General features: G+C 47.3%; 1 protein-coding gene, 1 long non-coding RNA gene and 1 other non-coding gene across 3 annotated transcripts; all 3 read right to left on the reverse strand.

Moving 5' to 3' along the window:
* Positions 1 to 9,019: 9,019 nt before the first annotated feature.
* LOC129152164 (uncharacterized) lies at positions 9,020 to 11,221 on the reverse strand. The gene is made up of 4 exons (XR_008558899.1): positions 11,096 to 11,221; positions 10,285 to 10,465; positions 9,695 to 9,942; positions 9,020 to 9,300 (listed from the first exon to the last, which is right to left on the reverse strand). It is a non-coding gene; the product is annotated as an uncharacterized LOC129152164 (long non-coding RNA).
* Positions 11,222 to 26,342: 15,121 nt separating this feature from the next.
* On the reverse strand, positions 26,343 to 117,049 carry CNTN6 (contactin 6). The gene is made up of 20 exons (XM_008154998.3): positions 116,893 to 117,049; positions 104,579 to 104,674; positions 95,777 to 95,980; positions 93,519 to 93,621; positions 80,581 to 80,765; positions 78,016 to 78,152; positions 76,367 to 76,496; positions 75,122 to 75,272; positions 56,653 to 56,780; positions 43,349 to 43,524; positions 42,881 to 42,998; positions 41,895 to 42,053; positions 41,647 to 41,796; positions 40,563 to 40,633; positions 38,224 to 38,458; positions 37,779 to 37,894; positions 35,649 to 35,835; positions 28,737 to 28,849; positions 27,259 to 27,427; positions 26,343 to 26,443 (listed from the first exon to the last, which is right to left on the reverse strand). Exons 1-20 carry the CDS (start codon positions 117,032 to 117,034, stop codon positions 26,343 to 26,345), a joined length of 2,871 nt encoding a protein of 956 aa, XP_008153220.3. The 5' UTR covers positions 117,035 to 117,049.
* Positions 117,050 to 132,188: 15,139 nt separating this feature from the next.
* Positions 132,189 to 132,266, reverse strand: MIR9249 (microRNA mir-9249). The gene is given in 1 exon segment (NR_128946.2): positions 132,189 to 132,266. It is a non-coding gene; the product is annotated as a microRNA mir-9249 (primary transcript).
* Between the last annotated feature and the right edge of the window lie 11,913 nt (positions 132,267 to 144,179).

Here is a 144,179-nt window from a genome sequence, read left to right on the forward strand (position 1 = left end):
TGTGTACACATAATGTGGTTAGGCAAGGCCTACTCTAGACCAGTGGAATCAGGTTTTCCAGGTGTGGAGCCCAGGCGTCTGTCTTTAATGGTTTTAAGTTTAAAATCATGTATTTTCCCCAAAGATTGACTTGAAATGCCTATCAAGGATGAAAGTCATTTTAATTCCCTTACACCAAATTACAGAGAAACCAGACTAAGAAAACTCAGGGCCACCTGGAACTTTTAAGTTTCTCCACCTAGAATTCTTAGTGGGAGAGGCGGGGCCTTGATCTAATACAGTGAATGTAAAAGTCACCTTGGTCTTTTCAAAAACAGACTTCAGCACAGAAATGTCAGGAATGAGTATTTAACGAGAAATATAAGATGCTGTTAAATCTGTGATTTATATTCAGTCAGCATCGGGCTTCAGCAGAGGTAGAAAGACTTCTTTGTGGAACAGGTGAAATGAGCTGTTACACTGCAAAATGCCCGGACTGAGTAAACAGAGGGTCTCCGGTGCACTAACAGGAATCTCAAGGTCACCTGGGAGGTGGGGCGAGGCCTGTAGTGTGACGTCTCTGGCCAGGAGGGTTGCCAGGGTCCTTCACAGCATAACCCCTTCCCCCAACCCTCCACGTAATTGTCAAGTCACTGTGTACAAGGAAGACTGTGGGATGACAAGTATTTGAGAAAATAAGGATCTTCTTTGCATTTTGAACATGAGTTAGAAGTGAAATAATTCCCAACACACAGTCTGCTGGACACATTGTCCTATTTTTCCCCCCACTTTTATGAAAATGATTCTTGAATTCAATCACCACAAAGAAAAAAACATAAAATGGGCGATTAAAAGACTCTTTAGTTGCGCTGTAGTTTCTACACAGCCAGGCTTTACCAGGACTGTAATTACAAAAGAACATGTCTGCATCGCATGGTGCTGGTTGTTAGCTGTCACACCTCGGCTTGCAGTCACCTGCACCGTCACTGTCCTGACCTTGAAGACGTGTGGAGGGGGGACAGTTGCCAGGAAGCAGCTGCTTCCATCCCACTGTCGTATTAGTGTGACGACTGGAAGGACCCGGCTGTTGAAATAGTAACCGTGTGTTCAGCTACTGAGGGGGACCTTCTTTTTCCTGTGATTACACCTGCATGGGAAGAGAGCTAGACCTGTGTCCCCGTTCCACAGACTGCGATGTCACGGGTGCTGATTGTAGCTTCACTGCCTGGGCCACCAAAACAGGCCTCAGCAACATCAAGTTTGAGTGAAAATGCAACTACAGCTACTGCTCCGAGTGGCCACTGTGCACAGTGGACCACGTCCAAGAGGGGTGTCCAGATTAATGCTCACAACACAATGACCACAGGTTGTTACTTGGCCTTGGCCATTGGTCTGACAGAAAAGAACTCCCAGCTAATGAACCTCAGGAAAGAGATTAATTGAATGCTAGTAAAAAATGGTCCCTACCCCACCCCTTTTCCAATGTAAGCAAGTCATTAAAATGTGTCGGTAAGTAAGGGAAAAAAAATGGGATAAATACTGAATTTCTGAATGAGTAGCTGCAAACCATAAATTCTAAGTCAAACAACTAGCTAATAAAGTTTAATGCTTTATCACCTTTTAACATGTTATCATGAGATTTTAATATTCAAAGACTTTAATTAATGAGTCTTAATGTGAATTTAATAATATGGACACCTCATCCCAGGGGCTGGATTGAAAAATTTCTAAGGATTCCCTGTCCTATGCACAGATGGTTTTGATCAGATACTTTACTTTTTTGCTTTATTCCATTCTTATAAAAAATGGTCACAGTGAATCTGTGGTTGATGTCAACCTATAAACCAGGAGGTCACAGTTCGATTCCTAGTCAGGGCACATGCCTGGGTTTCGGGCTTGATCCCCAGAGTGGGGTGTGCAGGAGGCGGCCGATCATTGATGTTTCTATCTCTCTCTCCCTCTCCCTTCCTTTCTCATATCAATAAAAAATATATTTAGAAAAAGAAAATGGCAAGGAGAAATATAAGGGAAAGTTGGTAGAACACAATTTTGAAATAAAATTCCTGTTTTGCTGCCCAGTACCCAGCATCATCCTATACATGAACACACCGTGCAGCTCCGTGTTCCAAATGTTGGACATTGCACAAGGCAAGCCCCGAATCAGATCATGTGTTTCATGATGGACATTGAGCTGTGCCACTGCTTACAAAAACCATTATCAAGAGAAGTGACATGCAGCTCTCAGGAGACTGTGCATGTGGTGGCATGTCAGTGACCTGGGGTCTAATGGTACTGGCCCAGACTCCCTGCTGCCATGGCCAGGTTATGTGTCTTGGGACATGCATGTCTCTCTCACAAGATGAGGCCATGGGTGAAGTGCTCTCCAGGTCCCTCCTCACACATTTGTAATCGTAAATTAGTGAAGGGAAAAGTGACTGAGATAGCACAGAACCCCAGAAAGTAATATGGACACTTAGCCCGGGGATGCCCTTGCTTCCCCTTAGGGCAATTATTTTCCTATTTATATTAACACTAGAGGCCCGGTGCACGAATTTGTGCACCAGTGGGGTCCCTCAGCCTGGCCTCTGAGATCGGGCCGAAGCCGCTCCCCAACATCCCCTGAGGGGTTCCAGATTGTGAGAGGACGCAGGCCAGGCTGAGGGACCCCACTGGTGCACGATCAGGGCCAGCCAGGGAGGGACCATGGGAGAGCTCCAGGGCATGTCCAGCCCTTCTCGTTCAGTCCTGATCTGCCGGACCCCAGCAGTAAGCTAACCTACTGGTCAGAGCGTCTGCCCCCTGGTGGTTCTAGTGCATGTCATAGTGACTGGTTGGATGGTTGATTGTCTGCCCCCTGGTGGTCAGTGCACATCATAGCAAGCGGTTGAGCGGCCTTAGCATATCATTAACATATTATGCTTTGATTGGTTGAGCTAATGACCGGATGACCGGACTCTTAGCATATTAGGTTTTTGTTATATAGGATCAGCTTGGGCTGATGTTAACCAGTCTCTATTCCCAGGCCACATCCACACTAGCAAGAAACCTGAACCAGCCTAGGTACCATTCACGTAGTAAGGCAGAGGTGTCCTTTTATGGGTAAAAGAACAGGAATCCCCATGTGCTTAGTGGAGAGTGAACCATCATCTGTCAGGCACACATGTAAGTGCCTATTTTGTGCCTACAATCGTGTTTGAAACTGGGAGAGTCAAAGGAGGAAGGAAACCTTGTAGTCCCTGTCTTGAGTGAACTGACAGGTTAGCTGAGACACTCGGAATTTCAAAATGCCATGTCATTCAAACCATAAAGGATAGTTAGTGAATCCCTAGTGAAATTGTAAAACTGGACAGTAAGTCCATGTTTCTAGGTGAAAATGTAAAATAAAGTATTGAAGAGAAGATGAGAATCACTCTATCTCTACCCAAAAGAGAAAACCTCTGAGACAATGAAAAATTAAGTAATTAACTAAAACTCTGAGGAACCTTGAGAAATGGTTGGGACAGGTCAGAGATTAGGATACTAGATCTCTCCTGGAATAACAGTACCTGAATCGGTTTTCATCTTGGCCCTTAAATTCACTTTCTTATGAGCTAGTGGTGTGGATTTGATAGGGAAATATATTTTCAGTTCAAAAAATAAGTTGAACTTGAATACAGGAGAGTAGGGAACAGGAGTACTCTGGTGGGCAGCATAAGTCTTAGAATTAGACAATCCTGGGCTTGAGTGCTTTGCAAAATGCATGACCTTGGACATGATACTTAAATAGCCTTTCTTTGTCTCAGTTTTCTCATTTCTAAAATGAGGGTAGATACAGTAAAATGTTTTATTCATAGAATCGGATTGAGAATTACCTGAGATAATTCAGGTGCATCTCGATTGACATGAACTGCCCAATAACTCTTTGCTAACATTAAAGTTACTACAGTTAATATTGCCCAGTCATTGATTATGTGATGCTCCTGGCTTGTGGACAAAAGTCCCAGAGAAAGCTTACAGCCATCAGGGGCTCTGCAGAGTAAAATGTGGAATAGACTCATCAACAGAGCAAGTGTCTAATGCTTCCCCTGAACTATGTGTGTGGACTGAAGAAGTACTAGATGTCTAATGGGGATGTCAGAACACTAAAGAAAATGCAAGAAAGACCACTCCAAAGGCAGAGGAACTTACATAATCTCCGTTTTGCAATATATTCTAAATTTCTGTGGTCTCCATAATGTGTCCTGTCACAGCTGAAATTAGAAACTATGGCAGACTGAATGAAATGATCATCTTTTCCAAGTACATGGCTGGAGTAAAATTCAGCTTTATGATAAAAACAGAATACCCACAATTCCCTCCGAACACTAGGCCTCTGCAGAGCCCTCCCTCAGATTTGTGTTCCGTGGACAGGGTGCCGGCCCAGTGTGGCCTCTCTAGGAGGGGCTTTGTCTTGATTGAGCTGAAATTCACAGCCGACGTTCTGTCTCTGCACGCGCTGTCCCTGCTCGTTCATCTCTCGCAGAAGTCAGTGTGCCACTGTTGTCTGCACGTCAGTGGAGACTGATTGGAGTGCTGGCTGTGAAGACAGCTCAGAAAATCATTGGAAGAAAGGCAACATCCTTTTCTGGAACAGAATGATGTGAAATGTCAAAGAACCAAAGATTTAGATGCAATTGAAAGACAGACACGCAAAATGTGTAACTGCATGGCCGGGATCCTAGGTTCCAAATCCAGTAAAACTGACCTGGGCTCAGGGGACAGCTACGCAGAGTCACTTTGGGACATCATTTCCCTCTCAGTGTGTTCTGGAGGGAAGAGGAGGAGAAATAGCAGGCGTCATTTTGTGGAAGGATCACCTTGCCCCCACTACAGCAGGTGACAAATCATCACACAAAGAGAAAGAACAATTTCTAGGTTAAATGCTGGGCCTTGCCTTCTCCATGGTCTTGTCAGTGAGAGACGCTGAAGGAGGAGGAGTGGTCCCTCCTTTGTTGTGTGGGTACTGTACCCACCAGAGCATCATAAGAAGAAGGCCTATCTTCTTTATCGGGGGTCAGAGTGCACTGGAGAGCTTATGACCCCCTGAGGAAGCCTTCAGCAGTGTTAACCTGTCTTTCTGGTCATCCCTGGAGAAGGCACAGGGCACAGGTGGGGAACAGAGGCAGCTGGCGGTGCAGCTGCCTTGGTGTTGATCTTGCACTTGGCAAATTCCAACCATAGATGAGAACGCTTGCGAGTATTTGCTCAGCCATTACCTGGCAGGTCCCAGTGGTGTTCCCAACGTCTCTTTTTCCCGTGTTCTCTACAGAAAACGTCCACTTACTGCACCCTGTGAAAGAAGGTTTTACAAGGCTGTCATTAAGGAGTTTGGCTCAGGTCAGGGCTTGAAACCTGGTTCCTCTGGTTCATCTGAGCTCCCTGGGCACCTGATTTAACCTCCCTGGCTCCTTTGTAGATGGATTAGAATTACAATACCTACTTCATGGCACAATTGTAGAATTAAATTAGATAGTGCGGCAGATGACCGGCATGTGGTGTGGCTTAATAGACACATCCTATCTAATAAAGAGGGAATATGCAAATTGACCTTCACACCGTAACAAAAATGGCTGTGCCCACAGCGGGGGCAGGGATTCCATAACACAAGATGACTGCGCCCATAGCAGAGGCCAAGTTCCTGTAGTAATGAGCCTTAATGAGCAATCAGCAGGGACCTGAGGCTGCACTCCCGACCTGGTGGGGCTTGACAGGGGACCTCAAGCTGCGCCCCCTGCCCCAGCGCCAGGCCGGAGGACCTCAGGCCATGCCCCCCACCTGGTGGGGCTTGAAGGGGTTGGGCCGGCTGGGTCTGGGTCTCGTGCGATTTCGAGGCGCACATGAGTGGGGAAGGACTCTGGTTCCTGTGGCATGCTCCAGACTCTGACAGGGGGAAGATTTTCATATACATTTTACTAATTTTCTTTCATCTCTGACACTTCTATTATAGAGAAAGGGCAAATAGCAATATTAAAATATTTCCTCTAATTAATTCCCTTTTAATGTGCACGAATTTCGTGCACCAGGTCACTAGTTATTATAATAAATGATAAATATCACTTTGCATAATAATCATTAACTAGTTCAGTTTGACAAGGGTTTAAAAATACCCATTTCTTAATGACAGGGGTCACGGTTGGCTGATTTTCTCTCCCTGTTGCAGACAGAGAGTGGCATAGAATTAGGAAAAAAACAAAACAAAACAAAAAAACCTTATCAATTTTCCCAGTGTTTTATTATGAAAAATTTAAATTCAGCGAAGTTGAATGTTACAGTGATAACGTATTTGAACATGTATTGGAATTGGAAGCTTCATTCTTGATCAAGGAAGATCTAAACCTTGCAGCTTGGGAAAGTCAAAGGTGAACTGTCCGCCCTGGACCTGGCTGCAGGTGCTGGGCCAGAGCCCAACATCCTACACGGGAAAGTAGGCTTGTGAGGAGACAATCCTGGCAAGATAGAAGAAATCAGGAAGGAAATACCAAGTTATGAGCTGTTAAAGTGTGTATACATTTTTGGGGGGACACCTTGTATTTATAAATAAATACACACATATTTATATAAACCCTAACGTGAATTAATGGCATTCCACTTGGAAAACAGGAGAAAACACACTAAATTTAATTTTCCTTTCCACCTGGCCAGCGTGGCTCAGAGGTTGAGCGTTAACCTATGAACCACGAAGTCACCTGTTTGATTCCTGGTCAGGGCACATGCCTGGGTTGCGGGCTTAATCCCCAGTAGGGGGTGTGCAGGAGGCAGCCGATCAGTGATTGTCTCTCATCATTAATGTTTCTCTCTCTTTCCTCCCTTCCTCTCTCTCTCTCTCTCTCTCTCTCTCTCTAAAAATCAATAAAAACTTATTAAAAATGTTTCATTTCCAAGCAAAGCAGAAAGGAAGATGGATCCATAATCATTTGCAGGTATAACTGTAAACATCCCAGCCAGAGGAGCATGCCCCACACCCTCAGGACCCATTGTGATTTTGCATAACAACTGCTCAGTGAATGTTCTGGAATTATGTTGCGTGGAGACAGTTCATATGGAATTAAATCTGTAATCCAGAGTTTGTTGGAATACTCATAATGAGTAAGTAAGCAGAAGAAAACACCCCTCTCTCCTAGTTTCATCACTGGACAAGGTAAAACATTGTAGATGATGTTAACGTCCACTTAATTCATGGGGCCGTGCAGAGTGTAAATCAATGAGAGAAAGTTTTATAGACTCCCTGACTCCTTCCTGCCGTCAGTGGCCACCCGGAGCATCTCCACGGAGCAGCCGTGATAGCATTTCTGCTCTAATTAGACCCTATCAATTTCTTCCCGCAGAGAAATGACCTTGAAACACACAAGCTCTTTCATTGCTTAAAAAATGCTTTCTTGTGAGGCTCCGGGCTCTTCTCCCTTTCTCAGACCCAGCGCCTGGCTAGCAAGGGCGTTCTGGAGTATACTCTTTGGAATAAATATGCTGTAAATAAACACATCTAACCTTCACCTCTGGGGAAAAATCGGAATTTCTGAGGAAAATGCATGCTTCTGATCTGAACACGGAACATTTTTAAAAGGGAGCCCAAAAGGAGTTGTTATTTTGTCTGCAATGATTGACCTACTCTCAATTCCCTCAAAACTGTGAAGCACAACTAGGAGTCAGATATGTTCCAAAATGTGGCTTTGAAAGGAAATCCACATTTACAACCAGGATTGAGATAGTCTGACCTCAGTGAATCCAAAGACCAGGATTGGCTTGTGACCGATTCTCTGTGAGTGATTTCAATTCAAGGAAGGATACATCCATTTATCCAGAAGTCTGATGCTGTGCTTTGTTGCTAAAGAGGCAAATTCTATGTAGTTGTCTAAACACCCACAAGCCTTCAAAAGAAATCCAAGATAGATAATTTTTGAGGAAGAAAACGCCCTAAATTTTCAAATCTACTTTATCTCTCTAAAATACATAATTGTTGTTCCTTTGTAAGACTAAAGAATAAAATGAGTCTGGAGACTCTATTGGCCTTATTCATACAAAGTAAAACTTTGTTTTCTAAAAAATTATTTGTATTGATTTCAGAGAGGAAGCGGGGGGAGAGAGAGAAATATCAATGATGTGAGAGAATCATCGATCGGCTGCCTCCTGCATACCCCCTACTGGGGATCAAGCTCACAACCCAGGCATGTGGTCTGACCTGGAATCAAACAGGTGACCTCCTGGTTCATAGGTCGACACTCAACCACTGAGCCACGCAGAGAGGGCAAAACTTTATTTTTTATTGACGGATCTAAAGAATGGCTGGTTGCATAGCACACTTTGCTTAGGTTTTGTGTTGTTTAACACTATATGTGGCTAGAGGAAATCATTAAAAAAAAACAAAACAACCAAGGACATCTCATGTCCCATCTTCAAGAAGGGACAATGGCACCTTGTTCTTCCCCTGGCTGAGGAGGAAGATGAGGACAGTGGGCCCACTTAGTTAACTATGGGATAAGCAAAGTTACAAAGGATTGTTCAATTTTCAGTTTAACTTAAAGTTCGGTCTTGCTCACGTGCTTATATGAGTTGGGATCCTCCCTGGTAGAGTTGGCTAACCTGTAATGTGTGCAGGGCTCACCTGAGGACGCTGGACAGTGAACATGTGGTCCACTAGTATGGGTGGGCTGAGAGGGTGCACGTCTAATGAGTGGCCAGGTTGTCCCCACACAGCCCCGAACCGGGCTCAGAGGGGCATGATGGAAATGGTTGTCCACTGAGCATCATGTCTCAAGTAGATTTGACCACAAAACTCACCACGATTTTGGTGGACACGAATGCTCCCCAGTACAGCCTGGGGAATACCCATCCATCTCCTCTCCTAGTTGAGGCAGGAAGCCAGCAACCCTCCTCACACCTTTTCCAGGGAGATGGTGAGTGTTGGTCTAATTCTGTGAACCTATTTTATTCCCAATTAGCAGAATCTGGATCAATGAGGTGTTCTGTGTGTTAACTAATGACAGGTCGATGAGAAACAGCACAAAGTTAGCGAGATAATTTTATCTTTTATTTTGTTTAAACTAGGTGGGTTTTTTCCCCCTCTTCTCTGTCAGCTAGAAAAGAGTTAAGCTCTTTGGAGAGCTCATTCTTTCTCGGATGGGAAATAAATAACTAGTATTCCTCAGGGCAGAAACTAAACTCTAACAAGGAGAAGGAAAGGACAAATTCCCACGTTCTCATCTGTGTGGGCATCTCATAGATCCCCGGGGACTTCACTTCTTCCGGGCAACTTTAATTGGCCTCTCTCAGAAATTCTTTTCTCCTCACCTGGAAAGGAAGTCGGATCTTGAAAAGAAGAGGAAGAAAATTTTAAAAGGAAAGGGTGGAGGGCGGGGGGTGGGGAAGTGGAGAGAGAGGAAATAGAGAAAAAATAGGGGAGGGGAGACAGAGAGAGAGAGATTGCCCCTTGTCCTAGGGCAGTGGTCGGCAAACTCATTAGCCAACAGAGCCAAATATCAACAGTACAACATTGAAATTTCTTTTGAGAGCCAAATTTTTTAAACTTAAACTTCTTCTAACACCACTTCTTCAAAATAGACTCGCCCAGGCCGTGGTATTTTGTGGAAGAGCCACACTCGAGGGGCCAAAGAAGCCGCATGTGGCTCGCGAGCCGCAGTTTGCCGATCACGGTCCTAGGGGATGTGTGATGACTGCTTTCTGGGCTTCAGGATTGCGTTACCTGAGCACAGGGGGATGAGCTGAGTCTCTCAGCAGGACTCATGTGATGTAAGGAAGAAGGTGTGGAGAGGGCGTCACACATTTGGCCTGTGAGAGGATGGGTGCTGTGTGTGTATGTTATGGTTCTAGCCTCTGCACTAGAGATGTTTCCCAGAATTCCTCTGCTGCTTGCTACTCAGCACAGCCTGCAGGGAGCCCTCGGTTCTCAGCTGACATCACCAGGTCCCATTGCCTTCTTTGTTCTTGTAACTATAAAAGGGCAAGAACGAGAAAAGTGAGCATCGGAGAGAAGAGATCAAGTTGCCATTCTTAGACTGTAGGGATGCCTGAAATTTACTCGTTTTTTTAAATTAAATTTTATCGGGGTGACATTGGTCAACATGAACATATAGGTTTCATGTGTGGATTTCTAAGTTACAAAATCTGTACATAGCACCATGTGCCCACCACCCAGAGTCAAGTCTTCTGTCACCTCATATTAGGACCCCCTTCCCTCTGGCAACCACCACTCTGCTGTTTGTGTTCATAAGTTTCAGTTTTATGTCCCACCTATGAGTGAAGTCATATGGTTCTTAGCTTTGTCTGACTGACCTGTTTCACTTCGCATAATGTTCGTTCTCAAGGTCCCTCCCTGTTGTTGCAAATGGCGCTATTTCATCCTTTCTTGTGGCTGAGTAGTACCCCATTGTGTATATGGAGCACATCTTCCTTATCCAGGCCTCTATCGCAGGACACTTTGGTTGCTCCCATGTCTTGGCCACCGAGAATAATGCTGTAGTGAACATAGGGTACACATATCTTTACTCGTTATTCTGACTCTGATGAATGGCTCCTAACATACTACTTGTCCTCCTGGGTGAGGCTGTCCTCTCTATGAGGGTGCCTTCCCCAGCACTGAGTATAGGCATTCGAGGGCTTGTCTGCCCCCCTTCAATGCCCCCAGGTGCTCCCCCTGCACACACAGATGATTGGCAGATAGCTCTGTGCAATGACCTGGGAGGGGGCATTGACAACGAGGTGGGTGGCATTCAGATTGTCCTGTCCCACGTAGTAGGCTAGCTCCCTTCACACATTGGATGTTGGGCTCAGCAGGAGATGGACTGATCCTCAAGGTCAGCTTTCCCTTCCCCCCGCATTTTCTCCAAGGACAGGAGCAGACAACTCGAGGAGCTTGTGGTAGGGGAGAAGGAGGGGAGGTCTTCTCTCAATACCAGTGATAATTCCTAAAGAACAAGTACAGGTAAGCGCCTGGTGTAACAACAACTCCAGAGGGTGGGTAACATAATACAAACAACTTAGCCCCTGCCACCTGTGACTCCCTCCGTGGACTGGGAAAGAATTGATCACGAGTCTAGTGCCAGCCTCGCTACTAGTTTCCTGTCACTGTGACGAATTTACTCACCTCGGTGGACTTCGTTTTCTCTGCTGTTCGATGAGGAATGTGACCAAGCAAGTCCAACCTCCTCCAGTGGCTCCTCTGAGTCCCTACTAATGGACCAGGCACCACAAGGACATGGACGGGAGCAGGTCACACCAGCTCCACACCTTTCTGTCACCTGCACCTGCCTCGCCCTACTCCCGCCTCACTGGCCAGCATCACTGTGGCCTTTTTCTCATTTTGCTACACAAAGCTGAGGCAAGACCAGTGGTAACTGGCGCTGACTTGAAATGTGTTGGGGTATGTGATTGAGGTCCAGGATGCTTAGATGTGGAAGCCAGTGTTTAAGTGGAATCTCTTTGACAACCACTGGCAGTCATTTTTCCCCCCTGAAAAGTCTCGTCTACCTTGAAGCTTCTCTCTGGTATCAACCTCCAGGTCACCCCATGGCCATCAGCCCTCGGCAGGAGAACGTGGCCACCCATGGGAACTACACATCAGGGAGCCACCAGGGAGATGACCTTGGCCGTGTGGATGGGGTTCCAAGCTCAATTCCATCTCCTGTTACTATGGTAACTCATTAGAACTCTGTGATCTCAGAACTCAGAGCAAACCTAGTGATGTGGATCATATAGGACCCTTTCCTGTGATACCTACCCCAAAATTATTCTGCTTGGACTTTAGCTTCCTCGCTGTAAACTCCAGATGGATGAGCAATTGAACAATAAGACATTTGGCAAGAGCCCGGGCTGTGTTTCTCAGGGGTTGAGTCTCGACCTATGAACCAGGAGGTCATGATTCCTGGTCAGGGCACATGCCTGGGTTGCGGACTTGATCCCCAGTGGGGAGCGTGCAGGAAGCAGCCAACCAATGTTGTTTCTTTCTCATCGGTGTTTCTAGCTGTCCCTCACTCTCCCTTCCTCTTTCTCTAAAAATCAATAAAAACATTTTTTAAAAAGACGCCTGTTAAGAAAAGATGCTGCTGGCCAGGGTGTCACCATGGAAACCCCCAACACACGGATTATGAAGATAAACAACTCTGAGTTAATTTCCTCCCAGGCTTGTGGCATTTGGGTTCATTGATTCATCTGCTGAGGTGTCTTTCAGAGGAAATGCTGTCAGGGACACGGAACCATTTCCCATGATTCATTTGGAGTAGAATTTAGAACAAGTCAGACGCGAGTTACTCAAGTAAGAAAAGCTAACAAACAGAAGAGCGCAAAGATGCAGACATCCTTGCTCAACTATAATCCTGCATGACTTGGAGATGGGACCATGCAGCACACCTCAGGGCTACCATGACCCTGGCATGCTGGGCGTCGGATGATGAGATTCCTACAGGTAATGAGTGAGCCTCCCATCCCTCCTCATTAAATAGCAGTTAAGTCTCACTGTAAACCATGAGCTAAATCTAGCTGCAGAACAGAATGTCTATCTTGTAGTTAAACCTTATGAAATATAATCAATGGCAGTGATTTCAAGGTTTAGGCATGAGCGGCACTTTAAAAACACAGGGAGTCCCTTTTAAGAACTGAGAAGTTGTCAGATGGACTATAGCTGATGTATAAGGAAAGGAGGGAGCTGGGGGACCTGGAAAGCCGTGGGGTGTAGCTGGATGCTTTGAGCCTGCCATCTTGCAGTTAAACCTCAAACTGTCCTGAGCAGAGAGATGCCTGGTCTCTTCTCCAAGTTCTCCAGTCTCAGCATCCTCATTTCATCATCCTTGCCCCGGAGTCTTACCACCTCAACAGTTTACAAGTTTCTACAATCCCACAGCAGTCTCTCCTGCAGCCCGTTTTTCTTGGGTGGTTTTTGGGGAATGCAAACCAGGTTTGGTGCCTTCTCAGAAGCCTGGCTTATTGTGTTTTATAGGGTCCTACTACCATCCTTTCCTGTTTTGAACACAGAGGAGGTATTTCTGGATCCCTTGGAATTACTTTTTTCCCTGACCATGAATTTCTGAATAGGAAACAGCTGCCTGCAGATTTTCAACCCTAGGGAATGTAACAGTGGCCACATTTGTTCCGAACTTGGCAATGTAGGAGTCACGTCACATACATTATTTCATTAGATCTACCACATCAACCCTGCTAATTAGGCAGAGAAGGAAATCCACTGATAGGTTCAGGATTCTGTTATCTAAGTGTTTCTGAGGATAAACGACTGGGAGAGAGAGCCCAGCGGAAAATATTGGGCCCCTGACACATGCTATACACAGAGCCCTCCATCTCGCTGTATCATTTCAGGTGTTGTTGTTTGTTTGTTTTGCTTGTGTGTTTTTTTAGGTTTTTATTGATTTCAGAGAGAGGAAGGAATAGAGATAGAAATATCAATCATGAGAGATAATCATCAATCAGCTGCCTCCTATTCACCCCCTACTGGGGATTGAGCCCACAATCCAGGCATGTGCCCTGACAGGGAATTGAACCATGACCTCCTGGTTCATGGGCCGACTCTCAACAACTGAGCCACACTGACCAGGCTACTTTAGGTTTTTTCATCTGCTATTTCATGTGCTCATCAGAGACTACTATGTACATTTTATAGTTGGCAAATCGACTTTATTTTTCCTATAGTCCATGTCTCTCCAAAGGACATAGCTGGTCGGTAGCAGAGCTGGGATTTGAACTTGTTTCTATAATCCCTTTGAACAGCTCATCTCTCTGGATATTCATTCTTTGTAGAGAGACATAAAATACAGTAAAGTAACAAGGTGCTATGGTGATTATTTTAGGTAATGTTTGAATCAATGCTTAACACAAGCCATGTTACATAGTAAGTGCTCAATGCTATCTCACTGTTATTATCATCAGAATGAAATGAACAATAGAGGGATACAACAGTTGGGTTGTGATTTAAAAAAGAAATAGTGATTACAACTTATATTAGTTCAATAACTTTTCACTAAATTTTTACAAAATATCAGTAAATACTTATAAGGCAATTCATGTTAGGAAAAACTCCAGGGATTTTCCAGGAATGGCAGAAATCTTGATATTAGGGATAATGAAGAATGTATGTTTCTGAGTGTGGTGCTACAGATTAGTTGGGTAATTTATGAGAGTGGACACTAGATACAAATATCTACTGCTGTGAAGTGCCTAACATTTTCAAACCCGTTCTTTGATTTTCTCTCAGAGAAGGCTAATGAATAATTTATTCATCTCGTGACTATGCACATCATTACGTGATGCGTCTGAAATAAAGTCTTCTCACTTTTAACTTCTTAGCTTTTAAAAGTACTCAGTCTAAAGCCACTGGAAACTCTTTCTTAGCATTAAAGGACTGCAGATGGATTTTCTTCCTTTTTGCAGAAGTATGAGAATACCTTCACTTCTTATATTGAAAGGCCGTTGAAAGATATCTGCTCAGAACAGTGGATCCAGGTTTGAGGAATCTGGATTCCAGCTCAGCTTTGCTGTTGGGTGTGTTATGATGGCGTCATGTAGGTAGTCTCGATTCCCTTGCAGCTATGGACTGTTTGTGTCCCCCCAAATTCATGTATGAAAACAGAGCTCCCAGTCGATGACATCAAAAGGTGGGGATGTGGGAGGTAATCAGGTCCCGAGTGAGGAGCCCTGTGCTGAGATTAGTGCCTGGAAGGGAGACCCCACAGAGGTCTCTGCCCTTCCTCCACTTGAGGTGACAGTAAAAAGATAAGAAGTCTGCATGGGGGAGGGCTCTCGCCAAATACAAAATATGCTTCAGCCTTGACCTTGTACTTCCCAGCTTCCAGAACTGTGAGAAACAAATATCTGTTGTTTATTAGCTGTCCACTCTAAGGTAATTTTAAATAGCAGTCCAAATGAACTAGGGCACTTTGCCAAACACCAGTTATATTTCTATTTACAGGGTTGTGTGAATCAGATGAGAGAGACCAAATGGAAAACACTGAAAATCCAGGTGTTGCCCTCCCCCAGCGGAGAGAGTTTTATAAATATGAACCGCTTTCTTACCATTCTTTCACTTACAAGGCTTCCTATAGTTTTAAACACACACGTTCATGTTGATGGAGCAGCTCTGCGCCCCTTTCCCTCTGTGATCTCCCTCACTCAATGCCGCCATTGTCTGGAGAACTCATACACAGTTGTCAAGACCCGCGTCAAATGTTTCCTCCTTGGAGAAGAGCGTGTGTGGTCTCGGACAGACGTGACGGCCTCCATCTGTGACCTCATCCCTGGTGGTAGGTTTCCCTGGGGTTGAAGGCCTGTGGGTGACTATCTGCTTCTTGTGCCACACAAGTCAGTCCCCTTCCCCTCAAATCCGGCATCAGACGTGGAGTCCTGATGTTACAGGAGCTCAGGAGGGGCCCCCATCGCCTGGCCGAGTCCTGTCCCCAGGGGCAGGCATTCAGATTACTTACCCCATCCCTGTCCTCCAGGAAACTATTAGGAGAGAGGACTGACAGTTCCCCTTACTGAGTCCACACCCCCTTCATCACAATCAAATGACACAGCCAGCATGCGCCCCAGAGCCCTGCCCACCCAGCTTGCGAGTGACCTCCCATCACATCCCAGCCCCTCTCAGGTGCTCCCACCCCTTAGGCACCAGTAGGTTCACATGGGCCTCTCTCAGGTAAGGCACCTGGTGTGCTCAGTTGGACTTAGATTCGAAGCTTTTTTTAAAAATATGCTTTTATAGATTTCAGAGAGGAAGGGAGAGGGAAAGAGATAATGAGAGAGAATCATTGATTGGCTGCCTCCTGCACGCCCCACACTGGGAATGGAGCCCGCAACCCAGCATGTGCCCTGACCAGGAATCAAACTGTGACTTTCTGGTTTATAGGTTGATGCTCAACCACTGAGCCACACCGGCCGGGCTGGAATGGAATCTTGACTCTGCCGCACGCTTTTGTAAAACTTTGAACAAGGTGACCACTTGGAGTCTCTGTTTCCACATCTTAAAATGGGGATAAGAACACTAGTATGTGTGCTGAGATGTACATGTATCCTTACAGAGGGCTCGGGACATAATAATTATCTCCTGAATGTGAATTGTTAATACAGGCTTTGCGGTTGGACAGATGTGTACTTGAGGCCTCATTCTGACACCCCCAATAACCAACTGACTTCAACCTGTGTGTGTGTGTGTTGTGTTGTGTGTGTGTGTGTGTGTGTGTGTGTGTGTGTGCGAACACATGAGTTTGACTGTGTGGTTTGAGTCCCACCCATCATACTACTGCTGAATGCCTTCGGGAAACTTCACCTTGTTCTGTGACTGTAAGGTGGTGACAGGATAACAGTCTTAATCTGGGGGTGCTGGGAAGGCTCAAACTGTAACGGGGAGCTCCTAGAGATGCGCGTACTGGGCTCTGCACGGCGCCTCCCACCATCTGTTCTGTCTGTCGTGACTCCTGCACCTTCCCCGGTTCTTGCTGCTGTTCTTCCTCATGGACAGATGGCTCTTCAAGTCTTTAGGTTAATACCTTGGAGAAGGGAGAAAAGGGTGGGGTCTTTCCTGACAAAGAGGGCGGGCTGCCTTCAGGTGCTGGTCTTCCCAGCCCCCATGGTCCCCCCATTCCCGAAATGCCCCCAGACTCAGTTGTTCCTGAAGCCTCCTTCCCCTGGAAAGGGCTTCTCCGGAAATAAAGTCGCCATCTGTGAGCCTAGCAGACATGGAAGGTCCTGGACCGAGTTTCAGAGGAAAAGACCCCTTTTGTTAGAAACCGATGGAAGGAAAGGAGCTCACCTGGTGAGAAGGGGACAGTCGGAGGCTCTGAAGGTGGCGTGTTTATTTGGGATTTAAACCCGGCTACTTCCAGAAGGAGGGCTGGTGGCGGCCGCCGGGGCCAGCGTCGCCTTCATGTAATACTTGTTGGACGGGAATGAGAAGTTCATCTTCACAGATGAAGTTAAGCTGATTATAGAAACGACCTATCAAAAATCAATACCGTAAAACCATTCCCTTAGTATCTGTGCTGTCACCCGAGGATCATAAGTAATATTTATGGGCTCAAACATTGGCATTTTCAGGAAATGAGATGCAGAATGTTCGTGTGGGCACAGCCCCCTGTGGTTGCCAGGTTTCGATGATTAAAGCCAGCTGCTAATGAGGCCAAGGTCACGGCTCCCTCCCTGCATCACCCAATTACCTCTCCTCTGCTCTGCTCTGCGGCTGTGGATGAACCCTAGTCCTCTGCAGCAGCGGCCGTCCTGTGACATGCCGGGTCACTGAGGTGCAGAGTCCTAGACCATGGGAAATGTACCCCCACTGAGGACGAGTGCTTCCACTATGGACGGGCACTCCAGTGATGGCAACCACCCACTGATGATGGGCACCCCACTGAGGATGGGTACCCCATTGAGGATGAGTGCCCCCAAGTGCATGGTGTGATGGCTGTGTTTCCCATGGAAAAGATTGAGCATGTGCACAGAAATGCTTTCTGTCTTATACACTTGTGTGACACACAAATGTGCATGTGCGCGTGCACACACACACACACACACACACACACACACACACACACACCGAGAGGCAGGATGACCCAGAGGAATGACACAGGGAAGAAAACTCAACCTTGTGCCTTGGGAGCAAGTCAGGGCCAGTCTGGCTTTGACGCACGCCGGCAGCAAGGCCTTGGCTGGGCAACTCACCTCAGTTTTCAAAATTACAAAAATGAACAAGATGTTTACCTTCGAGGGATGGAGGCCACTCAGAGGTGTAATACCTGTGAAGCACTTACATGCACACACCAAGTGAACAGGTGTGAGCTGCCACAGGGACAGGGCGTCTCCCGGGAACGCTGGCCCTGATGTCGCTGGCCCTGTCTGGACTCCCCCGCACTAATGTCTGCACCGTGCCCAGGCGTGAGCTGATGAGGGTCTCAGCACTGAGGACACAGAGCCTCCCAGCCTGCCTGGCCCCTCCTGGGAACCGCCCACACTCCCAGTGACAGAGTCTGGGGACCTGGGATGTCTGCTCATGGGGCATTGCCCCCAGGGCTTTGGGGGGCATGATTCAGTGCAGTTATTGTCACTTTCCTGCATGTAGTGTTTATTGTGATCAGATCATTGTGGAACGGCTGGATCAGAGCAAGTAGGAAGTTTCTCTGATGAGACTTCAGTTTTCCGTAGATGGATAACGTGCCAGTGAAACTCCTACAGGAAATTAAAGGGAGGTTCCTTTGGGGAAGGGCCTTCTGGCTTTCATGTTCCACAGATCAAATTTGGGGGGGTGTTCAGACAAGTAAAATCAGTGAATCCCTCTATCTTTCTCCCTCTTTCAATTTTGAGTCCCAGAGAGGACCTGATAGGAGGAATCTCTGCAGATGGAGCGGGTTCTGGGCAGACAGTCTTATGACTAATTTAGTGCTAGACTCTTAGCAGATGAAAATTCAATGAAAATTTAACAGAGCTGCTGTCCCCCATGCACCGAACTCCATGAGCCCTGACTGTGGGCCTCTGGTTTGAACTGAATTATCGCCTCATGGAGATCATTGGGTTGTGGCCTCGGGGCCGAGGGAGGTGCCCTGGTTCTTTCCCGTGACCTGCCCAGGGCTCAGCGCCGCCGGCTACATTGCTTCTCCTGGTGGAACTAATGGCAGGCCAGAGGGCGCGACCGGGCGATGCTTGTCTTGCACGCGTGTGGCGCTTTAACCCCTTGTGGGCTCTGCCTTCTGTGTGCAGTTTCCTCACTCGGCGCTCTGTGGAAGGGACAGGGCAGGAAGGACGACACTTGTCCAATATTGAAGTCAAACACAACCACCAGACAACAGAGCGAGAGCTGAAAGCTCCTCCATCCTGAGGCGTTATTCCAGGTGTTTCCTCTAAATGTGCCCTTCCTGTTGGAATCCTTGTGTGTTTTATTGAACTGGTTTCATATGATTCTCTAGGAAAGAAAATTCCATTGTCAAATAAAATGTGGCAGTGAGTCATAGGACATCATGGATGTCCCTCAAGAACCACAATCCACAATACAGTGCTGAAGGCTCTGAGAAGTCCTGCCACAAAGGAGCCTTCACCAGGAGGTCCGAAGAAGAAGTGTGGTCACCGTCCTAGCCTCTGTTCTCCGGGTGCGCTCCCTCATAACCCGACTATGGAAGGGGTCCTGTACCCTGGTGACAGCCAGTCCACTGGCAATTCCTGACATGTCCACACGTGTCCTCGCCCACTACCAACCCAGTCAGCCACTGTCCCCTGTGCCAGGGACCGCTCCTAGAACTCGGGCTGCGTGGGCCTGCTGCCAGCCCGTCTACCACACAGGAGTCCAAGGAGCCTTCTCAACATGGGCATCATATTTAAAGCTGAAACCACATCTCTTCTCATGACCCGGGAGGTCCTTGGCTCCAGCTCCCCTTGCAGACTGAGTTTATGGCCTGCTCCTGCCCACCCTCTGTCCGCCCTGACCTTCCCGCACCCCTGCCACTTGCACTGACCTTCTCGCCCTCCCTCCGTCTACACTGACCTTCCCAACCACCTTCTGTCCACACTGACCTTCCTGCCCACCCACCGTCCACCCTGACCTTCCTGCCCACCCTCCATCCACACTGACCTTCCTGCCCACCCTCCATTCACCCTGACCTTCCTGCCCACCCTCCATCCACCCTGACCTTCCTGCCCACCCTCCATCCACACTGACCTTCCTGCCCACCCTCCGTCCACCCTGACCTTCCTGCCCACCCTCCGTCCACCCTGACCTTCCTGTCCACCCTCCATCCACACTGACCTTCCTGCCCACCCTCTGTCCACCCTGACCTTCCTGCTCACCCTCCGTCCACCCTGACCTTCCTGCCCACCCTCCATCCACACTGACCTTCCTGCCCACCCTCCATCCACCCTGACCTTCCTGCCCACCCTCCGTCCACCCTGACCTTCCTGCCCACCCTCCGTCCACCCTGACCTTCCTGTCCACCCTCCGTCCACACTGACCTTCCTGCCCACCCTCCATCCACCCTGACCTTCCTGCTCACCCTCTGTCCACCCTGACCTTTCTGCCCACCCTCTGTCCGCACTGACCTTCCTGCCCACCCTCTGTCCACCCTGACCTTCCTGCCCACCCTCTGTCTGCAACACTGACCTTCCTGGAGTAGCCAGAGCACAGTGAGTGCCCTCCCGCCTCAAGGCATTTGTAGATCCCCTTTTGCAGGGTCAGTGAGGATGGAAATGTTCCTAAGATGCGTCTGATCACCCCATCGAGTGCTAGCCTTGCCCTGTTCTCTGTCACAGCTCTTCCTCATTAACTTGCCGCATCGCCACAGCTTGTAATGGTTATTATTGCTGGGCTTGGGTGGGTGTGGGGGAAGGCTGGTTGGCTTATTGCCTGCTCCTCCCTTGGCAAGATGTTTCTCCTCTTCAGTGTGTGTGTGTGTGTGTGTGTGTGTGTGTGTGTGTGTGGAGCCAAGCACAGTGTATAGAACATGGTGAATAATACATGTTTCTTGAGTATTTGATAACTTATAAATGTAGTTTAGCGAGTACTTGCAATGTTTCTGATCTCAATGTAAACAGAAAGATGTATTTTTAAAAGATAAAGGGCATAATTTTTTAAATTTAATATATACTACTTTTTATATCATGTTACATTAAATACTCCATTAGGAAAGCTAAAATGAAGGTTTATGTAAATAAGTATGAGGTAATATGCTATAAAAACATTGATATTTATTACTGAGTTTTCAAAAACATAGGGTAAAAATAGGAATTAACATAATTGAAATGATAACAGAAAGAAGCCAGTCCTACCACCTAATTTGAAAACCATGACTGGTGTTCTAACTACAGCACTAACTAACGTCATTTAAATCAGCAAGTTCAAAGACAATCAGCCAGGCGGTGCTCTTTATAATGGGTTATATTTCAAAATTTATAGATCTCTTTCTAGACTTTATTTTATGTGTTCTTCAGAACAACCCATGAGGTATATGGAGAATATATTTCATTCTCATTTTAGATATGAAAAAACTGAAGGCAGAACAGAGAATAATCTTAAGCTCGTTGGACTACAGGTTGCTGGCTCAATGGTCTTTCCATTATAAAATATTATGTTCAAGTACATCCCACCACGTATAACAGGTGTCAAGGCTCAAGTGCCTGAAGGGCATTGGGAGGGGAGTGTGGTGAAGGGGCTAGCTCATTGGTTAGTGCCTCAAAGGAAGGCGGGCCCAGGATTTCCCAAGAATAGCTGGATTCACTTTAATAAGTCTCCTCACTTCTAAACATTGACAACTATTTCAGTCTTCAAATAAATAGACATTAACAACAACCAATCTGTCTGTGGTTGGCTGTGACCTTGGGCTGAAAGTCTGCAACCCTTTAATGCCAAATAAATATTTTTTTTTCTGAAAATTTCAATAGATCACCAGGTATTCAGAGCTTTTGGAAGCAAACAGACTGGATCTCACGATGTGGCCTGAAGAGTGGCCCCTAAGAGGAAGCTGTCATAACTCTGCCGTATCTGCCAGCTACCAATGCTGTCCTGGCTGAACATGTGGACTTACTAGTGCAGCCTGACAGGATGATTACACTTCGCTGTGGCGCATGGTCCCGCCCGGCAACAGACTAGTTAATTTGGCTTCAGGGACAGTAATTGCAAGTTAGGCCTGGGAGTGATCCGCGGGGCTTCTTGGTGCCATGGGCGTTGCTGTCCTGTCTGGTGATAGCCGTAGGTGGCAGGTTCTTCAAATCGCCTACAGTTTGAACTCACTCTTCAGCAAGCGTCTGGCTTGAAATATTAAGTGATTCCTAGCCTTGCTCAAAATAACACGAGCCCTGTCCTTGCGTGGAAGTGTCTCTTTCCAAATGTCTGAAGGCCGGACTCTCTTAAGAACTTAGAAGGATGTGAATAGCTCCCAATGCGTTTGTGAATCTAAATGTAACACATATTTAGGATGACAACACTTTTACTTTTAAGCAGATAAGGAGAAGGCTCTGATTTAGAAGGCCTGTAATATATTCAATCCTGCTTTGCTGTCAACAAAAATAGGCTTGTATTAATCTGCTCAAAGCTGGTTTGGGGGATTTTATAACTGCCACACTTAAAGGTAATAAAAGTTGCCTACATTCATTATTGTTACTATCGGAAGCCCTGGAGAATACTTGAGATTTGTTATGAGTAAATATCGTTTGAGGAAGAAATTCTGTTGCTATGACATTTACCTCACAAGCCGGAAACTCAGCCTCCGTCTAGTCGATGAAGCGATGTGGGCTTACTCATGTTGAATGAACGTTTAGTCTATGCAGGCTGTTATGAATTTACCTCAAACTTGAGTATCTCAAAATCATTGCCTTTTAAACTATCTAATTACTGTTTTCCTCCGGCATGGTCTCTGGCTCTGATCACTAATGCACGCTTTTCAAAGTTGCATTGTGAAAGTCAATACACTTCTGGGAAAAAGTCATCATCGTAAAAACTATTGAACTTATGAAATACTTTTCATGTACAAAGTGATTTACAAACATTCATTAATTACCATCCAAGGGAAGGTCCCTACGCAGGACTGAGTTCTGTTCCAGGAATGAGTGTCAATGTGCGAGGCCCTGGGCCTGGCACACTCCCTGGTCTGTGGGGTGGGGAACTGCTCAGTATACACTGAGTGGCCTGATTATTGTGATCTTTGAACACATAATAATCTGGCAAATCCTCTGGCCACTCAGTGTATATCCTATGTAATAAAAGGCTAATATGCAAATTGTCCCCTCGACCAGGAGTTCGACCAGCAGGCAAACCGGCCAACACCCATGTCCCCTCCCCCTGACCAGGCTGGCCGGACCCCACCCATGCATGAATTCATGCACCAGGCCCCATATATATACATACACACACACACACACACACACACACACACACACTGAGTGGCCAGATTATTATTCATTCAGAGATCATAATAATCTGGCCACTCAGTGTATGAGGCAGCATTTGTTTTCTTTCCCACTGAGCTGTGATCACTTGTCTCCTGATCTCACGCGGGACCAGACAAGCATCTTCTAAGGTATAAATAACCAGGTGGTGGTAGATGTTTTTGAAAACAGGAGAATGATTTAGTATTTCTGCTGTTTTCTTAAAAATGACTAGCTTTCTATATTACTCCTCAGATTTCTTTCAAGAATATATCATTTTACCAAAATCTGGAGATTAGTTTAGCTTATTATTTTAGTCAGGTTTATAAAAGAAAAAATACTTACTTAACTGAGGACACTAAGGAAAAACAAATTGTCCCACCAGTTGGCCGAATAAATCAGTTCAGAAAGCAAAACATGTGATTTAAGCATCATATTTTCTGCCCAGGACTGCAGCAAGCGCTAGCAAGAGCAGGAATATTAAAAATAATGGGGAAAACCAATTTGCTTTTTTATGAAAATTATTTTGCTATAAAGACATGAAAGCAAGCCTAATAGCTACTATCTATAATTTTATGAAAGAACACACATTTTGTAGGAAAAGTAGAAGGCAAATAATCTCCAAATTTTAAGATAATAAAAAATTAAGGACTTTGATATTCTTTTCTCATTGTTACCTTAATTTTATTACTAGCTTGTTAAAAAGGTAGATGGGATTTCCTGGAGCTGTGGTTGCGTTGATGCCTGTAAGCACTGATTCTGTCAACTCAGCTGCTGCTGTTCACACAATCCACATGAGATCTTGACAAACCGCACTCAGGATACTTAGAGCCACACTCATTAATTTGATGGTAATGACATATAAAAACTAAACGACTCTCTCAGAAGTTAAGTTTTAAGTAAGAATAAGTACCTTCTGAGGTTTAGTTAACCAGATTGTACAATAAGTCATTCTCCTGATTTCAAAAGCATTAAATTGATTCATATAGAGGAACCAACTCTGTTAAAACTGAACTCAGGAAGTGAACTAGTATTTATTGTCAACTGTGTTTCATCAAGAGTGGACATTTTACCACAAAAAGCAGAAGAAAGTCATAATCTCCCACATATTTCATAAATTATTTACTATTGAAATCTCAACCCCCTGTCTGAATTTTTCTCATGTTTTTCATTGAACATTGAAAATTTTATCACAGGTGTGTATATGGAAAGTATATAGACGTGGACATCCCAAGATGGAGTATAGACAGTGGGGGTGGGGGAGGAGAGAGAGAGAGAGAGAGAATAAGGAATGGACTCAGTCAATGAAAGGCTCCCTAGAAACCTTCCTAAATACGGAGGAGTGTATACGTTACACAGGATTTTCTCCCAACCTGGCTCCATTCCTTAGTGACCTAGCGTCAGGAATAGGGGAACCACTCATTTTCCTTGAAGCTCCTTTGGATTTTGACATAAACATAGGTTGACAGTTTTTATTATCTAATGGGCACTTAAGAAAGCGTAGTAACTAATTTCATTAGGTTAGTCCATAGATGAGAGGATTTCTTTTGTTTACCACTTACTATGTTCCACGGGGCATGATAACAACTCGTGTGCACTATGTCCCTGAGTCCTGAGGGCCTGACACGGGGATGTCGGCGGAGGTGCTAGAGGCCTCCCTAACAGTGGAGTTGCACGTCAGTTGAGAAGGAATGTGTGCTCTTTACTGTTAATGCCAAACGATGTTTAGGAAAGTTTAGGATGGATTGATGAACGTATACATAATGTTAGATATTGAGTAACATAGTTTTAATGCTCGAGCAATTATGAATGAAAGCCACCTGAAAATGTAGAAGCGTGATAGATAAAAACTGGCTCAGCTTTTGGACTCCTACACACAAATGACTCTGTATTTAATTCACCTGATCAGTAGAAACAAAAATCTCAGACAATTTAGCCCCCACTCTCTAGAGTGGGGCGGACACAAACCTGGTCTCTCCCCAAGTTGAGGAAACATTGAGACCGTGAGCCATTGCTGGCTCCTCGGATCCGCACGGATGTCTTGGGCAGGCGGCTGGTCACTGTTCACAAGAGCGTGCCCCCGATATTTGTGTCGCTTATTCATTTTGCTCCATCGACTGTCAGGGTGTGCACAGAAGGCTGGTCAGTCTGCACTGTGTGACTCACGGCTCGGGCAGGACAAGGTCACAGCTCTGACAAGTCACTGTCCATCTGCTGTTGACAATGCCTGTACTGTGAACAGCTCTGAAATACTTACAAATAAAAATGAGAAAATCCAATTGTGAGGATTGTGAGATTCCAGGGTTCTGAGGAGAGTTTGCGTATTCTCAGCATGATGAAGAGTTCACACCATGTTACCAAGGCAACACTACTGGGACCCTGTCTCACCCCTCGCTCCCAGGACATAACACCTGCTGGGCTGGGAGTCAGAACAGCCTGAAGGCAGGACCTTCCTCCAGGCTATCCAGGAAGGAAGTGAATGGCCTCACAGATGGCCCGGCCCACTCGGAACCTGTCCTCCTCCATGCTGTTCGACCCTGAGAACTGGACCCCGGACTGAAATAGGTGTCCAGCAAGGACAACCCAAAACCTCTTTCTCAGCCTTGGACAGTGTATGGATTATTTTTAGAGCTGGAGAGAACATTGGCAAAGAAATAGCTGGACCAAAATGTCAAAAACCTGATTAAATAATGCTGTTCCCATACTTATTTCTTGTACAAAACTAAGGCCACATCCATTGCTAACAACTCATAATAATTTCCAAAATCTGTTCATGCAACCTTTTCCTTGGCAGAACACAGAATTGTTTGAAAAATTAAACTTTGCCATGAGGAATGGCTTACTGTATTCCAGAGTTTGTAGAATATTTTAGGTGGGTGTTTACTTCCCTTTTCTTTTTCTTTCCCATAAGGCCCTTCTTCTGCCATGATTAATACTCAACCTCCTAAAAACTGTGTTGGGAAGATCATGTATCTGGACTTATTATTGCGTCCAACTATTTCTTGTCTCCACTTGCTTCAGAGATCGAAGCACATCACCCTTGGAATGCTTACATTTCAAATCATCCCAATCATACGCACAGCATCGTATTTTATTTCCAAGTAGGGTGAAAACTTTGAATACTGAAGTAAATTGCCAAGAACAAGTAAAAAATGTACATTTTAGCTCTGATAGCTGCAATCTATTCCCTATTTATCATCCTCATCAAGAGGACTTATTTATACTCTGCATATAAGTCATTTAAAAGCCACCACAGTTAGAAGTCCACAGATTAATTTGGCGCCTCCTGAACATGTGTAATCATGTGCAAACTTTAAAATTCAAAAGAGTTTAAATTGCTTTATTACTGTACCATAGATATTTACAAGCTCTTAATAATATACTTTTTTTTTTCTTTCCAAACAAGTCGGTATTAAGAATGTATCTGGGGATGGGGCCTGAGAGGGTATTTACAGAATGATTTGCCTTCAGAAGCCTCACAAGGTTTATGGATTCATTCATCGTTCAAGTGGCTTAAGAGCGAAACAGTAAAACATTATGACAACAGACAGGAAGTGGATGCCCGGTTCTGAAACGGAAACTCCTCTGGAACTCAAACCTGCAGAAAACAAAAAGAAAACACAATCTCCTGAGAATAAGTAAAATTGTTAGCTTCATTCTTCCTGACCCAAAATGCATACTATAATTTCTCTCCTAATAGTGTATTTTAGAGCACACTTGTTTCATTTACATTATGTTTCACTGTAGGAAGAGCCCTACCCTGTGTCCCAGGATGTCTGTTTTCACTGCAAAAATGAACAAATGAAAATGCCCTAATTGGTCAACTCTGACCCCAGCGAAGATGAGGATTGGCCAACGTATGGTGGCCGACACAGCTTCAGGCAGACGGATGAGTGATTCTTCCACAGCAGAAAGAATACATCATTATTCCATGCTTTATCTGCCTAGTGTTACCTGCTGAGAACACTGTACTGAGAGGGTCTGTGGCTCAACTCAGCATAAATGCGGTGATGAATTGGTGATGTCTGCCACAGGTATAGGAAAAGCTGAATGTGCACATATTTCATATTTTCTCTCCCTGCTCGGAAGCCTGCACACATCCACAGAAAAGCGTTGTGATTTCTGTCCAATAGGAAGAATCATGCATGATGACCCACAGTTGTTTTTCTTTTTTGAGATTCGAATGAGGACACATAATACTGTGTGTGTTATACAAACATGTTGCAAATCTGAGGGATTATTTAAAGAAAAATGGACTCATTGCCTCTTGCTCACAATTTAAAATGGAAACAAAGACCTTTTATTTTTTTCACCCAACGTTTAAACAAGAACTGGAATGATTTGTAGAGCCCAGATTTCATGCTGCAGCTGGAATCAAAGTCTACAACAGCATTCGATGGTGACGCTACTCACTGGACATTTTTGGAATCCTGATCTCCTCGCTGCTGCTTCCGTCCCCCCCATCGCTGACTGTCCTTATCTCAATCAGGTAGTCCTCTTCGAATGGGACCAGCAGCTCAGCCGATGTGTTGTTTGTCTCCAAAACATGGGTTTTACTCTGTCGGTTTTGCCTGTATAGAATCTGAATAAAATGGTGACTCAAGTTAAAGGGACATGTTCCTTTTCTGAGGTTCAAACACTCTTAACCTTTTGCACTCGGATGTCGAGTGTGACTCGACATGGTTAGCATTAGAATAAAGGAATCGAGAAAAAAGCAAGCGAGTGCAAAGGGTTAAGGAACACAAAGACACATCATTATAAATAAATGTTGGCCCTGGCATTTGGCCCATGCTCAGAGCATCGTCTTGATACAACTAGGTTGCGGGTTCGATCCCTGGTCAGGGCACATACAAGAACCAACCAATGAATGCATAAATAAGTGGAATAAAAATTAATGTTCATCTCTCTGTTTCTCTCTCTCTCTCTCTCTTTTTCTCTCTCTTACAATCAATCAATAATTCAAAATTTTTAAATTTTGTATTCCTTGGATGGAAGTACCCAATCTATGCCCTTTTTTTGAAAATGTAGTGTTAAGAAAAAGATGTGCTATTTTGTCCAATGCTTCTGAAATGAGAGTAGATTTATCTCTATTAATTAAATAGCCCCAGGCTATCATCTTTGAAGCCTGCTGTGAGAAGTCACTGGTTAGCTGGGCCCCATTTCAGATTTCTGAGTAGATGCGTTTGCCAGAGGACATCCATTAGCTCAGATGGAAGGGATGTGCTCTGGGTATCTGACTGGACTCTTGTTTGATTCCTCTAATATTGGTAAATGATCACATCCTACTGCAGCCTCAGTTCTAGAAATTCTGCTGGAATAATATTCTTGGACCTCACTCTCATCTCACTCACATTTACTACCCACATAAACCCTCGTTGTTTAATGGCAAGGAGAGTCACTTGAAGAAAATTCTTGCAAACTATAGAGTTTTGTTTCTTCATGCTCCAAGACACGTTATGGACCTCAGGATATACAGCTTTTTCTTTTTCTTTTTCATATATATAATATGTATATATTATTTCAGAGAGAGGAAGGGAGAGGGATCAAGAAATAGAAACATCAATGATGAGAGAGTATCATCAATTGGCTGCCTTCTGCACGCCCCCTACTGGGAATAGAGTGCACAACCCAGGCATGTGCCCTGACCAAGAATGGAACCACAACCTCCTGGTTCATGGGTCAATGCTCAACCACTGAGCCACAGTGGCTGGGCAGGACATAAAACTTTTCAGTGAAGAAGTTCGCAACAGCAATTCTAAGTATCTTCAACACCTATTTTAGAAAGATTCCTCAATTTCCATATGCATGAAATTTGTTTCCTATTTGGCTGCCACATTCCTGGTTCTTTAGTAACTTAATTGCCATATTTAAAGGGAAAACCAAATAGTCACCTTGTAGCCCAGCACTTCAGACTCATTTTCCATGGTTTTCACGTGCTCCCAGTTCAGGCATAATTTGGAGTTAGTCAGCTTCCACGCAATGTTAGCTGGGGGTTGGCTAGGCGCTTTAAAAAGATAACCAAAGATCTAGATGAATATTCATTAGCTTGTGGTTACTCTATGACACATCAACATGAAAGGGACAGGAACTGCTGGATGATTAGCATGGCAGAAGCTAAAATATTCTCAAGTTCATTTGAAATAACATACTCTAATTAGAGTAAGCAAATCCATTCAAATTCTGGTCAATTGGGAATGTCTGTGACAAACTTATGAATTAATAATGACTTGCCCCATGTCCAAGTATCAATTTATTAATCATTGCTGTTGATTTTGTTTGCTCTGCCACATATAACTGGATTGGGGGAGGGTGCTCCTTTACCTAGTGTTCCATTTGGCTGTCAGTCAATGCGCATGTCAAACAAATTCAGGTTGCAAACCTTTTACACGTATCAACACAGAGGGTTCCTTCTTAGCCATCTTTAGCTCTTTAATCTTGTACCAGGATGCTTTGTAACAATCAAGTCAAGATCTTTTAAGCAAACTTCAGCAATAAGTTGGGAAGGATGCAGGACCGCTCTTAGAACTCAGGGAAGGATGGGGAACAGCCTCAGGAGTGGTAAAAGGAATGCCAGAAGGCCAAGCAGTTCCCCTCTGCGTCTCACAGTGCGTGCTGTGGCGCCTCTCGCTCTGGATCACCCTCTGTCGTCCTCAGTGTTCCCGCAGAAGTCGCGGTGCCCACCACCCCCGAGGTCGGAAACCTCCTCTGGTCAGAGACAGTCCCGGCTAGAATTCTTGGGACAGAGCTGACAACCAAGGTAGACTGGCCACCGTCTATCTTAGCCCGTTGACTGGGCTCAGCGGGAGAAAGGTGGATGTCATGTCATACACAGAGAAAGGAAAGTCATTACAAACTGGCTGATCATCCCCAAAGCTGTCTATCAGCGTCCAGCCCGTGGTGTTTGCTTCCCTGGGATCACTGTTTTCTGGAAGAAGGTGTGGGAAGTATGGGGGAGGGGGGACACAGGTTTGGAATCGGCCTCCTGAAGTCATGGATCTGGTCCACCCGGAAAATATTACATGCGAGAGAGCTGGTGTCCAGGTTGGGAGGCCACATAGCTAAGAGCCTGAGGCGAAGGACAGCTTGAGTCCCGCCAGTGTCCTGCCCCCTGATGGCAGGCTAGTGTTCTCCATGACAACACTCTGCTTCTCAGAGCTTGGAGGCCACATGATTATTCTCAAGATTTAAAAAGCTGGTGAGACTAAAAATAACTCAGCTGGGCGGCAGAGGCAGAGATAAAACCGCCCAGCAGGATGGTTTTGGCATCTGACTTCAATTTGTGAGGCTGAAAGAGTGTAATAGTTAACTCATTATGACACGGGTGGAAGTGGAAATGATCTCTTTTGGAGTTTTGATTCAACCTCTATTTAACCTTGGATGTGTCCCTGAGGGGTGGCGGGGTATCCGACATTGTGTTCTATGTCCCCCTGCCTCTCCAAGCCCACTGGGGTCCCCCTGTGTTCACCAGCCCCTTGCACGTACATCAGAGGGGACCGAGCAGAGAGGTAAAGGTTTGCCCTGTGCTGCAACATGGCCGAGTTCATATTTTATTAGAGTTTATCACCCTGACTTGTAGTTATTCTTGCTGATGTGCTTTGTTAATCTTACTGAGAGCATGTGTCTTGTCCAAGTGCGTTACCAACCCCAGCACATTTCCTGTATGTTGCATAAAGGACTTGCCATCAGATGGCTGAAGGAAACTACTCCAGGTCCTGTGTGATTCTCTCAGGTCACGTTAATCATGTTCTGGGCTGTGGGCAGATCCACAGTGACACAGCGTGGCCAGTCCACTCGTCATGCCATTCTGTAATCAAGGCTAATTGCCACGGCCACACCTACAGCCGTCCACGTGGATTCACAAGACGGTCCAGCCCAGGGCATTCCTGGACAACATAAGCCCGGTCACCACCAAGGGCTGAGGGTTCTGCACGTTGTCAGCTCTGTGCCTGCTGCTCAGCATGCTTATTTCCAAAGGACACAGTCTCAGTGATAATCATCTTGTGAATATCCTCCCTCAATTTACCCCAGCGTGCTTTCTCTAATCCTTTCTGGGCTATACAAGAGATAGCATAAGAATTCTCTCAAGCTATCACAGAGAGAATGTCTAGTTTACTCCTGTGACACATTTCTTTTATCTGTTCTTCAAAACAGCACTATCATTAACAACATCGTACGATCAATACAGAGGAAAGATAAATCCCCTCCTTCGACGTCACAGTGATGGATTCTGAGGGTTTCATCTACTCTGTGCCTGGGGGTTGGTGTGGTGGTTTGTTAAGATAAAACTCTTTTCAACGCTGTGAATCTGTTGGGCAAGCCCAGGCTGGGACAGAACTGACTCCCACCAGCTCCAGCAGGACTGTGGCGTGACCCTGAGTCGGCCCTGGTGTCTGTGCCCAGCAGAGCAGAGCAGGGCATCCGTGCACGTAGAGTGAGGACAGTTCTATGGGGAGTGAGCTCTCGGGACGAGAGGCCAGTGGCCTGGATGGCTCGGACTGCCGTCTGGGAGGGAGAGAAAGCTGGACTTTGCAGCCGGACAGACCTGAGTCTGTCTTCAGTTTCTTCCGAGAGGCCTGGTTTTCACATCTTTGGAATGGGACTCCAATCCCCTAGTTCATAAATGTTTTCGCCTACATGAAATAAAAGCCGGACCATTCCTGGTGTGGTTAGTGGTACATCTTAAACAGCCCAGTATCTGTGCATTCTCTGTGCTGAGAGAGGCAGTTATCCGTGGTGTTATGACATAATCAGTTTTTCAATTGAGTTCAAAGTGGCTTGTTCTTTTTTTTTTTTCAAAGTGGCTTGTTCTTAATAATACAATTTCTAAGTTTGCAAATGATGTACTTCTTAAATATAATTAGAGTACATTCAAGACTCCCCCTAATAATGAGTTCTTCATGTGCTTTCTGAAAGGCGGATAAAGAGGTCCATCTCAGCCCAGTTGGCATGGCTCAGTGGTTGAGAGTCGACCTATGAACCAGGAGATCACAGTTCAATTCCTGGTCAGAGCACATGCCCAGGTTGTGGACTCAGTCCTCAGTAGGGGGCGTGCAGGAGGCTGCTGATCAATGATTATCTCTCATCATTGGTATTTCTACCCCTCTATCTCCTACGAGTTTTACATAACTGATTAAACTGAATTGCAAATCTCTATGATGAAGCTGAAATTTCTATTATCTTGACAAACCAACCATGGTCATGTGGATAACATGAAAGCCGTGTTGTGGATGTTCACATGTGTTGGTCTACAGTAATCTCAACAAACAAGCACTTCTCTAATTTTTAAAAAATATATTTGCAGGCAATTTCCACAGAGTAAGTCATTTTCTGTTAATCAAATGACAGAGCAAGTGGCGCTGGCCCTCCACAGCCCATCGATTTTCCTGTAGATGGCATTTACATTCAACTGCGGTTCACACTGCGAACTCGATTCAAAAAACAACCTCTTATGTTACAGTTCTAAGTAACAGCATGGGGTTGACTTCTGGAGAAGAGAGAGAGAGAACATGAGTGCAAGATGAAATAAAAGCTTAATGCTCCCTTTATGGCTAAATGTGGGTTGATTGCATATTTTCAACCAGAAGAATCCAGTTCAGAGTGGTCAGTCCAGGTCAGGGGCCAGATGGGATGGTCATTTGCAAACGCTTTCTGCCGCTGGGCCTGCACTCTTCTTTCGGGTGGGAGCGGTGCTTTTTGCTTTTGCTTTTCCCCTGGGAGTTGATAGAAGTATTTTTTCTCTCTTTAGCTGTAAATCTAAATTCCATTGAAGTGATGTCTGTGTGGATCACGATGTATTTTCAGTGCCCCTCAGTGGTTTTTGGAAAGACCTCATTTTCACTGGGTTATTACACTGGCTGTTACATCACTGATATTTGCTTAAAGAGCCAGCTGTCCTCATTGCCAGCAGCAATGAAAACAGAAGCTGGTGTGTTCCCTCTGTGTTGGGCCCCTTATTCACCAGCTCCCGTCTTCATGTCGCATGAAAATACGTGGCCTTCCCCATGCAGCCCTCCACCCTAGGTACTTCTCAGCCTCTTACCTTTCTTATGGTGCTTCTCATAATTCATGGCTATTTTGTGGCCTGGTTTTGTTTGTTTGTTTGTTTTTTCTTCTTGACTCTTCACTTAAAGAGAAATTGCTAGGAGGCAGGGAGCTCACCTGTCTTCATCTCCATTAGGCACTGCACTGAACCCTGTGCATGGCTCGTGAGAGGACTATTTTCTTGGATGATTGATGGAATCATCCTAGCTCCCCTCTCCCCCCCCCCCCCCCCCGCAAAGTCTCTGTCTTCTGTTTAGCTAGCCCAATCAGAAGGGGCAGAGGTTTCGGTAAATGTGAGTGGACATACGTACGATGGATGATCACATATCTGATTGAGAACCTAGTCGGTGACTGCATACTATATGGATGTGTGAAGAATTCAGGATTTGGGCTGTCACCACTGTTCAGAGGTAACTTTGGTGACGTCTCAAGGACATGGAAAAGTTGGATGCAGGGACAGCACTTGGAATCAGAGCTATCATCAATGTCTCATTAAAGCCATTTCTCATTTCTACCTTGGATGTCCTTCTGTGACCCTTGAAGGAAGTGTCTGAACCACTGTTTATAAAGAGAAGGAAAGGTAAAGGGAGCTATGCCTTCCTCCTTTAGGAAATGCCATGAGAGCGAAATCACCTCCAAAAAAGCAACAGCACTGTGGTCCCAGGCCCTGTGCCTCCCAGCCTGGCACCCTCCAGGGTGCAGTGGGCACATAATGTCCTTCAGTGCTCAGAGAAAACTCTAGGAAAGCATAGTCACCTCTGTTCCTCAGATGAGAAGATGGGTTCTGAGCTATCAACATATCAGACTTGTCAACAAATAATTAGTTCATGGCTGAGCCAAGATCCCCCAACTTTCTTTCCCTCTGAAGTCCTTTTCCAGCTCTTTCCAGCACAATCTCACAATAAGCCAGTGCTGTGGGCACCAAGGAAAATGCACCTGCATTGAAGGGGAAACTGTGGGAGACCTCTGGTGAGAGGAGAAGACATGTGAGTGTTCAGAGGCATGGCAGGGGCACTAGGATGAGAGAATACTTGAATTCAGACATCAGAATGTGAAACTCGAGATCAGCACTCCTGCTGCTCCAGGGCTGAGGAGCAAGGGGCTGGACAGGAAGTCTAGAGGGATCGTGGATGATTTTGTATGTATTTCTCTTCATCTTTGTCCTCCACAGTAGAGGAGACAATGAAACTTTGGGATGAGAAGGGGGTATGGTTCCATTTTAGGAAGGAAAATGTGAGGGCAGTTTGAGGTTTGGACTGAAGATGGGGGAGAGTGGAGGGAAAGAGACTATTCGAATGCTTAGAGGTGAAGATTGCAAACCAGCACTTTGTCTGTGGGATGGAGACTTTCAGAGAACCTATGTTCATAGCAGGTCAGATCCACAACACCACCTTCCCAAGCACCTGTTTTCTCAGATGTAGGAGCTGAAATAACAAGCACTTTGACTGATTTAATAATTCAATGAGATGATGTAGAAAATTGGCACAGGGTCTGGGGCACAGAGGTGCTCAATATTTTATAACTTGAATGGGAAGTATAAGGGTCCCAAAACATGTCCATAACCTGAGTCCCAGAGCCCATGGCTACATTACTCTGCTTCCCAGAGCCCATGGCCATGTGACTCTGACTTCCAGAGCCCATGACTGTGTTACTCTCAGGAAATTTGTAACTCTTTTTCATCAGAACTCAGAGACTAAAGAATGTGTTACAGAAATCCTGTTAACAAATAATTTATGTTCATCAATGATAAGGAGTATAAGACATTATGCAGTCATGAAAAGAGAATTGCAAATTACATATTGCAATTCTCCCTAAGTCATATCTGATCAGACCTTTCCCTAGCTGTTGCTATGCCTCATGTTATGGAAATCCAGATTCATATGTAGTAGGTCCTGCCTCTGAGACAGACAGTGGCTGATGATTAAGGGGAACATAAAGAAGCAGAGGAGTTAATTCTTGGATCTCAGGGGCTTCCAGGTCAACAAGGGATAAGATGACTTAGAAGGAAAGACCTAGATGGTCTGACAGTGCAGGGTCCACTGGAGCACTCTCAGACTCAACTGATAAAACAAGAACAGATGACAGGAGGCACTAATGAAAGTATGTCCCGCACCGTCCTATTTCTTCTCCCTCTCACTCCTGCACAAAACCCTATGAGGGGCCAGTTCCACTCTGTCCTCATTGCGCAGGGGAGGGTGTTGAGACTGAAAGGTTATATAAACACCTAACATCCCCGGGATGGGAGGTCCAGTATTGGGCTCAGGCTGGGAGGGGGCGTCGCAGTCCATGTCCTTCAGCACTGCACCATCTGTGTTTCATCTACATCAGGGATGGGGAACTTCCGGCCCGCGGGCCATAGGAGGCCCGTGAAATCATGTGGTCTGGCCCTGCCAAGGCATTAGGGGTGAGTTAATGAAATGTTTGACCAAATGTAGCAGACTAAGTTTTAAGTTGCCAATTTTGTATGGCCCACAAATCATGTTAAAAATATGCAAATGGCCCTTGTTAGAAAAAAGGTTCCCCACCCCTGATCTACATACTTAGAATAGTTCCTCTTTGGAATTCCAAAAATATCAAAATGGTTTATTTTGATTGTTACCAGAAAGTTTCAACAATTATCCAGATTTAACAGACAAGCCAATCACCAATCAACCAAACAAAGCAATCAGTGAAGGATGTGGGAGGGGAAGGGGGAGGCTGAATGAAGGCACACAGTTCTGTACACAGCTGATGCTGCTGCCTGGAGGGTGAAGGATACTTACGGGACTTCTTGGTCGTGACGTTGACCGGGGGGCTTGAGGGCCCCGTCCCACCCGTGTTGTAAGCTCTGACGGAGGCAAAGTAGACGGTGTTGGCCTTCAGCCCCATGATGATCTTGGTTGTGACATTTCCATGGACTCTGACCTTACCAATCATGGGTTCCCTCGAGTTGTCAGTCCAGTATAAGACCTGGAAACAGAGGGAGGGGTCATGGTTTCCCGGCAACCCAGCAGGCAGAAGACAGGAGCATAAATGGCAGGATAAAATCTCATTAAATGGGTTATACAATAACAGCAAAATACAGTCTACTCTTTATAGGGAACAAAAAAAAATACAAATTCACAATGGGAAATAGAGAACTTGTGGGTTTTTGTTTTTTTTAGATTGACAAAATAAAATATTTCATGAGATACCTAAAGATGATCAGCTTGGACCAGCCATTGGGCTCAGTGGATGAGCTGTGTCAACCGATGAACAAGAACTATTCCTGGTCAGGGCACATGCCTGGGCTGCAGGCTTGATCCCCAGTAGGGGACAGGCAGGAGGCAGCCAATCAATGATTTTCTCTCATCATTGATGTTTCTCTCTCTCTCTCTCCCCCTTCCTCTCTAAAATCAATAAAAATATATTTTTTAAAAAACAACTCCTACACTCTTTAAAAAAAATAAATAAGGGTTATCAGCTTGAATAAAGGATATATAATAAGTCAGACCCAAACAGGATTCATACCATGGATCAGAGACTTCCGGTATGATGCTTTGCTGTCCACATTTCCTCTGGAGTTCTTTGAATAACAGGTTAATTAATAATTCAGCTCATACTGAGCCTTTCCTATGCATTAGCACAGCTTCAGGCACATTGAAAAGGACAACAGAGAATCAGGCGTGGAACCTGCCTTTGGGGCCCCTTACCATCTAGTTGAGAGGTTAGAATATAGGAGCTGTCGCCCAAAACACGTGTGCACACTTGAACAGCTGGTAGCTCAATTGCTGTTTCTTCCTTTTCAGCCAGACTAAGCTTTGAACAAAGGAAATTCATCCTCAAATGCCACTGATAGTGTGAAAATGCAGTTGAAGTACACACAGTGCCTCTGCCATTATTCAAAGTGAGTAGGCATTTTGGGGGAACACCCTGCGTGTGTGAAAAGAGAGCCGAGGACTGTTTGCAGGAAGTGGTACAGGAATCAGTGCTCTGAGGATGTGAAGAAAGACCACGTGGGGCACGATGAGAGGATCCCAGAGAAGGGAGACGGGGATGAGCCCAGGGAAGGGAATGGGGCTGGGCTCCGAGGTGGAGGTGAGGCTCTCCGGGCCTGGAGGGGTGAGACACCTGCCCCGGGGGTACACCTTTAGGTTTGGACCAGAGGCTTCCTTCGTGTGAAAAGAAACAGAGTGCAGTGTGAGGCACAGCGAAGGAGGTTTAGAATTACTCTTTTATTCCAGCTCCAAAATAGCCTGTGTCACTGAGGAATGAGTCTTATTTCTCTGTAGAAACGAAGGTTCACACTAAAGAAGTGATTGGCCTCACTCTACATAGGCGATATTTATGAATGAGGAGAAGCTAGGGTTTTTCTTCTCACTTCACTATCTTCACCAAGATGACCTTTTTTTTAAAAAAAAAAATATTTGTATTGCTTTTAGAGAGGAAGGGAGAGGAAGAGAGTAATAGAAAGAACCATGATGAGAGAGAATCATGGATCAGCTGCCTCCTGCACGCCCCCCACTGGTGATCGAGCCCGTAATCCACGCATGTGCCCTGACCGGGAATCGAACCATGACCTCCTGGTTCATAGGTAAGATGCTCAACCACTGAGCCACGCTGGCCGGGCAAGATGACCTTCTTTTCAAGCCGTGTTCTGGCTCAGAATGGGCGTCCCCTTGAAATCCTTCTAAGGTTTAAGATGGGGAGGGGGGATTAGAGGTTCCCTCTCCCTGGAAACCCAGTAGAAATAATCAGTGAGGTCACCTTGTATCACCTTTTAAGTGCTACCCTTGACTGATGTGCTTGATGGAGAGATGGTGGCCCCGGACACCACCACCCCTAACGCTTTGGACAACCACTGCTGTTACGGAGCAGCAGACTGGCCCTGGGAACCTGGAGTGTGCAGAGGAGAGGGGACCTCAGTGGCTCACCTCATAGCCCAGCACGCGGCCCGTGATTCTGTTCCAGGCGATGGCCGTCCATGAAACCTCCATCTCAGAAGCAGAGAAACTCTGGGCAGAGGTTCCCCGTGGGGCCAGCTGAGGCTCTGCCATCCGGAGGAAGACACAGCATCATTAGTCAAATGGTTCTTTGGAACAGGGACATAAAATATACCCAGGGCCTGGCCTGTGTGGCTCAGTGGTTGAGCATCGACCTATGAACCAGGAGGTCCTGGTTCAATTCCAAGTCAAAGCACATGCTGGGTTTTGGGTTTAAACCCCAGTGTGGGGCGTGCAGGAGGCAGCCCATCAATGATTCTCTCCCATCATTGATGTTTCTCTCTCCCTCCCTCCCTCTCTAAAAACCAATAAAAACATATTAAAAACAAATGCCCCTGGAGCCTCAGAGGACCACCCAGTGCTGGGCCCCACTTACCGTCCTCCCCGGAGTAGATGATGGACACGGTGCTCAGGGCCCCTTCCCCCTCGCTGTTGTACACGCCCACTTTGACCTCGAAGGGAGACAGCGGGGTGACGCTTTCGTTTCTGTACACGAATCTCGATGCCTCCACGGACGGGACTCTCTCCTTGGTCCAGGTGGCCGAGCCCACGGGCCGCAGCATGACCACGTAGCCAAACTCCCCGCCGCTCTGCAGTTCCTCCGGGATGGGCTTGGGCAGAAGTGACCACCACTGAGTGTTTGCAGTTAGTGTATGGAGCTCTTAGCGTGTTTACCAAACACAGACATTCCCCCTGGTTCATGAAGCAGTGAAAAATCAGACTACTGCCATTTGGAATGCCGGTTGGGAAAATGGTCCCAATGAAAAGATGCTCATGCTCATGGGAGGAGGCTCAAGCAACAGAGCCACACCGCTGGCTATGGGCCTGTAATTTCTTTTTATTGATGTCAGGGAGGAAGGGAGAGGGGGAGAGAGAGAAATATCAATGATGAGAGGGAATTATGGATCGGCTGCCTCCTGCACGCCCCACACTGGGGATCGAGCCTGCAACCCGGGCTGTGCCCTGACTGGGAATTCAACCATGACCTCCTGGTTCATAGGTCAACGCTCAACCACAGAGCCACGCCAGCCAGGCTTATAGTCATATTTTATAGGAGACATTCCCACCAGCAGCTCACACCTGGATGTATTAGGAAGTATAAATGAGGGTAAGACATGGATAACGATATTGTTTAAAAAGTAATTAGTGGTTACCACGTCGCCAAATTAGAGAGCATGTCTAGGTTATTGGAAGCAAAGCAAAAGGCACAAACCCCACATTATTTGGCTCTGGAGGCGACCGGGAGGGTGTTCATTTCAGGGGATTGTATCTCGACGTTACTTCCTGAGCAGCAATCTGGGGGAGCCAGCCAAGCTGGCATCAGTCACAATGGGGGATTCTGGTTGAATTCAGAGTGAATTTGAAAAACCAGGGACTGTGACTTCCCCCACAGCAGCAGTGACTTAGGCCTGACACGGTCTCTCTCCCCAAGTTCTTTTTCAACCCACAGCTCAGACCTGACATGAGGTGCCATCCCTGCCCAAGCACCCAGACCTTTTGAAAATTCACAACATCAGGATGTTTGTACCCCTGCTGTTTGAACTAAGTTGGTGTTCTTCGAACTGAAAGTCACTCCATGCCTTCCTTCTGCCGCTCAGACTCCTCCTAAATGCACACATTCCTCAGAGGCCTGGGCACCAGCAGGGTTGGGCTCGGTGATGCCAGGATGAATATAAGTGGGGAACTGCATTCATGAATCCATGAATGGAGCTCCTGCAAGATTCTGCATATCCGATATCCCAAGAAAAACACACACAGAGGAAATGACTTTCATTTTCACCGCAAACTTTTTCTGTAAAGGGCCAAGTAGTAAATATTTTAAGCATCAGGGGCCATATGGTCTCTCCCAGCAGCGTGAAAGCAGTCATATGTAACACGACGAGAATGGGTACGGTGGTGGGAATTCGTTTATGAAAACAGGGAGCAAGCAGATCCGGCCTGTATGCCTTGGTTTGTGGAATCTTGCATTTAAAGAGAAAGGACACACCCGAGCTGGCATGGCTCAGTGGTTGAGCATCGACCTATGAACCAGGAAGTCATGGTTAATTCCCAGTCAGGGCAACATGCCAGGGTTGCAAACTTGATCTCCATTGTGGAGCGTGCAGGAGGCAGCAGATCAGTGGGTCTCCCCCATCATTGATGTTTCTATTCCTCTCTCCCTCTCCCTCTCTCTTCCCTCTCCCTCTCCCTCCCCTCTCTCTCCCTCTCCCTCTCCATCTCCCTCTCCCTCTCTCTTCCTCTCCCTCTACCTCTCCCTCTCCCTCTCTGATATCAATAAAAATATATTTTTTAAAAAGCCAGAGTGAATTTTAATCAGTGCAAAAGGAGCCTATACATTCATACTTAAGAAGAATGACATACAAGCTACCCTGCCTGCTAAGCTTCCATCTATGTGTGGGAGGGACAGTCTGGAGCGTTGAAAGCAGAGGAAACTGCTGCTTGTCTGAGTCTAACTCACAGACGGAACAGTGCATAGTCACGTCCAGCATCAGATGCTGATGAGCACGCTGCCGGCCCCTTCCTTGCATTTGGAAGAGAACTGTGCTCGCTTAGTCACACCCTCTCCCTTTAGCAGGACTGAGGTGTCTGCAGCCCCTCGCTACATCAGGAGTCTCTCCTGCCGAGTGTTTGTATGGGCCCAGCTTGTTTTTCGGTGTTCTTCCTGGCCAGCTACATCGTTTTCCTTCCAAATAACTCAGCTGGACAGAAAATTACCTCCCAGGTAACTACGAGTTCCGACCGGCTTCCTCCTCCTCCCTGGATGTTGGTTGGAGCCACGATGGGGACTGAAAAGGAGAGAAACGTGGCCACGGTTAGGGGTGCACGTCTACCTCAGGAGGGTTGGTGCCAGGGTCTCACCTCTCAGGCCCTCCAGGCAGCTGGGAGGGAGCCCGCATCCTTAATGAACACAAATGATGTTTACTCAGACCCAAGCTTCGGAGGGGACAGCCTGGTGTCGGAGACAGGAGCACCCCGGCTCCAGGATTAATTAACAGGCGAGTAACATCATGTATCTGACATTATTATGCATCATCCGCTAATTGGCAAGACGATGTTCCATTCGGATGAGGAGAGTGACACGGTGATTTACTGCCTGATTATGCAGCTGTGCCGGGAACACGTTTCCCAGCCAGATATTAATTAGTCCCCTTTCTTCTTCATAAACACACGAAAGTCGTTTTTCTGTTTGGTCGACATCAGGATGTTTGAACGTTTAAAAATAAATTCTTAAAGGAATTTATAATTAAAGGAATTGCTGTTTTATAACCCCGTGTCTGAGTCACAAGTCGCCAGGTACAGAACAGACCGAGGCTGCCTCAAACTTGTCGCCCCCTAAGTGCCACTGATAACCGTGGTGAGTGTGTGAGTATTCTGGTGCGTAATCAGGATGGAGTTTGACTTTTACACGCAGAAATGATTTAAAAATCCTTTTCCCTGAAATGACAGAAGCACCCCAAATCTGCGAGGATGCATAACGGCTGGACAAGCTTCTCATGCGACAGGCAGAAACCCACCTGCATCTACGACTCTGCAGATTCTCTGGGGGTTTGAAAGTATCAGAGACGGGAAGGCAGCTTCAGAAAAACTCCCTTCTGACCTGTCGGCCACACCATCACCATCTCCCATTGGGCGCACGCACCCTTGGGGAGAAAATGCATGTGCTCTGTGCCCGTGACCACGGGGGCGAGGCTGGCTCTCTGTCTCTGGTTGGGACAGGGATGCTGCACGGTGTGCAGTGTTCTGTAAGAACTGTGCCCTCAAGGGTCTCCCAGGGTTTGAGAAGCCATTGATTTCTTACCGGATGCTTTGGTTCTCAGCAGTTCGGATGCTTTGCTCGGCTCTCCAATCCCGATGCTGTTCCCAGCCAGGACGCGAAACTCGTACTCCACCCAGGGAATCAGGCCCACCACGGTCGCGTTGTATGTCTGACCGTTGAGAATCTCTGGAACTAAAACAAAGGGGACACTGGGTAAAAACGATCCATCGATCCATCGAACAACACACCACTGGTTTTGCCAAATTATCCAAAACCTGTGAGGCACTTACCCGTGGAGACGGCCTGCCACCCCACAGAAAACGGCGTCCGCGCCTGGACGGTGAATATCTGGATGGGGCTGTTATTGTCCGAGCCAGGCCGCCAGCTGAGCTGGGACGTGGTGCTGGAAATGTGTTCCACCCTCACCTCCTCGGGGGGACCTGGGGGGCCTTCAAACACAGGTTTTATGGTGACCTTATTGGAAATGATGAAATGAGTCAATTTGGGATAAGGGATCGTTGCTTTTTTTTTTTTCTGCTATACTTACAAAAGATGGAACCTAATATATTTTAGCACATTAGATAAAGCCCTATTAATTCCGTTTACACACTGAGAGATTAGCTTGAAATGCTTCCTTTGAAGATTAGGAAATGCCAGCCATGGGGTGGGGAATATCCTCCGATAAGAAGCTAATCTCAAATGGTGAGAGCCTCTCGGGGCCGCTCCTCTCAAAAGCTCCCTCAAGTGAACGCAGCTCTCGGGCAGAAGTTGGGAACTCAGGCTTGGGCCCCACTTTGCGAGACGGTTTAGTACAGACAGAGGGCCTGCCGAGTCCAAGGGGCTGACCGGGCGGGCGAGTCTGACCATTCCTTAGGAACAGGTAAAACCTACTCAGTTCAACATCCAGTGTCATACCACCCAGACCCTGGGGTCTTGGGATTTAGAAATAATTCCATCCAGTTGGTGTGGTTCAGTGGTTGAGCATTGACCTAGGAACCAGGAGGTCACGGTTCCATTCCTGGTCAGGGCACATGCCCAAGTTGTGTGCTCAGTCCCCAGTAGGGGGTGTGCAGGAGGCACCCGATCAATGATTCTCTCATCATTGATGTTTCTATCTCCCCCTCTCCCTTCCTCTCTGAAATTAATAAAAATATATTTTAAAAATCTTTCCTATTTATCTCACTTCTTTATCATGCTGTGGCTAATCAAGGACTTGCCATTCACAGATGAACATTTCTCGCTGTGACTAGACAACGTGCTCATGTATGTCACGCACCTCTGACGATGATTTCAGCCATAGCCAACAAGTTCTCCAGGGCTGTCGTCACCGCGCAGAGATATCTCCCTGAGTGACTTAACTGGATATTCCTTATCATCAAGTCTCCCACAGATCCCTGCAGGCAGAAAGGGAAGAGGGGGTAAAAACATAAATAGGCCCAGCAGGTCCTAAGATTTCACAGCTGCATCAACATCCAGGACGTGGCCGCAGTGAAATTAGGAGATACACTAGTATCACTCGTTTCTCTTCTGATCCCTGTGACTGTGTCCTTTCTCATAATTGTCTCTAGAATGCAAGCAAGTCCGTGAAAGACATAAAACAAAACAAAACACACACAGATGCAGCTTCATAAAGAGACAGTGATTACCGCGCAAATAAATACTGGGAGAGTCACAACAAAAGACGTTAATTCACGGAAAAGGCTTGAGTCAATTTATTAAGCACTTAGAATTGTCAGCAACTTACTCCTCCAATCCTTTCGAAGTGAGCCGCATCCTTTTTTAAGTCTATGATGTGTCCATTGAAAGACCAAACAAATGCGACCTCCATGGAGGGGTCATGGGACACCTGGCAGGTCAGGACGATGCTCTCGCCCACCGTGACGTCCATTGGGGCAGGTGGCTCCGTGATAACGGTCCGCTCTGTGGAGAAAGAACACTGTTCCCATGAAAGCTCAGCAGGTACTGGCATGTGCCTATGAGACATCCTCTGAGTGGCTTTGCAATTGTTTGAAATCTTACACATACAACTTGGAGTTTGCTCTTTTCAAGATGAAAAATTCCACCCCCTTTTTAATGTCTTTGCATTAACCAGCTTAGCTTATTTAGTAATCATGTAATAAAATTGAATACACAGCTTTTAAGTTTGTTTTTTCAAAATATATTTTTATTGATTTCAGAGAGGAAGGGAGAGGGAGAGAGAAACAGTAATGATGAGAGAGAATCATTGATCGGCCGCCTCCTGCATGTCCCACACTGGGGATGAAGTCACAACCTGGGCATGTGCCCTGATCAGGAATGGAACGGTGGCCTCCTGGTTCATAGGTCGATGCTCAACCACTGAGCAACACTGGCCTGGCTAAATACCGTTTTATTCATAGTTTATATGAAAACAGCTTACAGGAAAAACAAACACTGTGGACTTCTCAAGACAGCATTTCGTACCCGGAGGAGGCACCACACCGTTTTATCCCTGCAATTCCAGCCACAACATTACAGTCACACAGCGGCTCCAGCTCCGAGGGGTCTGTGGTGCTCCCATGTACAATGACTCGAACTATGTCCCTGAGATCCTAACAACAGTATTTTAGAGAGCTGTATAGTCAGACGTCTACACTTGTGAGTGTGAACAGAACAGATTCTACTTCAGACACCATTGTGATAATAATGTTCCATTTTCACTGAAGATGCAATGGGAAACGTCCCTTGTTATCCAGATTTGCAACGTTAGAATCATACATCAATCATTACCAATCTTCCCTCTAGAAATACTGGCCCCAATGTCAATACCTGTTCCACTGACCAAAGTGTCAAAGGAGGAGTCTGCCGTGTCCCAGCCAGGCTCCCGTTCCTGCCATTTCTCTGATTTAGAGACTCCGAGTGACAGATCATTTCTGGCTACAAGAGTTCCCTCCACGGCCACGCCCACTCCAGCCAGAACTCGAAGTGCACCGTGCACTGCCCAGGGAACAGGAGGGAGAGTGGGTCTTAGCAGCAGAAAGACAATCAATGATGCTACAAATTTGGACCTAAGTTGGTGGCTGTCTACCTTTCTGATGGGTATCTGGAAGTTCCTTATACTATTTTCTCGACTTTTCTGTGTTAATTTTCAGTAGCAACAAAAGAAAGACAGAAAGAAAATGATGGGGGGGGGGGTGGAGTAAATATTTATTATTCAGAATAGAAGGACACCTTTCCCATTCAGCTTTTAAAGTGATGAGGACGGCCCAGTGGTTGAGCATCCACCCAGGAACCATTCCCAGTCAGGGCACATGCCCAGTTTGTGGGCTCGATCCCCAGTAGGGGGCGTGCAGGAGGCAGCAGATAGATGATGTTTCTCTTTGATCAATGTTTCTCTCCCTCTCCCATCCTCTCTCTCTCTAAAATAAATAAAAAATAAATAAATAAATAAATAAATAAATAAAGTGATGAGGACTGATCACTTTTAGAAGATTATCCAAAATACAAATGACAACATTCATGAAGAGTTCATAAAGTGACAGAATTTTAATAGTTATTATTTTCCACCTATTTCTGTGAGATGAAAATCACATAAAAGCGACTTGATCTAACCATCCTATTCTCAAGAAGAATAAGGGAAGGTTTCATAAAATAGACGCCACCTTCCAAGAACAGCTTTACTGTTTACTCAGACCCGCGCCATTAATAGAGTCTGGTATGTCCAGAGCACCCCAGGAGACAGGCAAACTAATTATTCCAAAACTCCTGTCAGAATTGTGTAGCCTGATTTCTTTAAACACAGGTGAGCTTGTGCCTGTACTAATGGCCAAACACACTTGAGCACACATCAGGATCCCTCACGATATTTTCAGAAGCCAGGGGATGCCAATCCACTGTGTAATTGGTCTTTCCTGGCCATGCAGGACATGCTATTTTTGTTTGTTTCTTTTGTACCTACAGCTCAGTTGAAACCTCCATCTGTGAGTGACAATCTTTCAGTGTCACTGTTCAGAATAATGACGGCTCAGGTGTCTCTGAAGTTATCAACTCCCCTCAAAAGATGGAGAAATGCAGAAGAAAAATCACTGTACCTTTCTCCCTCGGTTCAGACCTGTGGTTCCGCCTTCATTTGTCTCTGACATTGTAGAAAATGTTGCTAAGATACCAATAGAAAGGCAACGAGTGTATAAATAGCACTTCAGACAGGTGACAACATTCCCCAATCTCTTCTCTCATGAGTTAACTTGTGAAGACTAGAAATACATACTTTTAGAATTTGGTCCCCTTCCTGATTCTTCAGATCTCAAATTGTCCTACCTATAAAAAATATTAACCCTTCACACCACTCTCAATTTCTTCCATTTAGTATATATTTCACTCCGGGATAATATTCCTTCTAAACGTATGAACAGCATTAGCATTTTAGTGTATATTTGAAAGTGACAGATTTTCTGTGTGTGTGTGTGTGTGTGTGTGTGTGTGTGTGTGTGTGAGAGAGAAAGCATTTTTATTTTGTCTTCCTATGGGAGGATACTTTTGCTGGGAATAGAATTCTCACTGGTATTGTTTTTCAGCTCTTTGAAAAGGCCATTCCACTTTCTCCTGGACTCCTTTATTACTGCTGCTACTTCCACTTTCAGACTTATTGTTGTCCTTTTGAAAATAATGCATCTTTGTATCAGAATGAATTGTCTTTCCTTTGGTTTCACTACTATGTGCTTATTTAAACTCCCCTTTGTATGTATCCTCACTGGGGCTTATACAGTTTCCTGAGTAGGATGCCTGCTGTCCTTTTCAGTTTATTTTTTAATTATGGAAAATATTGCTTCCAGTAGTGCTGATGCCTTGCTTTCGCTCCTACATCGCCACACCTGGAGGAACTGCCATTTCACCTGTTTCAGATTCAATCACCACGTCCCACACATTCCTTAGGGTCTATTCTTGCTCCATGTTGTGGTCTGGATATTATCTATTCACAATCCTCCCATTTAGTGATCTTCTTGTCTGCTGTGTCTAACCTTGCATTAAATCACTCTATTTTTCTTAATTTCACCTTTTGTATTTTTCAGTTCTTGAACTTCAAATTGATTTGTAATAGATGGCATTTCTCTTTTCCTCCTCCTCTTCCTCCTTTTCCTCTTCTTCCTCCTCCTCTTCCTCCTCCTCTTCTTCCTCCTCTTCCTCCTTTTCCTTTTCCCACTAATCCTCACCTGAGGATTTTTTCCACTGATTTTCAAAGAGTGGAAGGGAGGGAGGAGGGGGGAAGAGAGACAGAAGCATTGATGTGAGAGAGAGTGATTGATTGGTTGCCTTTCACACTCGACCAGATAGAGGCTGGGCATAGAACCTGCAAACCAGGTACATGCCCTTGACCAGGAATTGAACATGAGAACCCTGGAAGCATGGATCAACGCTCTAACCACTGAAAGGAACCAGCCAGGGTGCGTTTCTCTTCTTAAATTCTTCATCATCTCATCTATTTTTTGACCATATTCATCACAATTGTTTTTGAAAAACCCTTCTCTGATAACATCTATATTTCTATCAGCTGTTGCTGCTGTCGGATTTCTCTCTGGTCCCACCATTTATTCCTGCTCCAGCTACTCCAGGTAACATTTTATTGAACGCCAGGCCCCGTGGGTCGGAATGTAAACATCTTTATTTTGTTATGTTTCCCAAGTAGATTGACTTTTTTGAAGGGGCAGCTGAAAAAGAGCTGAATCCAGGCGGGCACTGATTTCAATGGAGTCTGATAGGCAGTCATGGTAGGTCCTAGCCGGTTTTGTTCTGTTTTTATTGCCAGGATGCAGCCCTTCAGGTGCCTCAGTTCACCGTTGAGTAGTCAGCAGGCCTCATTCTATTGGCTTGTTCTGAGCCCCAATTTTTGTCTTCCTTGCGCTGCGTGACAACCAACGCTTCTGCTTAGGTGTTTCCTGTTTCTATTTGTTTGCTGGTATTTCTGATTCATACAACTTAGAAACCGGCCGAATTGTGGATGAACAAACCACTGGGAGCTTGGGCTTCCCCGCCTGTGCTTTTCTTTTCTCCTGAGGGCGGTCCCACATGCTGCCAACACCATGGTTATGCTCACGGTTCCTTCATTCTTTTATTTTTATTGATTATAGAAACACGTTAGCAGCATTTGTGGCTGATCACTGATGTGATGTTGTTGCGATAAAGCTGCTTCAACTGTCGGGAGAGAAGTTTCCCCCTCATTAATGTTTAAGGACAGATTGTGTGTGGGGCTGGGAAAATCTAGGCCACGTATTAGTGGGGGGTTGGGGAACAGCTTGCACGGATAATTGAAGCAGCTGGGGGAGGACATGAGGGTGACGTGGGTCAGAGGCAGAGATTCATGTCTGGAACCTCCCTCAGCCCCGAGGGTGCTGGCTGCTGGTCCTTCGCTCTTCAGGAAGGAAACTGGGGCTGTGGGGGAGGGGGAACAGTTATCCTAAGGATCTGATGAGCCTAAGAATAAAGGCCTAAAGACAGTGTCCTTAAGAATTTCCCAAGGAACTATCCTGGTCCTATTATCTTAGCGTGAAGCCCAATAGGTCAATAAACCCCCACACTTGTTCAGACTTTTCGTGAGATTTTAGCACCCCAACTATTCACATGAGCAAACAACTAAGGTTCACAAAGTATCTTTGTGCCTCCCTTAATAAAAATAGGGATTAAAACAAAACAAAACAAAAAAAAGAAGAAAGCAGTGTGGGACAACAGAGACTACAAGAAAAATAAAGTACAAACAAAAAACTATCAGCAATATTTCCTGAGAAAGAAACAGAACAGCAAGAAATTATATAAAGAGAGTGGAAAAATAAGAGAACACTGAAATTTTTTAAAAAGTAGCAAAAGCAAAATTAAATAGAATGTCTGAAAGATACAGTTAAGAAAATCACCCAGAAGGCAGAGCAGGAAGCTATAAAATGTACACAGGAAAGAGAAATACCTCTCTCTCTGTCATCTATCTATAACCTATATTGATGTCTGTACTGTATATGTATCTAAATACATGAAATACAATAAATTACACACACAGATACATAGCTATGCACAGACAGACAACATAATCTTGAGTGCAATTTAGGAAATCTCACTTTTAAATAGTATATCTCAAACAGAAATGGAGTCAATGATTAAGGTATTCAGGAAGAGAGTCCAGGACCAAGAAAGATGCGACCCCAGGTGACAGAGCACCAAGCAAACTTGCCGCGGGGCCCCTCGGCCCGTCACTGGAGCAGAACAGACTGTGCAGGGGGACCCAGCAATGGTGCACACCATGGGCCAGGAGCCCGGACGGCCCGGCTTCCAAGCTGAGTGACAGCTGCAAACGCCTGAAGACTAATGACCCCAGCCTGGAGTTCTATCTCCACTAAACCAGCCAGCACCGGTAAGCATGGCATACAGACGTGTGCTGACTTGAAGACTCTCAAAAAACGTGCATCTCTCTCAAATTCTTTCTCAGAAATCCACGGGAAGATGCATTCTACCAAATGAAGTGTTTACATCAAGAAAGAGAAGCCTGGTGTGTGGGCCATGGGCTCCCCCACCCAGGAGGGCAGGTTGATATGGAGGGGACACAGTGAGATCGGTTTGAGGAGAGAGTTCATGTTAAGTCCATAGAAAACTAAGCCAACAAACCAAACAGGAAAATGACTAACTGGGGAAAGCAAACACAGGACATTGGAGCGAAGACTCGGAAATACACTGCACGGAGAAGGCAAACAGGCGAGCAAATTGGTGAATGGAGACGCAGACTCAGTCCCTCTAGCAAGCGCGCCCCAGAGAGGTCGCTAATCTTTATTTAATATACTTTCCCTCTTTGTACAGATACTCGCATGAGGCCAGGACAGTGGTCGGCAAACTCATTAGTCAACAGAGCCAAATATCAACAGGACAACGATTGAAATTTCTTTTGAGAGCCACATTTTTTAAACTTAAACTTCTTCTAACACCACTTCTTCAAAATAGACTCGCCCAGACCGTGGTATTTTGTGGAAGAGCCACACTCAAGGGGCCAAAGAGCCGCATGTGGCTTGCAAGCCACACTTTGCCGACCACGGGGCCAGGATGTGCTGTATCCCTCAGCCACGTGCTAGATTATCTTCTCTTTCGCAGGTTAGACCCACCTGCAGCACCTGGTGCCCACTCCACCTGGAGGCCAAGTAGAATTCAGTTCAATGACAAGGTCATCATGCTCAATATTCTCCAGTTTACCCATTCACTCTCCACTGCAGGGTTCAGTGATTTAGAACACACATTCAAAGACCAAAACCGCCCTAGCGGTGTGGCTCAGTGGATGGAGTGCCGGTTGGCCTGCAGACTGAAGGGTCCCAGGTTCGATTTCGGTCAGGGGCACATGCCTGGGTTGTGGGGGCTGAGTGGGAGGCAGCCAATCAATGATTCTCTCTCATCATTGTTTCTATCTCCCTCTTCCTTCCGCTTTGAAATCAATAAATATATATATATATATAAAGACCAAGAACCCCAGAGCAAAAGAAACAAACGAAGAACCTGGCGAGAGAAGGCAATTGTTCAAAAGGCAAGGCATCTGAGTGAGAAAACATGTTTCGGGATCCTGCGAGGGAACATGACACCGTTCCCTGCGCGTCGTCGTGTGACATGTCGACGCAGATCTCCCGTGTTAACCAACGATCAAAACAGGGCCTGGCGTCTGAGGAAGACGGGCCGCGCTGGGGATCTGCTAATGAAGCCGACACGCCAGCTCCTCATTTCTAGGCTGTTCACACACAACAGGCGATGACTATTTGCGGCATCCGCTTTAGATTTCTGATAAAGAGAACGCGTGCGCTCAGACAGGCTGTCACAACACCTGGGCTGAAGGAGTCTCTGGTTCGGCAGCAGATGGAGTGAGGAAACTCTTTTGTCCCCGGTGCAGGACACAGTAGGCAAAGGACGCTTTCTTCTGAGTTTGCGTGGGGGTGAGGGGAGACAAAATGAGATCATAAAAGCCAGAAGAGGAGACCCCAGGCGAGTTTCACTCATGGGATGATTTTTCCCTCCCCGACCCCATTCTTCTTCGGGCCTGAAAGAACCTGCCACCTGCCTCCTGAGTTTTCAGGATCCAGACTGAAACCATGACACACATTCCTCCTAAACCGCCCCGGAGAATAAAGGGCCACTTTGCCCTGCAGAATTGGAATCTCGCCCAGCCGGTGTGGATCAGTGGTTGAGCGTCTACCTATGAACCAGGAGGTCACTGGTTTGATTCCCGGTCAGGGCACATGTCTGGGTTTCGGCTCCATCCCCAGTGGGAGGCGTGCAGGAGGCAGCCGACCAATGATATTTCTCTTATCATTGATGATTCTATTCCTCTCTCTGAAATCAATAGAAATATGTATTTTAAAAAATAGAAACAGAATTGCACTAACACAGGAGCCTGAGTGTTTCTTCCAACCCCACCAGTGCTCCGCAGGGAGGGGTGCAGGCTCCGGAGGGGACTGCGGACAGGGCACGTGTCCTTCAGACACCTTCACCGCGGGCACTAAATGGGCAGCTGGCTAAATTGTTATTTTGTTCTTTAAATTGTTTATTTTTAAGTTTGTTTTTTTAAAATCTAAGTATAGTTGGTCTACAATCTTAAATTGGTTATATTCGTTTCAGGTGTACCTCCCAATGATTTGATGTTTTTATGCCTCACAAAGTGGTTGCCCCTAAGCCTAGCAGTCACCCATCTGCTTTTAATAAAACTAGGAAGTGGAGAGCTGGTATTTCATGTCAAGTAGGCACTGCCAGACTGTGTATGAAATCCACAGAGGAGAAACCCCTGAGAGTGGGCTGGGCAGGGAATTGGGTGGAGAATTCAGCCTTTTCAGGGCCGGTGACTTCAGCGCTGGGAGACTTCTCTGGAAGCTGTCTCCATCCATAACTTGGCGGGTGAATTCTTGTCATTTCCACGAAATTGTCCTTGTGATGGACTCGAAGCCGCTTCTCCTTGGAGCTGGACCTCACACTCCGGCCCTTAAGCCGCACTTGCCACCCACCTTGGAGTTTCTCTCCGTAACGGAGACCCCCGTTAGTGCCAGGCTCATGCTGCCGCCGAGCGTGGACAGCCGGCCTAGCCGGCGTCAGAAGGACTCTAGCACAAAGAATAAACAACTAAACGAACAGCAATAAACTTAATTCGCACATTAGATATGCTTTTCCAAGTTCCGACGTCTCCGTTGAAAATAATGCTGAGGCAATGAGGCCTATAATTGAACATCCCCAACTTCTCCGGTGGGGGAAGGAAAAATGTTGCCTGCAAACAAGGCCGTTTCACAGCCTGCTGTTCCTCTGCTTTTAATAATTTTCCAAATGCCAGATCGAATAATTCCCCCCTCGTGTGGTCTTCACAGACTCTCAGTGTGTGTCGCCCCGTAGTTCCAATCCAAGTTTGCCAGGTCAAGAACACCAAGCTCCCTCCCCTCTGACGCCCTGTGTGTGCTGTGGAACACGTCCCTGTGTTCCATGTCACTGTGTTCCACGCCCTGTCTCCCACACCTCCCTGTTCCACGCCCTGCCTTCCACACCTCCCTGTTCCGCCCCCTGCCTTCCACACCTCCCTGTTCCACGCCCCCTGCCTTCCACACCTCCCTGTTCCACGCCCCCTGCCTTCCACACCTCCCTGTTCCACGCCCCCTGCCTTCCACACCTCCCTGTTCCGCCCCCTGCCTTCCACACCTCCCTGTTCCACGCCCTGCCTTCCACACCTCCCTGTTCCGCCTCCTGCCTTCCACACCTCTCTGTTCCGCCCCCTGCCTTCCACACCTCCCTGTTCCGCCTCCTGCCTTCCACACCTCTCTGTTCCGCCCCCTGCCTTCCACACCTCCCTGTTCCGCCTCCTGCCTTCCACACCTCCCTGTTCCGCCCCCTGCCTTCCACACCTCCCTGTTCCGCCCCCTGCCTTCCACACCTCCCTGTTCAGCCTCCTGCCTTCCACACCTCTCTGTTCCGCCCCCTGCCTTCCACACCTCCCTGTTCCACGCCCCCTGCCTTCCACACCTCCCTGTTCCACGCCCCCTGCCTTCCACACCTCCATGTTCCACGCCCCCTGCCTTCCACACCTCCATGTTCCACGCCCCCTGCCTTCCACACCTCCCTGTTCCACGCCCCCTGCCTTCCACACCTCCATGTTCCACGCCCCCTGCCTTCCACACCTCCATGTTCCACGCCCCCTGCCTTCCACACCTCCCTGTTCCACGCCCCCTGCCTTCCACACCTCCATGTTCCACGCCCCCTGCCTTCCACACCTCCATGTTCCACGCCCCCTGCCTTCCACACCTCCCTGTTCCACGCCCCCTGCCTTCCACACCTCCCTGTTCCACGCCCCCTGCCTTCCACACCTCCCTGTTCCACGCCCCCTGCCTTCCACACCTCCCTGTTCCACGCCCCCTGCCTTCCACACCTCCCTGTTCCACGCCCCCTGCCTTCCACACCTCCATGTTCCACGCCCCCTGCCTTCCACACCTCCCTGTTCCACGCCCCCTGCCTTCCACACCTCCATGTTCCACGCCCCCTGCCTTCCACACCTCCATGTTCCACGCCCCCTGCCTTCCACACCTCCCTGTTCCACGCCCCCTGCCTTCCACACCTCCATGTTCCACGCCCCCTGCCTTCCACACCTCCATGTTCCACGCCCCCTGCCTTCCACACCTCCCTGTTCCACGCCCCCTGCCTTCCACACCTCCATGTTCCACGCCCCCTGCCTTCCACACCTCTCTGTTCCGCCCCCTGCCTTCCATGCCCCGGGAAGGCTGGTGCTAACGAAGCTCTGATGTCTGGGTGGAAATGGCCTCCTCCCGTGCATCAGGGAAACAGAAATCTCAGATATGCAGCTCAGACAACTTCCAAACCCTCTAAACACAGATAAGCCTTATCAGCTCAAAACTAAGCTGGAGAGCATCTCCCTCTTGTAACTATTATCTTCTTACAAGCTATCTAACAACATGTCTTGCATGACTGAGGCTGATAAAGAAATTCAAAGAGAGATGATTGTTTTGTCAGCTTTGCTAAAATTTCTCATTTGCTCCTTACCACCCTGTAGGTCACTATGTGATGATTTGGTTTGAGAAACATAATTATAGTTGACTGTGTAATGACAATCAGATGGACATTCTAGATGAGAACACACACACACACACATGCACACACACTAAACCATTTTAACAAACAACCAGTTGACTACACTCTTAATAGTCAAGAAAATGGTTGCACCAATGTGTACTATTATAATTCTTTCTCAGATTAAAATTTCACATTTGTAGGTTGTAAAGTAATAATTCTTTGGCAGTGATACCTTCAACATTCTAACATGAAAGGGAATTACAGGTAGGAGTCTCATTAAGAGGATATGACAATAAGAGACTTTTCTTCCTTTTTTTTTTTTTTTTCTATTCTCATATCCCAAAGATATGTTTACTGATTTGAGAGAGAAAGAAGAAGGGAGAGATGGGGGGAGAGAAACATCAATCAGTTGCCTCCTATACACATCCCGACTGGGTGGGGACTGAACCTGCAACCTATGTAGGTGCCCTGACTGGGAATCGAACCCCATGATCTTTTGGATTATGGGATGATACTCCAACCAACTGATCGACTGGCCAGGGCTTGATGCCCTGTATTGCAAAGTATTCTAAGAAGCTTAAACTCTGAAACATTGAAATCTTTCCGATTCCAGAGCAAAGAAATTATGTGAAGGAAGGGGTGGGAAGTGGGACTCTTGCACTCCATCCATCAATATTTATTGGACACATACAGTCCCCAGGACCATCCCTGCCTTCCTCCTGCTTCTCTACTAGAGGAAGGAAAAGAGAGAGGAAAAATCACTGACCTAATAAATAAGAGAACTGTTAGTTTGTTGGAAGAAGAAAATATTTCCAGAAGAAGAAAGAGTGGAGAAGATTAAGGGGACCAGGAATGCCGACTTGGATCATTTGTTTTTGGATCATTTGTTTCCACAGCCCCAGGGAGAAACACCAAAAATAAGCAAAAAATGAGTCAGTTGTTTTTCCCCACTGAGCAATCCTGTTTAGCTCTTTTCTCACAGAGAAAGAGGAGTCCTTGGGAATTTGGTGGAGTTTGTGGGGCAGCCCTAGTGAAGATCACTGTCTCCATCCTAAGAGCTGAGAACCTCCTCGGCAGAAGCCTGGCCACATGGCTCATCTGAAACACCCACTTCTGCCTCAGAACCAAGCACAGGCCTGCTGCCCCCAAGTTTTTCCATTAGTGAGTGTTCTCCTTTCTCTTCCTCCCGTTAATGACTCCCCGCCAGCATCATGATGCCGAAGGCCCGAGAAACATCTGAGGAAGAGAAACTTCATTGGCTCAGTCTACCCAGGAGCTGTTTTTCTCAATCTCTGGAGTGAACAGATCCCCAGCATTGCATTTTAGCAGCAAAACCATTGGTCCAGCTCCCCCACCTCCACCCACCCCCCGTATTTCACTGAAACGCAGAGAAATGACATTTCTTTGGCTGCCGTCCCCCATCCTTCATCCTTCCTGTGCGACTCCCCCTGGATTACTCATCCTGGGAAGGTGAGCTGCAGTGACTTCTTACCCTCCCTAGGTTCAACCTGCTGCTGGAAATGAACCAAGCCCTGAGCTCTTGTAAATTTATATATATATATACACACACACACATAGATAGATAGATAGATAGATAGATGATTGATAGATAGATAGATAGATAGATAGATAGATAGATTTCAGAGAGAAAGGGAGAGGGAGAAACATCAATGCTGAGAGAATCATTGATCGGCTGCCTCCTGTACACCCCACACTGGGAATCGAGCCCACAGCCAGAGCATGTGCTGTGACCGGGAATTGAACCCTGACCTCCTGGTTCATAGGTGTACACTCAACCACTGAGCCATGCCGGCCGGGTTCCTTCTTAATTTGAATGAGGCAATAAGTCTTGTTTTCCCCTTAATGAACATGTTATTTTTTCCAATGGAGAGCACTTAACACTTCTCAGCCCAGGGACACTACCAGACATTGGCTGGAGAAACCACCTTTTATTAACGTAGCTAAAGACACTCCTTGAAACACTGTCCACTTCTGTCTTAGAAACCTTAAGACAATACATCAATGAAGTGAAGTCCTCAGATCGCGCCCCCTGGTGGACACCAGCAACACTTCCCGAGTGTCTCAGACAAAGGCACAGTGTGTGAGGCAATGTGGGCAGAACCCCTGCTGGTGTTTCTGTAGGCAGCTTAAAGGATAGCTGGAGTGTAGCAGCTAATTCCTTTCTACATCTATTCTTAATAAAAATGATGATAAAGCACCAATGGCTGAGTTTAATCATTTGGGCTTAATTAGCTGCTCAAACTGCTTTATCAAGACCGTCATTTTTATCATCCGGGAGGCGGCGGAACCATGACAGCGACATGATCCCAGTAAACATGCTGGTTTTATAGCTGAGGCTCAACACAGTGGAATGGCAAAGTCGGGGAGGAGACACTTCTTCCCTAATTGTGTCCCTGGGCGATGGACGGGGTGCGTTTGGAGTGACGCCAGGATGGAGGCTGAAGAATGGACTGTGTGAGTGTGTCTGTTTACCGAGATGGGACACAACAGCGACCTGCACCGACACCGATATTTTAATTGTCTCCCCTTTGAAAAACCTGCTCCTTAAGGTGTATGCCAGAGAGCCTGCGTTTCACTAGTTAACTACAGGGTTAGAGAAATAACTGAACTGGCCATGCACCAAGCAGCCTCACGTGCAGGTAAAACTTTCCTACAAAATGTGTTTCTGAAGGACATTTAACCAAGAGAAATAGTATCCATTGACTTGATCAAAATGTCTCTTCCCCTCCCCCCCTTGCACTGAGGCATCTGTGGAAATTCAGATATTTAGGTGCAGGATTTAACTCTCATTACCCACTGAGAGCAGTTCCACTGCCAGCAAGCTCCCCTCGGCCATGGCCTGCCACTGGCAGAGAGCACGTTATTAATGAACATGGGACACAACTCAATAAATCGTGAAATCAAACGTCACCCATACACAATGGGACGTGGGTTTGACACGACCGAGGCCGCGTGTGCGCATGCATCTCCAGTCTGCCCGCACAGCCAGGGACCACGTACCTTTCACCACGAGGCCTCCCGTACTCCTTGCCACCCCGAATGGGTTCGTGGCCACGCAGGTGTAGGGCCCGGCATCCGACCTACTGGCATTCTGGATCTTCAGGCTGCCGTCCTCCAAGACAAACACTCTGGAGAGAAAAGATGGGGTTGATGGGAGCGGGCTCTCTACAACGGGCGTCCTCACCGCTCACGTCCATCCATCCAACACTTTCCTAACCCGCGTGGTGCTGGCAGCACTCGCCTCCCGGTACCGCATCCTCACTGTAGGCCTGCTGGCCTCCGCGCACCGGAATAAATGCCATTGCTTTTGACCTGACACAGAGGTGATGCTTCGTGAAACAGAAGCCAGTTCGCTGGCTTTGTAAACCTGCTCTAATTCATCACTTCCAGCCACCAGCCACCAGGGTGCTCCACCGTGACACAGTTTGCCAGCGCTCTGCCTTAGGGCCACCCACAGGGTTCTGTGCTGGAAGACCCCACCCCACCTCCACTGGTTATGTGGCCTAGTGGAGTGGAAAGATGAAGGCTTCATAGATCAGACCCAACTTAATGTTCCTAGAATGCATATAATCAGACAGTCACAATGGAAGGGTAGCTGTTTAAGAAGTCCCAATCGTTCATAAAGTGATTCTTATTATGTCTTCGCTGAAACTCAGAAATACTCAAAAGCAAACATCAGATTGTTGTAATAGGGGAAACTCTGAAATTAGTTTCTTCCTTTCTTCTTCCCTTTCTTTCATTCTCTCTTTTGGTTGATTTTAGAGAGAGAGAGAGAGGAGGGGAGAAAGAAACATTAGTTTGTCCCACTTATTTATGCATTCATTGGTTGGTTCTTTTTATTTTTTTTTAGTCCTCACCTGAGAATATGTTTTAGAGAGAGAGGAAGGGAGAAAAAGAGAGAGAAAAACATGGATCTGTTGCCTCCTGTACACTCCCAGGCCCAGGATCAAACCCGCAACCTTTAGGTGTACAGAATGATGCTCCAACCAACTGCACCACCGGCCAGGACTATGTAAACAGATTTTAATGCCAATAGTTTTGAAGGCAAGAAAGGTAAGAGGGTTGGTATGCATGTCACATCCATTAACATTAACAAAACAATATTTGTTTCATTGCAAACATATCATTGTTTCTAGTATGTGTATTACATGCAATGTAACTAATACAATTAATGACCCGATTTGAAACACAGCAAATATCAGCCAACTATAACTTTTATAAAACCAGCTGCTGCTATTGGGTTTATTACTAGTGACAGGTTCTGCTTTCTGTCCTCAGGTTAGTGGAAGGGACCACATCTGGGTTTAGGATAGTTCATGGTACATAGTCAGATTGTTCCTAAGTCATTATCTTGGAATACTCCCCAACAGCAGACATTAGATATCTTATTTAATTTCTGAAATGTCTAGTTTCTTGGTCCCAATTTGCATCAACAATTGAATCCTACAATTATTGACACAGTAACAACGCTATTATACTATGCAGCACACATCTGGCCAAATACAATTTCTCTGATTTAATTAGAAGACGGCAAAGTGAGAAGCATGTGGGTGCATGATCTACCGCCAAAATTTAGGAATAACTAAGAATGTTGAGCAACATAAAAACATTAAATTTTGGCTAATAAAACATTTTAAATGAATAAAAAAATATATCTAAAGGCCATCAGACAAATTTCCCAACTGGTTATGCCAATGTTTATATATCATATAATTTTTTTTCCTTAACTTTCAGAAAGGAACAAGTCATGTTAACAGCAGTTTCATAATCACCCTTTGCAGGCTCCTAGCATTTGTTCAATAATGTTTGTTAAATTGAATTAAAATTGTCATCATTGAAACTGTTTATTTCTTTTGGACTCTTAATCACAGTTTTTCAAGAGCCTAGTGGTGTCTGAAATACTGACACCAGAGAAGGCAGACTGACAAAACATTTAAAATCCGTCTACAACTAAATAGTGAATGCGTGTTAGAGAAGGGATGGAAGGCCATCTCTGATTATCTCTGGAATGCATGCTCTTTCTAGAATCACCTCACCTTACTCGCAGTAAACTAATTCTGCATGTTAACTATGACCCTCCAGAGTTGCTGCTGAATTACCATTAGATGTCCTAGAGTCTTATGTGTTTGAATCTCAGAATATGAATCAGAATTTGCATTTTATCAAGATAACCAGTGACTGGTATGCACAATAAAATATGAGAAGCAAGGATCAATTCATTATGAATCGAACTTCAGTTTATAAAGATTATCTTTATTTCTAAGTAAGAAGCCATCTTGTTTTCATATGATCAGCATGCAAAAATGTATATAAGAATAAAAAAGTTAGATTTAAATAATTTATGAAAGTAACCAAACTGATTTATAATTTACTTAAAAAATAGATGATTAAACAATCAATCTCCCTAGTGACCAAGGATATAGAAGCCAGATATTTACTTCTAAACTAAAATATTTCAATTTATCATTTAATGTTTTTAAATTAATAATAGATTTTAAAATATAATAATAAAACTTAATCTGTGACAATATACTAGTAGATAGAATCAAATGACTTAATCATAGCCCTACTTTTAAGCATAATAATTAAACAAAAAATTAAAGAAAAGTGAGAATTTCCAGTTCTGTCACATATCATATCTGGCTTAGCAGAAATGATTTTTAAAAATCCAACTGAGATCAAATTGAACAAAGCAATTGCCATTTTCAGATAAGAAATAATGAATGCATGTGTAAAAATTAAACGTTAAAAAAAAACTGAAACATGTTAATTAATGGTTTTGGTAACTTTCATAGAGAAAAATAAAGACAGGTTTTTCTATTCTTTTTTAGGATATTTAGAAGATATTTTTAATAGTATCTAAGGTTTGAAAAGGACTTATTAATATAATTTATCAAAATATTCTATCTTTATTTTATACAAGCTTCTCTGGCATTTAGAAACAATATGCAGCTACAATTACAGATAAGCTTGGTTACCTGAAAAACAGGGGAAAATATTCTGGTGATAAAACTGAACATTTGTATAATAATTTCGATCTGAAGTGAGTCTCTTATAGGCAATATATATAAAGATCTTGTATTGTTATCCATTCAGTTGCCCTATGTGTTTTGACTAGAGCATTTAACCCATTTGCATTTAAAATAATTGTTGGTAGATATGTATTTATTGCCATTTAACATTTCTTATAATGTTTGGTGGTGATGAACTTAATTTTTATTGTCTGGGAAGCTATTTATCTGTCCTTTGATTCTAAGTGATAGCTTTGCTGGGTAGAGTAATCTTGGTTGTAGGTCCTTGCTTTTTATCACTTTGAATATTTCATGCCATTCCCCTCTGGCCTGCAAAGTTTCTGTTGAGAAATCAACTGACAGTCTTATGGGGAGTTCCCTTGTAGATAACTAACTGCTTTTCTCTTGCTGCTTTTAAGATTCTCTCTTTATTTTTAACCTCTGCCATTTCATTTCTGATGTGTCTTGCTGTGGGTCTCTTTGGGTTCATCTTGTTGGGGACTCTTTGAACTTCCTGGGCTTTTATGTCCATTTCCTTTGCCAGGTTAGGGAAGTTTTCTTTCATTTTTTTTTTTTATTCACATAGTTTTTCAATTTCTTGCTCTCTGTTCTCCTTCTAGCATCCCCATGATACAAATGTTGGTATGCTCAAAGTTGTCTGAGAGGCTCCTTATACTGTCTTCATTTGGGGGACAGGGGGATTTTTTTTTCTTTTTATTGTTCTGATTTGGGTGTTTTCTGCTTCTTTATTTTTTCAAATCACTGATCCGATCCTCTGATTCATCTACACCGCTGTTGAATCCCTATAATGTGTTCTTCATTTCTAACTGGTTCTTTTTTATGTTTTCTACTTCCTTTTTTATGTTTCCTTTCTCGTTGTTGATGTTCTCACGAAGTTCATTTACTCTTCCCCTAAGTTTATTGAGCATTTTTATAACCAGTGTTTTGAACTTTCCATCTGATAGATTGCTTGTCTCCATTTTGTTTAGTCTTTTTTTCTGGAGTTTTGTTCTGTTCTTTCTATAACCTAGAAATGTTCATATTATCTGTGTCACAGAGTAATGGGGAGTGAATGCTATAAGCTGTTTACATGCCTAGTACTCAGTCTGATTCCTAGTTAGCAGTCCCTCACTCAGTTTTTGATGAACTGGTTTCTGGTCCTGCTAAAGAATCAAAGCACTTTCCCAAGTACATGAACAGAAGCAACAAGGAAAGGAGGGAGTTCTGGGTCACAGTTTGGTTTGAACAGAGGGACCTGAAAGGTATGTTCCAAAGACCAGTTGTTGAATACATGCAACTTTGTCTCTGTGTACTTGGCATTTAACTTCACCATCCACAGTGCTCTCATTTTTATTTTGGGAATGGTACTAAGGTGGTTATGAGAACTGAATTAATTAGGTGCCAGTGATTAATTTTATTCTTATTCTTTCCTGAAACTAATATTTTGCCTTTGTTTCCTGCATGTCACAGACTAGAGTTTCTCACTCTCGCCTGGTTCTTACCCATGCCTGGTGTGTTCAAGCCCTGCATCTGACTGGACCCTGTAGGACATCTGTGGCTTTAATTCGCTCATGCTGATCAGCCCCTGGACTGTCTTAGTTTTGGCCTCTCTGAGCTGATACCTGCCTTACAAGGTATGTGTTTCTTCCACAATTCTTCCTCTATAATCATTCCACAGCTCAATGAGCATACCCTTTCTCTCCGGTCTTTCTTCTCAAATATCCACTTAATTAGCATAGTTCAATTGTTTACACAATGGAATAGAACAAAAATTTCCCCAAATTACCAAAGCTTAGTATTCTATTTAGATGACTAAATCACAAATTAAGGCACTTGCATTTAAAATGTTACGTAAATATTAGAATTTCAAGACATTTACATGTGCAGATGTATTATAACCATTTAACAACAGAAAATTAATAGTGAGTATGGTGAGGGACCACACTATTCCTTTAACTGCATTCTGAGCATAAAAAGGTAAAAATTCAGAAATATAAGCTGTGTCTGACAGTCAGGTGACCCTGGGAGATTTCACAGTGGCATTAGAAAATAGAACATGTGGAAAACGGAGCCACCAACATGCATATACATGTCAATGTTAACCAAGGAGTTGAAAGCAGGCTCCATGGCATGACTGAACATACAACCCTGCAATCTCCCCCGGTCGGAAATGTGAGGGACAGACCCCGAGAACAAAATTGTGGCCCTGCCCATTTGCCTGACTTACACTGTTGCCTGCTTGAGGAGCTGTGGGGATGAAGCATCAGGAAGACAGATGACCTTAAGTGAACTCTCAGGACACTCACCTGGACCAGGTGTCAGATTTGTGTTGTTCTAAGGAACTACCTGAAGACCAATAGGAAATCTTTTCACTCTTGCTTTGCTGGGTTGCATGTGATATCCATTCATTTAAACTTCATAAATATAATAGACACTAGAGGCCCAGTGCATGAAAATTCATGCACTGGAGGGCTGGTCCCTCAGCCAGGACTTCCCTTCTCACAGTCTGAGAGCCCTCAGGAGCGGGAGGTGACCCAGTGATCAGGGGAAGGCGATGCCCCCATCACACCTCTGCTGCTGCCACTGCCGGCAGCACAAGCCTTGGCTGGCCCTGGTTACTTGAGCCTCGGACAGCCCTGGGCACTGGGCAGCCGCCATCTGAGGCTTGCCTGTGCCTCAGGCCGGCCCTGGGCGGCTGGGGGGCTGAGGGGACTGGGGGACTCCAGAGGCAGACATGCGGAGCGGCCATGCCATGCACCTGCCACCCCTGCGGGGTTGAGGGGACTGGGCGCCACCATCTTGTGGCTGTGGGCGCCGCCATCTTTGAGGGTGTGACAGTCAATTAGCATATTCCCTCCTTATTGGCTGGGGCGCCACCATCTTTGTGAGGGCATGATGGGAAATTAGCATATTCCCTTTTTATTAGATAGGATGAGCATTCACATCATCCATTTTATTGCAACAACTAATCATATACCTATCCAGTATGTACTTTGTCTACCTATAGAAAGTAGAGCTATCTATGTAGACTCCACTGTGGAACTAGAAAATGAGAAGGCTCTCATTTTTCATTTGTATCAACACAGGCCATCATGAAGTTTGAGGATATGGAAGACTAGCAATAGCTAAATTTCTTAAACTACAAAAAATTAGGACATTGGGCAATTAAAATTTCTTATTCCTGAAACTAGAGCAATAGTGCTATTTTTATAGTTAGATTATTAACTAGAGTATTGCTTCCAGTTTTGTCTAAAGATAATACTCTGGACCATGAAATTTTAATTGACTGTCTAATTTTACTGATTTGTAGAAAATGTAAAATAAATTGAACTAAAATTAGTTAGATAAGAAGTAGAAAAGTGTGTGTGAATTTTAACTCTGCACGACTTAGATTTTAGGTAAAATGTCCCACTGGAATCCATTTTAGATCAAATATTGATATTATATTTTTAATAATTTCAGCACCTGATTATCATAGTTAATGTGAAACATCTATGCAAATATCAGTTTCATTTAATAGGTTATCTGTTAAAAATTCCTTATTTTAACAAGCTACAAGCAATAACAGACATGACCTACAAACAAGTAAATACCAAGCTTGCTCATGTAAATAAAAATAAAGGTTCTCCTTAATGTCAATGACTTTAAATGGCTCTATTCGCAATTAGACACACAAAATATTGCACACCCCTGGCCAGGGCAAATGTAAAGATGTAATCAATGGCTTAATGAAAACCTACGTTGTTATTCTTTAGAAGACCAGAGTAATAAAAAAAAAAAAAGAGAGAGAGATAACCCAGAAAAAGAGACCAAAAAAGGGAGAAAGAGGTAGAGAGAGAGAGTAAAAAGGACCTGCTATCTCAAGGGAGATGATTGAATGGGTCCCAGAAGATAAATTCTACAATCCACAGTACCCCCCCTCCCAACATAAAGATCAGTTGTTTTTCCACATCAATAAAACATATTCTGGGGGTTTAATACTAAGGTAACCACAGCCGGGATTCAGTCTTCGAATCCTGAGTCTGTGCTCTTTCTACGGAATCATTATGCCGCCTTGTATTTTGAATTTGGTTTTTGAAAGTTCAAAAAACCACCACAATGTTAGGTTCTCGGAAAAGTTGAAAGATGCAGAGATTCCAATATCCCCCCGCCCCCCCCCCCCCAAAAAAAAAAAAACAGCCTCCCATTATCAATATTCCCCACCAGGTGGTCATTGGTCACAACTGATGAACCTACATTGATGCATTCTGGTCAACCAAATACCACAATTCATCTTAGGGTTCACCCTTGATGGTGTACATTCTAAGAGTTTGGAAAAATGTCTAATGACTTGTTTCTACCATTATAGCATCATGCAGTGTTTTCACCGTCCTAATATTGTTTGCGCTCCACCTCTTCACCTTCCCTCCCTCATTCCTTGGCAACCACTGGTCTGTGTACTGTCTTCACAGTTTTGCCTTTTCCAGGAAGTCATAGAGTTGCAGTCCCTAGTTTGTAAGCTTCCATACCGGCTTCTTTTGCTTAGTAATTTACATTTAAGGTTCTTCTAGGTCTTTCATGGCTTGGTAGCTCATTTCTTTTTCATGCTGAATAATATTCCAGTGTCTGGATGGACCACAGTTTATTCATTCACCTACTGAAGGACATCTTGGTTGCTTCCGAATTCTGGGCAATTATGAACAAAGCTGTTATAAACATTCATGTGTGAGTTTTTTTGTGTGGACGTGTGTTTGGGTAAATACTCAGGAGTATGCTTGGTGGGTTGTATAGTGAAATTATATTTAGTTCTGTAAGAAACCGTCAAACCATCTTCCAGAGATTCTGCACCATCTGCATCCCCACCAGCAAGGAGAGATTCCTGCTGCCCTCCCCCCACCCCCTCCTCCCAGCCCTGGGTGTTGCCAGTGCCTGGGTTTGGGCCATTCTCACAGGTGTGCAGCGCTGTCTCCTTGTTTTACTTTGTGTTTCCTGACACCATATGTTGTGGAGCATCTTTTCGTGTGCTTATTTGCCGTCTGAGTACCTTTTTTGGTGATGTTTCTGCTAAGGTCTTTAGCTCATTATTCAATGGAGTTGTTTGTTTTCTTACCATTGAGCTTTAAGATTTGTTTATATATTTTAGGTTATTGTCCTTTGCAACTATTTTCTCCCAAACTTTGGCTTTCCTGTTCATTCCGTTGGCATCATCTCTCACAGGACACACGATTTTAATTGGAATGAAGTCTAGCTTATCATGCCTTTCTTTCCTGGATCTGCCCTCCTAGTGGTATCTAAAAGGTCATCACCACACCCAAGGTTGTCTCAGTTTCCTCCTATTATCTTCCTGGACTTTATAGTTTTCTGTTTCACTTTTAGGTCTGTAATTCAGTTTTGAGTTATTTTGGGGGAAGGGTGTAAGGTCTGTGTTTAGATCCTTTTATTTATTTACTAGAGGCCCTCACAGCCCCGACTTCATCTGGAAGGTCATCCGGATGGTCGTTCTGCTGTTTGGTCTAATTAGCATATTAGCTCTTTATTATATAGGATTTATTTGGCATATGGTTGTCTAGGTGACCCAGCCCTATTTCTTGAAAAGATGACCTTTGCTCCACTTCACACTCTTAATCCTTTGTCATAATTTCCTGTTCAGACAAGTCTTCACTCCCTCAGTCGACTGCAAGTTCTTGAGGGGAGTGATGGGTTCTGAGACTCTGGACTCTCTTTGACTCTCTGGCTCCCCCTGTTGGCTGTGTCGCTTGGGATTGCTTGCTTGATTTCTATGTAAATTTTACATGCAAAATATGGATCACAGTAGCAATAACAACATATGTTTGTTTTTAAAATTAAGAAGGATGTTAAAATGCTGAGCATAAGTCTAGAGCATAAAAGGGGTGGGGAACCTTTTATCTGCCAAGGGCCATTTGGATACTTATAACGTCATTCTCAGGCCATACAAAATTATCAACGTAAAAATTAAGTTGCTATATTTGGTCAAACATTTCATTAACTCACCCCTGATGCCTTGGCAGGGCCAGACCACATGATTTCACGGGCCTTATAGGACCTGAGGGCCAGATGTTCCCCACCCCTGGTCTAGAGGATAGGGATCCCCAATATGGCAGCTCTCATTCTTTATCTCCTTGTATCCTCCAAGAATACGGACAGCTATAGGTAGTTAATTAATATGTGCTTTCTGTTTATATCTACTCCGAAATCTTTGGCTTTTTCTTTCTAGGCCTGGATGTATGTTTATAAACATTATCAGCGAATTCCGTGAACTAACTGGAGGCCACTTAGACAAATAACCACTTTGTTTAAAAATGAGAGCTCGCTCTAGGTATGAACATGGTGGTGACTGGACTGAATGGCTGTTAGGTCTGCGCTGTGGGACGCAGGGTACGCATCCAGGTGGAGAAACTCATTCAGATCTGGCTGATCAGGAATAAGACGTGCGGGTATTCTTTTGTAAACCCTCACTCATAAGCTGAAGGTCCAGGGAAGGCTGCCATGCATTGCTGATTATGTGAACGTGGGCCCTGCTGGCAGGCTCCTACTTATTCAGCTGGTTCACAGAAAACACGCAGTGCCGTCTGTGGTGTGTCCTGAGCCTCTGTCCCAGGCCCCCACTGGTCACAGTGCTCTGCGGCCCCTCCCACGGAGTCGCACCAGGCCGGGGTGCGACTGTGCCTGCGTGGAGGGGGCGGGCAGACGGAAAAATGGAAACCTACCCGAGTGCCCTCCCAAACGGGTAGCACATCAATTGAATTTTGCTGCGTCTCCTCAGAAAGTGCGTGTTTCTCAAGGGTCTGGGGAAACCCGGGCAGCGTGGGGCTCTGATTTGTCCTTTTTATAAAACATTCTCAACGCGCTGGAGGAATATATGTTCTAACCAGATTCAATAGCTAACGCTATGCTTCCCAGAAACCCAGCAATCGGAGAAGATCCAGGCCATTATACAGCTAATGGGGTTAACCAGCCCAGGGCTGTGCAGAGGTGTTCCACGTGGGGAGTAGAAATGGACTCACACGATTTACATGAAATAAGAACATGACTGCCGCAGTGTCTGATGTTTTCAATCCCCAGTATCTGCAGTTGCATTTTATGGCTAAGGCGTAATTGCTAGTATAAACAGCCACGCATCTCAAAGTCAAGTTTCTCATTCTACTGCCCTAAACTTCCAAGCCAACACCAGGCACCAAACACTCGGAGCTCATATTCTTCAGACTGTGTGTGACTCCGCGTTTAACACACGCAGATCATTTAGCGCCAGCTTTGTGGTGGCTGACACACCACACAAACACAGGCTCGACCTGGGGTGACTGAGTTATGACAGATTCGGAGGTGGCAGGTGAGGGCAGTGCTCAATGATGTGGTTATGGGGTCGCGATGTGTCTGTGCCAATGGCCCACCAGGGTGTGTGGGCTGATTACTAGTCCCTGTGAGGAAATCTGCTTGAACACAAACAGCAGCATCAGACGTGAGGTTGAGCTCCATGAACCCGGGGCCCGGGGGGGGCAGGGGACGGGGGGACCGGCAAGAGGAGCCCTGAGCTTGTGGGGAGACAAAGGGAAAGGGAAAGAAAAACAACCTGTTTGCTGCATATTCTTGGGTGCCTGAGACAACACAAGAGAGAATTAATGCAGATGTGCATGCTAACACGCCTTGCAGCTCAAGCAATCAAAAGATAGGAAATTAAGAAGTTGGCCAAGGACGAAAAAGTTATGAACCCAGAACTTAAAAGAAAAAACTGGGGGAGAACCCACTGGAAAGAGAGTGGTGGGCCTGGCTGGTGTAAGTCAGTGGTTAAGCATCGACCTATGAACCAGGAGGTCACGTTTCCATTCCTGGTCAAGGGCACATGCCCAGGTTTTGGGCTCCATTCCCAGAGTGGGGCGTGCGGAAGGCAGTGGGTCAGTGATTCTCTCTCATCATTGATGTTTGTTTCTGTCTCTCTCCCTCTCCCTTCATCTCTGAAATCAATAAAAATATCTTTTAAAAAGTATGAATAAATGATACTCCCTTCATTACTATCTTGTGAAAACTAAAACCAATGATGTATCTAACATCTTAACACACTGTCTATCCATGACAGGGACTGCACAGATGGATGTTATTGTTACCATTGTTATTACATGACTAGAGGCCCGATGCACAAAATTCGTGCAAGGGGTTCCGCCCTCGCAGCCCCTCACAGCCTTGGCCAGCCCTCTCAGCTCTGGCTTCTTCCGGAAGGTTGTCCAGACAGTCATTCTGCTGTTCGGTCTAATTAGCATATTAGCTTTTTATTATATAGGATGAGACTCAGGGGCAAGTCTGGATTGGTCAACTTAATCTGAGGTAGAATGAAAATGTATGAGCTAAGGATATGTGCGCATCCCTCACGTAGTCAGAGTCACCTGTGGGCTGACTCACAAAATGAGTCCGTTTTTTGGGGGATCATGGGGAAATGTGTCCCTTACAGACAGGAAGGCGGCATGAACCTTGACCTGGCCGCATTCAGGAACCTGACCCTGCAGCCGAGTAAGGAACCTGACCCCACGCCCTCCTGTCCTGGAAGAGTCCTCGGTGCCAGCTGGGTGGCCTCCCCCCTCCGGCGGCCTCTCTGGGCCTGCAGCCGAGGGAGGGACTGTGCCCCCGTCTCCATCCGTGGTGACGGTGACATGTGCCTCTCTGCACAGGCGGTGCCTACCTCCCCGCCTCTCCCAGGAGACTGAGCGCATTCACATTTATAAACCCGGAACGTTCCGCAGGCCTGTCAGCTGGGTTTGCAACTGTGCTTATAAATAAATGAGCAGTTTGACAAGTCACACTTGAGAATCTGCGAATTGTCACTCAAAGCAGTAATCCTCACACTGTGCTCTCAGGAGATCTGGGGTTCTTGGAGGCGGGAGGAGAGGCAGTGGGGCCTCCGGGACATTAGTTGATTATTTCAATTTAGAATATTTTCTGAAATGGGTGCTTGCATAAATTTCACTGGGAAAAGAAACAAGTTCTACCGTGGATAAAAGCAAAATAATAATAATAATAATTTTTTAAAAATCCAGAAATAGGAAAATAATAGCCAGTGAGTCAGGAAATGCCCAGACTTGCTCTTGGTTAAAAAGATGTTGAAAGACTGGCTTCCACACAAAGGGTCTGCATTTTACTTATTTAAAAAATATTTTTTTATTGCTTTCAAAGAGGAAAGGAGGGGGAGAGATAGAAACATCAATGATGAGAGAGAATCCTTGATTGGCTGCCTCCTGCACACCACACACTGGGGAATGAGCCTGCGACCTGGGCATGTGCCCTGACCGGGAATCGAACCGTGACCTCTGTCATAGGTCCACATAACCACTGAGCAACATGGGCTGGGGTACTTTTCCAGCTGGATCATAATCTGTCCAGACAGCAATCCTATTTCTATCTGGTTGCTTCTGTCATTTATGTTCTGCATGCCCGCCGTGTCTGTCCGCAGGTGTGGGTGTAACCGTACACCTGTCCTGAGTAAGGCTCATTTTCCTGTGAGCACACCAAGTAATCACTTCTTTAACCCAAATCAAACCAGGAACAAAAGGTTATTTGTCTAAACTGCAATAATAACTGACCTTTTGTGCCTATGAAATCATTGCTATTGAATATTTATGTAAACTTTGGAAGATATAAATGTCACTCGGAAATTACCAAAGAGCAGGAAAGTGACTGGACACATTTCCATGGCGAAGTGAATTGTATTCACATTTTGAAAAGGTATTGGCTGCAGGCTCCTCCCCAGCCCTGGTTGGGGCCTGTGCGGGAGGCAACCGATAGATGTTTCTCTCTGTCTCTCCCCCTCCCTTCTGCTCTCTAAAAATCAACGGGAAAATATCCTCAGGTGAGGATTAACCAAAAAGAAAATAAATAAATAAACAAAAATGTAAGTGGCCGAGCACTTGCGTCTCCTCGGCCGTGAGCGGAGGAAGAGCTGGGTGTTTCAGTGCAGGGAGCCGCGCTCTGGAAGAAAAAGCGACTCGCCGAGGTTTGTAGCTTTTAAGTAATAGTTTGCGCCAAACCGGTGTTTTCTCTTATCTCTGGAGCTTCTACTGGGAGCAGGGAGTGCCCACCTGCTGCCTCCTGGGATCACAGGTGAAACCCAGGGACGTCTCCCACCTCCCAGCCACTCCCCAGGAGTCACACCTTTCCGTGGGATGCGGTGCAGGGACTGATGGGAGGAGCTGTGTGCTGGTGGAATTCTACTTTGTCCTCTCTGTCCTGGGTTGAAGCCAGGGGATGCCATCTCCCATCACTAAGGATTGTAAAGGGGGGACATCCAGGGTGGTCTAACCCAGGGCAGCGGGGGGTGGGCAGGTGAGGGCAGGCGGGCCTTCCAGCTTTCCTGAGCAGAGCTGCGGGAGCTCGCGGGCAGGTGGTGCTGCGGGCAGCCTGCCAGGGTCAGTGCCCAGCCCGGAGGCCAGGCCGGGGACAGAGCCGGGAACGCTGGGTGGCGAGAGGGAAAAGGGAGGGCAGACTGACGGGCACCCTCGGGATCTGGGCTCGTGACATCTTCGTGGGATGGAGGCAGCGGCGGCAGATGGCGGCTGACATCTCTCCTGACATCTTCGCTTGTGTTCCCTCCCAGGGCCTCGCCGTAACAAGGCTCTCAGGAGCCGCGTGTGAACGATGGAAAATTTCATTACACGGAGGCAGCGCCGAGGGGAGGCGGGAATGAGCCAGGCATTATGCAGACTGTCACTCTCCCTCGAACACGGGGCATATGGTTCGTTTGCCTCCTTGATATCATGCTACCTGATGTACTAAGCACGATTGCATTAAGGAGCTGGTGACACAAAATACAATCAGGCTTATGTGCTGGTTATCAGGGAGCTCTGCCTGCGGGGAGAGGAAGGGGCGGGTGGCCGGCCTGCTGGTAGCCATATCCTGGCTGCAGCTGCATGGAAGAGGCACGTGTGGATGGGGTCTTGATTAAGGCTGAGCACTTGGGGGTGAAGGCAAGAGAAAAAGGCATGGTGGTGATTTAGAAAGGAGACATTGAGCGCTGGCCAGTTTGGCTCAGTGGATAGAGCACCGGCCTGCAGACTGAAGGGTCCCAGGTTTGATTCCGGTCAAGGGCACACACCTCAGTTGCAGGCTCAATCCCCAGTAGGGGCTGTGCAGGAGGCAGCTGATCGATGATGTTCCTATCTCTTTGATGTTTCTATCTCTTTATCCCTCTCCCTTCCTCTCTCTCTAAAAATCAATAAAAATATATATTTTTTAAAAAGGAGACATTGAGAGACACACAGAGCAGGGTCAGGGGGAAGGGAACATGCAGTGCCAGCCCCTGGCATCCAGGCCGCCAGCAGGCTGCCCACGGGGCAGGTGGGACTGAGGCTCCGGGAGATAGGGGGGCAGCTCCATGCAGGGCAGCGGGCTCTGTAACTAAAGGAAGGACTGTCGGGTTGACCAAGTGGCAGGATGAAGACAAGCTAATTTATCCTGGTCCCGTTGTGTGTCTGTGCCACGTGCCTCCAGACAGGTCTGCCAAAGGCCCCTTCTACCCATGGCGGCAAGAAGAAAGATCGAGTGCTCCCTCGATAACTACCACAGAGAACGCCCTGCTTGCCTCTCGTCCTCGTCTCCTTCCCCTCGTCTCTGCTTTCCCTCCACTCTTCCTGACTCCTCTCAATGCCCGTGCCCCCGCCCTGTCCCACCGCAGCACCTGGGCCTCAGAGGGCGTCTCCGGGCCGGAGTGCCCGGGGATGGAAGCAGAGAGGGCCCGCCAAGTTTTTTTGTTAATCTTCATCCAAGGATATTTTTTTCTTAGAGAGATTGGGAGGGAGGGGGAGAGAGGGACAGAGAAAGAGAGAGAGAAACATCTATGTGAGAGAGACACATTGACTGGTTGCCTCCTGCACATACCCCAACCGAAGCTGGGAATCCAGCCTGCAACCGAGGTACCTGCCCTTGACCCTTTAGTCCACAGGCTGACGCTCCAACCCCTGAGCACACTGGCCAGGGCAGGGCCCTCCAAGTTTGACCTTAAAGGCAAAAATACTAAATAAGCCCCATTATTAGGTTCCATGCCACCTAACCAGGTCAGCTGTTCCCACATGGTACATGGGTTTGCTAAGGCCAGGGCCACGCAGGGTGTAAGGGTATCATTGATGTAGGATGATCCAGGCTGAACCCCGATGGCAGATCTGGGTGCAACTACCCATAATACTCTCTGAGCCGGGGAGGGGGAGAGGAATATGTTTAATGCAGTTGGTTCCTAGGTGTCCAGAGTCCGCTTGGTAAAGTCTGCGGCCAATGGCCCCTTTCTGAGACCAACAGCCAAGAGATAGAATCTCTGTCCTCCAGGGACCCGACTCTTGGGGAATGAGCCCGACCTCATTTGTAACGCCTTTGTACCTGGCTCTTTGTGGTAAACGTGGTACAAACATACCCATGTGCTCTGTGACAGCTTCATTTCTCAGAAATGCATCGGAATGTGAAAAAAAAGGTCCTTAAACTTTTTGGAATATTGAAAGTGTCTGGTATACTGCCCGGCATACAGGAAGCACTTAAAATGGTTGTTTTCTTTATGAATGACGGTTTGCCTGACATATTGCTGGATTTTATTTTATTTATTTTGAGAATTAGGGAGAACTGGGATAGAGTTGAGTTTGTGGGGTTTTTTTTAGGGAAATGAGGAAGAAATGTGGCAGAGTACTTATGAATTCAGTTATTATACCTTCAACAACAGGAAACATCTCTCTCCCTCTCTCACTGCTCTCGTTCTGAGCTCGTATGCCCACTTGGTTAATGTCCCTTCAGAGGACACAGCTGGGCTGTGTGTCCAGGGCAAACACTTCCCGGCCAATGCCCCAGGGATCACGAGGCAGACGGAGATAAATCCAGACCTTTGGTTTCCGTCTTCACTCGCTAAGTGGATCCACAAGGAAAAAAAGAGCCATTCATTAATCAAACTCGGCAGATGTGGGCATGGTCACGTGCGAATGCCCAAGCTCAGCGTCATCTGTGTCCTCTGACTTCCGTGGGGGCGCTGCAGTGTCACCAAGCGGGCAGGTGAGGACCTATCTTGGTGTTCACATGAAGGCTGGACCCCAGCAGTAAACCCGCCCAATCACCCTGCCCCCACCCCCACCCCCCGACACACTACCCTGTCACCAAGTCTCATACAACCATCTGAGAGGAGCACGATTTCCACCATTTTTCAAGTGACTCAGCCGAGGACCCATGAAGGGAAAGGACTGGCTAGGCCCGGCCTGTGTGGCTCAGTGGTTGAGCGTTGACCTAGGAACCAGAAGATCACAGTTTGATTTCCGGTCAGGGCACATGCCCAAGTTGCAGGCTCGATCCCCAGTAGGGAGCGTGCAGGAGGCAGCCAATCAATGATTCTCTCTCATCATTGATGTTTCTATCTCTCTTTCCCTTCTGCTCTGAAATCAATTTTTTTAAAAAAGGACTTGCTGGAAGTGATCGACTGAGCGAGGAGTAGAGTTGGAACTTGAATGCAGATCCTCAGACTCCATTAACTTTACAGAAAACTCTTTCTTAGGAAAGGATGGTGTGTGTGGCATAGGTGGGCAGCTCGACACCTTATCCACAACATTTTCCCTGGTTTAGCAGTTGGAGCTCATTAAATACTTACAGGATGAATGAATGAACACATCATGGGCCTATTAATTATTAAATGAGTTTGGGGTTTCACTTTAAGGCAGGTGGACACAAGCAAAACAAAGTGAATCCTGACATCCATTGATTTAGCGACCCAGCCAGTATTTACTGACGCTCCTCCATGCTCCAGGCTTGTGCTGGGGCTGGGCCTCAGGCAGTATAATGAAGAGGGGGCTCAGGACCCTGGGGGTTTACAGTCGGCTGCCAGGGCTCTGTCACCCCCGGCTCTATCCATCCAGATCATGCCACCGGTTGTGACAGTTCTCAGCAATGACCATGTTTGGCTCAGTCACTTGGCCACCTGGGCGAATTCAGGACCAGGGACACAATGATCACCCGGACAGAATGTGCCAGTACACCTGCCAGGTGAACGGCTGCGCTGATTTCGAATCCGTGATCTCTGTTCCGACATCACTGCCCAGGGAGAGTGGTTAATGCTTCTTAAAGGTGCTTTCCTATCCCTTCACCTTCAATAAATCCCGGAAACGGTGACCTCAGAGGGAACAAGTGGGCCAGTGTTTTTGCCCAAGGTCAGGCCACTGGCCAGTGATAGAACTGGGACCAGACCCCCTGGTTTCCCATCCCCCCCCCCTCAGGGCTCTGTGTCGAACACCCCACTCTCCAAAGGAACACGCCTGGCCTCTCCTCCATGTGGGTGTGTGTCTGCGATGCTGTCTACCTATTTCAGTGGGAGGAGAACTCACGGCTCTGACAGCTGCCATGGGGACAGACCCCTAAGGCAGAGCTCCTGAAATAGCCCCGCTTCCGTCGTGCACACTGGCCGCTAAGAACATGTGAACCTCACCGAGAACTGTTGCTTGATGTGAAGTTTGGTTAAATCCTTTGATGACAGCCCATTGGCACATACAGCGTTGAGTAGTTCCCATCATCCACACAGCAGGAAAGGCCCGCGTGGGAGACGGGAGACCGGGCCTCACACCGTGGCCTCGTCGCTTACTGGCTGTGGTGTGCGCTGTCTGGGTTCACACAAGAGTGGAGGAAATTGCCTACCTATACCTGTGGCACCATTTATGTAAGTAGGCAGTGCTGTGTGATTCCTTTAAATAGGCGTCTTTAGAGCCTTTTCAACCATCCCCAGGTAGTTACTCTTTATTGGAAGGAAGAGTTAGTGACAATGACATTTCAAAGTAGACAGGACCATGTAGAAATTTTATAACTGAGAGTAAAAAGGTACTTTTCCCTGTACAGGCATTTCCAAGGTCAAGAACTAAAAATCCTCCTCCCTCCTTCCCTCCCTTCCTTCCTTCCTTCCTTCCTTCCTGCCTGCCTGCCTGCCTGCCTGCCTGCCTGCCTGCCTCCCTCCCTCCCTCCCTCCCTCCCTCCCTCCCTGTTCTCTCTGTCAAAACTCTCCCTGCAGGCAGGAATCTCCTCCAGGTCTTTTGGGAGGAAACCACTTCCTTCTCCTCGGGAACCTCTCTCCTTGGCTCAGGTGCAGAGCTAATGCTGTCAGGAGTGGACACCTGTGTGACCATTTGAAAGACACAGGCCAGGTGTGCGGGTGTGTCTCCCTTCCCTTGTGTGACACTCTTCTCCTCCGTGGGGGGTTAGGAAAAGTCTTCATGCAGGATAGCGGAAGAGGTCTTAAAGGAGGTTTGAAACTATATCTATTCCAAGCCCGAGCCCTGAATGTACGGCAGCCACATTACGCAGCAGGTCTCAGCTCTGGGAGGTTCTTTAGTGTTTCCGCCCTGTGGGCACTTCCGAATCCCCGGATAAGCAGTGGTGGGTTATCATGTAGGAGGGGGTTTGGAAAGACCTCACAAACCAGGCATTATATTCCCAGCTATTTCAAACGGTGAAAACACACAAAGACCACTCACCTGCGGCTGCGCCCCAGGCCCTGCGCGCCTCGGCTCCAGGAGACGGTGGCCCTGGGGAAGGCCCGCGGTCTGCACTCAATGGCAACATCCCCGCCAACTTGAACCACTGACGTTTTTTTAATGGGATTTTTGGAGAAATCAGGAGCTGACGCTAAAAAACAAAATGTTTAAAAACCTGTTGAATCGCTCACATAATTAACCTGCAGGAATGTGAGCCATAGGCAGCGGTGGTCAACCTTTCAGACCTCAAGGACCAGCAGTGGTCCACGGACCCCCGGTTGTCGACCGCTGCTCTAGAGGGACTGTGCTTAGCTTCCTCTCCCTGCAGCCCCAGGCTTGATTGTGTAACTACTCGGTAAAGGTCTGCTGAGGCAACCAGCCACCAGGGTAAGAAGCAAGGCGACTTGTGGGAAACTCCACCAGTCCTGCCCCTTGGTCCCTAGTTGGGTTCTGGTTGCTGACGTAAAAGAGATGCTGCAAGGACTCGGGATTTTGCTCTTCTAAGGAGAGGGAAGACACGTCAGTTCCATTGCCTCTCTCATTTGCCTAGAGCAGGGACCTGATGTTGGTAGCTACAGCAGCCCTCCCAGAACCATGAGGCTGCAGCCGGCATGGCTCAGTGGTTGAGCATCAACCTATAAACCAGGAGGTCACAGTTCGATTCCTGGTCAGGGCACATGCCTGGGTTGCAGGCTTGATCCCCAGTAGGGGGCTTGCAGGAGGCAGCCGATCAGTGATTCTCTCTCATCATTCATGTTTCTCTCTCTCTCTCCCTCTCCCTTCCTCTCTGAAATCAATACAAATATATTTTTAAAGAAGAATGACATCACCACAGTGCTGTGCCAGGCTTGGCCATCACCCCTGACCTTCTCCTTAAGAGAGAAAAGGAACCTCTGCTTGTGAAGTCACTGTAAACTGAGATTTCCTTTCCTTGGTTTTATTTTTATTTGCAGCTGAAAACGTTCCTGATGGAACTTTCTGGATTATATTCAAAACCGCAGCTCGGACTAGCTTTGGAGGAGCCTCGTGGTTGGGTGGCCCAGGGGTGGCGCCTCTGGGAGCCCTAGCGGATTCCCCAACCAGAATAAGAATCACCTGCGTTTTTCAAAAGCTAACTTAGACATTTCCCCATTATTTCAAGGGAAAGCGATTTCTGACTCACAGAAGCATTGGGCTAACATTCTGTCTAATCACAGCTTGCTCAAATCTCATTCTGCATCTCATGGTTATACATGAAGGCCTTACCTAATACTCTCAGCTCCGCATTTGCATAGATTGTCTGGTGTTTGTTTTCAGCAGCACACTGGTAGACACCGGAATCAGACACATTCAGCATGGTTATGGTGAGTGTCCCATTTTCTACTTGAATTCTTTCCTAATAAAAAAAGGAGTCATGTAAAGAGGCTGGGACGTTAATGCGGGCATTCTCTTCATCAGAGCCGATTATGAACCGTCTGTGCAATCGCTGTGCTATGATGCGAACTGATGCTTATGAAGATGAGCCGCATACACAGAGGGACCCCGAGCAGCTTCCTGAAGTTAAAAAAAAAAAATGGAAATATGCCTGGTGTCATTTGAGTGTATTCTGTTACCTCATTCCTGTGGAAATTGGCATGATCTACATAGCGTGTATGTTACATTCCTTTATATAGGGTCTAATTTGGAACACATCGCCATTGCGATTATTCCCATTATGGACTGTATTAGACACGGATATCGGAGTTAGAATAGTTCCTGGCCTTCTCCTCACAAGGTCTCAGAAAGACTTGGATGGATCACACAGTAACTTTCTCATTGCATCATACATAGCAGGGGCTGAATTTCTCTTCTGCAGCCAACTATAAAGTGAGCTCACCCAGCCCAGACCCATTACGGACTCCCATTTGGGGTGCAGAGTTACAGTTTTGAGTGCGCATTATGAAATCATTTAACATTGCAAATACAACTCAAAGCGAACTATTTCAAGGTCCCTAGTACCATCCCCTGAAAAGAAACAAGTCAGCTGAGGAAATAGAGGGTGTTCTGGGCGAAAGGCATGCAGGGAAGTCCCACTGAAGCCGGAACAAAGAGCATCATTATGTTCGGCCTCTAAACAATAGATGTCTTTTTTTTTTTTTTTTGTCTTTGGCTGTGCCTCCATGTGCAAAGCAAAAGGGAGAGTTAACACAATTATTTGGATAATTTGATGCGAAAGAAACAGCTCTGCCTCACTTTCTGTGGCTTGTAGAAGAACGTATGCGTGAGATTGGAAAATGCAGAAAAACAGGGTTAGACAGAGTCGTTGGTTTCCACGAAAGCACGATACTGGGTAAGATGAAGACCTTGGCTCCCGGAACCAGGTGGACGAAGTTCAGAATACTGATCCCAACGTCCCCTAGCTGCTGCAGGGCCTTGAGCAGTGGCCAGACTTCTCTGAAGCCAACTTTCTTCATCTCTATAAAGAAATTATCATTGCGTCTCTCCTAAGGCTGTCATGAGCATACAATAAGATAAGGAGGGGAACATGTAACAGGGCCTGTCTCCGAGGAGAGTTCAGTCAACATGAGCAATGACGGTGATGGTGACGGTGCTGGTGTTGATGGTGGTGGTGCCTGGATGTAAATCCATTGCTGACAGTATGCGACCTCTGCAAGTGATGGGTCTTCTCGCCCCTTAGTCTCCTCAATGGGAAAAATGGGGACATTATGAATAGCTCCTTTGAGTTTGTGTAAGGATTAAATGAATTAGTATATCTAGAGTCTGTTACGTTCCCCAGCACCTACCGCACACTCCCTCAGTGTCAGTACTTGTCACTGTTTGTGACAGTGTCCCCACCAGAGTCGGTGAGTTTTAATGTGGGCACCTTTGCTTATAATGTGGGAACCTTTGCTTATAATGTGGGCACCTTTGCTTACCTCTGCACCGAGGCGCTCACCATTCTTTAACCAGGTGTACCAAGGCCTGGGCTTTCCTCTGGCTTTGCATTCCCAAAACAAGCTGTCGTAAATGGACAGGTATGTGTCCTGGATTTTTTGTTCCCATTCTGGAGGGGCTGTTCCGAAGAGAGACAGAGCAACCGTTTGACAAGTCGGTTGGTTATTCGAGGCGCCCTGCTCCGTGCCGAGGTCGGCAGCTACCAAGGGCAGCCGGCCAGGTGTGGCAGCACCGGACAGGCCGGGCCTCCGTGTGGGGCCACAGAAATCATGCTGCAGCTCTCGGTGGGCCTCTGACAACTTGGGGGTGTAGGAAAGGGTCCAAGTGTAGAACGAGGCCAGATAATAATTCCAGGCCAAGTATTAGTGCGTGGGTCAGATTAGAAAATGTAGATCCAATCTGAACCCTTAGTGTGCAAAGACCACCGATTACACTTGACCTGAATTAACTGAAAGTAAGTGCATCTATATCAGACATAATTAAACACAGTAGCTGGGAGTATAACTCCAATCTGAGCCTCATCGCATTTTAGTTGGAGGATATCCCTTTCCCTCCCCTGCCCGACCCTCCCCCCACACCCCTTGCCCCAGATAAAACCCATGCCAGGAATAAGGACTGTGGAGTGGCTATGGGTTCTGCATCTAACTTAATCCTGGGCATGCATTTTCCAAAAGCTTCTCTCTAACCAGAGGATGTTCTACATAGTCATGAGGCAGAGGTCACCTGGGATCATTGATGTGAACGTGTTATTCAGGGGGAAGGTAGGGTTATCCTGGCTGTCATTCATGGAAACAGGTGGGCTATGAATTAATGTTTTGAAACTAATTTGGTTGTGGTGAGATCCCCGTGAAGGGGCGCAGGTGGCCGTGCTGAGGACAGAGAGCAGGGGGGAAGAGCCTCATTTTGGAAGATTGTTCCCAGTTCTTATCTTAGACCTGACCAACGTGACCTGTGAGAGCTTGCTCAGTTCATCTAAGGCTTCCTACCTGTAATGTCACTGAAAATTATTTCTGCCTCTTATTATTATGAGAATTACAGGAGCTTGTGTTTATGAAAACTTCTAGGTAAGCTAACAGCCACTGTATCCAGGTAGGAGGGATCACTTTACTATTGATTTCCAGTTTATAGAGACCTCCATCTTCTGCTCAACCTCTTAGTTATATCTTTGTCTACTTAACAGAAAAATGAGAAATCTATTAAAAACTAGCCCATGCTCAAAAGCCTGGTGCCACTCAAAAACTCCCAGTCACATCCTCATTATTTTATTTACAAAAGATGCTAGATTCCAGAGACTTCCCTTTAAGATGAAGGAGCTATTGGGAAGAATAAATACAGAAAGGTAAATACACATACATACAGGCGTACAGAAATAATCACGAGGGAATCATGTTCTATATATAAAATGGTAGTTTTCATTCCAGGTTAAAATTGAAATCCGGGAGGAAATGGAAGCTAATATAGCCAAGGCACATTACCTGGTCCCCACAGGACACTCGAGTGGCATGCCTATGAGCTGATATCAATGCTGCTGACATGGCTAGTTACCAAAAATGCATTTTTCTCCAATTACTTTATCGATGATTAGTAACATGTCATCTACAAACATGTCATAGAGAAAGGCATTTTGGGCTATGTGTAAATACAGTTTCAAAAAGTTTTCTAGTACAGAATTATTAAATTAAAGATATATTAAATTTAATACAGAAGGTGAGAGTACCGTATTTTCCGGCGTATAAGACGACTTTTTAACACAGGAAAATCTTCTCAAAAGTCGGGGATCTTATACGCCGGAAAATACGGTATTTACAATTTAGAATTAAAGTGAGTTATTGCCAAATGATGGGTGGGTTACTGTATTTTCCGGCGTATAAGACCCCTGACTTTTGAGAAGATTTTCCTGGGTTAAAAAAGTCGTCTTATACGCTGGAAAATACGGTATTTGAAAAGCATCCAACATTTTGATAATTCTGGGGCCTATTTTATAGTTTATTTGATGAAAAAAATAAATGACTTCATTGCAAATGTTGTATCTTGGCCGGATGGGAAAAGCATAGACAGCCTTTAGGGAATATGTGCGTTTGTCATCTCTCTTACGTGCACGAGAGATTCTGGTAACTGAAGCAAACCTATTTTTCAATGAAGTAGTGACTGTGGTTTTCTATTACCTACATATGAGTAGGCAAAATCTGGGAAACAGAAACGGATATTGACTACTACACTCAGCATTATGCTCCTGTCGCTTTCTCCTCGTAATTAAGGACGTCACGGGCTACCGCGGACTGTCCTCCGGGAAGTAAGTGGATCCCATGGTGCTTCAGGTTATAAAGGACTGTGGCCTCCACAGGACACGGCTGATCTTGCCCGGCAATTGGACTAAGCAATGGCATGCACAGACCACGCTGAGACTCGCCCCTGCATCCCAACCCGGGCACGTGGCTTCCCCGCCTGCCCCAGGGCGTATCTCCACAATGTGCTCATGACTACCACGGTGTACTACACAGGATGGCTCCAGATACCCGCATGCACGTGCCATTCCGTGAGCTCACCGTAGAAAACGAGCCGGCCCTTCGCCAGGTTCCTCCCGCGCAGGTTGCCTGCAGTGCATTCGTAGAAGCCTTCGTCTTCCTGTTGAAAGTTCGGGATTTCAAGGGTAGCCTGGGATTTGCTGTACTTGACTTTCCCTGGCAACGGGCTTCCGTCCAACCTCCTCCAACTAATATCGGGGACTGGACTGAACAGTTACACCTCGTTAGAACACGATCCGGCTCGGTCTTGTGACAACAGGGTTAAATGGGAGTGTCCTTAACATGAACTCTCAGGGAAACCATCCAATGAATCCCCCCCCGGAGGCTCGCATGCCTGTCCTGCGACCACTTGCATTCACTCAGTCAGCGCTTGTAACACCTCATTAAGGGCCTGCCATGCGCAGTCACGGCGCTCTGACCAGAGAATGAATTGCTGAACAAAATGAACATGTTCTCTGGCCTCACACTGCTGACAGACTAGTGGAGTGACGTGCCATAAACAAATAATAAAAAATGAATCTATTTGTAAATTGCAAGAACGTAAACAAAGGGAATAGGCTGCAGAGATGGCCCTGAGATGATAGCAATTTAAAGACATTCAGGAAATTCCCCAGAGGACATGGCATCTCGGAGGAGGCAAGCCCTGTCTGTATTTGTGGAGTCTAAGAAAGAGGTAGATTCCTCTAAAGCTAAATTGGTCCGAGCAGGCAACTGAAGACGTGGGTGAGGGGTGAGCTAGGTTACCAAGGGGTCAGTGTTGTGATCGACCCACGTGAATTGGGAGAGCATGCTCCATGAGACACTCATCACCCTGTTTTACCAAAAGCAAAACAACAGCAATCTGTGAATGACTGTCTCCTGTTAGAATGTGCAGAGTTCCTTCATTCATAGGAATGTAGCTTAATATCGTAGATCTGATATCTTCAGTCTAATATGAATATACTTTTAATATGTAAACTTAATGTCTGACAATGAAGAGTGAATTTAGAAGTCTGTGGCTTAGAAGACCCCACTTTTACATGTTTAATATAAAGTCGCAACAGGACCACATTCTCTAACAAACTATCTATAATAATAAAAGCGTAATATGCTAATTAGACCGGACCTCCTTTCGGATGTCCTTCCAGGTTGAACACAGGGCTGCGAGGGAAGCCCGGGTTCTGGGTGCCAGAGGGAAGCCGGTACTGGCATCTGGGGAAAGGAAGGCCTACTCTTACATGAATTTCGTGCATCAGGCCTCTAGTCATTTATAAAACCAATCCCCATCCATTTACATTAACATCTCTCCCTTCCTCCAAGCATGCCCCTCTTCATTTCCTTGGAGATTGTCAGGTGATCTAAATATTTATATTCAATATGTTGTGAGTTAATAATAATATAATTATTTTGCAAAGCCCAAGTGTCAACTTTGTAGAAGAAGCAGGATTTTTTTCAAGTTGACAAAAGTGACGCAGGAGAAACGTCTAACCACATGAAAAGTGGTGGCGAGAGTGTGTGGAGTTTGAGTGGTGAGCCCACTGCCAAAAGTGGGTGCTGATGACCCCGGGAGGCCCCAAGAAAGCAAGGACCTGCCGCAGGCACTGTCAGCGTAGAAAGTGACACAGGGGCTCACATATTGTCAGAAAACCTACCCCGAGTCCATGTTTGATTTCATCTATTGTTTCAGAATTACCAGATAGTGACAAACCTTGAATTTTAACACAAAATAAAATCACTATTATCATAAATTTAGTTTCTGTCTTTTTGAAAAGCCTTGCCCACTTAGCACAAAATGAGGTTGACATTTTAGTAAAATGGCATATTCCTGCCACAATTAACCTCCGATAACTGGCTTTCTGTCCACTCACTGTACGGAATACCAAACTGGCACACATGAAAATGGATTTCTGCAGGAGAATTTGTTCACACAGACGCATCGTCCCCAGGTCTGAACTCTGTGCCAAATGCAGAGCTGTCCAGTTTTCAACACACAACATGCATGTGTGAACGTGCGAGAAGTTATTACCCCTGGGTTGGGAGGCCTTGGATGACTTTCATTCTCCACTTTCTGTTTACCTCCATTTTCCGTTATTTTCCTACAATGAGCATGCATTACCCATGCAATAAAAACATTCTAAGAATGTTTATTTACAAAGGGAAATAATAGAGGCTGTGATATTTGTGTGAATGCCTGGCCTTTTATCTCTTTGTGACAGCGTATCTCTGAGGTTTATGACAAAGACAAGCACAGTATCCAACTAGAAACGGTTGTGATCACTGGCATTCAGACAAAAAATAACTTCAGTAGAGAGTACTTTCCATGCTTATATCATAGTCCATTAGTTTGATTGTGAAGACAGAGCTCAACTTTTCACCTAACTAAATATCTAAATCTCTGAGCCAGTAACGGAAGGGTTTGATATTTAATGATGATTGTAACACTGTCACAACCAATAGCTACTGATTACTAGTACGGTGTGCTAGGTACTATGTATGTGGATGACCTGTACATATGATTTCACTGGCTCTCCCTGTAACTAAAGGCAGTGGAGCTGGGGTTTGTGTTCCGGCTTCTTTGCCTCACACCCCCCAAAGCTATTGTAAGACCCTCCTCTGGTAGCTCTGACATCTATGGATTTGCAGAAAGTGAGTCTCCATGTTGCGTGGGGGCAAAAAGAACAAGTCCCACCAACCTCAGCTATTCAGACTTCCCTCTGCCACAAGGAACTCAGTGATGCCACCAAAGTCTCTCTGGATGAGCATCACTCCTTGGATGGATGAAGTGCTGTCCTCTACAGCGGGGGTGGGGAACATCCGGCCCACGGACCATATGAGGCCTGAAAAATCATTTGGTCTGTCCCTGCCAAGGCATGAGGGATGAGTGAATTAAATGTTTGACCTAATACAGATTAATTTTTAGATTGATAATTTTGTATGGCCCATGAATGATGTCATAAATATCCAAATGCCCTTGGCATAAAAAAGGGTTCCCCACCCCTGCTCCATAGGGACCCCATTCCAAGGGGAACAGTGCAGGAGGGAATGTCAGTGCCCCTTCAGGTCCCTGAGCCTCCCAGATCCCAATGGCTCCCACTCTCAAAGTCAGCACCCACCCCTCTTCCTGACAATCCCCTTCCAGCTTCCTGAACTGACAGAGCACGTGATTCAGGTCCTGCATCAGAGACTTCTGCGCTGTGGCCACTGTCACTGGTCTACCAGGGAGCCACGGCCACCCAGTCAGAGGCAGCCAGACACGGCTCTGGGATGGCTTTCAGAAGAGCAAAACTTTTCTCATGGGAATTTGTTCAGACTGTGGGATAGAAACATGGAGCTTTCCCCACATGAAGGGAGGGTCCATGAAAGCCAAAGCTCAGGCAAAGGGAAAGGAATAACTTAGAATTCTTCACATGCTATGCCCCGGCCAAAAATCTCCCTCGGAGCGTTTCAGTTTGTCAATGGTTCTCTTTTTGGCCTAAGCCTGCCTGAGTTATACTCCTGCTGATTTCTGTCAACAAGGACTTGATGGGTAGATTCTGAACACCTGGGTCCTACACCTGCCTGGCTCATGTCTGTCTGTGAGATTGAACTACAGGATTTGGTGCATTCCTTCTGGATATCCCATTTTATAGTTGAGATAGTTGAGAATTCTCAAAGAAGCTCCACTATCCAAAAGTAATCACTCAAACAGTAAAAACACTTTTTTTTTTTTAAATTTAAGCCTTATCAAGTGCATACTGTGGCCACATTTCATGTTTCTAGTGGGAAAAAAATCAAGCAGTTTTTGATTTAGTTAAATGTTGAGATTGTGGTCAGATTTTTTATGTCACTGCTAAGCAAGAAGGCTGAGATTATGTTATTTCTGGTAATAGGACTGTATATAGAGTCAGAGAGAATAAATGCAAATCAGAGGCAACTTAAACACACATATGCATTCTAAGGACAAGTCCCCATTTTGGGGAGAACTTCCCATGAAGACACTAAATAAATTGCTTAGATTTCACCCTCTCTCTTTTCTGAAGCCATGTGAAAAATGCACCCAGCAGTGGAGACCCCTGAGGGGCCTTCAGGAGAGGGATTACTGTGAAATCTCTTGAAACTTTGCCATCCTATCTAATAGAGGGAATATGCAAATTGACCATCACACCATCACAAAGATGGCGACACCCACAGCAGAGGCCAAGTTCCCCTAACTAGCCTTAAGGAGCAATCAGCAGGGACCTGAGGCTGTGTGGTGCTGGGCCAGGGCAGGGGACCTGAGCCTGTGCCCCCTGCCTGGTGGGGCTTGACAGGGGACCTCAGGCCACAACCCCTGCCCCAGCGCCAGGCTGGGGGACCTCAGGCCACGCCCTCGCCCTGGCACCGGTCCAGGGGACTGGAGGCCGCACCCAGTGCCGGGCCATGGGACTTGAGGCCACGCCCCTGCCCAGTGGTACTTGATGGGGGACCTCAGGCCATGCCCCCTCCCCCAGTGATGGGTCGGGGGACCTCAGGCCACGCCCCCCACCCAGCAGGGCTTGAAGGGGGACCTGAGGCTGCGCTGCCCACCCGGTGCTGAGCCAGGGGACCTGAAGCTGTGCCCAACCCTGCCCGGCGGGGCTTGATGGGGGTAGGGCCGGCTGGGTCTGGGTCTCGCGCAATTTTGAGGCACCTCAGGTGGGCAGGGACTTGACTCTGGGTCCCGCAGTGTGCCCCAAACTTTGACAGGAGGAAGATTTTCATATACATTTTACTAATTTTCTTTCATCTCTGACACTTCTGTTATAGAGAAAGGGCAAATAGCAATATTAAAATATTTCCTCTAATTAATCCCCTTTTAATGTGCACGAATTTTGTGCACTGGGTCACTAGTTAGAAGGTAAGTCACGATAAATGGTGCTCTTATCCTAACTATAGACATCTGCCATTTCTTCCCACATCTCCCTTTCAGCTACAGCCTCCCCCAACCCTCCCTCCCCCCTTTTTATTATCTTCACAAATATGAGGTAGAAGTCGAGCTTGGATACAAACCTCAGCAAAGAAAACCAATCTGAAGCAAGTCTCTCATGCGGAGTCTCCTCGGCCCAGAGATGAGCCCCTCACAGACCTTGGATGCGAAAGGGAGAGTTGCCAAAGCCTTTTCTCATTTCCTCCCTATTTTCTAAACCAAGTCGGCCTGAACCGTGGCTCCTCACATTGTGAAAATGACCAGATTATAAAAGCAAAGTCCTCCAGTCATATCCTCCTCCCTTCCTCCCTCCCTCCCACCCTTCCTCCCTTCCTCCCTTCCTCCCTTCCTCCCTCCCTCCCTGCCTCTTTCTTTCTTTTCTTTCTTTCTTTCTTTCTTTCTTCTTTCTTTCTTTCTTTCTTTCTTTCTTTCTTTCTTTCTTTCTTTCTTTCTTTTCTTTTCTTTTCCTTCCTTCCTTCCTTCCTTCCTTCCTTCCTTCCTTTCCTTTCCTTCCTTCCTTCCTTCCTTCCTTCCTTCCTTCCTTCCTTCCTTCCTTCCTTCCTTCCTTTCTTCCTTTCTTCCTTTCTTCCTTTGTCTTTCTGTCTTTCTTTCTCTCCTCCCCACCCCTCTGGTTTCCTGCTTCTTAAATAAGTGTCACCCTAAACAGGGACAGACACTCCATTCTCTCCTCCGTATGCTTTTCCTGAGTGAGCATTCTAGTAATTTTATCAAAGATGGAGATACATTCGTTAACCATCTGGCCGAGCTCAACCTTAATTGGAAGTTAAATGAAAGCTCTCCACACAGTCGTAGGAACTGTGTTTCGATTCCATACTTTCAGCCCATAAATAGAATTTTCATTACTGGTGCCATTTGAGAAAGCTTCTATTTCTCGCCTGGATTTCTTAAACCTCATTATCCACAGCTTAAATCCAGGCCATACTGAGTTTGTAAGTAGAAGCTGGTCCAGAGAACCAGTTCTCAGAGATGCTTACGTTGGGATTATTCTGAACTCGAACCTCATTTCAGAAAATCCCGTCAGTGGCCATTTTTAATCGAAGGGACTGAAGCGGAGAAAGGAAACGGGCAAAGAGCCTTTGTTAACATTTCAGGCTGCTGGGCCAGCTGCTCTCGTTTCCCGACTTGAAATATTCATACAGAGCCTGGAGTGGAGGGCTGTCCCGTGGTGACACAATAGGGATAAATCCGCGAGCTCTGCAGAAAAGCAAGCTCAGTGCACGGAGGGAGGAGGTGTTTCTGCCGGGGATCGCATGTCATCGGGATCCTGGGGGCGGTCAGTGTCCACCCAGGTCCCTTGGGAAGAGGCTGCTGGTTGGCAGGCACTGGTCTGCCCTTCCACCGAGGCTGCCCCTGGGACTGAGGAGCTACAGCCATTTGCTCCTGATCAAGGTGGCACTGACACAGGGTAGGGAGACATGGGCAGATCCTGTGACACAGTGTAGATCCCTAACCTTCACAGCCTCAGCTGGATCCTCACCTGCAACCAGAGATGATGGGCACCTGGCAGGCTTTGGAAGAGGTCAAAGGGGGAATATCCCTGAGAATTGAGGCCTGAACCTAAAGGAGGCTCCTTCATTGCTTATTGTCATGATTATCAGATGGGGACAGGGCCTGGTCGGTGTGGCTCCGTGGCTGAGCATCGACCCATGAACCAGGAGGTGCTGGTTCAATTCCGGGTCAGGGCACATGCCCGGGTTGCAGTACCGATCCCCAGTGTGGGGCGTGCAGGAGGCAGCCGATCCACAATTCTCTCTCTTCCTTGATGTTTCTGTCTCTCTCTCCCTTTCCCTTCTTCTCTGAAATCAATAAAAACATGTATTTTAAAAGTAATAAAAGAAATACTAGGCTTCGGTGTACGTTCCGGGACACATGGGGCAAATATGTCTGGGGAAATATTCTGCTCTCTAGCTACTCAACACAATGAGCCAAATAGATGTTCAATTAGGGAATTTTAAGATACCTTGCTGATGATTTTACACCAATAATTATAGGCCTAAAAAGTCTGAATGTACCTAGTTTAACTCAACAATACTGTGGTCACCCTGGGGTCCTGAGGACTCTCAGGGACTTCTCTGGGCTGCTGCCTGCAGGATGTCCCCTGTGTGAGAAGAAAAGCAAACTTCAGACACCTGCTCAGGCCTCTGAAAGTCCTGGAACACCTAGCAACACCTTGGCGAGACTTCAGATTTACTGCTTGACATTAATAGCCAAGCTGGGTATTTTCCCCCCATAATTTAGAAAAAAAAAAATATATATATACATAAGATATACATGTTTACATAAATATAGTCCTCTGTGCGAAGGCTCCGGGACGCGGGAACACGCAGTGGGGCTATGGATTTTATTTACCTCTCAGCACACTGACAGCCAAGTTCCTAAATTAAGAAGGAGAAGAAAGGAAATCCGTGGGGTTGTTTACCAGTGGCGGGAGAGTTACGAGGGACATCGGTTTCATTTCTGCACCCAGAGCACAGGCCTGTGTTTGCTTCCAAGGAGACAGGTGTGCCAGCCAATCTGCCTGCCTTTGCACAGCACCCACACCCCGAGCCTCTCACGGTGCCTCACAACGCAATTAATTTGCAGCTCAGATAATTAAGAGTCTGCCACGTGAAACAAATGAGAAGAGTTGAGAGTTAAATCTGTGATCACGACAGCTTTGAAGCTGCAGCACAGAAAGTAAGTGACACGCCCCAGAAGTCAAAGCCACTGAAGGTCAGGCAGGTATCTGAAGTTTGGTATAATCCTATCTAATAAAGAGGGAATATGCTAATTGACCGTCACACCCTCACAAGGATGGCGGCGCCCACAGCCAATAAGGAGGGAACATGATAATTGACTGCCACACCCTCAAAGATGGCGGTGCCCACAGCCACAAGATGGCAGCGCCCAGTCCCCTCAGCCCCACCGGGTTGGCAGGCATGCGGCACAGCCAGGCCCGCCCCCAGGCGGGTCCAGCTGCTCCACACGTCTGCCTCCAGAGTCCCCCAGCTGCCCAGGGCCACCCGAGGCTCAGGTAACCAGGGCTGGCTAAAGCTTGTGCTGCCGCCAGTGGCAGAAGCAGAGGTGTGATGGGGGTGTCACCTTCCCCCATCACTGGATCACCTCCCACCCCTGAGGGCTCCTGGACTGTGAGAGGGGGCAGGCTGGGCTGAGGGACCCCCTGTCCAGTTCATGAATTTTCATGCACCAGGCCTCTAGTCACTCTATACTCAGGGTAGCCTGCGCTGTTTGAAGATCATTAGACTTGGTTCATACACGCTCTCTCCATCCTCCCTGCCTGCACATTAGCAGCTGCCTCCTAAGGTGGTGGCTGGGAAGGAAGCTGTGCTTCCTCTCTAATCCTCTATACCAGATTTTAAAAAATAATTTAATTTTTAATTGATTTTAGAAAGAGGAAGGGAGAGGGATAAAGAGATAGAAACATCAATGAGAAAGAAGCATCATCAATTTACTGCCTACTACTAGGGATTGAGCCAGGAACCCTGGCATGTGCCCTGACCAGACACTAACAGTGACCTCCTGGTTCATGGGCTGATGCTCAACCACTGAGCCATACCCGCTGGTCTAAACCAGGTTATTACAGATGATAGATATTGGTATCATCATACATAAAATGGTAGGACATGTGCTCCTCAATAGCCCTGATTGATTTTTTGGGAATCACTTTTTTATTCTCATTTAAAAAAAAAAAAAAAAAGGTTGAATTTGAAAAAGATTATCTTTTGAAAAATTTAAAATCATTAATATATAAAATTAAAATGTACTGGTTGCTGATATAGTAGTAATTGCAGAGAATATAAATAGAAAATATCTCCATGGTTCCATTCAACAGATAAAATCTTTTTAACATTTTTCTGAAAATGTCCAAGCCTTTTTGTAAGGGAAACATGTACGGAATTGGGGGCTAGCTTTATCTGCACATGAGGAATTTATTTACATGTTAAAATTTGATATAAATACCATGGCTATGTTTGTGGGTTTTGAAGTCAGAACCAGTGAGATTTAGATTTCAACACCAGGTCTACATTTTCCTAAACATCACTGTGTTAAATCAACCCCAGGCTTCAATTTGTGTTGGTGTAACAGGGACTGCATTTACCCTCCTGCTGCAAACATTAGGAAACTGGATAAATGTATGGAAACAAACCTGACTCTAAAAATGTAACAATGGGGGACATAAAACCGTGGTCCCAGAAAGGAGCCTGTGGTGTCCCTGGTTTCTCTCCCCAGGCACTTCCCAGGGCAGAGAATATGGAGGGAGGACAGACATGGGACATGCCTGCTTCACTGAGGTGAGGCACAGAGGACTGAGGAGCTGGGGTTGTAGGTATCGGAGAGGATGGGACCACAAATGGAACGAGCTCCAGATGTCTGCCTAAGAGGGACACACCAGACGAGGCAGAGAATAATTCTCAGCGCACAGACAGAGATGGAAGACGGCCTCCCTCCATCCACAGGAGAGACTCAGTGAGCCCTGGGAGCATTCAGCCGAAGGTGCATCTCAGTCATAAATCAACCTGCAGTGAATGTTGACTCTGAGTCTACTTGAAGGAAGCTTACTCACAGGCCACAGAAAGATCACCCAGATTCCTAGTAACTTAACTCTGATCAATAAATCTAACACCTGGAATAAATACACCACACTCCAGCATTCAACAACATAATGTTCATGTCTACAATTCAATCGAAAATTACTAGATGACCTACCAATGAGAAACATGATTAGGAGAAAAAGCATTCAATAGAAACAGACCCACAGGTGACAGGGATGATGGAATGAGCAAACAGGGACTCTCACATCCTCAGGGGGGCTCCATAGCAGAGTGGGGATTGCAGCAGGAAGAACAGCAGACCTCAGACTTACACAGACAAAGAGCCTCTAGAGAAACCCAAACAGGACAGGGAAACAATGGAAACCCGCAGACAGCAGGGAAATGCCAGCCTCTGGTGCAGCAGCCACTGCGCATTGTAAGCACAGCCCATGTATGACTAGTATCTGCCTAAACATAAACCTCACTCTAAAATCTAGTTACCTAGTTCCTTTTACCCGAGCCAGCATGTCTAGTTTTCAATAAAAAGTGCATAAAAGCGGTCTGCAGAGACAAAGCAAGCTTTGGGGCAAGACCCAAACATGGCAATGCTCTGGATTATGAGCCTGTGAATTTAAAATGATTACTCTGGAGACTATGCCAAGAGCTCCAATGGAAAAGGCAGGTGGCACGCAGGGGCACAGGACTGATGTGAGCAGAATGGGACATTCTGAGGAAGGACCAAAAGGAATGCTGGGGAAAGGAAACAGTTTAATACGAAGGAGCAGGCCTTCAGAAGGCTCATCTGTGGACTGGACCCGGAAAAGAGTGACCTGGAAGGACCAGCGATAGAAACCTCCCGAACTAAAATGTTAATACAGAACAGAATGAAAACAACAGCAACAACAACAAATAAAAACAGAACAGAACATCCCAAAACTGGGCACCAGTTCAACTGGAGCTATAGATGTGTACTGGGAATACCAGAAGGGCACAGAGGGAAATAGAAGAAATAGAGGGTGTCCCCCAAAATGTGTTTGCACTTTAAATAATTACCAATTAAATCTGGAAAGTGAAGACAAACGACAAACTCTAAATAAAAATTTCCTGACTCTGCCTTTTTCCTCACCCCACCCCTCAATTTCATAGCAAAACATGCCCCAAAAGGCAGGCTGTCATTACTCATCGCCCATCTCTTTCCATGTATGGCTTGCATGTTTGTGTGTGCGTATGGTGTGTGTGTGTGTGGACGGGTGGCGGGAAGGCGGCAAATATTTACACCTGGTCAATTCAGGTGAGAGGTAATGTGATTGACATGATTATCTAGGTATTGCTCTTTCAACATCTCTGTGGGTTTGAGGTTTTTAAAAGTAAAATATAGAAATCAGGAAAGTTAGTAACTCTGAGAGGTGAGCAATTCAGACCATGTTAAGTAACCACGCGGGCCCCTTGTCTGCTCGTCTTTCTACCTGAGAGCAGACCCTGCTGCTGCAGCTGTGGAGAGAGCTGAAAGGGCCCCCCGAGACCCTTTGTCTCCTCCCTGAGACCCCACTTCTAGGTTGCCACCCCCACTGACTCTGGCACTGGTTGCACAGAAAGAGAACGGAGTTGGTGTTTTGGGCGAGAACTCGGTGAGCACTTCCTGCCTCCAAGCCCAGCCCGTGCTGTTTCCTGCGCGTATTATGCACCCTCTTCTCCAAACAATCTTGGGGCAGGTGTCCCTGCACCTCCCCTTGGACAAGAACTGGGACATTCACAGAGATCCTGAGTGTGTGTGCTGATGGCCCCATAAACTCTTGAGAAAATTGGGGACTGAATCCGCCTCCCCTGACTTTACGAGCAGTTATCTGAAACATCGACTCGGATGCTTGAGTGCTCCAAGCTCAGAGCCTAAAGCCAGGTGGAGTGGGTTCCTTGCCCAGCCTTCCTCATGGAAGCTGAAACTGAACAGGTGGCTCATTCAATGGAAGCTTCACGCCCTCACACGTCAAAAGCTAAGGTGCACCCTGCACAGTTCTGAGGATAACATACAGCAGACACGTTCTTAGTTAGACATGCCTAACAAATAACATTTATTTATGTGGGATTCTTGAGAACTAGCCTCAATGAGTTTTAGTTATTTATGATGGAAGAGTATTTTTTTAAATTTCAGGAATCCACATTTCCTGATGTTCAGTGTCATAGAATAAGCTATTGATACCTGTTTTGGATGCTGTCTCTCACTGGTTTTCTTTTTTGACATAAATCACCTAATTTTCAAAGTATTCTAACAAACATTTAATTTATTTTTTGGTAACTTTAAATTCTGAGAAAGTTTGAAAATGGTCAAAGTCCATAATATCTTCCTAAAAGGCAGGCAAATAAAAACTGACATGAAGACCCTGTTTTTCCCTTCCTTGAGTTAATCAATCAATAATAACCAGTAATCATTAGACAAATACTATGGGATCAATACTAAGTAAAAATAAAATAGAATCTTTTAAATACATGAAAAACACATGGGCTGAAAACTTGAACTATCTACAGAATCCCACATAGAGGAAGGAACCTAGCAGCTGTATGAAGCAGCACTGTTTGGGTTGCTCGCTATATTTACCTAAGAACAAGATGGGCACGTTAAGTGGTGGCTTCCGCAGCTCGGACCGTTAAGCACCGTTTCTAACTGTGCTGACCCCCTTAGCATAGACGGCATTCAGAGGGAGCCCTCCCTGGGCTGGTGAGGCCTGTGCCCATCCAGTGTGGTCTGTGGACAGGAGTGGCCCTGCCTGGGAGCTCTCGGGGACAGAAACGTGGGACCTACACCTACGACATCTCACTTTAAGCACGTCCCCAGTGCATTGCATACTCACATTTAGAAACAGCGGACCTAGACCCTGTTTACCCCTTTGTTCTTGGGCTACTGGTGTCCACAGGCATAAAAATGAAGCTGGCCCATCGCCCAAAGGTAAAGAGGTGTCTGAATGTTCTGTGCAAAAAAGCAAGTCTTTGGCCGCCTTAAAAGCATCCCAATCCTGTTGGCTGATACACAGGTATCTGAGTCTCACAAAGCACCCCCACTCCCGGCAGGTGTGACTCAATCTGATTGTCCACCGTGAACAATGGCCCTTAATTAGTCTTATTTTGGGAACTACAGTGCAGGCTTTTCATTTATAATTATTGCTGGTTAATTCAGCAGGGCGACCCCGCGGGCTGTGGATGTGGGGCAGGATGCAGGCGGCGTGTGTGGAGGGCTCGGTGACACACCAGCGCACTTACTCTCATGCAGCTGCTGCCTAAGTGGGTCAAACTGGCAGAAATAACAGCGAGTTAGGGGAGAACTAGCAGCCCCATCATTTTCAGAGTATTCGCATTTTGCTTAAATTCCAATCAGAAACTTTCTCGTTCCCCCAGCATTTGAAATCTGTTTGGTAATTTACCTTAGGGCAATGTTTGAATCACAAAAAGTTTTGTAGTTGTTTTTTTTTTTTTTAATTAAAACACCAGGAAACAAAACAAAACAACCTTACTTTCCAAGGGCAAAGCATTCCAGTTTTACAGACGAGTCCTTTGTGGCTTGTACAGTGTCAGGAAAGCGCACTTCCATCTTTGGCTCATATTCCCCCATCACACCTGTTAAACATCAAAAGAGCTAGCAGCGTTCTGGAGAACAGAAAACAGAAGTTTCCCATGAAGTCGATGCTTCAGTAACCAAAATCGGATGTCTTGTCCTTCAATTAACAGTACTTTTCTAGACTTTCATGACTGACAGGGAGCAAGAGAAGGTCATGATACCTTTTAAGGGGTTCGGCATCTCCCCTCCCCTGAAAGTCAAATGCCCAGGACATGGAAGTGTCAGCAAAGAGGCATCCACTTCCCTGGGTCCCATGTCAACATCGCAAGAAGAATTAACGTCACCGATGGAGAACTGAACACAGCATCTAAGATGCTCCTGGGTTACCAAGATGTCGCTCTCAGCGAGACCCAGCTCTGTCTCCCTTGGTGGGACTCCCGGGGACCAGGTCGGTTCAGGAATAAATTCTCAGCTAACAAGGTGAGAGGTCTGAGTCAGCACCCCTTAATCCAAAATATCAGCAGTTCTGCAACAAAACCTGTGCAGTGATCACGCTAGTTGGGATAAACAAAGATATAAATATTCTTGTGTCACTTGATTAAGCGTTTACTGCTCAATAGGTTTGCTATACACGTATAAGAATATGTTTGCTTTGATAGTTTTTGAATGTCCAATGAGGCGTTGTGGGCATGGGCTAGGATGAGCGTGAGACCGCGGTCTGATTGTTGTGAATATGCCAGCTGCCAGGTGAGCTGTGACCAGCAGCAGCGTGTCTCCGCTCAACCCTCATTGGCTTCGTTCATTTAACCGAAGACACACAGAGGTTCTTTAAAAGTTTGGTTATTGTTTTACTGGAGTGATAGGTTCCTAAAATAAGCAGTTATTGGTGGCCAGAACAATTGCACCAAAGGCAAAAATTACAAAACACGTGGAAATAGAAATACCTCATTTTTAAGACCTTGATCATTCTGAACATTCAGAAAGGTCATGGGTAGAGTACTATGTCATTCACCTAAATGGGGGGGGGGGGGGCCGGGGCGGGGCGGTGTCACACTTTCCATTCTCTTGACATCTGATATTTCTTGAGTGACAACTTTTACGATATACAATGCTCCTGATCTCTTGTTATCATGAATGTGTTGAAGGGAGAGAGGGGTGGGAGAAGAAGGAAAGTATGAAGGGGAGAAGCAGAAACGAAGGGAAACAGAAAAAAGTGGGGAAACACAGTAGAATTTCTATGCATGTTGTTGACCTTAAGCTCCTCCCTCCAGGAACGGGGCGCTCCCTGAAGGGAGACATTGGACTCACGGATAAATCTAGTGGTTGCTAAGTTCTGAATCGAGACCATGCAAACCTGTTGGGTGGTCAGTGATTATAAAAGATCTCTCATGAGAGCTCCCTGCATGCAGCCAGTTTCATCACCAGGTAGCCATCATTAGCATTATCTTCTTGCTTTTGCTAAACTCCTCTGAGAGGAGATAAACTCTGTCAATTCCAGAATCTGAACATAAAATGCACCAGCCGACTCTCTGTGGGCATGTCTCCCACTGTGCATGTTTAATTAAAGAATCTGCTGGGGATTTTTCCACTTGGATGACTTCCTTACGTTTTCTGTCCTCTCAGTCTTGCACCGGCGATGACTTGATTAAGCTACACAGCTCATCTGAAGTGTGTTTCTGGGCAGACAAGAGTTAGCATGCATCTTGCTTCTCATTCCTCTTTGCAATGGTCATAACTAATGTTGGCTCTCTCTCTTCCCTGGGATGTGAATTTCCCCCCGTTTTGTCAGTCAGGTTAATAAAGGGTGAACAAAAGAGACAAAGATGGAAAAGAAAGGCACCAAAGGAAAGTGGTGGCCCATGTTCATTAAAAGATATAACAATTCAATTAGTGAGTTTGGCAGTACGCACGCGAGCACATACATACCTACTCCCCAAATAGCGTTTTTGACAAAATACTCCCTAAGCAAAGCAAAGCAGATGGATTCCAGTGCCGGAGAAGAGGTGGCATTGTATACCCAGAATCATGTACACGGCAGCACTGGGTGAGCTACAGAATCTTTTTGTTATGTTTGTGATGGTCATCATGTTTGTGAATGGACCCTGGGCTCCTAGATGGTGTGGCTGCTCTGAACCAGAGGGAAGCGGAGCGCTCACAGACCTCCCAGGCTTAGCCACAGACCCAGCACCCCCCCAGGAGAACTCATCCCCTCACCATCGGGCCGCTGCACCAGCGGCGTCGGTGGGCCTCGCACGCTTCTCCGCGCTTCCCTGTTGGTCACGAAGCAGGTGTAGTTGCCCACATCGGACGGCTCCACTTTGGCGATGTACAGGTTGCCCGTCTCTTGAGAAACAAACCGCCTTTTGTCCTCTTGGACGTGCAAAGGGTTATCGTTGAAGGTCCAGGCGTAAGATAAACCTGGAAAACAGGAAAAGAGACCTCGTATCCTTACCAGGTTCCTCCTCCTCTGAAAGTTCTGTGCCCTGTTTATCCATGATGAGAATAAGTTCCCGCCCCTGTTTGTCCAGTGTGTGTCTGTGGTCCTGGTGTAACGGGAACATTCTCTTGTATTCAGATGTAGCCCGGTGTGGATGCTACATTCTATGGTCATCCTGCCCATGATGGCCAGAAGGCAAAGGCAGGAGCTGGAAGTGGGCGGGGATGTCAGAGTGCTGTTGGACTCCTAGCATGAGGAAGAGCCATGTAAAGGTCAGAGCTGCCGCTGAACTGTGAGCAGTGAGCTCCCATCATTACTGGTTGTCAAGCAGAGGGCGGACCAGCATCACTTGAGAAGTTGCAAGATTTCTCTTTGCAGAGGTCAGAGGTCGGGAGGTTGAACCCATGTTTCTGTGAATGGCCTACTCTGCCTTCTGCATTCCTTTGATCTCCCTAAGAGTCTGTGTTTCACCAAGAATGAACAAATGCAATTCACTTCTTATTTTTTTAAAACATGCTCTGAAATTCTCATCCATTCCCAGTTACCAAGTCTTTGTTTTCCTCTGCGAGTCCCTCCCAGCGTCCTTCATCATCCTAGGGGGGTCTCTTGTCTCTAAGTTTCTTTACCGATGCCCTTTGCTGCCTCACGTCCATGCCTCTTGCTCCGTCTCCACCAAAAAGGGGTTCCAGGGATTTTGTTGGAAACCACAGAGCCATCTAGATCATCAACTTTTCTTCAACATAAAGAGGAGGACAAATGTAGTTCAGATGCCCCAGGTCTCAAGGGCTCCTCATCTCTCGAACCTTTTGTGGAACAAAGATGCTCTTGAGCCAGTGTCCAGGCCGTGCTGAGCTGAGGGGTCTGCGGTCAGTGCCGCCGTGGGAGAGAAACCAGCGCCCGCTCACTGAAAGCCAAGGTGACCCCTTTCCCGTAACAGAAATGACAGGTTGCCTCTTCTTGTGCTTCCAAATCATTACTTTCTATACCCTGTAATCTTGGGATCTGAGGCCATAATGCCCATCTCTCCCTAGGGGTTTCATTGTTACCTTAGCTGCTAAAACGTTTTGACCCGTTCCTATTTGTAGTATGTCCTTCAAGAGTGGAACTTGTAGGAGCTCCTGCAAGAATGTGGTCCAGGAATAGGGACGATTCCATAAAGAATAATAACCACAAAAAGAGCTCTTTCATTTCATACCTGTTGCATCATCCTGATGATTTGTGTTGTGGGGCTGTTGCTCATACTCCCCTCTGATGAAAGGGTGTGGATGCCACATTGTTGATACAAGGACTAGAACCTAGATCCTTCAGATGCCACATCCTTTCCTCCCTCCTCCAGTACCACCGCTCTTCCTTTCTTTATTTCTTCAAGATTCTCTTTTTGTGGGTCAGTGTTTGCCATAGCTACCCTCCCTTACCCTCAGACTTCCTTCGAACTCCCAAGCTCCGGGCACATGTGGGACGACTATTCCTCACCTCCTACTCCTCCCCCCTCAACACTGCCTGTCCTGAGCTCAGCGTCTCAGAATCTGGTGGGATCCAAGGTTAACCTGTCACTCAAAATGACGTGTCTATAGCCAATATTAGCAGGGAATGGAACACATCTGTGAAACCCCTAACAACTAATTCTCTCCAAAACGGCCTGTCTGGAGCAGAGATTCTAAAACTTGAGTGTGCGAATGGCCAGGAGGACTTGGTAAAACCCAGACTTCAGGGCCCCGCCCCATGAGGGCTGGGTCGGTGGGAGGAGCCAGAGTGTTAGGCTGGATCAAATGATTGAATGGATAACCCTCTGCTGGGACCTGACCTTTAGACCACTTCACAACTGACATTCCCTTTTGCTTAGACAAGTGGTCGGCAAACTGCAGCTCTTTGGCCCCTTGAGTGTGGCTCTTCCACAAAATACCACGGCCTGGGTGAGTCTATTTTGAAGAAGTGGCGTTAGAAGAAGTTTAAGTTTAAAAAATTTGGCTCTCAAAAGAAATTTCAATCGTTGTCCTGTTGATATTTGGCTCTGTTGACTGATGAGTTTGCCGACCACTGACTTAGACCACATTCCACTTGCTAAGACCAGCATCTTTCCCTTCAGGACTCACCCAGAGAATTCTCCACCCATAAACACCCGCCTAGAGTCCTTTAAAATCTCTGACTCCCCGGCCCTGGGGGCTGTCGCCATTTTGGGGCTCAGCCCATCTGGTCTCCAGATGACCTACTAAATTCCTAATTCTTTACTCCTCTTGGCCTCGTGCACTCCTCCTTCTGTGACCCTAACACAGATAATTCCACTGCTGACAGTCCCCAGGTGCTGCTGGCCTGGGCCCAGGTCTACACCTTGAAAACTGCCTACATCAAGGTCAAACTCCATCTCCCCTGCGGGAGCACACCCGGAGGGGAGCCCAGGACTTGGGGAGAATGGGGGTCCCCGTGGTCCTGCCTCTGGGAGCTGTGGGGCCTGGAGAAGAGTGTGTTCTCAATACAGAGGTTCAGGGACTGTCTGGGACCGAGGCGGCCTGAGAGGTCTCCCCCCAGCCTCCGCGTGATCGTGGTGAGCAGGCCGAGGGGCGATGACGGTGCCCTTGGCAACTGCGACCCAGGGGCCCGTGCTGCCATCTGTGATGGCTGATGCTGTCACACGGCCCCTCCCCCACTGCCTCTGCCCATTCATCCACACAGCCAGCCTTCAGGGGCCCTCATCTGCTTGGTTTCATCAGCAGCCACTGCGCTTAATCTGTCTATTTTTTAATAGGGCAAGGAAAAAACCCTCTGCAAATTGGAAGTTTAAAATCCTTCCCATTTGGCTTTCCTTAATTAAATGCATAATTCATGAGCCACTTTATTTGAAACCATTGCATTTTTTAAATATTTCCCCCGTCCCCATCCTCGCCATCCCTCTGTTATTCACGGCCCCGGTGCCTGTCCAGGGATGACTCAGCAGTGGCAGTGGAGTCTGTTGGTGATCAGTCCACAGCGTCCCCCACAACAGCCTCCACAATTTTATGATTTGAAATGGCAGCTCCGCAGGAGGCAATAGCGGCCCCTCCCTGGCTGCGCTCTCAAGCATGCACCGATCCTGTTTTCCCGAGCACCCCGGTGTTTTGACATCTTTTACAGCCTTATATCTTGTACTGTGATATTTAAAACACAAACACGGAAGATATGTGCCATTATACCCATTACCGGGGACACAGTTTTTAATAGCGAGGAAGCGTGGCGTGCGAAAGAGACCAAGAAGGAGAGGCGCTGGCCCCGGGGCCTGCTCCTTGCTGCAGAAAACAAACGCGTCAACACTTGGAGGCACAGTGCTCAGATTCAGCGGAAACCCCCCCTTTGGAATATTCCAGAATGAATGTACTTTACCGCAAACCTTGTGCATTGCTCCGGGGTTAGGCGTGACAGGCTTTGGGCGGTCCATCACGGCGATGCTAGCTCAGTCGGCAAAGACCTAATCCGAGAGAAAGAATTCCTCTTCTGGGCTGAAGTCGTTAATATCGGTGCTGAACCGGGAAACGGCCGCACCTTTACGACCACTTCACTTCGATCGGAGTCCCCGTTTGTTCTGTAGTTACTGCCGGGCCACCTGGACTGCACCCGCCGTGATGCACGGCCTCCTGGCTGCAGTGGAGATGGCGCTGTGCGGTCCACAGAGGGGCATGTGGTTAAGGCCACGGCCTCTGAGTCCAGCTTCCAGAGGCCCGATTCGGTGCTGGCTGGTCCTACTGGACAGGAAGGAAAACTCAGCCAGATTCTGGGAGCTGCTGGGAACCTCCAACTTGAGGAGGAAGAGGCCGGTCCTGGAAGGCAGGCCCTTGCTCCGGGGGAGGTCACTCTGGTGATGTGAGGGGGGCTCTGACAGGCACTCTCAGCAGGGGTGATGTTTCCACCAGGAAATGCTCCACAATGTCTTTAACATCTTTCACTCCTGCTCTTGAGACTGGGAGTGGTTAGGACATCGAGTGGGTAGTAGCCAGGGAGGCTGCTGAGCACCCACAGGTACAGGGCAGTCCCCACTGCGGGGTTACCGCCCCCTAGTGGTCAACAGTGGCGTGTGGCGAAAGCCTGGGCTATAAGGTGCGAGTTCTGTCCCATGTGCTGGGCAGTAAGGAAAACAGCCCCACTGGGAGCGCATGAGAGGCTGACAGTGGTAGAGGGGTCCAGAGCTCGGGGCCTGGAAAAGAAACTCCGGGTCATGGGTCGGCCACAGGGACGGGGAAGCCATGGTAAATTAGTCCACCTCTCTGGCAGTGTTTACGTATTCCCCAGGAGGGATAAGAACACTGGTTATCTCTTACATACTTTATACCACGTACTTGTCTGTGGGGGGCCGAGTCGTGCCAGATGAATTAGGCAGTGGAATACATGCTGTGCTGTGTAGACAGGGGCACCTTGACCTCCAGACACGTGATCTTGATCACGATGACACTGACCTTTTTAACACAATTACTTGATGTGTAGAATGGGGAAAACTTCCAAGAAGTGTTGCATGGGCTGAGGTATGCCCGGCGCTGTGCCCAGTGTATGGTGGGCACCCATTATTCTACCCAGTCACGTGGTGTTAAGCATCACGTATCTATGCTAACTTCCAAACATAGTTCTCCAAACCAGACCTCGCTCACAGCCGTGTAAATCCAGCTGCCTGCTCAAAAATGCCACTCAACCCACCTGACCTCTGAAAGTGAGCATGTCTCAAACAAATTCCCGATTTCCCCAGCCCCAAACCCACTGCCCCTTTTTGGGGGGCTCCTCTGGGTGAATGGCACTCCTCCTTCCAGCTGTTGACAGAATTCTGAGATGACTCATTGACCCCTGCCCTCACTGACTTGTGAACGGGGTCAGATGTCCCTTCTGTGAGCAGGTGATTAGGTACGGTTCGGTTCCACAGCACAGGCAACATGGAGAAAGGGGCCTAACCTTTGGTGACCAGGATGCTGTCAGATGAGTCTGGCACAGGGCGAGGCTCCTCCTGGCTAGAGATCTAAGTCACGGAAGGGGCATGACGTCTTGGAGAACCTCTGCTGCTGGTCTTGGGGATGGAGGGGCTGAGGTGAGAAACGTGGGAGCATCTGGAAGAGGACAGTGGCCCTGGACATCCGGCCACAGGACAGTGGGGACCTTAGTCCTACAACTGCAGGGACTGAATCCAGCCAACAGAGGGAATGAGGGAATGAGCTCAGACCTGGCTTCTTCCTCAGACTTTCCAGAAAAGAGTGCCGTCCAGTCATGACCTTGGCTTTATCCTTGTGAGAACCTGAGCACCGAGCCCAGCCCCATCTCGTGGCTTCTGACCACAGAACGAACTGTTCTAATAAGTGGGCATTGCTTGAAGTGCTTGGTAGTTTTTTACACGGTGATGGAAAAACTCTCACCCACCTGTCTATCTAGCATCTGTCTGTTTATCTGTCTCTCTATCCATCCAACCTGACCTTCCTACTTGCTAACCCAAAGGCAAATGACAAAGACAGAAAACGCCTCTCCAGGTCTCTAGAGTTGGCCCACTGTAAACCGGTTGTCTACTCATCTGATTGGAAGGTTATCCAGCCAACATGTTTCTCTTCCTTCTCGCAGCCTTTCTTGGCACAACTCCCCTTGCCACAGCGGCGAGAAAGGGAAAGGAAGGATAAGGAGCTGTTTTAAATGAGTCACTGAAAGACACTCCGGGCTCTCTGCGAGTCTGGAGGTGTGAGCGTGCGGATGGGATGAGCAATGAGGTCTATGTGCGAGACGGTGCCTCTCCCAGCCCCCGGCATCGCTTGACGTCAGAAAGTCCCGGGTTGTAATCTTGCCTTATTTAAGGACTGAAAAACGATGTCCTTAGTTCATCTGAGTCTCAGTTTCCTCATTTAAAAATAATAATTATGAACTGTTGGAATGGAGGAATGAGGAAGTAAAAGCAGTGCCCTTCTAGAGCTTGCTCATGGGAACAATTGGCAGCTATTTTGATGATGATGATGATGATGAATACTTTCTCCCTCTAACGAATTGATGACTACTTGCATAGTTGGGTCAAGAGGTGTCTGTCACTACCCCTCAGTTTGAGCCCGGAGAGCTCGACAGAAGAGAAGAACATGGTCCCAGCTCCCTGCCTTGCCGACACCAGGAAGCCCAGGGCTGTCCCAGAGTCGCGGCTGAAACTCCCTCAATTCCCGGGTGAGGCCAACATCGACACGTACGTGGGGAGTCCTGCTCCCGCCTTACAGAGGACACGGTGGCATCGGGTACCGGGCAAGCTTGCCATCGGCTGCATGCACTGGGCTCAGTCACTCAGCTCTCAGCCTTCATCTAAGGTCGGCTGGGCAGGTCTGAGGTTTGGTCTCACGGCTTTGCGAGAGGGCGCCGTACCCAGGAAGCCTGGCCTGCGTCCAAGGTCAACATGTTCTGTAACGTCCTCGGGGACGAGGGGGCAGGGGAGGCCTCTTGCTGGGCTGCCTTTTTAAACTGTGACATTGACTTACACACAGCTTACATGTCTGTTCTCCTTCTTTAAACAAAGTTGAAAATAATCTTCGATTCCTCCAAGACTCTGGCCAGAGTCAGAGCCTAAAGAGACCTGGGAGACAGATGTGACGAACAGATGTGATGTCCATATCCTGTCACCTTAGATTATGGCGCTGGAAAACGTCCTCCTGCGGTTAAAAAGCAGCACCAGGGTTCTGCGTGCCCTGGAATAATGTTATTTCACCCCAGACAGCCTTAAAGACATTGTACGTGTCCCGTGATATTTCCGGTGAGTGGACTGCCACACAACTCAGTGATAATATTGAATTAAAACACTGTCAAGTTGTAATTAATTTTCTCTCCCTTTTATATCTACATTTCATTAGACTCCTTTAAGAATGGAAATGATGGGGAAATCTCTTCAAGATTTTAAAGAAACACAATACGATTTGGTTTCGTATTGGGGGGAGGGTTGCTTTCATTTCATTTTTAAATATCTGTCCCATCTGTTTTCCAGAGTCTCTCGTTCCAGAGTGAACCCGCTGTAGGCGAGGCAGGTGGTCAGAGGCAGGTGGTGGGGACCTGCTGGGGCTGGGAGCCAGGCAGGCGGATCAGACGCTCGGCCTCGCTGCCCACCAGCTGCGCAGTGACCTTGGAACAGGTACCTGACCCCCCTCTGCCTCGGGGTTCTCATCTGCAGAACAAGATGCCTCCCCGTCTCCCTGAGGTGGTGGCGAGGATACCAGGAGGTCATGCCTGCGCAGTGTTGGGAGCTGTGCTGTGAGTACTCGCTGCTGTTCTTGCGCCAACTCTCACACCCTCAGCACGACCCGGGGCTGTTCGAATGAGGTGACCCTGTGACATCTTTACACGCCTCCTCCAGGCTCACTGTGGCTTGAGAATCTACCAAGTCGTGTGGAGTTTGAGAAAATGCAACCTCGGCGGAGGAAGAATCAGTGGGTGGCTTAGGTCTCTGGGATCCATTCCAGATAGAGACTGGCATTTCCTGCTTCAGCGCCCATCGCTGGAAGATGCTCAGAGTCGGTGCCATCCAACACGGGCTGCCAGTGGTGGGGAACGCTCCTCTCCCAGCAGCTACTGTGATGTGGCCAAAAGGACTGTCGGGATGTGCTTCTCCAGGGAGCCCACTAAGCAACATGACTTAACAACCTCAGCTTTCAGTCTTGAATGAAGCGCTGGTCCTTGCACTAATCAACTTGCACCCGTGAGCTCACTTACCATTTGCAACAGCACTGCTAGCGCGATGCCAGTTATAGAACCTGCTCTACTGCGGAGAGAGCTGAGCCTGAAGAGGTGGACACAATGGTCCCTGTGGTGCGGGGGACAGGCAGCAGATCACAGCGAGGCTTCCTGCTCCCACTGGGTTCGTGCTGCCTCTTAAGGACCGATTTGTTGAGTGGCTGCTTAAATCATTATGTTTAAAGGAAAGATTTGGATGAGGACTATTTGGATGCAGGAGGATGAACCTAAAAGGCGACAAGGTCCTGGTAGGGGCAGAAATAGAATATTGGGGTCCAGGTATAATTGAAGAAATATTCATCCTGCTCTGTTAACCATGATTGTTTTGTTCTGATTAAAGAAGGCACATTCTAACCTGGCTGGCGGTTGCAAGTGGGACCTGGGAGCTCACCTGGAAATGCAGCCCACCCTCCCCATCAGGGAGCTGCCTGTTATCATGGAAAGATTAACAACCCTGTTGCAGAAACCAGAGCCGACAGCCCTTTGGAGGCCCCCAGCCCTTTGCACATCACTAGCCCTTTGAAGACCCCCACCCTTTGCATACCTCTAGGTCTTTGCAAATCTCCAGTCCCCATTACCTGTTACCTGCCCATCTGGCATACCTTTTGCCTACTTCCCCATGTAATCTCTGTCCTTCTACCCAATATAAGCAGCTGGCTTTTGGTGGGGTGGAGAGAGCAGATTTTTGTGGATGCTGCCGGCAGCATTGGAATAAACACTCATATATGATTCAACCCTGTCTCTGCTGAATTGGCTCCAGTAGTGACAGGCATCCCGGACCCACTGATTGTCTGGTTACAGTCCCTTTGGTTTGATGAAGGGCTACCACATGAGGCTCCAGGACCTGACGTGGCCAAGTGGACGGTGGGGCCCCGGCCACCCCGCCGTACCTCCGAAGTGTGGTGGTGGCCCGCAGAGGAGCACCACGCCTTGACCTTCTCGGACGGACACCGCGCTTCTCGTTTTGGTCTCAAAGTCTTCGATATCTTGGAAAAGAAAGAAGAACAGGTTTAGAGTTAGTTATTTTGTAGAAAGAAAAAAAAAATATTATAAGGAAGAATCTTAAACTATTTTTATCATTAACATAACTAATGAACGCTCCTCATTGACGGACCAGCAGATTTCATTGATGATCAGTTTAAGTGCTCTGATTAAAGGGTCAGCAATAAACACATGGATTGACATCACTCACTATCAGTTTACTCCCTTCTCCCCGGCAGCCGGGAGCCCAGCGGGAATGGAGGTGAGAATTGGGAGGAAGAACGGGGGTTTAGAGGGTGAGTGTGCTCTACAAGATCAAGGGAAGGACATGATGATTCAGGACCAGACTTGGGGGATGTCCTTGAAAACCCAGGAAAGTGGTGAGCAGTGCCCCAGGGAAGGGCTGCCTTGTAAGGAAGGAGAAACCCAGACAAAAGCTGCCCCTGCTGATACACGATGGACCACAGAGGCGCGTGCTGGGTAGACGGCATCGTTTTTGGCAGGAGTTTCCAATTTCTCAGTGAAACCAGCAGGAGTGTTGGGTGGGTCATTTGAGGAGACTGGTGCAACAAGCAGACCTGCTTAGCAGAGCTGTTATGGGGATTAAAACGTTTAATTTTATCTGGAATTAGCAAGGAATAGAGTAAGTACTCGATACCTCAATACGCGATAGCAACTTTGATTATGACATACCCAGTCATTAGGGCACCCCATTAGATTTTTCTCTCACTGATAGGAACCTCAGATGCACAAATCCACAGATACAAGTTAAACAGCACACTTCAGTTCCAATAAGACATTTTGTAGGTGAGTGATTTCATTCAAAGAACCCACACTGTTTATCTCTCTTAAAATATAATTTCCCAAGTAAGTGTTCTTTCTGTACACTTTGCTTTATATTCATGGAAAGTAAAAGAGTTGGTCCAGCCAGTGTGGCTCAGTGGTTGAGCATCCACCCATGAACCAGGAGATCACGGTTCTATTCCAGGTCAGGGCACATGCCCGGGTTGCAGGCTCGATCCCTAGTAGGGGGTGTGCAGGAGGCAGCCAATCCATGATTCTCTCTCATCATTAATGTTTCTATCTGTCTCTCCCTCTCCCTTCTTCTCTGAAATCAATGAGAATGTATTTAAAAAGTAAGAGTTTGGTGAAATAGATGCAATAGTTCTGATTTTGTGAATTTAATAACTCTTACATACACTCTACTTTTAATAATAAACGTACTTGACCAGAGGGGCTCCATTCCCCTCACCTACGCTCCCCGCCCTCCCACCTACTCTTCACCCACTGCCACTTGGGTCACCCTAACCGAGGACCAGGCTTGGCTGTGTGTGTCTCACAGAGGATTTCTAATCAAACACGCCCCTTTCTCCTTGGCCAGAGGGACGCTAAGTAAGCCCACCTCCAGCGGCACTGTGGCCGGAACTGCTGCCTTAACCTGGGAGTCCTTTGGGACTTGGGTCTCCATCCCTTCAAATGTCACTCAATAAGAACCAGACGAACAAACTGTGTTTAAAACAAAAAAAACAAAAACAAAAACATTGAACTATTGTTTCTATGTCTAGTAGTAATAACAGGGAAGAATAGTAACGTCTTCTTTCTTACTCTCATCACGGGAAGGCTCCATGGAATTGTCATTACTTCTTAGTGGTCACAAGACCAAAAACTGTCACCGAGGAGCAATGAGCAGTTGGGTGATCCTATGAAACGAAGAAGCTGTGCAGGGACCTTCTCTAGACAGTGGTCCCCACGCCCAGTCACATCAGTCATGCTCCCTGCTCCTCGGAAGCCGGGAGTTTCGATGGCACCACCAATGCCACCATGCGTTGTGCCCACTTCCACGGGAACAGCATCCACCTGCGCCCTCACTTCTCTGTGCCGTTGAGGGTTGCCGTGGGGTTTCTATTCGCTCCATACAAGGAAACCTGCTTCTCTCCAGAGTCCCTCAGGCCTGTGAGCTGTCAAACAGCCATTCGAAATGGGGCTAGTTTGCAGGTTTTCGTTAATAATTCAGATTTCAAAGCTGTTTAATGGCACACAGAACAGAGACAAGACGTAATTTGGCCTTGCCTCCAGGAGGGGCCGTTTCCTGTGAATGTGCTGCAAAAAAGATCTATTTTAAGTGTCCGACCCAGTTTTCAGCTCCCCCCCTGCCAGCAGGAAACACGGTGTCATTCAGATCATTCTGAGGCGGGGCCCACTGAGTTAGGCAGCCACCGGGGCATCCAATGAAATTTCCTTTGCTCTGTAAAATCATTAAGGACTCTAGATATAAAAAATATATATACTGATATAATAGAGGAAGGGAGAGGGAGAGAGAGAGAGAAACATCCATGATGAGAGAGATTCATGGATCGGCTGCCTCCTGCACACCCCACACTGGGGATCTCGCGAGCCCCCAACCCAGGCATAAGCCCTGACCGGGAATCGAACCATGACCTCCTGGTTCATAGTCAATGCTCAACCCCTGAGCCAAGCCGGCTGGGCTGAGGACTGTAGATTTGTTCTTCTACAAAGGTCAGGCCAGAGGGAGGCACTAGTTTCTATTTTTGTTCTGTCCTTTTTGGCTAAGAGAATACAGCTTAGGGTGAGCTCGTTGCCGGAGATGGTCTCAAACTCTCCAATAGGTGGGAAGATTCCCATCATCCTCCAGGTGGCCTGCAGGCTGTCCCTGTGCTCGGGTGCAGGTCCTGCAGTGCTGGTGGCTGTTCAAGTCCCCGATGGTCCAGGGGGCCCTTGTTCAGCACCCTGATGGCCAGGGCTGAGGGCACCCTGTGGTTTTCTCTCTGGTTTTGGGGAAGCCTTTGGAGGAAGCCTCTGGCAGGAGCAGAAGCAAAGTGCAGTCGCAAACAAGGCTTCTCTCCAAAGACCGGCAGGAAGTGCCTGGCGAGGGCCCACAAAACGAGCCGTTCAGAATCACCGGGCCATATGCTCTCTCCTGGCCACAGAGGTGCAGGGGAGGGCCGGGGGCCGCGGAAATGGCCTTAACACGAAGCCCAAGCACCGCTGCGGACTGCGATGGCCAATGGTAAGGCGAAACCATTTCCACAGCTGCCACGTGTGGGAATGAATCTCAGCATCATCCGAGGAGGGAAACTGAGTGTTCGCTGCGAAAGCCTGAGGACCACATCGGAGGATGTGCCCAGCGCCAGCCTGACACAGAGGAGGCACCGGCCGGCCAACTCTCCCTTGTAAGCTGGGAGGAAGGCTCTGGGGACCCGGTTCACTGACCTGAACCAACTGAGCAGCTGGGGTAGGAGGTGTGTCCATGCCAAGGAGGACACGGGACTCTTGAGCTGTGCAAAATCTGCACCCTACTCATCGGCCCTTCCTCTGTTTGCCAGGTTTGAATCACTTTATGTTTTAAATCTTTTCTTAATAGATCGAGAACCACTATGTGCCAGACACTCATGAGGAGCTCCTTTCATCCTCAGGGCGACGCTGGGACTCAGGTGCCACTGTCACATCCCTCCAGCAGAGGGGAGACTGGGTTCCCGAGGACCAGCAGCTGCCTGAGGACCACAGTCGCCGCAGGTCAGGACAGGCGGAGCGGAAAGCCGCATCTGGGTCAGAGCCCGCAGCCCGTCCAGCTGCTGCCGGGCCCTCCTGGCCACACACCATAGAAAACTGGCACCAGCTGTCACTCAGTGTCCAAAGGAACAAACAAAAATGCAGAAATTCAGGGCCTTTGCAAGCTCCCTGAGCCAGTGAATGCTGTATTTTTAGGTTTTAGAAATAGCTCTGTTTCTGATCTCCTCATTCCCCCAAATCCTTGGTTTTTCCTCTCCAGGTGTATTTCTCAGTTTATCCTGCAACCTGGCCTCTGTGTGGACAAGGTACTCAGTCTCTCAAGTTAAACATATATATATATATATATATATATATATATATATATATATATATATATATATTTTATGAAAAGAGGGAGAGGGAGCGAGAGATAGAAACATCAATGAGGAGAGAGAATAATTGATTGGCTGCCTCTTACACGCCCCCTACTGGGGATTGAGCCAGCAACCCGGGCATGTGCCCTGACCAGGAATGGAACTGTGACCTCCTGGTTCATAGGTCAATGCTCAACCACTGGGCCTCAGTCTCTCAACTTGACCAACCTACAGAGACTGCCCCCCATACACACACACACACACACACACACACACACACACACACACATGCTGTTACTGCGCTTGTGCCTCTATCAGTCTTACCGATTCAGCAAGGTGCTGCCTGAACACTTTAAGCCCAGTATGAGATATTCAGGGCTCCCACACTCCAGCCCCTCCCCTGTCATTCAGATCTGAGAACCCCCTTCCCCACCCCCACCCCGTCTTCTACATCCCCGGATACCATCCTTTCTTATAGGAGCAAGGAAAGCAAAATGCCCCCACTTTCCTCTTCAAAGAGGCCCCCGCCTCCAGCTCTGGTTGCTGCCCCCAGAAATGGGTGGGTGTGCCCCAGTTCCCACAGCTTCTAAGTATAGGAAACAGAGTTTAATTCTGAACGCTGTGGCTCTTGGGGGCATTTGCTGAACCACCAGGCTAGACGAGAGGCTCTTAACCAGAGCTTCACCCAAGACGCACACCCTGGGAGCTGCCCCAAACCAGAGACGGTGCTGTTTCTCTCTCTCCGAGCCTCAAAAGCAATTTCAATTATCTGTTACTTTGAGGACGTGGAGTCTCATTTTAAGCTCTAAGATTTTTTCAGCCCTCCTTCTGGCTTCCTACACGCAGAATACCATGTCCCCTTCCCGGGTCTTTCTGAAGAAGGCTCAACATCCGAAGCTGTGCTGAGTCCCCAGGACAGAGGAACCCTGGTCACCTTCAGCACGCAGGTCCCATGCAGAGCTATGGCCTGTGTTTGACCGACAGCAAAAGATTTTAGTGGGCGAGAAAGTGCTAGTACCCTGCACAGCAAAAGGGCATGGTGAAAGACGCCAAGAATCATTCTCTCATTCCGGTTAGTGTCACAGAAGCCCACGTAGGTAAGCAGGTAACGTTAAATCAAAGCCCTCTTAAAGAACTGCAAGATGCAAGAGTACAGGTATTCCGATTCCTAACTCTCCATCAGTTCTCTCCCTTGGAGAGGAAAAACTGACATTGTTCCTGCCACAGTTTCCAAGATCCTGGGGGGTTGGGAGGAAGCCGAAGTTCTTGGTGTTGTGATTAATTTCCCAGGCCTCTATGCAGTGGCACACAAATTTATCTCTACCCAGACCAGTTCCGTCTCCATCATCATTGTCAGGATGCCTGTGTTTATTACAGCATCTGTGATGCTCTCACATTTCCCGGCATCACTCAGTAACCTAAACTGATATAGCCTGATACAGCGCAAGGCTATTGTCAAATCCGGTAGAAGAGGACGTGACTACGTCTCCGAGCGGGACGCCAACTTGGAGTGCCGCTATCCCAGCAGGAAGGAAGAAGGTGTTCTACGTTTCTGGTGTCACACCCATTCATCATCCAAGTCAGCACCCCAAAGTTTATTGGTGTAAAGGATTTTTATAAAAATTCATAAACAAGCCCTAATCAGTTTGGCTCAGTGGACAGAGGCTTGCCTGTGCCTCGGGCAGGCCCTGGGGGGCTGGGGGGCTGAGGGGACTGGGGGACTCTGGAGACAGGTGCGCAGAGCGGCTGTGCCTGCAGCCCCGGCAGGGCTGAGGGGACTGAGCACTGCCATCTTTGAGGGTTTGGCAGTCAATTAGCATATTCCCTCCTTATTGGCTGTGGGCGCCGCCATCTTTGAGGGTGGGACAGTCAATTAGCATATTCCCTCCTTATTGGCTGTGGGCACTGCCATCTTTGAGGGTGGGGCAGTCAATTAGCATATTCCATCCTTATTGGCTGTGGGCACTGCCATCTTTGAGGGTGGGACACGTATTCCCTCGTTATTGGCTGTGGGTGCCACCATCTTTGCAATGGCATGAGGGTCAATTAGCATATTCCCTCTTTATTACATAGGATGGTGACGCCCATTAGTGTATGTGTGGTTGCTTTCATCCTATGGCAGTGGCGACCTTGGCCTGCCAATCAAAGATCTTCCTATGCGGCGGCTTTTCCCAGAACAGATTCTGCCCAGTCACCAACACCCCTGCAGACTAGCCCTCAATCACGCCGGCCCAATGGATGCATGACACAGACTAGGAGGGGCTCTGAGTGGGAACGAAAGGTCCCCTTCCTCCCAGGTGGGTGGCCATGAGCAGAGGGACCGGGGTCCAGCTGGCCTGTGAATCTTCAGGAGCTCGTGAAATGTGAAGGGCAGGACAAGGGGAAAAGTCCAGAAAGTTGAGTTTTCCCAGATCTAATCCCTGGGTACAAATGAAAGTTCTTTTATTTGAAAAGCTGAGCTGCTTCCATCGACACTTTTTTATTAAAGGTATTTCTGAGTCCTCCTCTGATTGCTCCCACATAAACCATGCACCCAGGGCCCGGCCACCGCACACACACGCTTTGTGACTCCTCCAAAGAGAGATGTACCTGCACTACAGGAGCGACAGGGAAATAACCGTGCTGATTTCATTACTTTCTGTTCAATGAAACCCTTATTTTATTGCTAAGCGTTGACACTTCCACAACCTCCACTCCCTTTCCTCTGGCCCCCGAAGAGCTGGCAGCATCGGCCAAGCATCACCGGGACCCTGGCTACTGCATCCGCCGATTTACTGGGATCTCGGTCACGCGCTACAATGAAAGTCAAGGAGATAAAAGGAACTTCGCCCACGCTGCAGATAAAGGAGTTGGAATAATAGCCTCTCTTTTTTCCTCCTTTCAAAATATTAAACTTTATCCATCAGAACTTAACAGCTCTGGGACCAGAACTTGCTTTGTGGTTAACAATACCTCAATCACAGGTTCTGCTTTCCCAACACCACTGGCAGGGAGGGGTTTGGGACAGGCTGGTGTAGGAAATGGGGAGGGGCGCACACCGAGCCACATCGGGATAAAACGGAATGGATGGGACGGACTCACAGGCACCATCCTCACTGTTTCCCCTCAGACACCCCGTTTGGTCCCAGTGGCTGCCTTTGAAACCTCCTATCTGACCTAGTCACAGGGACAAAAAGCACCAGAAACTGCTAAGGTCTAGACAGGGTTGCCATGTTGCAAGTCTGCCTTTAGTTGAAAAGTGGGCTTTCTGGCCTGGCCGATGTGACTCCATGATTGAGCATTGAGACATAGGAACCAGGAGGTCACAGTTCGATTCCTGGTCAGGGCTCACGCCCAGGTTGTGAGCTCTATCCCTGGGTTGCAGCTCGTTCCCCAGTAGGGGGCATGCAAGAGGCAGCTGACCCATGATTCTCATCATTAATGTTTCTATCTCTTTCTCCCTCTCCCTCCTCTCTCTGAAATCAATAAAAATATATTAACAAAGTAACACAAAGAAAACATTCACATTTAAAATGTAAAAACTATTTTTCCCCAGCAACTCAATTTCCTAGTATCTACTCTAAGGATATGATTGGTCAAATGAGTAAAGGAATATATAGTGACACCATCCAATGACGTCTCACAAAATCCATTACCAGCCAATTATTTGGAATAATACAGGGAAGTCATAGAAGCAGAGGAGATGCTTGAAGGACACCTGCCCCGGGGACACTCCAGAAGGGCAAGGCGCTCAAAGCTGGGCGCCTGTGGATCAGTCAGAACCACTGCTCGTGCACTGCCCAATGCTGGGCTTACTGGACAGGGATTAACTTCATTAATATTCATGTCTATGTTAATAGCCATAGTCAGGGCCCTCAGTCAGCCAGACTTGCCAAGAAGCAATGTCACAAATCCTGATGTTGACTCGGCCGCGTTCCCTGTCCTTTTTAATGAAATCACTGGGATTACTTTCTAAATGAACAGTGAGAACGGTACGAAGGCGGAAGCAGAGAGCCTTCCAAAAAGCCGAGAGGCACCTGGCACCAGCCCGATCCCGGGCCCAGCTGTTTACATTTCATACTTTTGCTTAAAACTGAAGGAATAATTAAAATAAATCCTTGGGCTCCAGGGAGAAAACCCTAGTAACAAGGACTCCAGAAGCGCTTATGGATGGGCTTTCTGGAAGAACTCCACGAGGGTTCTATAATCTTCATTCATAAAAACAGAATTGATTTATGCAAAACAGCTCATTAATATGCATGGAAGGTAGGCCTCTCAAGTGGGTGATTCTAAAAAAGGGGAGGGGTATTCACCCTGCAATTGACTTGTTAAATCAGGTCTATAGACCTGGACTCTTTCTCATTTGCATTTCCCAATGTCAGGAGCAGAAAGATTGCCTGGGAAAACTGTATTTCTGCCTGGGATCACTGTTGGAAAACTATTGCTCAACCGCATTTCTCCTTGTTCTTTATTCCAATGGAATTTGTTTTGTTTTTATTCCAATACATTTGTTGTGCTTTTTTTAAAAAAGTGCCTGCAGTTATATTTGAGCAGATGTGCACATGCAGAAAATAGACTGTACTTTGCTTCCTGCTTCCACATGTGTTTGGCACATAGTAAGTGATCAATAAACATGCATCATTGGCCTGTGGGAATGGATAAGAGAATGGCCGAGATAGAGTTTGGCACTGCAGATTAGCATCTGCATTTCCTCTGGAAAAATTATTTCAATGTTCTTTTTAAAGTGAGGAAGGGCATGCAAGGAGCCAGGACACCTATAGGAAAGGGCTCTATTTTATTAGTTATCAGGAAACATAAATCACACTAAAATGAGATACTCTTATATATCCTCTCAAAATGCTAACATTTCAGTAAGACTCATAATAGCAGAATTGCCCAGAAAACATTGCTGGTAAAAGAATAAATTAATAAAATCACTATGGACAACAATCAGTATTACCCTCTAAAGTTGTAGATACTAGTATGTATTCCCAAATAACTCGTAATTCTATTCTACAGTACACGCAACGGAGAAATGTGTGCATAAATGTTCCAAAAGACATATGTGAGATTAACAAAGTTATTTATCCTTGTCTCTACAAGCCATCTCAGCTTCCATTGACAGTAGAAGTCATTCATAAATTATAGTGTATAGTATAATGTATAATAAATTACAGTATATACTATAGTATAATAAAATATATAAAATGGGACTGAATGAACTAAAGTTACCTATAACAACATGAATGAATCTCAGAAATACTGCTGGCTACAAAGGCAGACTTGAAGGCACATATCTTGTATTGTTCATATAAAATTAAAAAAGGCAGTATTGCCCTAGCTGGTTTAGCTCAGTGGATATAGTGTCAGCCTGCAGACCAAAGGGTCCCAGTTTCGATTCCGGTCAAGGGCACGTATCTTGGTTTCAGGCTCCTCCCCGGCCTGGGCCCTGGTCTGGGCTCCTATTGAAGGCAACCAATCGATGTGTTTCTCTCTGTCTTTTCCTCTCTCTTCCATTCTCCCTAAAAATCAATGGAAAATATATGCTCGGGTGAGGATTAACAAATTTTTTAAAAAGGCAGTATTGATTATAAATTTACAGGTCCAGAGAGTGGACGGGAGGGTGATGGGAGTGGAACCTGAAGAGGGCGCCAGGGAGGGCCTCTGGGTGGCGGCCACATCCTGTCTCTGGACCAGCTAAGAAGTCATGCTTTGCTGTCTGTTGACCTGACTTGTCATCTTCTCTCCGGCTGATGCTACTTGGTAAGGACAGTGCAGACATTAACACCTTAAGCCGCGGTGAACCCTTCCAGAGCTGGCCACCCAAACCTCTTCATGATTTATAGGTACATCCACGCCCGTGATTCTCATTTGCTCTTTAGGTAACATTGACTATCTGTGGGTAGTAAATCTCAGAAGGGATGTCATTGGATTCTTTGGAGCAAATGAGGATTTGCTGTCATTCCCAGCCCATTCTCTAAATCTCAGCAGCAAAATCTCTAAACGCCACGGTCCTACTTCCATAGCATGTGTCCAACAGTATGGAGTCATCAGCAAGGGTATCTGCTTTGTGTTTCTCTCTCAGCTCCTCACATTGGGATCTCGCCATCTCGATGGAACAGACCCCTCACCTCCCAACAACCTCCTCTCCCACCTGGGCTCAGCCTGTGCAGCGTGAATGTGCAATTTTATTCAAATAGACCCAAAGATTAGGTCCTGCTGAATGTAAGTAGAGGTGGGAGGTGAGGAAAGGCCTGGGTTTTGAAAGAGTATCATTTCTGATGAGGCACATAAATAGATGCCCAGCGGTGATGATGAAGGAAAAGCGAAGATAAAGCGTTGGGTGATCTACTTCCCTGTTGATTTCAAAAATAAATATAATAGCGGCTCGCTGTAATTCAACCACGCTACTGCTCAAAGTCCATTTGTTTGAGAAAGTGAATTATTCTTAAAAGCAAAGACAAAGCTTTCTCCTGGATAGGATACCAGTTGGGGGTCACGTTATTATTACATTAGGAGGCATTCGAATATTAAATTCATTACAATGTTGCTTGGTGCTATTTCCAAAAGGAGAGTGAAAAAGTGATACTTATTTTCAACTTTCTTTTACTTAAGAAACTCAAGAAAAAAATATTCCTTTGCCTACTTGGTTTAGCTTCTTCTGTCCTGAGGTACAAAAAAAAAAAAAAAAGTTAGAAGCCACCTAGCATTTCCATTTATAATTAGATATGCGTTACCCACTCCACGATTATCAGAGACTTTCCAGTTTCCAAATGTACTTTTAGGTGTTATTTTTAAAATTCTCCTGGGTCTTAATTTCTCTTTCAGATAAAAACGCACTTTATCACCATATCATCAGGATCATGTTGAAGTGGCTTTGCATTTCTCATAAAAAGTTAAGATATTCTACAGTGATCAGAGCCCACGAGGCTTTTAACATTAGTTTCTGAATGTGAAGGTTTTTTCCTTCCTGTGAAGACCTTGGGCAAGAGACTGGATTGAAAATACACCTCACCTTGAGCACACATGTTCGAAACCCAGCTAAGGGGCAGAAAGGGCTGGAGGAGGACTTTCATCGGAGAACTTGGCCGCTGTCTGGGACCACAGTTTTTTATTCATGTGGATTCTGCTTTATTTCCTCCATCTACAATTACATGTGTATGACCACATGTGTACACATATGTACATGTGCATGCTTATCTATTTCTGAATATATATATTCACATACATGCAGAGTGTCACCAAAAATGTATACACACTTTGACAGCTGATTCTATTCCAATTGGAAATGAAATGTAATTTATTTAACACTGCCTCTATAATTATTCAAAGTGTGTATACATTTTTCAGAAACAAGGAAGGGCAGCCCCAAATGGCCACCATGAGGGGACCCTCCATGTGTGGAGCAGGGTCTGAGGGACATAAGACCTGCAGGGGAAACAGACGGGGTTATTAACCCACACACTGCTGAGAGCTGAAGTAATTCCACAAGGCGGACTCTGCCCAGGTATTCTGTTAGTGAGGTTTCAGAGTGATTACTTGTTCACGGTGACAGACAACAGGCCCTTTCCCTGAGCACTAGCCCCTGGGCCCCAATGAGTCCCCTGTAGGGCTGGGGCTGGGGGAGTGCTGCAGGGGTGGGGGTAGGGGATGCTGCAGGAGTGAATGTGGGGGAGTGCTGCAGGGGTGGGGGTGGGGCATGGCAGCCGGCCTCCTGCTCCACCCACCTCAGCAGTGAGAATAACCTGGATTCCACAGGGAACATTCCAGTCCCTGGCAGCACTGCCTATAAAGGACATGAGGCACTCTGTCTATTGCTCATCTGCTAATGTCCCCAAATGTCACCAAGGTAATTACTTGGGTGACATTTATGTGACGCCGCTGGACAGTGTTCGGTTAATATAAAGTCCGCCTGCGGCAACCACTGTATTCCCACCTGCATCGCACTGTGGCCCGAGACCACGTCCCCGGGAGAGCAGCCACCTCCCCAGGCAGCCCTGCCCTCGGCCTCCCCACCTCGGACTCTGCACCCCAACATTCAACACAGAGGACAAGGAGGAGGAGTAACGGAGCCTGTGTCTTTGCCTGTATTTCCATCTGGAATGTTTAGAGATGTTTCTAAATATGATCCCCGAGATGTAACAGCAGCGCGATGGTCTTCTTCTATTGAACCGGATTCCCTTGAAGCCCGGGCGTCTGGATTCGCAAATCAGGCCGTGAAAACGTTCGCCTCCGTAAATTCCTGTTTGTTCTCAGAGAGCAGTTGAGCGGCAAAGCCGGATTTTCTTCTACAGTGAATGTAATAAAAACACTACATTTTCATAATCACAGCAATTATAGATTTCCCCCCACAAACTCACATGCAAATTGGAGCTTCGCCTTCCGACTCAGAGCCGTGCCCAGCGGGTTGGTGGCCAGGCACTGGTAGGTGCCCGCGTCCTGGTCCCAGCGCGGGCTGCTGATCGCCAAGTTGCCTCCGTCCAACCTGTGGTGCGAACTCATGGAAAAATCCAGGTCTGTGCCATTTCGCCTCCACCTTCAAGGGGAAAAATCACATTATGCTAATCATATAGAGCCAGCCACTATTTGTCATACACAGCCTTTGTCATTCCAGGCATCAATTAGAAAGCCCAGCGTGGCTCCATGTGGAGATAGTCCTACCAGTTCCACCAAAGGTAGCTGTGCCCACAAGCTCAGCGAAATCAGTAAGTAGGATATTTGAAAGATCTACTCTTGCCCGGCCAGTGTGGCTCAATGGTTGAGCATCGACCTATGAACCAGGAGGTCACGGTTTGATTCTGACCAGGGCACATGCCTGGGTTGTGGGCTTGATCCCCAATAAGGGGAGCGCAGAAGGCAGCTAGTCAATGATTCTCTCTCATCATTGATGCTTCTATCTCTCCCTCTCCCTTCGTCTCTGAAATCAAGACAAGTATTTTTTAAACAAAGAAAACAGAGATCTACGCCTTATGAATTACAACCGTTCACCTAAATGAGTACAAAGAGGCAACAGAACCCTCAACATGAGAAAGAAAACAATCCGTCAAGAACGCGGACCATCTTACTCCTTCGAGCAACTTTCCGAACAGCGTGACCACCCTGCTCACCCAGAGCTGACGCCGCGAAATGAAACGTCAGGATGATTTAGGGAGAGACATGCGGACGAATGTGTTACAAACGGCCCCGGAAAGATGGCCGAGATCTCACAGCGCCGGGCGGAGGCTGATAACAACCCGACAACAGCCTGGTGGCCACGGAACAGGCCTGTCCCTGCTGGTCTCTTCCTGGGAAAATCAATCACGCTGGAACCAGCTCCACGGCGCTTGGAAATGCCAAGCTGGCCTGATACTGGCACAGCACAGACGTGGCTCGAGAAGTTTTTACTTTAGACAGCAAAGTCTGCCGGCTTAGTCATTAGTGAGCAATCCTCTAGGCCAGTGGTCGGCAAACTCATGAGTCAACAGAGCCAAATATCAGCAGTACAAGGACTGAAATTTCTTTTGAGAGCCAAATTGTTTAAACTTAAACTATATAGGTAGGTACATTGTTATTAACTTAATTAGGGTCCTCGTGGTATTTTGTGAAGAGCCACACTCAAGGGGCCAAAGAGCCGCATGTGGCTTTCGAGCTGTGGTTTGCTGACCACGGTTCTAGTCCATGAATTAAGTGGGAGGAAGGCCTCGCCATGCTTTATTTTTAAGAACCGTAAGATGCTCTGGAAATGCCCTTCGATCATTTGAAGAGAATCGAATGCCCAGTGATTATCTCTAACTTCCCCACCCCACACCCCCTAAGTTTCGTCAACATATCCAGGCATGTAGAAGCGTGGATAGTGCACAGTTAATGAGATGCATTACAAGGACACAGGTGTGCATATTCATATAAGAATCATTTAGGAGCCTGGCCGTGGTGGCTCAGTGGTTGAGCATCGACCTATAAACCAGAGGGTCAGGGTTCAATTCCCGTCAAGGGCACATGCTGGGTTGCAGGCTTGATCCCCAGTAGGGGGCGTGCAGGAGGCAGCCGATCAATGATTCTCATCACTGATGTTTCTATCTCTCCTTCTCCCTTCCTCTGTGAAATCAATAAAAATATATTTAAAAAACCATTTAGGAAAACAGACATTTAAAGATGCTGAGTTTGGACAATCAGTCATTTAGAAAAACGAGTGGCTAGCCTTTCCCATGGAATAGAGCCAGTTTCCAAGGATTCCTCTGGTCACGCTAAGATCAGACTAAACAGGCACTGAGGGGCGGGGGGGGGGGGGGGGAGGAGTGGTGAACTGTAAGAAAGGAATGACATTTTACAAAATTCTTCCAAACAGCACTGACCTTTTCAGGAGCATCCTAAAACACCCCATGGAGAGAGACGGCCAGCATCTACCGCAGTGAAAGAAATACGGACACAGGTAACTCACCCTCCACCCCGGGAAAGTTCAGAGTAATTGACCCAACATCAAATCCATCCGAGCTTTGGGACCAACTCGTCACTTTTAACTTATAGACCCAATTCTGTGCACCCCCACTTCTTTTCAATGAAGAGAATTTGAAAGACAACAGTCAAAAATGCTACATTTCACTGTGCTGAACTTCCTGCCAAATGTGTGTTCTTTTTCTTGTCCTCAACGTTAGGAGAAGCAAGTGGTGAAAAGTGTCCTTTTCGGGCGTGTCTCCTGCCCCCACGGCCTCCCCTCCACGGGGGTCACACAGCCTCACAGGGGCTCCCGGCCACGTCCCGGGCCTCGAGCTCCCTTTCCTTTCAGAGCGAAGCAGACACGGCCTGAGCTCGCCAGGTCCCCTTCGTTTGGAAATCCATCACTGGAATAAGTGCTGTCATCCTTACATGCTCCTAATTAAGCTCCGTAATTGTTTCTCCACACAAATGCAAAGTGCTCGGCTTTGCTGCAGCCAATGAGTCTCGAAGTCGCCCCATAATCATTCCCATCACTCGGAGCGATGATTATTACCCTGGGCACATAGACCAGGGCCGCGCCTGGCGTGGGCGCCGTCCTAATTAATACGTCTGAATCGATGGAGAGAGAGGTGTATGAATGGATCCGCGTGGTGGTCACGCACACGTTCCGGATAGGACTGCACACCCGGGAGAATGTTCCTACGATGCCGGTGAGGAAATGCGCTTTAGATGATTACTTTAAGCATCTAATTAATATCATACCAATCCCAGGAAACATAATGGATTCAAATTAAAATCTTGACCTTTTGCTGGAAACATTCTTCACTATTGAGACGTTAAGCCCTGAGTCAAGAATAGGATGGTTGGGGCCACGTCTGTCTGCTTTCTGCCATAATGCAAGTGTGTGCGTGCGTGTGTTTATAAGTGGGTGGGTGAGCATGTGTGCACACATGTGCATGTGTGTGTGCGCGGGGGGTGGGGGCATGTGTATGTGTGCATGTATGTTTCAGAACTGGGCCTTGCTTTAGAACCGGGGTGTGGAACGGCTGGCCTGCAGGCCTTATAAGACCTGAGACATCACTGGGTCTGGCCTTGCTAAGGCAGTAGGGGCGAGTTCATTAAATGTTTGACCACAAGATCAATTAAAAATGTTTGGCAAATTTTTAAGTGGATAATTATGCATGGCCCGCAAATGATGTGGTAAGTATCCAAATGGCCCTTGGCAGAGAAAGGTTCCCCACCCTGCTTTAGGACACGGGGTGGGGTGCCCCTTCAAAGTGCCTGTTTCTGGGCTCATCCCTGCACCTCTGAAGAGAGCTCCACAGCTGGGGGGTGAGCAGCCTCGCGGGGTGGGGCCACGTGCCCTACCAGTAGGTTTGATAGCATTGCCTGTGGGGAGAATCTTTGGTCTAGCGCAGTGGTCGGCAAACTCATTAGTCCACAGAGCCAAATATCAACAGGACAATGATTGACATTTCTTTTGAGAGCCACATTTTTTTAAACTTAAAACTATATAGGTAGGTACATTGTTATTAACTTACTTAGGGTCCTCCTAAGCTGGCCTTTGCTAAAAACTCAAGGGGCCAAAGAGCCGCATGTGGCTCGCGAGCCGCGGTTTGTCGACCACTGGTCTAGTGTACCGTTGGACAAGTCATCCAATTTCCGCAGAAGTCATCTCCATCGCTTCTAAAACGTGCACAGCAGCTTCCCTCCTGTTTCATGGGGGTCGTGGGAGGGGGTGACTGAGAAGGAGAGAAGCAGAGGGAGCACTGGTGTGGTTTACTCCAAACCTGGGCCCCTCCGGACTCAGGAGTGCCTCTGTGACCAGGTGGGGCAGGCGGAGCTGGAGAGAGGAGCCCTCTGCGGTGAGCAGGCCTAGAGCAGGTGGGGCACACATCCTCGGTGACCTTCAAAGACCTGTCTCTGATGACAGTGGATGTGGCCCATGTAGAAACCTCTTGTGTGTTGCCTCACTTTTCCAAATAAAATTCGTCCTCTGAGCCGGGACTAAGCTTGCTGCTCTCAGGGATCCTAGACTTTCTAGGGATAAGCCGTCCCACCCACGTGCCATCTTTGGGGACTCCGTGCTCCTTCCCTTTGCAAAGCTCCCTGACTAGACTTTGTTAAAAAATAGAAGGATCTTTCCATAACGCTTCTGTCCCAACTTGCCTGACACGTCTACGTCTTCTTGCTTTCCCGGGATCTCATTTGTAACGGTGCTTTTACTCTATTTGAAGTGACACTAGATAAGTTGCCATATATATATATATATATATATATATATATATATATATATATATATATATATTTGATTTTTACAGAGAGGAAGGGAGAGGAAGAGAGAGTTAGAAATATCGATGAGAGGGAAAAATCGATCAGCTGCCTCCTGCACACCCCCTACTGGGGATGTGTCCGAAACCAAGGTACATGCCCTTGACCAGAATCGAACCTGGGACCCTTCAGTCCATAGGCCAACACTCTATCCACTGAGCAAAACCGGTTAGGGCTAGATAAGTTGCTTTTACACTAGTTCCAAAATTCTGCTTTAAATATTGCTTGTTTCCCCCATGAGATTTAATTTGCTAAAGGGAATTTACTAAAGAAATAAAATGAAATATCCACACATCTCAAAATCAACTGGATAAGGAAGCCGGTGCCAGGAGAGAGGAATGATTCTTCCAAGGTCACACAAGGTCACACACAGGATGACAGAGTGGAGACTAGCGTCGCCGTCCTTCTTCACTCCAAGTCAACACCTCTTTCGTATGGCTTCCCACTATATCCACGTGACCTCAGATCATGTGAGGACCTGAACCCCAAAGATTTTCCTCCATCTCACACACACAACCTAAGGCGAAGGTGCTTATAGTGAGTTTGTTGCTATGAAATTTAAGTTAGAAAGGGTCATATTGAAACAACTTCACATGTTGTTGCTAATGGGCATTATCTGAGACAACCTCTGCCCTCTGCTTTATTATCAAGGAATTTGGGTCTGAGCCTGACATTTCAGCACTCCGAACCCGTTCTTTCCTCCTTCCTTTCAAAGCCTCTTGCCTACTAGTGGTTTAATATTAGAGATGGGCTAACCAGGTTATGGGATTGGAACTAAATTGCCTTTTAGCCTCCTAAGTTACAAGTATCTTAGAAACAAAAGCCATTTAACAATCCTGGGATTTGTAGTCTCTTCATTCTGTGTATTTCTTTATAGATAAAACTAATTGGTGAATTATCTTGAGAACCATTGTTTTATATTTTTTTCTGCCTGTTGTAAACCCATAGATATCTTATATAAGTACCTAATTGATTGGTTGATAGACTGCTTCTTGTACTTAGCCAATAAGGAGTCATCTTACAGGGACTCATATGTTCTTTTCCTTCTTTAACAAACTCTACCAACTCTTATGAGCAATCAAATTAGCCCTCAAAATTAAAATTACAACTTTAAGTATTAGGTGAAATGAAAAATGTGTTAGTCAGATATTTATAAATTTAACCTCATGTTAAATTAAATAAGACAGGTCATTATTTTAAAAAATCAACCAACAATACAAAATCCATTTGTTAAGTGAGTGATTTTTCACCTACAGCTGGGCTCATTGGTGTGGGGTGTAAGGACAGGCAGCCTGGGTCAGTGTATGAGAATTACATGACGAGATATCACCTCTCAGCTCTTTTGTTGTTGGGGGGAAAAGATGCAGAAATTAGCTCAAAAAATACAAGCGACAGTTGTCTTTCTTTAGCTTTGTGCAGTGGAGTCATTTACGTAATTAATCTACATAATTTTATGATCAAAGTAGTTATACATATAAATATGGCATTTTTAATGCAACATCAAAAGTAGGCAAAACCAGTTTATTTTGCCCTAATGGGCTGAAATTGTTACTTTCTGTGTGTGTTTATTCAACTTCCCCGATAAAAATTACGATTTTTGAAAAATGCTTTTCAAACGCAATGTTACAAGAGTCATACTAATATTTATTCTGTCTTTTCCTATATTCACTCTGCATATGCAATTCTCACCAACCAAATACCATTATTATTTACACAAGCATACTATATCCGTGCAAATACTTTAAAACTTGCGCATTCCATCCACAGTGAGGATCACATTCTGCCTTCCCTGCAACCTTATAGGAACCAAATCAGTCCTGACCCCTCCTCCCCCTTGTCCACAGGTTACATGTGGGAAACCACAGCGAGTTCTCGTCTTTGCCCAGAACAAAGGCACTCACTGTGCTGCCTCAGAAGGCGCAGAGCTGTCTCTTAGGCATTTTCTAAAATCAATGCTTTGGGGTTGATGGGGCCCAGCCGCGGGGTCACAGGAATTTATCAGATACAAGGAGGCTTCCATCTTGATGAACTGCTTTTAGGGGAACCTTTACCGTCTTCATCACCATTGTGTGTCGGGCAAGGGAGGCAGTAGCCTCACCCTGGGAGGGGAGTACAGGATGGGCCAGCATGTGGTCTTTCCACGGTAGGAAACATCTCTTCCTCTCCTTCCTGTCTTTTCCTTTAATCCTCCTCTTATTTTCTGTCCTTCTATGTTTCCTTCCTCCCTCCCTCCCTCCCTCCCTCCCTCCCTCCCTCCCTCCCTCCCTCCCTTCCTTTTCTTCCTCCCTCCCTTCTCTTTCTTATCTCCTTTTTTTTTTTCAGTTCTAACCCCAACATGACACTGCGTGGCAACAATGTCAAGAATAACTCTTCTAGCCAAAACCGGTTTGGCTCAGTGGATAGAGCATCGGCCTGCGGACTGAAAGGTCCCAGGTTTGATTCCAGTCAAGGGCATGTACCTTGGTTTGTACTTTGGTTGCGGGCACATCCCCAGTAGGGTGTGTGCAAGAGGCAGCTGATCGATGATTCTCTCTCATCGATGTTTCTAACTATCCCTCTCTCTTCCTCTCTGTAAAAAATCAATAAAATATATTTAAAAAAATAAAAGAATAACTCTTCTAAGCAAATCTGATCAATAAACACAGTCCGAGTAGTGGCTGTCCGGGGGTGGGGGTGGGGGGGTTGGGGGGGTACTTGCTGCCTGGAGAGTGGGACACTTAGGGAACTAAGGTATCATCTTGGAGCAGCGGGCACACGGTGGGACACTGAGCCCCTCGCAGCAAATGGAGGTGCTCTGGGCACGTTTTTATGGGCATGTTTTACCGCAAAGACAAGGAGGAAACTCGCGTGGTGCCAAGAGGCAGGACCCTACCTGTAACGGGGTGGAGGGTAACCGGTCGCAGCACAGCTCAGGGTGACTTCCGATTGTGACGAAGCCAGAGGGAAAATGACGTCCTGCGGCTCCTGCGTGAAGACGGGGCGGCTGAACGGACCGTCACCCCGGTCACCTGGAGGAGGAAAGGATCACGCCCGGTGAGAAAGCACAGGCTCTCAGCGAGGCCCCAGGCCCCGGGGATGTCAGGTCAACTCACACTTAGTAAAGGGCACGCACTTTGAAACAATCTCAGACACACAGAAAGCATTGGGAGAAGAGTGCAAAGGGATGTTTTGAGCCATGTAGAGTAATTTTGCAAACTGATGTCCATCCATAAATCGGCTTCCATGTCCTGCAAGGGTAGTCTTGTGCATAACCACCACAAAGCCACCCAAATCAGCAAGTTAATGCCGACCCAGATCCAGCATCTAGTCTTCACGTCCCATGTCACCATTTTCCCGAATGAAATCCTTCAAGCCAGCGGATCCCGAGCATCACCCGTTTCATCTCAATGAACGTGGGCAAACAGGGCATGCCCAGGGCAGACAAGTACCCGTCCCAGAGGAAAATCAGCTCAAGGAATCCTAGGAAATTTCTCTAAGTTGGTTCATGCTATAGACACAAAAAGCTGTTGTTGTTTTTTTAAAGAAAAAGAAAAAAGAAAAAATAACATAATATCAACATAAAAAATTTTTTTTGGTCTTAAATCATTTATTCGAAGTTCAAAATTCTCTTTATTTTTACTTATTTCAACTTAAAATTTAATTGCAATATTAAAAGTAGCATATATGGTATGATCCCATTTTAATGAAAGTATTCTTCTCTGTCTATGCATTAATCTGTCTACATGTTTATCTACCTCCTCTATATTTATATGCACAGAAAGATGGCTGCAATATTAGCTAATTTTAATAATTTTATGATGAAAAATCATTAAATTTGGGTAATTATTTTTTTTGCATAGCTTTCCATAGTTTGAATGGAAAATTAACACACATTGTCCTATCCTATATAATAAAAGCCTAATATGCTAAGTGTCCAGTCATCCAGTCCTCCGTTCAAACAATCAAAGTGTAATATGCTAATGATACGCTAAGGCCGCTCAACCACTCGCTATGATGTGCACTGATCACCAGGGGGCAGATGCATCGACTGGTAGGTTAGCTTGCTGCTGGAGTCCGGCTGATTGGGACTGAGCCAGACGGGCTGGACACACCCTGGAGCCTCCCCCCACGGTCCCTCCCTGGTTGGCCAACCTCCTGTGTCCTTCCCCGGCCCTGATCATGCACCGTTGGGGTCTCTTAGCCTGGCCTTCGCCTTCTCACAATTTGGGACCCCTTGGGGGATGTCAGAGAGCAGGTTTTGGCCCGATCCCACAGGCCAGGCCGACGTACCCCACTGGTGCATGAATTCGTGCACCGGGCCTCTACTGTTAAATAAAACAACTGATTTTTTTTTAAATTATGGAAAGACATTAGGAGCAAATATGTTGATATGGTAATCTAATTTTTGTCGGCCTGAATGGCTTGTCTGTTCTTTTTTGCACATTTGCTACAGCTTTAAATTTCCAATTATGCTCTTCCCCCCAGAAAAGAAATCCTGGATGAAGTCGTGTGTGTTAAGAACAGAGCACAGTGCCCTGCACACGACAGGCACTCCACAGACATTCATTCATTTCCTTTCCTTCCCTCCCAGCACGGGAAGCGCTTGCAGACTTCGTGTCCTCTAAGTCGGGAGTGGAACCGGCCTGAGTGATGTCTTATATTTGGAAGGTGATTTGTGGTTTTCAAAGGACATTACAGGCACCAATTAAGAGATGAAATCCCTGCGGTCCCCTTGGTGAGACACACATTTCCAATCTCATTTAATTGATGAATTTAAGGCTAATAGAACCGGGCATTCTCTAACTCACTGGCTCACTTGGGAAGACTCAATAGCTTGGTGGTGGTGAGATATGACCTGTTGGTATCTTATTTATTTCTGGATATTTTTAAAATATATTTTTATTGATTCCGGAGAGGAAGGGAGAGGGATAGGAGATAGAAACATCAACGATGAGAGAGAATCATGGATCGGCTGCCTCCTGCAGGTCCCCTCCTGGGGATCAAGCCCACAACCTGGGCATGCGCCCTGACCAGGAATTGAACTGTGACCTGGTTCATAGGTCAAAGCTCATCCACTGAACCATGCCAGCCAGGCAATTCCTGAATATCTGTGGTTATCAACACCTTAAAGCTTGATTCATAGCAGTGAAAAGTCTAGCTTGTGGGTTCCCTGTCGGGTCTCTTGTGGTGAACTGTGAGATGATTCTCGGGCTGGAATGAAGTTAGTAAATCATCGCAGAACTGCCTGGCTTCGTCACGCTGTCAGAAAGCACGGGGAACGTCGGTTTTCTGAACCAGCAAGCTGTGAGCTGTGTGGCTGAGCCTGACTCAAACTGAGGGAAGGTCAGTGTTTGCTCCAGGTTGTAGTGTGGGTGGTGTCCCCGCCGGTCCTCAGCCAGGTTTGGGTCCAGGGATGCTCCCCCCGCAGCGCCCCCCAGAGCCCTGCCTCTCCCGCTGGCTGTGTCTTTTGGGCTGGCCTCTGCTCTGTTTCCGGACCGCCTGCTTTAGCTTGTCCAAGCCCCGGGCTGAGGTCAAGGATGTCTGCCCTGCAGTTAGGTTCTAGCGAAATAATCAATCTCCTCTCTCTCCCCAATTTCCCTTTGTCTTCCCAGCAAGTTACAAAAAAAAAAAAAAAAAAAAAAAAAAAAAAAATCCCTCAGGGAGATACCATCTAATTTCCAGGGAAGGAAAAGTAGTTTCAGGAAGGCCTAGTGTGTGACTCCAGAATTAGAGGCAGACCAGTGTCTTACATTTTCTGATATGAGGGTATTTGTGAAAAACGAAATAAATAGATTTAAAGCTATTCCTTTATTATTTTTTTTAAATATGTTTTTATTGATTTCACAGGGAAAGGGAAAGGGTTAGGGAGATAGAAACATCAAAAATGAAAGAGAGCCCTAACCGGTTTGGCTCAGTGGATAGAGCGTCGGCCTGCGGACTGAAAGGTCCCAGGTTCGATTCCAGTCAAGTGCATGTACCTTGGTTGTGGGCACATCCCTGGTAGGAGGCGTGCAGGAGGCAGCTGATCAATGTTTCTCTCTCATCGATGTTTCTAACTCTCTATCCCTCTCCCTTCCTCTCTGTAAAAAATCAATAAAATATATTTAAAAAATAAAGATAATTTTAAAAAATGAAAGAGAAATCATTGATTGGTTGCCTCCTGCACACCCCACTCTGGGGACGAGCCTGCAAGCCAGGCATGTGCCCTGACTGGGAATCAAACCGTGACCTCCTGGTTCATAGGTCAACTCTCAACCACTATGCCATGCTGGCTGGGCAATCTCTCTTTTTTTATAAATATATTTTTATTGATTTCAGAGAGGAAGGGAGAGGGAGAGAGTGATAGAAACATCCATGATGAGAGAGAATCATTGATCAGCTGCCTCCTGCACCCTCTCCCCTGGGCTCTCTTAATTGAGCCCATAACCCAGGCATGTGCCCTGACAGGGAATTGAATTGTGATCTCCCAGTTCCTAGGTCCATGCTCAGCCACTGAGACACTCTGACCAGGACTCGCTCTGTATCACCACGTGACCTTCCCTCCGAAAGCATACGTTACTCTCCTTTACCATGTGGTGGGTGTGCGTGTGTGCCCACATTGGTGTAGGTGTGTGGGTGTGCTGGACTTGCATCAGGAAATGTTGTAAATACTGTGTTGTTTTTTTTAATTTTAGGAGCTTTTCAGTTTTCATGAACTGTAATTGACTGGGAGATAAAACGTCCACCCCGCATAACCTCTCACCGAGAGTGGCTGGAACAGTTCAAGCAGCGGCCCCCCAGCCAATCACCAAGGCTGATTAGCAAGGCCCCAGGGCTGTGCTGGGGACGGCGGGCGCCTCTATCCCTCTCGCAGCCAGAAAATGGATGAGGTTGGAGAGACAATGGTCCAATTAACTGGGAGCTGCCTCAGCATCCTTAATGACCAGCCAGGGATGAATCGGAGAGCGGGACCTGGCTCTTCCCGCAGCTGATGGATGTTGCTGCCTTCCATGTCCATGGTCAATGGCTCTGACGTGACTCATAGCCAATTATGCTTCTAACCCACAACCGCCGGTGGGGAGAGTCTCGGAGGCAGTGGGGGCGGTGAAGTGGGGGGTCTGAATAACTCCTTGTCTCCAAGACAATGCTTTTGTATCTTTGAGCTGTAGAGAATCTGGCAGATGAAACAATGGGGTAAGTCGAGTAATGAAGCTAATGATCTCAGCATGCGCCCTGATTTCATCAGTGTCCCGCTGGTTCTGCTCCCTGGGCCCTCAGTCCTCGACGAGACGTATGGGAATGGCCCTGCCTGGGCTGCCAGGAAGGTCCATGGATGTTCTTTATTTTGGGCTATTTTTGTTTCCCTCTGAATCCCCAAGACCTGCAATAGTGCATGTGATAATCCCTCGATTCATATTTAAGAAACAAACAAATAAATGACAATACAGATCAGATTCTAATATTATAATTAATGAATTTCCTGTAAAAGCCCATCACCAGCCCAGCCGGTGTGGCTCCGTGGTTGAGCACTGACCCATGAACCAGGAGGTCATGGTTCGATTCCCGGTCAGGGCACAGGCCCAGGTTGTGGGTTCGATTCCCAGTGTGGGGTGTGCAGGAGACAGCCAGTCCATGAGTCTCTCTCATCATTGATGTTTCTATCTCTCTCCCTTCCTCTCTGAAATCAATAAAAATATACTAAAAAAAAAAAAAAAAACAAGCAAAAAAAAAAAATCATCACCAAACTCTTCGTTGAGTATAAAGAGTTTAACCTATTTGTGTCTTAACTGTATGTTTTTTAAATGGATATTTACTGAGAGCTAACCATGTCCCAGGTCTAAGGGCTTTGCATGAGTCATGTGAGTTTTTCCTCAGCACAGCCCCCCCCCCTTTTTTTAATTTTTTAAAAATATATATTTTATTGATTTTTTACAGAGAGAGGAAGGGAGAGGGATAGAGAGTTAGAAACACCGATGAGAGAGAAACATTGATCAGCTGCCTCCTGCACACCTCCTACTGGGGATGTGCCCAGCAACCAAGGTACATGCCCTTTGACCGGAATCGAACCTGAGACCTTTCAATCCGCAGGCTGACGCTCTATCCACTGAGCCACACCGGTTTCGGCAGCACAGCCCTTTTTTTGATCATCAGCAAATACCTTCGAGTGATCCTAGGTACCAGTCCCGGTCAGAGACAGGGATGCAGCATGACACAGAACAAATGAAACCCCGTCCTTCCCCCGGGTCTGAAAAGAAGGAAGTGGCATCTCCCTTCCCTCTCCCGGCTGCGGAGCAGAGCAGCCCAGCTGCCTGTCTGGGGTTCCAGGGAAACCCAGGCCCCGGAGGCTCCGCTCTCCCGTGAGCGCACCGCGGCTGCCCAGCCGGCCTCAGGGGTTGCCCGCACCACCTTCCAGGGAGCATTTCGGCGGCCATCACTAAAGAAAGAAGGAGATGCTTGCTTCCCAGGTGCTGTTCAGCCCCAGCAAGCGCCAGCTGCTGTTACCCAATGGCCGCCTCCGCGACGCAGTCTTTCTGATGGAGGCGCCGAGGTGAAAGGAGAGATTCCCATAACCACAAGCCCATGCACCAGCAGTTTTGCATCCACAGTAATGAGACGGGGCCGCGAGAACCTAACCTTTCAGGTGCCTTGTTGCTTTCTGACGATGAGCGCGCTTCTGGCTGCCTCGTGCAACACCCCCTTCTCCAGGGGCTGACATAGCGGGCAGGTCCTTGGGTAGAACATGGGATGTTGCAGGGATGGGGCCCCAACAACGTGGAGGTAGGATTGCTCCAGAGGTGAGAGGAGTGAGATCCAATATATAATGAATCGAACCGACCACCGGCTACTGTGGAGTAGCCGGGGTGTCTAGAAAAATGTGCCCAGGCAGGTCTGGAAACACCAGGGTGCTTCGGGGGGTAACCCAAGGAGGTGGAACTGGGGTGGGTCCCACCGAAGGCTCTGTGTCTCACCAGGTCCATGTTACCATGAACGACTCACATGTCTAACAGCGCAGAGGTGTCTGCAGAGACGCGGTGGAGGGGAGTAAATGGAGTAAGAACGGGGCAGTGTTTTTATGGGGGTCTTCAGGGAGGCCAGTTCCCAGCAGGACCACTACCCCAATAACCCTCATGCTTATTGTGCGTTTAAGGGGTGTGACTGGTCCAAATGCTGAATTAAACTGGCCCAAGGAAGTGTCTGCCCATTAGGGGGTAACCTCTGAGTCCTGGAGTGTCCTACCTGGTAAGAATGTGTGTTGATCTGGGGCCTTGGCCAGCCAGGTCCCCTCTGCCAACTGGGATTCATGGTGTTAGGGGAGGGGGGGGGTTATGGGGTAGGCCACAGGGGCAGTAACCAGGTCCCCATGACTGAGCCCCAATAAAGATTGGCGGTGGGGCCTCCCCTTGGGACAGGACGGCTGGAGACTCTGCCCGTGGGACTCCCTGGACACCACCCTGGGCGCCTCTTCTCGCGGCTGAATCCGTGTCCTTTCACCGAATAAACCACAGACGTGAGAACAATGAGGAATCCGTGAGTCCTTCCAGGGAATGACCAAGCCCGAGGGGCTCGGGGGCCTCCTAAACTTGCAGTTCTATCGGAAGGGAGGGTGGTCTTGGAGACTCCCCAAGGTTGCAGCGCCTGGCACATGTTGGCTAGTACTCCCCACAAGCCCAGGCTGTGTACGGGGGATACTCATCGCGTCTTTCAGGTGGAAGATGAGGCACCAGGGACTTGTTCTACATCACGTCGCTCAGAGGTAGCAAAGTCAGGGTTTGGTCCCAAATAGTGGGACTGCCACGGCCATACATCGATCCCTTTGCCATCCTCCCCACCAGCATAGAGATCGCTAAGATTGCAAGGGACGGGGACACTCTACGGCCTGACCGTGCCTCTAACAAACATCTCTCAAAACTCTGCAGGATCCACGCTGGCCCGCCAGCTTCCTGATCCATTACGGTTATCCAAGTGCAGTGAAGACAGCAGGCTCAGGAGCTGCTGCCTCTGAAAAGGGTGTTCGAGTCCCCAGGGGAGGGCCATGTCCTGTCAGTCAGGGACACGGGGTGGAGGGATGCAGGCAGGAGGCTTCACTGTGGTTCCCAGGTGAAGGAACAGTCGGAGGATGGAGGGGGTGGGGGGTTTAGGGTACACTGGTTTGAATAATTGCAACTGCCTTGGGTGTGAGGCTGTTGCTACCTGTCTGGTACCTGGCGCTGGGCTGAAGGGCAGGGGATACAGGCCCAGAGGGGAGGGGCCTATGAGGAGGGCACAGGGGGAATGGGCCCTGGACTGGTTGGTTTGCCTGTGAAAGACACGCAGCGAGTCCTCTCCTGACCCTGGGAATTGGCTGCCCTGGAGGGTCAGTCTCTCCAAAGTCAGCCAGATCCCGGATGGCAAAGCATCAGAAATACAGAGCATAAGAAGGTGGGATCAGCCCTAGCCGGTTTGGCTCAGTGGATAGAGCGTCGTCGGCCTGCGGACTGAAGGGTCCCAGGTCCGATTCCGGTCAAGGGCATGTACCTTGGTTGCAGGCACATCCCCAGAAGGGAGTGTGCAGGAGGCAGCTGATCGATGTTTCTCTGTCATCGATGTTTCTAACTCTCTATCCCTCTCCCTTCCTCTCTGTAAAAAATCAATAAAAAAATATTTTTTTAAAAAAAGAAGGTGGGATCCATGCAGGAACCCACTCCATCAGGTAGCAGGACACAGGGAGTGGAGCACATGTTTCCCGTGGGTCAGTCCACCCGCAATGAGGTGAAGTGGGTGGTGAAAACAAAGGACTGGTTATGCCTCAAGCACAGATGTGCATGTTCCATAAACAGATGCTCGGATGGACAGGGTGTTAACCCTTCATGGGCAGGAGCCAAGCGGGCTCCTTTCAGGGGAGATGATGAGGAAATGCAGGCTGAGAAAGACAGCATCCTGGATAATGCATGTGAGGAACCTGGGAACCGCAAAGAAAAGCTGTTGGAAGCCGCCCATTGTCCTCACCAGCAGGGAGGGGTGGACAAGGAACCCGGAAGGCTGGTCAACCTGGAAGCTCTGAAAGGTCAGAGCCAAGCACCCACTGTCTAGCTGAGACAAGGGTAGCTAAAGCAACCTCCACCTTTTAGTCTTATGTAAATCCTTGCTGATGGGCTATCAGGGAGCTATTCCTGGAATTGCCTGCCTAGGAGCTGTGGGTGGGTCCCGAACCTGAATAAAAGGGATCGCAAGGCCAGAGCAAAGCGGAGTCCTTCCCCTTGAGCTGGGCTCCCGCCTGGCCCCCAATTCCCAAATTTATACTTTCTTGTCTAGTCTTTCATTTGTGTGCGGCCTCCTCCAGAGCCCGAACCCTGAACCTGAACCCTGAACCACGCGGGACATGGGGGGCGGCGGGGGGGAGACTTGCAACTGGCAGCCCAACATGGGGCACTCGCAAAAAGCAATCACTGAAATAAAAACAATATCTAAAAACAACCGTCTCGATAATGACATAGTCAATTCATGAGCACAAACTAGTACGAGGTCCCCCAAAACACGTGTGCACACTGGAACAGCTGGTAGCTCACTGATGCTTCGTTCTTTCCAGCCAGACTGAGCTTGGAACAAAGGAAATTCATCCTCAGATGCCACTGGGAGTGTGAGAACGGAGTTGACATGCAAACACTGCCTCTATCATTATTCCAAGAGTGTGTACATTTGGGGGGGCACGCTGTCTATTTTTCTGATTGATACAAAAATGTCACACACATTTGCTTAGCAAGGGCTCCTCCATAAAGGCCTGGCCCATTTGGTGCTGGGAGAGCCCAGACCCTCACTCCACAGAGAGGCAGATGCCGAGTGTGGCGCCCGCATGCCCGGATGCTGCCTGGGCACCCCCACTTCTGTGAGAGGTGTCCCTCCTTTCCGAAGTCATCAGCAAACTTAGCAGATGCTGCATAAAGTGCAGATTCCCACCTTCAAACAGTCGGGGGGGGCGGGGGGGCGGGGGTGCTCGCCCGGGTCGGCTGATCTTAAATGGCCTCCGCAGAGTTCCTGGGTTCACTGTTCTTTCCTCTTTGTCACACTTTCTGCTGAGCTGAGGGAAGGCGGCCGGCGATGGGCACCCCCTGGCTGGGGCCCATGTTGGCAGAATGAAGCCTAGAGAAGGTTAGCACGGAGCTGCTGTAGGAGGACACGTGTTTTTGAGGCATTCCCTTATTTTTATTTTTACTTTTTAATTGAAAAAGGACATGAGAAACTTCCTGGGGCGATGGGAATGTTTATGTCTTGTTATGAGTGGTGGCGTCCTGGTGAGTACATTCATTAAAACTCATTGAACGGAACGCTCACAACCACTGTATTTTACCGAATGTTAATTCTGCATTGACTTCTTGACGTGAGTGCCCCGGGAAGGCCGAATGATGCTTACAACCTGGGGATGAATGGAGCACTGACCATAAGTGTATCTAACAGGTGAAACCCACTGGAATATCACGTTGAACCTTGGAGTTCTTGAGAAGGACATGGGGGCCCAGAGGGGAAATCGACTTTACAAATACGATCCGGAAGAAGAGAAATACCCGTGAAGATCACACATGGACAGCTTCCCGCATGAGCTTTGCAGATTTCCTATCGCGTGCCATGGCTCGCCCCACCCCGTGAAGAAGGCAGCGCGGTGACCCCACTTTTCCCTTGCTGAGCACGGTGAGTGCGGACAGGGTAAGTGACAGCAAATGGTAGAGCTGAGCCTGGAAGCTCTATTTCTGACATCAAAGTCTGTATTTTTATTACAGTGCAGTTGACATGCGACGTGTATTAGTGTTAGGCGTCAACACAGTGGCGGACACCTACCCACCTTGGGATGTGACCGCGGTGACAAGCCATGCGCCCATCTGTCAGGGAGCAGAGTTATTGCGACGTTATTGCCGCCGTTCCCTAGGCCGTGCGTGACATCCTGTGACATTTATGTTATGCCTGTAAGTGTGTATCTCCTCATCTCCTTCACCTTTTCAGTGTCCCCTCAGCCTCCGCTGAAAAGCACGGGTCTCTTCTCTGCATCGATGAGTCTGTTTCTGTTTTGTTTGTTATTTTGCTCTTTAGATTCCACATAGAAGTGAAAAAAATACATTATTTGTCTCTCTCTGTCTAACTTATTTCACTAAGCATAATACCCTCACGCATGTTGTCACCACTGGCAGGCTTTCCTTCTTTTTCGTGGCTGAGTAATATTCCATTGTGCAATGGTTCCACTTCTTCATCTGCTAGGCCAGTGGTCGGCAAACTCATTAGTCAACAGAGCCAAATATCAACAGTACAATGATTGAAATTTCTTTGGAGAGCCAAATTTTTTAAACTTAAACTTCTTCTAACACCACTTCTTCAACATAGACTCGCCCAGGCCGTGGTATTTTGTGGAAGAGCCACACTCAAGGGGCCAAAGAGCCGCATGTGGCTTGCGAGCCGCAGTTTGCCGACCATGGTGTTAGTCTCTTGATGGGCAATTGCGTTCCTTTCATAGCTCGGCTATTGTAAGTAAGGCCAGGGTTAACGTAGAGGTGCATGCATATTTCTAAATAAGCGTTCTTGTTTTCTTTAGATAGATACCCGCGAATGGAATGGCTGAGTTGTAGGGTAGTTTTTGAGGAGCCTCCATACTGTTTTATTGTGACCTGGGGCGAGGGGTTACTTGATGGCGGAGGTGGTGGCCTATTTCCTGTTCTGTTGGCTTGGCAGGTGCTATTACTCAGTCACAGAGTTCTTTCCCAGTGAGTTCAGCGGTCCCTCAACGGCTCCCCCTGCAGCCGGTACCCAGTGCAGGTTGGAGTCAACGCCGAGGAGACGATGTACCATCAGCTCAGGCTGAGCTCGTCTGAGTGTCCTGCTCTACAGTCTATGACTGGCAGGTGGATTCGTCCATCTATTCATTCGTTAAAGGACAATTTATTGAGTGGGAGCGGGAGAGACAGGTGAGTGTGGCGGGTATTTTCCCGGGTGCAGACTAGCCCTGACCTTGTAGGGCTTAAGGTCAGCTGCAGTCAAACCTGTATATTTATGCAAAGCAAGGTAGACCGTGCTGACTGCGAAGAAGGACGTCCAGAAATGTGCGTGCGTGTGTGCGTCTTGCGTGCTTGCGTGTGTGTGTATGTGCGTGTGTGCGTGTGTGTGTGTGTGTGTGTGTGTGTGTGTGTGTGTACTGGCAGGCAGAGTTCATGGGAGGAAGCCCGCCACTTTCTCTGAGGTAACTGGATGTTCCCTTTTTCTACGTTTACGTGGCGACGTCTAACGGTAGTTGTGACCATTATTTATCTTGCTCATTGACAAGATTAATTTTTGATATTACAATGTAGAGTCATTTCCGATTTTAATCGAAAGCATTTTTAAAAGTTTAATTGATTTATTTGTATTTTTTTAACCAAAATCCAGTCCTCAGAGGCCATAGGATAACCGAATGTACAGTGAGGTGGCTCGTTCTGTACACCCCAGTCATCTTTTACAATTTTCTAATGTTATTAAAATGTAAACTTTAAAAAATGTTATTACTCTATCAACGTCTGCCAGTTCCAAAGGGATTCAATTCTTGCCAATTCCATAAGCCGGCATATAAATCTGTGACTCTTCAAAGTTTTCTATGTGAAGTCCCGTTCTTGCTGGGGATGGAGTATAGAAAGCAGCGCCTCCTCTGAAGTCTGTCAGCCCCGTGGGGAGCAGGGGGGATGCCCAGTCGAGGAGATGGGAACAGGGCCCTTGGTTCTGAGAGGACAGACGAGCCCCCGAGACCAGGAAGGCAGGTCCTGCCCTCCCCGAGGTACGGCTGCTGCTCTCAGTTGCTGGTGAGCATGGCTTGACTTTTCACCTGGGGCGGTTGGGTCATCATTAAGGATTTTGCATGTGTGAGTGTGTGTGTGAGAGTATGTGTGTGTGTGTGTGTGTGTGTGTATGTGTGTGTGTATGTGTGTGTGTAGGTGTGTGAGTGTGTGAGTGTGTATGTGTGTGTGTGTATGTGTGTGAGTGTGAGTGTGTGTGTGAGTGTGTGTGAGTGTGTGTGTATGTGTGTGTGTATGTGTGTGTATGTGTGTGAGTGTGTGTGTGAGTGTGTGTGAGTGTGTGTGTGAGTGTGTGTGTGTGAGTGTGTGTTTGTGTGTGTGAGTGTGTGTGTGTGTGTGAGTGTGTGTGAGTGTGTGTGTGTATGTGTGTGTGAGTGTGTGTGTGAGTGTGTGTGTGTGTGTGTAGGTTGATTGTGGATAAATGGCACTTAGACAGGGAGGTGAACCAGAGGCCCTAAATGGCCAGTGTCCCCTGGTCTCACAGAATAAGCAACCAACCCTGAGCAGGACAAAAATAAGTAACACTGAGCGCCAAAAAACACACACCCAGTTGGACAATCAGAATCCTGGTCCTTGTGAAACAGCAGCCACTGAAGAAAAAAATAGGATCATGACTCAGCGCCGGGCACACCTCCTCTGACCAACCCACGTCTTTTTTAATTTAAATTTTCACGTGGTATTTTTCCTACATTTAACATTACCAACTGGCTGACCATCAACATTAAGCTGCAGCCTCTTTCTGAATAAACGGGTGGCATTGTCGTTTCATAGAAGAATGTACCACCTTCTCTGGTCAGACTCACAGCTCCTTGGCTTGCTCTCCTCTGACTGTGACAGCCCCACCGTCCTGTGTCTAGGATGCTCTTTCTGTGAGAAGGACCCTCTTCCTCTGAGGACGACACATTTCAGTATGATGCTAGCAGCATGGCATGGGCCTTTCAAAGTCAATGCCTGGGCATGTAGAATATTCCGTCTCGGCCTTTTTAAAAATCACAGCTTTAGCTCACTCATGAAAGAAGAAAAGGGAGCATGCCTGTGAGAATCACACTAACCATTTCAGGAAGTTACACAACAGTGCGACGAAAAGAACAGGATTGAGACCGCATTGGAGACGGTGGCTCCCGTGGCCCTGCTCTTCAGCCGCACCTCTGACAGCGATGCCAGGCCTTCACTTCTCCAGGTCATGACTTGAAAAGGAAGAAGTGACGCCGTCGAGGCACCGCCATTACACAGGCAAGAACAAGTTTTCACAGATGCGCGGTCCACATCCCAGTCAGATTCCACGTGTAGAGCTGGGACTGAAGTACAATTGGATGCCACATGCATTCGGGCATAGCTCATCAATTTCCTGTTCTCTTATCCACAGGAGATGTGGGGCAGAGGCTATAAATACATGCACAGCTCATACAGGAGCTACATTTTTTTGAGGTTAAGAACAAAGAAAACCAGGCAAAATAGCAACAGGAGACAAGGGAGCGCTTGCTGTGATTTAAACCAAAAAGCCCCACTCAGTGTACCTTGCATCCTCCTCTAGGATTATGCTCCCATTTTCAATTAGTAAAAACTCCACAAGACTTGCTCAGAATGAACTACTGAGTAAAGGCCCATGGTGACCCCGGAAAATGCTACTGCCCGCCCTCCATGAGGTCCTCCTCCAGCTCTCTGGGAACAAACACAGTGCCACGTCCTTGAACTCCAGGACCTCCTGGAAAACGGGGAAGGGAGATGCTCATTGCCTCACCCCCACCCTGATCTTGGCCCATATAGCTCCTGATCGCTCCTGTGTGGGCGTGCCAGGCTGGCTTCATTTGTCTCCCTGGGATAAGACAATGAGTAGATTCTTCTACCATTTCTGAACAAAAGTCTTAGAAGAGTAGCTGGAAATAAGAGATATTAATATAACAGGTGAATAGAAACATGTCTTGAAATCATTCCATATATAACGAGTGCCTTGAAAGTATAAAGCTTTGAAATGGAAGGAGGAGATCTTCCGGGGTGGTTTCTATGGTGACAGGAGTGATGCTGGTGGGGTGATTGGGGTGATGGCTGATGGTGGGCAGAGAGGGTATTTGCTAGGGAGTGTGTGGAAAGAGCAGAGATGTGTGGAATAGATGAACATTGAATAGTCTAGTGAGTAGTCTTATAAATGTTATTACTGTTTGGATTCTTTGTAAAGAGTTACTCCAAATTAGCAGAATAACATGCTCTCAAATATCAATTTTCCACACCCGTGAAGAGCCTGGATGCTTATGCCATGAGTACTTAACATGACACCAACAAATGACAAAGACAGAGGGCAAGTCCCCTGGTGGACACACCTAGCTAGAAAGACGTCACCTCGCAGACCAAAACTGCACACACATGACACCGGAGACACAGATGGGCACGCATGCTTAGGCGTGTACAGAACGTGTGTCCTGGTAAGATGCAGCCCACAAGTGTAGATGTCTGTATGATCAGAATGCTTTAAAAATACATCAACAAAAATAAACTATATATTTCTCTTTGGTTAAATTTTTTGGGTTGATTTTAGAGAAAGAAGAAGAGAGAGGGAGAGATAGAAACATCAATGATGAGAGAGACTCATTGATCAGCTGCCTCCTGCACACTCCCTACTGGGGATTGAACCCACAACCTGGGCATGTGCCATGACTGGGAATTGAACCCTGACCTCCTGAGCCACACTGGCCATGCAAAACTCTCTATTTCTTGTTGTAAAAACATTTGTTTTCCAATTTTCTTTGTAAAACAAGAAGACATCGCAAAAGAGCAACGATTTGGAACAAATGAAGCAGCTTGCGTGACTTGAGGCTGCGCGGGTAACCATGTATTTGAGAGGTCAGCTCCGCCTCCCCTGACCTCCGTCTAGAGCAACTCCAAGCTCTCTGCCTTAGCGGTGTGGGTGGGTGAGGGTGTGGGGGGAGGAGTTTGACTCAGTGTGCCTCTCTGGAGAACATGGGGTCACCTTCAGCAATCTTATCAAAGAAAACAGCGCTGCTCCCGAGAGCTGTGAAAATGGAAAGGAATTAGAGAGGATAAAAGGCTCTGGGGTGCCAGCATCCCAGGGGAAAAGGTCAGAGAGTGGGCGGCCGGTGGCCGGTGCGGAAGCTCCGTTTTGATTCACACGGAGCTGCAAATGGCTGTGACCCGGTGAGCAGTTGTGATAAAGCAAAGCAGCAAACAAAGGCGAGGACATTGTGGAAACAATTCTATCAAGTGGACGAGAATAATCAACCCGCCATGATTATAATCACAGGCTTTGGGGTAGTTGTTTCTGATTCACAAAACATTCAGCAAATAGCTGGGAATTTAACCCTCACCAGGGAGGCAGGTGTTGTCATCCGTGCCTCACGGAGATGGAGACCAAGGTTACAATGGCATACATTTGGGCAAGTTCACAGAACGAGAGGCTATAGGGCTACGGCTATCTCCCGCGCCTCTAAAGCCATCACTGGGAGCCTGGTCGGCGTGGCTCAGTGGTTGAGCGTCGGCCTGTAGAACCAGGGGGTCATGGTTTGATTCTTGGTCAGGGCACATGCCTGGGTTTCGGGCTCAATCCCCAGTGAGGGGCATACAGGAGGCAGCCAATCAATGATTCTCATCATTGATGTTTCTATCTCTCTCTCTCTCTCTTCCTCTCTGAAATCAATAAAAATACGTTTAAAAAAAAGAAAAGAAATGCTATTAAAAATAAATAAAACCATCCCTAGGACATTGTGGGACCTCCATAAACATTTGCTGAAGGCTGGCCCTTCAGCCTGTTTTTTCTAATTCCAAGTCTGATGTTCTTACTGGCTCTCTCAAAAGCAACGGTTCACCCCCTGAAATCACTCCAGCGTGCTCCCCAGCTCTGTGGCTGCTCCTTCCTCCTCACTGGGACCTGCTCGGTCGTCTCCCCCAGCCACTCTCTTCACCTCACCGGCCGGACAGGCATCTCTCCTCCCATCCATGCCACTGTCTTCTTCGTACCGTGGCAGGAGGACTCCCCCTTCACTGAGGCCCCAGCATAGCCTCAACCTCTCTGTTCCTCAGTGTCCACTTTTGTTCTAAACTCTTCTGCCCGCAGATGGAAGAAGGGGCTCATGGCCAGACCCCGGATCTAGTTCTCTTCCTCCTTCCCTGCAGGAAAGGGCCCCGATGGAGCCGAGGATGCCTCACACGCCCTCAGCCCTCAGCATCTGCTTCCGCTCCCCTCCATGCACAGGGCCAGGCCAAGGCCCATGTCCCGCCTGCAGTCACATCCCAGATCGATGCCCATCTTGCATCGCGGCAGCCAGATCCCTGAACCGGGCATCGGCTTCTGTGCCTTGGTGACTGTGACGGCCGCGCACCTCCCATTCTGCCCGCAGGTTCACACTGAGCAGCTGGGGCGTCTTTTCAGTTCACAGGTTCGTTCATGATTGCTGTTCCTCTCCCCCCACTCCCCCCGCCTCCCCTTCCAGCTGGAGACCCTTTCATGTCTATCATGTCTACACGATCCTTACCCAAAGGGGAAACGCCTTCCAATTTGTGAAGGGACTTCCCAAGTCCCCTGTGTGTGGTCCCTCCCCCTCAGCCTCATCGGTCTTCTCCCTGTGACCTTCCCCATGCCCTCTGTGACCTTCGCCATGCCCCCTGTGACCTTCCCCACTGCCTTCTATGACCTTCCCCAGGGCTTCTGGGACCTTCCCCACCGCCCTCTGTGAGCCTGGGAAACCTGGGAAGTTCCTGAGTTACAGCTAATGATGTCCGTCTGGGGCGGAGTCCGCCCTCCCGCATAGGAAACGGTTGAACCTGTAACTCTGTCCTCTGTCTGAGTACTGAGAGACACGATTCTTCTCTGCCTCTGGGAGGGCACTGCGCAGGGTGGCAGGCCCATCACAGGCCATTCAGGGAATGCCTTTCATTGCGGTCACAGAAGAGATGTGCACACCTGCTAGCGCTACCTCTGGTGGAGAAAACAAACAGGGTTCTTAGGGGAGAAAACAAAACCTTTGTAAAAGGGAAGGTATCGTGTGGGTTCCAGCGAGATGCCCGAGGCCGAGATGGCAGAGGCCAGAGGACCCACTCGATAAAGGACCACGTCATCAGTCAGCGCTCAGGACCTGCGGGGCGGCACAGAGAGAGCCTCGAATGAGCACAAAGGGAGGTCGCAGCAGAATTTCCTCTGACCCCCCTTTCCTCAGGCTCATGTCATGAGCTCCTGGTGGGGCAGCAACATGAGCCCCTGGTGGGGCAGCCCAGAGCATCACAGACCATCCGACGTGAGAAGGAACTGAAAATGCCCAAGTCCAGCGTGTGCGTGTGCAGATGAAGGACCTGGAGTCTGAGATGGGACCGATGCCCCTGGTGGCAGAGAGCGAGGAGCAGGGAGGCTGAGAGGGCAGCCGGCCCAGGTTGCTAGGAGACTTCCCGAGCCGCTTCCCTTCCAGTCCAGTGTCCAGGGCTTTGGAGAGCCACAGGTGCCTCCACTTTGTCAACCACAGAAGAGAACGAAGCTGGAAGCAATCTAACCAATCACACAATAAAGGGGGCCCCCACGGAAACGCGCAGGCGGCCAGGGAGGTGATGGAACCACCTTGTTTTGGGGTTGGAGAGATCGGGGTTCCGATCCCATCGCTCTCATGTATCAGCCATGTGGCCCTGGGCAGGAGCTTCACTTCCCTTGGCCGGGTTCCTGTGTCTGACATGGGATTACCCACCCCTGTTTCCCTGGGAGGTTTCTGAGAGTTAAATGGAAGATCCCTGTAAGGCGCCAGCACCTCACTGGGCGCAGGATGGACAGTTTAAGGAAGGCGGCTGTTGCTGGTGCTGTCACACTGCGTCCATGCGGCCGGCCAGGTGACGAAGAGCGTTTACCTAAGGGCTGGATTTCAGGATGAAAAAGCAGAGATGGCCAGGCCAGTGTGGCTCAGTGGATTGCATTGCAACCTATGAACCAGGAGGTCACTGTTCCATTCCTGGTCAAGGGCACATGCCGTGTTTCTGGGCTTGATCTCCAGTAGGGGGTGCGCAAGAGGCAGCCAATCCATGATTCTCTCTCATCATTGATGTTCCTATCTCTCTCTCCCCCTCCCTTCCTATCTGGAATCAATTGAAAAAAAATATTAAGAAAACAAAACAGAAGCAGCGATGGGCAGGGATGGGCACACCTGGGGTGATGAGTGCCCACTGCAGAGAAGAGAGAAGACAGCATCCACGGACTGCCCACAACAACAGTGAGGAGTCCGACTCGTGGAGAGAAATTCTTAGCCACGTCCTCCCATGAAGGGTTTGCTGGGGGAGACGGCCCGGTGGGCAGGGAGGCCATCTCCAGGGGGAAGAGCCAGAGGTTAAATGCGCAAGGGCACGGAGTCAATCCGAGTGCGATAGGCCTGGCTCCACGCCCTCTCTCCATCCCGCGAGCAGAGACCTTGGCCTGACCCGCCCCGGCCGCAGATCTTCCCCTGGAAGATGTGCACCTCGTGTGATTGCTGCCGCTGATGATGGATGGCCGGCTGGGCGCTGGCAGACTCGCAGCCTGCAGGCCGGCGGCCTCTAAATCATCTACAAAGAGGCGGCTGGCTCCTGGCACTTCGGCAGAGAGAAACCTGCCTCGCTCCGAGCGCAGGCGAGATGCTTACGGGAAAGTCTGACTGTGGTCTGTGACCCTCTGGGACACAGTTGGTGCAGGTTTTTAGGGGGATGGTTCGCATTTCAAAAGCATGGATTACATAGTGTGACACACACACACACACACACACACACACACACATACACACACACACATCAGGTCCCCGCGGGCTGTCCCCACCTCCCACAGGAATTCCTGAATGCCAGTGGAAAGGGTCCATGTAGGTGGGCAGAGTGTTGGCTCAGATGGGACCATCTGGGAGATCTGTGTACCTACAGTACATGCTGCGACTTCATCCACCTCATCTCAGTTTCTTTTTTTTTTTTAATATTTTTTTATTGATTTCAGAGAGGAAGGAAGAGAGAGAGATAGAAACATCAATGATGCAAGAGAATCATGGATCGATCGGCTGCCTCCTGTATGCCCTACACTGCAACCCTGGCATGTGCCCTGATGGGGAATTGAACCTTGACCTCCTGGTTCATACTTGGATGCTCAACCACTGAACCACACCGGCCAGGCTCATCTCAGTTTCTTCATGGAAAAGTTTTGCTGTAAGGGTTAAATGAGATAATGTGTATAGGCTTCTTAGAGGCTGGTGCATGGTAGATGCTTAATCATTATTTCCCTTTTGTCTTAGCTTCCTCCTTCCTAATACACGGTTTTTATGTTTAAAACCTGTCTTTGTTTTAAAGTTTTTATAACCAGTAGTAATTGCAGGAGCCAACATCAATCATCCTGCCGTTTTGGGAGCCCCTCAGAAACTGCTGAAAGAGTGAATTAGGGTTCAGAGAAGTGAAACGTACCGTTTTTAAGCACCTCTGAGGAAGGAGGTGCCAAGTTAGGAAGGAGAGAAGCAGAAAGCTCGTGCAGTTACTGCTCCCAGAGCTCAGAAGCGGAGTGAGTCTGAGGGGAGATGCTCCTGAAGCCGCCGGCGATCTCCATGGAGACGAGGCCCACAGGGCAGGGTCCCCGGGTCAGAGGACGCACGGCTGTAGGAGGTTTGGATGATGGAACATCACAGGCTGAGTCTTACTAGAAGGCAGAGCCTAACTTCAGGTTGCTTAGGGCCAGGGAGAGATCTGAAGTCAAGAGCAGGCAGAGGGGTTCTCACTGGGAGGCGCTCCTGCTCCCCGGGGACTTCATGAGTCTGAAGACATTTCAATCCTCAGGCCTTGTGCGTGGGGTGGGTGTCTCTGGCATCAAGTGGGTGGAGGCCAGGATACTACTAAACATTCCACAAGGCACCGGGAAGATCTGTTCCCAAATCTGATCAAGGATCAGGTGAGAACTATGAGGTTGAGAAACTCTGGCTTATGGGTAGGAGATTGACTGATTCTGTAATCAAAAATTTGAAACAAAATTCTGGGTGAATTCATCTGCATTTTTACACTCCTCTCCTTTCTTCCTGGCATCTATAATTACTCCTTCATTTAAATTTGGGGTTCGATCTGTGGTCATCACAGGCCAGTTATTCACTTACGATCACTGAGAAGGAGCCTGACCCCCGACCCTTTCTAACATTGGGAATTTGACTCAGAGCAGTAAGAAGTGGCCACCCAGAGCCCAG

This window comes from Eptesicus fuscus, chromosome 18 (assembly GCF_027574615.1).
Source record: "Eptesicus fuscus isolate TK198812 chromosome 18, DD_ASM_mEF_20220401, whole genome shotgun sequence".
NCBI classification, from domain to species: domain Eukaryota; kingdom Metazoa; phylum Chordata; class Mammalia; order Chiroptera; family Vespertilionidae; genus Eptesicus; species Eptesicus fuscus.

Bases quoted from the DNA above. Each gene is read 5' to 3' on its own strand.
- CNTN6 (XM_008154998.3), bottom strand. From the start codon at position 117,034: ATGAGTTCGCACCACAGGTTGGACGGAGGCAACTTGGCGATCAGCAGC. The intron at 42,999-43,348 runs GTAAGTTGCTGA...TTCTGCCTGCAG, and splicing joins ACTTCGAAAGGATTGGAGGA to GGATCTGTGGGAGACTTGAT. The intron at 40,634-41,646 runs GTAAGAAATCAA...TCTCCTTTTCAG, and splicing joins GCTGAGAACCAAAGCATCCG to TCCCCATCGTGGCTCCAACC.